This window comes from Passer domesticus, chromosome 1 (assembly GCF_036417665.1).
Source record: "Passer domesticus isolate bPasDom1 chromosome 1, bPasDom1.hap1, whole genome shotgun sequence".
In the NCBI taxonomy this organism is placed as follows: Eukaryota; Metazoa; Chordata; class Aves; order Passeriformes; family Passeridae; genus Passer; species Passer domesticus.
This window is the reverse complement of record NC_087474.1, coordinates 137,543,934-137,666,076: the sequence shown is the minus strand read 5'-3', so window position 1 is coordinate 137,666,076 and position 122,143 is coordinate 137,543,934. Positions and strand designations below refer to the sequence as shown.

At 40.9% G+C, this 122,143-nt stretch overlaps 4 protein-coding genes and 1 long non-coding RNA gene across 17 annotated transcripts; 2 read left to right on the top strand and 3 right to left on the bottom strand.

Annotated features, from left to right (window-relative positions):
* Positions 1-3,296: 3,296 nt before the first annotated feature.
* Positions 3,297-10,955, bottom strand: PDP1 (pyruvate dehydrogenase phosphatase catalytic subunit 1). 3 transcript variants are annotated; one of them, XM_064391669.1, is made up of 3 exons: positions 10,796-10,937; positions 10,332-10,366; positions 3,297-7,272 (listed from the first exon to the last, which is right to left on the bottom strand). In XM_064391669.1, the coding sequence occupies exons 2-3, from the start codon at positions 10,360-10,362 to the stop codon at positions 5,621-5,623; spliced, it is 1,683 nt and encodes a 560-aa protein (XP_064247739.1). In that variant the 5' UTR covers positions 10,363-10,366; positions 10,796-10,937; the 3' UTR covers positions 3,297-5,620. The 3 variants fall into 3 exon arrangements, with proteins under 3 accessions (XP_064247739.1, XP_064247747.1, XP_064247735.1); XM_064391677.1 differs by lacking the exon at positions 10,332-10,366 and having other exon boundaries at positions 10,796-10,955; XM_064391665.1 differs by lacking the exon at positions 10,796-10,937 and having other exon boundaries at positions 10,332-10,761.
* A 214-nt stretch (positions 10,956-11,169) lies between these two features.
* On the top strand, positions 11,170-52,158 carry LOC135282128 (uncharacterized). 4 transcript variants are annotated; one of them, XR_010348447.1, is made up of 4 exons: positions 11,170-11,371; positions 11,724-12,872; positions 16,428-16,522; positions 51,424-52,158. It is a non-coding gene; the product is annotated as an uncharacterized LOC135282128 (long non-coding RNA). The 4 variants fall into 4 exon arrangements; XR_010348444.1 differs by lacking the exon at positions 51,424-52,158 and adding an exon at positions 41,304-41,443; XR_010348448.1 differs by lacking the exon at positions 51,424-52,158 and adding an exon at positions 41,304-41,443 and having other exon boundaries at positions 11,194-11,271.
* Positions 44,093-76,199, bottom strand: TMEM67 (transmembrane protein 67). 2 transcript variants are annotated; one of them, XM_064391628.1, is made up of 28 exons: positions 75,995-76,199; positions 74,000-74,088; positions 72,479-72,572; positions 70,962-71,061; positions 70,446-70,515; positions 70,263-70,337; positions 69,000-69,062; positions 66,586-66,740; positions 66,357-66,465; positions 64,738-64,824; positions 62,765-62,830; positions 59,731-59,887; positions 59,244-59,367; positions 58,318-58,423; positions 56,454-56,510; positions 56,260-56,358; positions 55,680-55,778; positions 55,259-55,345; positions 54,436-54,535; positions 54,195-54,334; positions 52,673-52,813; positions 52,145-52,225; positions 50,869-50,985; positions 49,539-49,655; positions 49,352-49,456; positions 48,894-48,996; positions 47,784-47,926; positions 44,093-47,337 (listed from the first exon to the last, which is right to left on the bottom strand). In XM_064391628.1, exons 1-28 carry the CDS (start codon positions 76,182-76,184, stop codon positions 47,257-47,259), a joined length of 2,955 nt encoding a protein of 984 aa, XP_064247698.1. In that variant the 5' UTR covers positions 76,185-76,199; the 3' UTR covers positions 44,093-47,256. The 2 variants fall into 2 exon arrangements, 1 of the variants encoding a protein (XP_064247698.1); XR_010348443.1 differs by lacking the exon at positions 44,093-47,337 and having other exon boundaries at positions 47,909-47,926; positions 49,309-49,456.
* Positions 76,200-79,524: 3,325 nt separating this feature from the next.
* RBM12B (RNA binding motif protein 12B) lies at positions 79,525-85,820 on the top strand. Of its 2 annotated transcripts, none has more exons than XM_064391571.1 (3): positions 79,525-79,635; positions 82,406-82,451; positions 83,134-85,820. In XM_064391571.1, the coding sequence occupies exon 3, from the start codon at positions 83,162-83,164 to the stop codon at positions 85,259-85,261; it is 2,100 nt and encodes a 699-aa protein (XP_064247641.1). In that variant the 5' UTR covers positions 79,525-79,635; positions 82,406-82,451; positions 83,134-83,161; the 3' UTR covers positions 85,262-85,820. The 2 variants fall into 2 exon arrangements, with proteins under 2 accessions (XP_064247641.1, XP_064247647.1); XM_064391577.1 differs by having other exon boundaries at positions 79,561-79,639.
* Positions 84,984-110,098, bottom strand: CIBAR1 (CBY1 interacting BAR domain containing 1). Of its 6 annotated transcripts, XM_064391591.1 has the most exons (10): positions 109,942-110,098; positions 107,905-108,139; positions 105,379-105,447; positions 100,138-100,239; positions 96,505-96,609; positions 95,870-95,983; positions 94,184-94,303; positions 90,209-90,310; positions 88,156-88,286; positions 84,984-86,018 (listed from the first exon to the last, which is right to left on the bottom strand). In XM_064391591.1, exons 1-9 carry the CDS (start codon positions 109,971-109,973, stop codon positions 88,185-88,187), a joined length of 981 nt encoding a protein of 326 aa, XP_064247661.1. In that variant the 5' UTR covers positions 109,974-110,098; the 3' UTR covers positions 84,984-86,018; positions 88,156-88,184. The 6 variants fall into 6 exon arrangements, with proteins under 6 accessions (XP_064247661.1, XP_064247656.1, XP_064247667.1 ...); XM_064391586.1 differs by lacking the exon at positions 84,984-86,018 and having other exon boundaries at positions 87,582-88,286; XM_064391597.1 differs by lacking the exons at positions 84,984-86,018; positions 109,942-110,098 and adding an exon at positions 109,712-109,854 and having other exon boundaries at positions 87,582-88,286.
* Positions 110,099-122,143: the final 12,045 nt, after the last annotated feature.

The window sequence follows — 122,143 nt, the reverse complement described above, 5'->3', positions numbered from 1 at the left end:
CTACAGTGCTGCCAAGCCACATGCTAGAAGACTTTTCTGCCTTCTGTACTATCAGCTCTAAGTTCAGGATCTGTTTTTTCCTTAATTATTAATATTTCAGCCTTTTACAAGCTGGACTATTTTTGATAAAAAGACATTGTCTCCTCAGTTTTGAATATTTTACTTCTTTTTCATATAAAGGGGGACTATGTAAAGACCTGGATCATCTTTTCTGTAGAGCTGGTCTGAGGACTGAGCTTTGTAAAAGAAGAAGAACATAGATTCCTCTGATCAGCTGTGCTGGAAGCTTTACAGAGTCCTACTCGGGCAAGCAAGAATGGGAGCTGAACACTGTTCCAAGTGCAGGCTTCAGACTTTGTATATTGTATATTGCTCACTTGTTGAACACTGGCAGGGCTCTAGAGCAGGGAAGATAAAGAGAGTCCTTGGTGTAACAGCAACACCTTGCAGTGCACAGCAGTGACATCCTACACACCATATGTGTAGGTCAACACAAAAAATGACACTGGAGCTTGAGCTGCACTTCCACATACCTTAACAATCAGAGCAAGAACAAACTCTTAGAAAATCCTGAAGTAATTATGCAAAAGTGGCAGATGCAAAAACTTCAGGACTACCGTACCTTTGAGGACCTAGGAAAAATGTTTAAGATTTGCCTCCAGAAAACACCTAAATGGAGCTACCTACGTGTGGACAAGGTGACTAAGCTTCTGTTGGGCTCAGTGGAGTTGAATGTAGGCATGGTGTGGGCTGAATTGCTACTGAGAGCCCACAGCATGTGCTGAACACAGCTCCACCACCTCTAAAAGAGCCTTCAACACTCATGATGCAGCACACACAGAAGTACCCAAGTCAGGTGTCTTAAGAAAAAGCTGGTAAGGGATCCACCCATAAGCAACAGTACTTGTACATACACAGGAATACACCGAGTTTTGCAGGGACATTTGAGCTACTTTCAGAGTGGCAGCATGCTGTACAAATGAATACACTTTGCTTTTTTTAGCAGGAGTAATAAATCCCTATTAAACACTGCTGTGCTATGGCTAGGTCTTCTGTACAGCAGCCAGGTTTTGTTAAGGGAAAGATTTACTTTTTTCCCCTGTAGAAGAGGCTGCTACCAGGGAAGAAACATGCATTCCTCTCCCAGCTGCCTAAACCTGGGAACACTAATTTATTAGCTATTTAAATCACCTTGCACAAAATGCTGGAAAATAATATTCCTGTTATTAGCCCAGCAGTTGCACTACCACAGTGGGCAAAGCAGTACTAGGGATGAGCAACAGGAAAGGCTACAGAATTAATGACTATAGACTATACAGCAATTTTAACAGACTCATTTCATTACTACAGAGCTTTTGAATGAAACTATGCTTAATGCATGGCAGTGTGTCAGCTCATGGGTGCTTTTCTGTTAACATCAATGATTTCCCTATTTATTGGGCTTTTCTGTCTTGCAGCCTCATGCGACATGAGCATGAGCCAATTAGCCAGTGCTAACTGAATTATTTTTGAATTAAGATGTGAGGCAATACATTAAAGGCTACCCTAAGTACACATTTTGGATATTAAAATGGACCAGTTTGTTCATGATGCTGTAAAATAGTTTGGTATCAAGTTTTATTAAAGAGGATTTTCTATTAGGAAATCTAATAGAAAGTCTATAATGGAAGCACAATTTTTCCTATTCAGATAAAGACTCACCATGAGGATAGTGAACAGCCTGCTGCATAAAACATCCCCTAAAACCTGTAAGACTGATTACTTACTTATCCAGACTAGGAGCCAGAACAGATACATACTTTGCAGGTTTTTTTTTTGGTTTTTTTTTTTTTTTTTCAACACAGAAAGCAACTATATAGAAAGAACAATCCTAAAAACAACCTTGTACTAGGTGGTCCTTATTTTTTCAGCTAGAGAACTTTCAGTCTACTGCTTTTATTTGTTAAGTTCTAAAAAAAAAAAAAATCTATCCTTTTTAATTGCCACAAACAAAACAAAGCACCTGCTTATCATGGTATATACTGAATGGTGCCTGTATTTTCTTATGTTTAAATTTCATGTACTCCTGGAAAGTGTCGTGACTGATTAGGTGAGTCGTCTCCAAGAAATGCAGTTTCAGAAGACTTGTACACTGATCAATACATGAGATAAGTTGCTTGGGGTTTTTCAACCCCTCAGACCTGGCAGAACAGATAGGAACAGATGCATCTCAGAATGCTTTCCATTTTGCCACACAATGCTCCTGCCAGCCTATACTTACTTTGTGATCCAAAGTCAGATTATCCTTTCCCCCTACCCAGAAATTTATAATTAATACTCACAAGCAGCAAATAAAACAGCAGGTGTAACCAGCATTGCAACAACAGGCTTATCTATTGCATTGCAAGTACAACCACCCCCAGCATGTCAGTGGCTTGAGCAATAATGAAACCTGTCAAGGAAGTTTTTGAATACAGATCTACGTAAGCTTCAATTAGAAACAACACCCTTTGTACAACTGACATGGGTTGTGCTTCAGCATTCAAATGGATGGGATGCAAATCCAATGCACATACCACAGAACACAAGGAAACAGAATTAACAGAGCCTTAAGCTGGAAGTACAGATAACATATCTCCCACCCCTCTCTTATATGGTATTACTGTTGAACTGATACAAAACTAGAACAGTTCTGAAGATTAAGGTAAATCTTGTGTTGACTGTCATGATTCAGCCATCCTCCATGGCTGAACCACATATCTGCAGCTGTGGAATCCTTATTTGAAGAAGTAATCCCAGCATGACCCTTACATGCACAATATCTGTACTTTCCACAATGCAACAATTCTGGTAGACAAGGCATATGTGTCCTCAGCCTGTGGCACAAGAGCTGTTTCTGTTTAGCTAACCAGCAGCTCATTCTTGCCCCAATTTAATCTGCACATACTTTAGACTGCTTATGAAATGCTGTATTGCTTGATGCACAGTACAGTACTGAGCTTTAAGATTCCAAATGCTGCTGCTTCCTCAGCAGCACTGCCCCTGAGGGTATTCATGAGGTGCTGGGAGCTGAGACACACAGCCATACTGATGGAAGGAGCTCAGCATTGCTGCCTGGGGGAGGCAGCAGCAGCATGCCTGATGCAGGGTGACATTGAGCCTCACAGTGGCATTGAAGTGCTCTGAAGTTCAATTCTCTGTTTCCATTTATACTTTGCTTTCCTTGGCCAACTGAGTATTCATAACAGGGATCACACTGAAGAACAAAGTCCTAGTAGAACAGATATCACATTCCACATCAACTCAATACACATGGATTTCTGCATAATTGATCATTTTATTGGAATCTGTTAAAAGATGTTTGTTCAGATCACCTGTTCAGCAGGCAGTTATGCTGCTTCTGTTTACTGCATACATACTGAGCAAGTCTCCAAGCAATACATAAATATTGTCTGACCCCATACTTAAGTATCTTTACTACAAAAAGCAGCTTCTCCTCAATAAAAGTTGTATCCATGGGACCAATGTGCATTTCTTCTAGCTATGACTTGTACCAAATCCGTATCAACAATCGTAGGTTAAATACATCAATGCATGTTAATAGAGCTTTAACAGTAAAAAAAAAAAAGTAAGAAAGTTAAATACTGCAACAGCTGAGATACATACTGCATTTGAATGATAGAACATAGTCTATTGACCTAGTTAATGACACAGTCACCAAAACACAACATACAGAAGCAATGTCAACTGCCAGTACTTGTCTAAGCATTTCAGAGTTTCCCTTTTCCCTTCAAATAAAGAAGGGTTGTGTACATCTCAAATGTGAACTTAGGCATCATTAACCTTACAGCAATATCGATGCTGATAATTAAGGTCAGGTAGAGACATACTAAAGCTGCAGGCCACTGAGTACACACAGCATTTGTGAGTTTGAGGAGCCAATGTTTACTATAGCACAGGTTCATTGTCCAAACTAAGTGCACCCTATGGACAGTACAGTAGCATTAATTGGCAAGACATATTTAGTACAAAATGCCACTTTAGAAACTTAGCATACTTCAGTTAAGTGTTGATTTAACTAACTATGATGAGGGCTAGGAAGGTATTTTAACTGAAACACCTTGGTAAAGTGAAATAAGCTGACCTATCATTGTTCTCTAGAACTCAGGAATAAAGTTAGATGTGTTCTCTCAGTCATCAAGGACTAGTATTTCAGCAGGCATTTCAGGTTTTAACCTAAGGGCAGGTTAAATAAGTCTGTACACAATGCAACATACCTCAAATAGATGCAATGATGACCAATTAGCTGTCAGTCTCTACTTTTACCATTACAAGCCCAACAATTTTGGCACACAACTACAGCCAATCTTAAGTCCAAATTCAACCATTCCAAGTCAGAGAGACCCATTTCAGAGACTGCTCTGCAACACTATTCTGGACTGCAAAAACATGCATACACCAACTGCCCAGAAACACAGAACTAAAAGAAGTTGCTAGAAATAGCCACTGAACATACACATGCATGCCAGTCAGCTTCCCAATTAAACTGCTATTTACAAGCCATACTTCAAATTTTTTGTAATTTGTAGTTTTTCACCCAACTTATACATATGAGTTCAAGTGAAGGACATGTATTGTGACCTTTTGAAATATCCAAAGTGAAAATGAGTGCAAGTTACAAAGCTACATAAGAGGTTAGCAATGATTTCCTGATCTTTTCAGGTGAAAAATTATTTAGTAGATAAGCAATCCCAGGGAGAGGTGGAGTCCGTGAAGGACATAACCTTTAGGAAAGCAAACACAGCCTTAACCAACATACTGACTTTTCAAAAAGTCTGAAAAGTTTCTTCATACTGAGAACTGAAGTCCTCCATGAAGTTATCTGCTATCTTGCTGCATGCTGTAATGTGTTATTGCCCTAGAAGTTGTGCAGAAAACCACAGCCAAGTATTAATGCACAAGAAATTTAGAAATTACCGTGCATAAGATATGATTAAACTGTAGCAGAATCTCAGGTATTGATTATGGCTTAGACCTGCCTTGAAAGTCAACACTTAGACAAATATCCTCACGTGAATGACATTGTCCATATGAAAGTGAGACAACTTTGTTACACTGAAGACTTACTTGGTTCAAGTGACCTTCTGCTTAGAAGAAAACAATAGACAATATATTCACAGATAACCATTACAAGAATTAGCCCTGTAAAAAATTCAACAATACTTTTTACTTATCTTTTCCTTAAGTGTATATATTTGCAGATATTTTATAAGCAAGCTGTTTCTTGAACAGCCAGATCTTTGATAGTTATTTCTTTATCCTACTTCCTCCCTCATCCAAATTTGACAAATTCAAGACACTGTTTTAGCAGCATGCATGAAATCAATAGTGCAAAGTTGTAATAAAAAACTCTTTTCCCAAGATAGGACATCCTCTTCAAGTTTTGTATTGGGTCAATAGCACTTCCCATGTTTTTAGATCTCTGGGGAAAGGCAGGAACAATAGATATGCTGAATCTAACAAATGAAAATTGTTTGCCAAAGGCTTTTTAAAATTATATTTTTGGGTGGATTTTTTTTTTTAATTTGCTGCTCATACTGGCCCTTATTACAACTTCAGTAACTAGTTCACTGCACTAAATTCACAATTCCTCATTTTGATATGCACCTATAACATGTGAATTGAACTGCACCACAATAATTGTAATGTCATCTCTATACATTCGAGCCAGCTCTTCTGGAAGACTAAGCATCTTGGACAGTCGCTCATGATCCACAGTCCCAAACTCATTGTTACCCACAGCATGACGTATCAGGTGAGTTGCTGCATTCTGATCTTCGAATACTGAAGAGATTCTTGCTCTCCTTTCTGTTAACAGACCATGCATCTGTCCCAAAGTTACCTTATAGCCACCAACAGCTATTGGCTGTTGGTGGTGAACACCAGTGAGATACTCCCCCACAATTCTAGCCACATCTTGCCTGTGCATTGTCTCCCACAGCCCATCCGTGGCCAAAACCAGGAATTTATCCTGTGGCCGTAACCTGTGATGTATGACTTCTGGCTCAGCTGTGAGGTATGGGGGAGTGTAATAGTTTGGAGGAATAAACTTTGTATATTCATTGTCATTCAGCTGATCTGGGCCTGATTCCACTACTCTCTTCTGCAGTTCAATACTCCATTTAAACTTCACATCACCAAAAGCTCTGAAAGGCATCAAGAGACCCAAGAGACGATCTTGTTTCACAAGACTTTTCTCTTCAGACTTCGGATGCTCCATTTTCACACGTTCCACTTCATGTTCATTCTGTGCGTTGTGGTCATAGGACAAATTAACTGCAGACCAAGATCCATCTTCTTCCTGAACACCAAGCATTGCTCTGCTGTCACCTGTGTTAGCAACGTGCAAGTCGACACCATCCACATGGGCTACACAGGCAGTTGAGCCAGAAAATGCTACTCGCAGTACTAGGTAGTTGAGAAAAGAATTTGGATCTCCTACTTGAGCTTCCAAAGAAATATCATTATCAAGCCTCTTAAAGGCATTAATTAAAGCTTCTCTCACATCAGTAGTCTCTCCACTGTTGAGATCAATCAGCTCCTGCCAGTAAGTTCTTAGGCTGTTGAAGTAAAGCTTGGAAGCCTCTTTGCTAAAATAATCATTGGGATGCTTGTGCCACTGTAAAATGGGCAAAAGAGCTCTGCCATTCTCCACAGCATTTTCTATTTCAAGTAAAGTTTCATGAGGTAACAAAGAGACAGCAATGTAGTAAAACAGTCTTTCACTGACAGCTTGAGCACAAGCACAGCCTGCATGGCCATCAAACACACCCAGAAGCATCCCTCTTGTCTGTAAACAAGTGGCAGCACTCCTCCGGTCCTCTATCGGAGCATTAGCAGGCAACTGGTTGCTGTCGAAGCCAAGAACAGAACTTACATTTTTACCATCAAATTCTGGGACTTTGAAACTGTATTCGTTTGCCTTCAGGATGCTGTTGACCTGTGGAGGGGTGAGGTAAAACCTCTGCGGAGTAGAAGCATAATCCCTTGCGTGAATAAAGTGATTAAAGTGCTCCTTTGGCCTGTAAAGTGCTGCAAATTTCTTCTGCGGTGCGTATCTGAAGTGACTGTGAGCAAAATGAGATGACAAACAACACAGATGTTTATGGTGGCAGTAGCACGCAGTACTGCCTATCCTGCTAATCTCACAGTTACGGATCAATGGGAACAGATGAGCTGGTGCTGGCATGGCATCAGACAACAATGGCAGCCTGGAGCTTCGGACTGGAATTGCTGAAAGACAAGAGAACAACTATGCTTAGCGGGACAGCTAAGAGACTTTTTTTCTCCCCAGAATTCTGTGTTAAGATGTTTACAGCTCCTAACCAAGTTGTTTATTATATGGAGTTCATAGCTTCAAAGGACTTGATAAAGAAAGGCACTGCAAGGTGCTCGTTTACAGACACTACCTGGGGCTGTAACAAAAAAACTAAACCATACTTCAGCACAGGTATTTTAGGTCTTGTACCCACTCAGGAGGCAGGCAGGAAGTGAAAGCATCACCCAGACAGTCAATGAACCTTCAAACAACTTAGCACAATAGTTAGCACGGAGCACTCTACAGAATTGCCACAGGACTATCACAGCTATTTGCTTTCCTGGTGATTTCATAGCTGACAGAGACAGATGTGGCACACAAGGAAGAAAACTTTCTGTACGGCTGAAGAAGAGAAAGCATCCAACAGGCAGACTTAAACAACTGAGATGACATACAATGGAGATTGTTTAGACAGCAGAAGCAAGAAGTAGGTGATAGAACTGATTTTCTTGATGCAATCACAAGTCAGTAGTGGGTTTTGCTTCTTTCCCCCCCTTTCACATGTAAAACTTCAAACTTGTGTTACATATACAAAACAGCCACAGCAATCTATGCAGCAATTTTCTAGTTTAACATGCATGTACAAAAGGTAGAAAGGAAATACAGCTTTCCAGTAGATATTCCACCCCAGTACATTTTAAGATTATAAAACACCTTGAAAAGCTACTCAATTGAAGGCCTATATGCAAATTGTTTGCTTCCATGACTGGAACAGAACCTTGCACAATACTCTACAGCTAGTTCATTAAGATAAACCACCAGTATCTGAAGATATATTCCACTGCTACTTGCCACACCTAAAAGCTTTCCTTATTTTTCACTTCCCTGAATAAAGAGTATGCTCGCATACTCTTTCTTGTCTCCATTTACATACCAAATCACAACATTAGTGAGAGTGCCTCTCAAAAGCCTTATTCACTGTGCCTCATTATCAGGAAGTCTTTTACAATGTAATACTTGAGAGACATCTCCAGTGTGGAGATGGAGTTGAACTGTGCCTTGTGTGAAGAACACACATTTAAGGCAAATTCAATTTTCTCTTTTATGATCAAGTTTCATCACAAAAGCTTTTTCTCAGAAGAGGCCATTAGAAGGCTTACTGCAGTCATAAGCACTAATCTATCAGCACAGCTAGATGTCAAATTGTTTTACTGAAGAAATGGATATTGCTGTGTAATGCAAGGTGCTTCAGTCTGTAAATGGATTTTTTTTTTTTAGCCAAGCAGGCATACCAGTACTTCAGAGGAGACCCAACCCCAATAAAATATGCAACAAGCCCCAACAGTCTAAAGGATCAAGCAATATAGGAGAAAATTAATTTTGCAATTTCTGTAGGCTTTCCATAGCTTCAGCCATGATTCTGATCACCTGGGCCAGCTGAGAAATGTCTGGACACATAGGAAGCTCCACCCCATTCTCCTTGTTTCAAGAAAGGGAAGCAAGCCATATTTTCCTCCAAGCTTGCTTGCTCTTTTTAAATAAACCAGAGTAGAGCCCGTTTCTCTGTTACAAGGCATCTAAGTGCTGAAAGCAGAGCACAATTCATGTTCCTGTCACTCCACTGATTCCCCAGTACTAACGAGTGACTGCTGTACATCCACAAAAACTCTCCTGAGTCTCCCACTGACAGCTGAAGATTGAAGTTTTCTGTTGTGCAGGTAGCAGGAAGAGCTCAGGCTGCAGTCCAGACGCCCAGGAGCAGTGAATTGGCTGAAGCTTCCAGATGCATACTGAATTTGTGGTAGCCATTTGCTTCTCCAGTCCAGGCTTCACATGCACACAGCATGACAGCAATAGTCTGCACAGCAATAGTCTGCACCTCCAAATATAGATTTTAAATTCTATTCACTGCCTTCTAATTATATAGGAGCTATTTTGGTAACAGTTATGTATATTTCTTCACGTGACATTTGGAAGCAACAATTTTGCTTCAGGTTCTATGGATGTGCCCGGCCTACAGCAGCACCTCAGCCTCAGCACTGCTCTCCCATCAGACTCCACCTGGATCAAGCTGTCCTCACTGCTCAGCATTTAAGTTCAGCGCTGACCCACAGTGGTGCCTCAACCGCTCAGTTTTTCTGCTTCATGATGAAGCAAAAATACAAATGCATTGCTGCTGTAACAGTTCTGCAGTGCAATCAGAGGATATTTTTCTGATTTTTAATCATTATCTTACCAAATGAAATCCAAGAGGAAGTAGTAAGAAGTTGGCCTCACATTTTCCACGGCTCATATCATTTACAGTAGGTCTATGCCAGCTTAAGAGATCACTCTGTTTCACATACCAGCTTCAATAATTCCAAGTTGATTAAGTAAATGCCTAACTCCAAGTGTCCAAACCTGAACTGAAATTAAAGTCTCTCCCACTTACCCCTACAACACAGCTGCCCCAAACATTCCACCTGCCCTTTAAATAATTAAGATCCCAACATCACCATGGCTGATCAAAAGACAGCAGAGAGGAAAAAGAAGTCATACAGTTCAATCAAGATTTGTCAAGATATTACAATCAATCCAGTGTAAATTCCTCTCCAAGCCCAGAGCAGGGTACAAGCACTATTTTTCAAGCTGTAAATACAATATGACCAATAACAAGTCAGATGATCACCTTAAGAGGTTTTGTAGTGCTACACTAAAAAAAATAGAAAAATGGTCCACCTTTCTTTAATAAAGGCTCATTATAGCCATACTGTTAGGGCTATTGGCACTGCACAGACAGGCTCCTCCGAAACACTGTGCCAAAGACACCCATGGTTCAGGTAAAAACACTCACTCAGGTGCCTTTCCTACACCTGACAGACCTGAATGAGCCAGCTGGAGAAGACGGGGAGGAGGAATAAGAAGCATTCAACACAAGCAGCACCGTTAATCCTTCCCTCCGGCCCTAGTCCTCAGATACAGCCCAGCCTGGCAGCCCCTGCCCCGGGTCCCATCCGACCCCCGAGCCCGTCGCTCCGCGAAGGGAGATACATACCGATCCGCCTGGGCCCAGGACACACACACATTCTCCTGTCACAACATGAAGCCGCCAACATCCACAAAGCAGAAGCCCGGGGGGCGGGGGGAGAAGCAAGGCAGAGAGTTTGTTAGAGAAGACGTAGAGCTCCGGCACGGAGGTGGGACAGCAGACAGGAGGAGACAAGCACACACAGCCCTTCTGCGGGCGCACGGCGCCGCTGCTGCCGCTCTCCCAGCGATGGGACCGAGCCAGCTCCGCAGGGGCCGCCCGAACCCGCGGCCCGGGCAGCGAGCCCCGCCGGCCCCGCTCTCCCTTCCGGCAGGGCGACGGGCAGGGCCCGCTGTGGCTGCGCGCCGCCGCGGCGGGGACCGCCGTCCGCTCAGGCGCTGCGCGGCCCCGACATGGCCGCCCCTCCCCAGCCGCCCGCCCGCCTCCGGCACGACCACCTCCTCCTCCCTCCGCCCGTCCCGGGCACAGACCTGGGCCTTTCCCGGGCGGCTCAGGGAGACGGGTGGAAGGACCGTGCGGCACAGGAAGGGAAGCGGGTGGAAGGACAGGACCGCGCCGCCCCGAACGCACCCACCACCCCCAAACCCCCCGACAGCCGCCGCCTCACGCCCGCCGCCGCCGCGCCTTTATAAAGGGCCCTGCGGCGCGCGGCGCGCCGCCCATTGGCTGCCGAGGAGGGCAAGGCGGGCACGTGACGCGGAGGCTGAGGGAGCGCGCGGAGGGCGGGGGAGAAGGAGGGGGCGGCGCGTGCGCGCGCACCGCGCAGGGGCGGGAGGGCGGCGGCGCGCGCGGTGTCCGGGCCCCGCCCCCGGGGTCCGTGAGGGCGGGGAGCGGGAGCGGGAACGGGAACGGGAACGGGAACGGGAACGGGAATGGGAATGGGAATGGGAATGGGAATGGGAACGGGGCGGTTTGCCCTGGAATGTCCGGGAAGTGCCTTTAACAGGTACGAGGCACGTTAGCTCAGCAAGAGACCGCTAAAGTCTGTCCCCTAAGCCGGGGACCTCTCTGCCCTGGGAAAGCCCCTCACACCGCTTTGGTCAGAGGTCAGTCACACAACTTCTGACTGTTGTGGAGACCCAGTACGGGGAAATGTATGCATTTTGTAGCGTGTATTGCCATTTACTCTGAATTCCTTTTAAAGAGTGGTGCTTTTTGGGGTTTGTTCCCCCCTTGAAATGTTCGAGTTGACTTGCAGTCACAAAGCTCGGTAACTCCGCAAGACACCACTGAAGCTTGTGCTGAAACATGGGGGGCTATGTTTGGGTTTGTGGGATCTTTTTCTTTATTTTTTTTCCTTTTCGGTTTTTTTTTTGGTTTTTTTTTTTTGTTTTTTTTTTTTGTTTTGTTTGTTTGTTTGTTTAATTAATTTGCCCCGTGATGGTTTGTCCTCTCCAGAATCCCTCGAGGCCGAGCAGCTGCCGTGCAATGACGAAGGGCCCTCTCTGCCCTGGCACCGCCACATTGCTGCCCTCACTACCAGCGAGGAATGGTTTGAGGGCAGTGGCTACGAAGAAGGAGGAGCCCTTCCCCAGAAGGGCGACATATGTGTTCCTGCTGGTGCAGCAGCAGCAGCAGCAGCCGCCTCCCCTCCCTCCTCTCCCTCCCCTCTCTTAGTTACTGTCCTGTCCCTGTTCCACATCTCTAGGGCAACCCTCAATTTTGCGTGTTCTTCTGAGGTACTCTGATCCAGGCTTACTCTTCATGTACATTCCTGAATATGGAAAGTATCTAAGTTCCACAGTATTTTGATTTCTTTGATTATCTCTCTGTTTACAGGTGCCTGTGCTCTCATGCCTTACAATTTTTCAGGGTGTCTGGGATGCCCACTTTGCTGTGTGTTGTTGGCAGCAGATGTTAGCAAGCCTTGGGGTGTTGCAATTAGCATTCCCTCAGCAGCTGTAATAAAACATACATTTTTGACTATACTTAGATTTTTACTCAGTTGGTAGGATATGAACAGCTGTGCACCAAAACCATGAGAAGAAACAGAGGAAAATCTGCACTTAGTGCCCAGAAGACTCAAGAGCTCTGCTTGAAATGTAAGAGTATGGAAAGTACTGCCCTGTGACCCTCTGTGTGAAAATCAGCTAGAAAGATAAAATGAAGGCATCCTTAGAAATGCAAGTCTTTCATGGTAGTAGTTGAAAACACAGAGTATTAGAATTTTAATACATTGGTGTTCTGGATGACTTTTGAGACATGGTATGCCATTCTGGATAAACATTCTTCTCTTTGAGGCTTATTTTAAAAGTGAAAAAAAAAGGTATCTGACAGACACCATTATACATTGAAAACTTCATTAAACAGCATGAAAAACAAATTATTTGCATTCCTTTTTAATGGCAGCATATGGCTAAAAATAGATTGCCAGCATGTGCTGAAATAACAACCATTTACATAATTTTCTACTTGCAGCAAGAGTGACTGTAAGGCCCCCAAGTTTAGAAATTTTCTTGCAGACTGTGTAAAGGTGCACTATCAAGCCACCTTCTTAGCTTGGCAGAAGGAAGGAGGCTGTGGGAAGACAGACCTCTCTCTGCCTGGGTGAGTTTGAGTCACTGTTCTAGGAGCAGATACACAGAAATGGATTGGGACCAAGTCACCACTGACCACCCAATATTCCTCTAAGTGAGGAGCTTGTAGAATAGCTCATGTATGACTTTCACAGAGAATGTTGCTGTCTAGAGTTGCCTACCTAGAAAAAAAAAATCCACAAAATAGCATTTAGCACTTTTGGTCTTCAGAACATCTTGTGCTCATTAGTTCAATTCTCTGTAATTTGCTGTGAAATTGAAAGGTTAGTGATAAACAGCTCCCTGTTTATTGATTTAATTATCCTTTTTTTCCTGATTTAAGGCCAGGAGAGGAGCTGCTTTTAGAGCTGGTCTTGGAATCTGTAGCTCCCTGTCTCACAGTATCCTATTGGTATATCTGAACATTAGACAAAATTTGAATTTTAAAATAATGAGAAAAGATATGTGGTCTTAGCAGCCACATATAAATCCCACCAATTAGAGACAAAATGCTAAAATTTGGCTGGCATTTTGCTCCTTGAGCTAATGTGAGTTTGCTGGTGTGCTGCCAGAAGTTGGATGTTGCAATTTAACTGGAAAGTTAGATTTTCCTTCTCTTCATCATGCTGCTGCCAAGACTTTTTTGTGCAACTTTGAGTCCATTTTTGCTGATTCTAAAGAACAAAAAATATTCTAATGAATAAAAACATATTGTTCCACATTTAACATTTTACACCAGAGAGTGATGGAAAAGCAATTATTACTTGTAACTACTTCAAGGTATGCAAAGTCTCCCTGTTTCCCTGGATGAAAGAATTATCAACAGAGTGTAACAAGAGACATCAGTTCTTGTTTTAATGTGCCTGTTGCCAGCAGTGGCTAATTCTGCACTGCAGAACCAACAGGCAGCTATGCATTATCACTGCAGCTAAAGTGCTGCAGTACTTACCCTAATGCACTTTTCCAGAGAAACCCATTTCCAGAGAAACCCATTTCCAGAAACTCTTACAGATCGTCAAAATCCATTTTCGTTTGAAATCAAGTGTTTGCAATAACCTTCTAGTTTAAATAGGTTCTTGTGCCTGATGTATAAATATTTTATTGATTAATTTTTATTGACTCATTTTTACTGAAAGCCAGTTCAGGAGCACAGGATAATATTTCACCTGTTTTTATATCCCTTGACTGCTTATGACACCCTTGCACACAATGTTACAGAAATGCCCTGTTGCTCCTGTGCTTGTTGAAAAGAGCAGTTGCCCATAAAACCTGTCTTAAAACTGAGTGCACGGATCAAACACTTCCACTTGGCAGGCTGCCATACCGACCTGGAGCAGGAAAAAGGGCAGAAGAATCATGTAAGTTTTGGGAGCAGAAAGAAAAGCCTAACAAGGGAGAAAATAAGAGAGACAAAAAAGCCAGGTATGGAATAAACAGGAAGGAATGGACAGGACTGAACTGTGTTCTTTCCTGTCCTGACAGCATTACAGAAGCAATGACAGCAATCGAAGTTTGCCGTTCCACAGAGCAGCAATTTATTTTTAGCAGAAATCAGGAGCATTATGTGGCAAAAATGAATGTGTTAGCAGAGCCCAGAGCAGATGGAGTACCTGCAGACAGCGGTGGGCCGTGCTCTTCAGGCTGCTTCAAAGGGAGGGTTTGGTTGTACGTGCAAGTGTTCAGTGCCCTCGCAGGGAGTGGCTGCCGTGGGTGGTGCATCTGTCCTGCCTCAGCACGGCTGGGCTCCTGAGGACAGCCAACGTTTCTGGAGTTTTACAATGAGCCCTGCAAAAGGTGATTTTTAAAGAGCGTTTCAGAGTATCAACTTCAGAGTAAGCCAGCAGCACTGAGCCACATGATTGCTCTCTTCCCTGCCCTTTCTAAAGGCAATCCAATGGCGAATCACAGACGACTGCTTTCAATGGGTATTTTGCTGTCACTGTGGGATTCATGGATAGTTTAATTTATTTTGTCTCCTCTGGAGGCCCTTTGTATCTTAACTCTTAATTCCTTTCTGAATTGAAGCAATGGGTCTGACTCATTGAGCAATTCAGATCCAACTTCCTAGACTCAGAGTGTAATTGAGGTCAGACAGGACCTGCTGAAAGCAGGGCCACCTTCAAAGCTAGATCAGGTTGTTCAGAGACTTGGTCAGTCCTGTTTTGGACATCTTTGAGGACTGAGGTTCTTCAGTCTGTCTGGGCCCCAGCTCCAATACTTCACCACTTACATTTTGAAGATTTTTAATTTTTAGTTAAATAGAATCTTCCATGTTAAGCTTGTATCTGTTGCCTCTTGCCCCTCAGGACTTGTTTGTACCATCCTATATTTTGATTCCCATCTCATTAGCAGAGAATTAAATGCATTTTTTTCATTTTGTAGTAGTTGTGCACTAGTTTGCACTCTTCACCTGGGCTGGTTTTTCAGAATCTGGTGTCCATTTTGGGGAATACAGCATTCTGACAGCTTGATGAAGTGAAGGAAATTCTGTAGAAAAATAATTTTTTGGCCAGCTTCAAGAATCCTAGTTAGGACATTCTCAGTGTCTGACTATGAGGAAGTAGTTTCAGGATATCATGAAGCTTGACCTAGCAATTACTGTGTTTCTGAAGGGTCTGATCCCTTTTCCAGCTGTAGTTCATCATGTGCATTTTTCATATTTCTTTGTTACAGTCATTTTCAAAAGTAACTACATTTGCAGTTATAATGGCTGTCATGCAAATGATTCAATAGGCTTCAGGGGAAATAGTGGAGATTAAAATTGGGAGGGGAATCTGCTTGCATTTTTCCATGCAGAGAATACTTACACTTTTCAACAGATGAAATATTGTTTCCCTAATGCTGCTGGAACAATGATATCCTGGGTTCATTTTATCGGATATAATGCCCTGAAATAAAAGATTGCTCAGATGCTGGTAATTGAATACAGCCTTTTGTCTTTACTTGAGGTCACTGGAGTCAAGAGATGGAAGCTGATGGTTGGTCTGTAGAAACAGCTGGCTTGATTTGAGATCTTTCTATGCAAATGTGAATGTTAAATTAGTAATTTCTCCAGCAACCAATGCCAACTATTAGAAGTATGGGTGTTATTGTCTTAGTATGAAGGGGTACTTTGAAGTGAAAAGTAGTTATGGAAGATATAATTAGAAATTTCAATTTAGAACCAAGAGTAGTCTCTGAACCAATTTCTTAGGTGTCTTGGGGCCCAGGGTTAGATCACTTGTAACAAGGAAGTTTAGAAAGAATACTGAAGCAACCTCCTTCTCATTCCTCTTTGTCTTTCTCAGTTTATCCTTACCTAAATGCTGGGAAAATAAGACCTTGTACCCCTTGGGGTTTGTATTTGACCAAAAAAATAAGCATTTGTGTTTTTTTTTTTTTTTCTGTAGAAAAAGGATGAGTTAGTTAGGTTACTGGTTTCCTTAGCTAATAAATAGACTTATTATCTCAAGTGACCCCATCTACAAAAATATTTACCATTTGCTTTATACTATATGTTTAATTTATATTTTTAACAACAAACCAAACATGTATTTGTTCTAACCTCTTCCCTTCCCTGACTAGATCCTGTATTCTGTTCTTCCAGGCAGGTGTCTCAGGCAGAAGGCTACAGAGTCTCATTTGCTGCCTCTGAGCCAGGAGTGGTGGATTCCTGTGTGAGTGCCCAGTCCTCACTGCACGGTAAGGCATTGCCCTCACCTCAGCTGACCTGCAGCCAGACAGTAACAGGACTCCCTGGAAAAAGAGGCAGTGTGGAATGAATGTGACAATTGTACCAGCCTGTTACAGTTAAAAGCTTTAGCCATTAGGCTGTTATATGGTAAGATAGGAACAGGGAGAAGGAGCAACACTGTGTCTTACAAGTGGATCTGGAGCTTTGTTTATGGTATTCAGGAACTGGAGGCAGCCAATTCCCTTTGAGAGATCCTAGCCATTTCAGCAGAGCAAAGCTGTGCTCCTGTGCCAGACTTTTAATCAAAAGAGAAGGCCTGACTGTGATCATTTCCAGCAGGCCTGCTTTAGGGGTGCCTTTCTTCTCCTGAGGAATTTTTATAAGGTCATTTAGAGATCCCCATTCTAATTTTGCCCTGCATTGGCACTGGGGTGCTTTCCTTGAATCTGGATTCCAGCCCAGGGCTGGATTTAGCTTGCAAGTCTGAATAACCTGCATATTCAGTTGCACAGGTCAATGATGCCCCTGTGGCAGAGGCCAGGGAGGTGGTGCAAGATCACATGTTCCCCCAGAGATGGGCTGTGCCTCTGAGGAACCTCTGTGAAGATCTAGGAGCATTGGGAGGGCACTCAGTAAGCACAAGATGACTGCTACCCTGCTGCTTCTCTGGAGCTCAGGACCCATGTTTCCTGCAAACCTTCAGGGCTTACAAGTTAGCAGTGCAGGCACCTTATTCCTTCCTCATGGTCATTGTACTCACTGTGTTTCAAATGCCCTGGAGCAAGTCCAGATTGCAAGCTAAGTGTTTTAGAGCAGTATTTTAAGAAGAAGGATTATTTTTTCTATTAGTGTTGACTTTAAACACTAGAGAAAACACCAGCTACATGAGGCTGTTTCTTTGAAACTTCTTTGAACTTTGGATGCATCTCTGCAGCCTGCAGCCTTGTGTAACTGCAGAGGTTTGTTCAATTTGTCTGGATGTTATATAAGCTGTCTTTTATTTTCCTTTTGCTTGTGATCATGTTATGTAGGCTGCCTTCTTAAATTTCAGGAACCCTAAGGCAGCCTGAGTCATATGTATGAGGCTCTTTTTTGCACTGTTGTGTAAGGTAGTGAATTGCAAAGGTCATGGGAATGAGTTATTTAAAAACTGAAACATGCTGGGCTCTATCCAGCTCAGAATAGATGAGCTCAGAAAGGCATTTGCGTTTTAAATTACAGTTTGGGTTATCAAGGACTGATTCACCTAACTCACTATTTCAGTTTCCTTAGCAAATTGCTGTAGCACACAATATTTTTGTTTCTTTTAAATGTGTTGCTGATATAACCATGCATTCCCATGAGATAATGAATAAAATATTTACTTTCAATACTAGAAAACAAATGCATTCACAAATATTGTCATCATAGGCACAATCTTCACACTCATTCATTTTCAGTGCTCACAGCAATTAATCTCCCTTACCATTTGATCCCAATGGAAGATTCATGTTCAAAGTGCACAGAGGGCTTTGATCTACCCAGTGAACAACTGGATTGTGATGTGCCACTGTGCCCTTGTGTAAACTGCCTCACTCATAGCAATGCCATGCAGGTTAAAGGTACAAGAACAGATAACCCTGGAGTCTCTAGGGCAGATCACTCTGTTTCTGTTCACTCTGTCTACTGTCATGTTTAAGCCATCCAACTGTACCCTCATTTATAGAAAGACCTTTCTTGCTTCCTATTTCATGTCCCCTCTGAGGCACTCCAAGTCACCACCCATAAAAAAGTGTATCCAGCCATACTTTAACGTGAAGTGCTCTGAACTCTCCCAAAAGCACTTTTCAACTTGGATAATTTCACAGAGTAGTTCAGGGCATGACTCCACCAACTGCTCAGCACACAGAGAAGGGCAGGCAGCAGTCGCTGGCAGCAGGGAAGGGCATTGCAGCGGGCCAGGGGAGCAGGAGGGAATACAAACCCACACCCTGGGAGTGATTTTTGTTCTCTCCATCAGCCTGTAGAGCTATCCCAGCATCATTTTGGCCATTTGCAAAATTCATGTGTGCAATTGTAATTTACTTCCCTTTTCATGCACCAAAATGTAATCAACTTGTGATCACGTCAACTCTTGATGAAAATAGTAAGAAAAAGTTATGTGCTGAGAGAAAAAGTACATTAAATTGGTTTGGCATGAGGAAGCAGTTAAATTACTCTGGTTACTGAAACCCAAACCAGTACAACCCCCCTCCCCCAAATACTGCACCAATATAGCAAAATTAAGTAATAGCATGTCCCCATATAGGCTTGCAATGCAGTGTACTGGTAAATTATACAGACAGAAACTGGTTAACCCAGGAATTGTGGAGTCATATATGTGCATGTAGGAGAGGGGAAAAAAAAACAGTTAAGAAAAAGGGCTAGAAATGCAAAGAGCACACTAAACTGAGTTCAGGGACATGATACTGAAGGGAAGGAGAACACTGGGGCAAAGGACTTCCTGGAAAGGGCTTGAATGTAAACACAGGTGAGCTCTTGCTGTTTGCCCGCATTTTGCTGTGTTCAGAAAAACAAGAACTTTTTAAATACAGGAATTGTACATGTGAGTCTATTGCATTATACCCAGCATCATTACTCAAGGTGATTGCTAGGAACAGGTAAAACAAAAGCTGGAATAAGGGAGGACAGGGTCTATGAAGTGTGAGGGTTTAAAGATGTTAACAAAAAAAACCCAAACAACATTCCAATTATTTTCCCGTATTCAAGTAATTCTGGTTTGTATTTGCATATATCAGTGGCTAAAATATATGAGTCACAGGGTGGGGTTTTTTTCTTGCATGTTACTAATGGACACCTTGCCCTGAGTCAAAAAGCAGTGCCTTAGGTTAATCCAGGAAACACTTCTCGAATCTGCCATCATGTGAAGACTGGAAACAAGCTCACTTTCTCCAGAAAAGAGCTATAAAACCAAGCAAGAGAAATTGCAAACAGAAAGTCTGTTCACTTGTCTAACACTGCTCTTAACCTCTTGGACTATCTTGGGTCGAGCAGCTGGAAGACAGCATGTTCTGTGGGCAGACAGCTCCTGGCAGGCAGTCAGTACAGCTGCGAACACCACACGCTGTGCCAAACATGAGTCTGTAATTTCTCTCCAATGGTCAGCTTTTTGAGGATAGCATTTAGTCATTTCCTGGGAAGACAAAGGGTGCCCATCAGAGCTAATGATACTTGCTCATGTGCTGCCATGTGGGAGGTGGCTATAAAGCACACTTGGAAAATGAGCACAACTGATTCAAAATCACAGCAACGGTGTTGATGCAGGAATTTGCTGCCAGGCAGTTCTCAGAATCCCTGCACCCTTTGTCAGACAAGGAGGCATTTTCTTCTGACTTACTTTTCTCAGCCATCTGAATAGGAGAGCAAATGTGCCTCAGGAGAAATAAGAAGTGTGTTAGTTTTCATTAACTTTTAATTTGAAGTCTGCATAACTGAATGAAACCACTGTAGTAATCTGGAAAGGGTATCTGAAAGCCCTGTTGAATCAGAGATAATTCCTCCCTTCTCTCTGAAAAGTACATATTTAAAAGGTGCTTTGTTTGGAGGCACAGTATCCCTGCCAGTATTTGCAAAGAACTCAAACAGTGGGAGCAGCTCTAGAAAGTCATTTCAGGCTGCTGCAGCATTCCCAGGGCTGTAGTAAAGGTCAGTGTGTGTGTGTCCTTCAGCCATGTGGAGTTTTGATTAGCAAATCTGCGTCGTTGACAACTCTGGACTGTTTCCAGACAGCGAAAATCAGGGCTCCCACATGCACAAGAAGCGCACTCCCTGTGCCCAGCTTGTGCTCAAAGGCATAGGACTTGCTGCACAGTGTTCAGCCTGTAACACATACTGCAGCAAGGCTCACAGCCAAACATTCCAATCATGTCATAAAGAAAAGTTTTAAAATGTTGCTTTGCTGATAGGTCTTTCTTTAAAAAAAAAAAAAAGTTTCAAAGAAAGCTTAAGGGGAAAGGGACTATAGCATAACTGAGTTGTTTCCCACACTGTACCATTTTCCATAGTTGTTCCTTACGGCCATCTTTACAGCACTCACAGTGCAGACCATCATGTTTTCATGATTTCTTGCAATTGTAATTCTGCCAATGCCTTGCCACCTGTACCTTTTGTTTTGTTACTGTGGCCAAGCCTGTTTGGTCTTGCTACCAAGGCCAAATCAGATGTAGTGTGATATTGGGAAGCCAGATGTCCCTGACCCTGCTGGGTTTCAGTGATAACTCTTGCCAGAAATGTGCCCATCCCTGTGAACTAGAAATGCCTTCTTTGTTGCATCCAAGCACCACTAATCAAACTTGTGTGGCCATGGATTAGCTTAAGTGTTTGTCAAACACGTGTATGGTACAGTTGCTCTACATGATGCACTGATATAGTGAACATTAAAATAAATACACCATCCAGAGCATTCTCTTGGATATCAATCAATAGCAAGCAAAGGATTGTTTTCACTGGCTGTCTCAAACCAAACACCTCTATTAAGAAAGGTTTGTTTGAAAATTTTTCTTTTTCATCCTTTTGCTTTATCTTCTGTCAGTTACTTTCTGTACCAGAAGAATAGAGAAAAATGCTGTATGAAGCAGAGATAAGCAGGCTTGTACCACATACCAGGGAGCAGCTGGTGAGTGAAATACTCCCTGACAGCCCAGAACATCAGGGGAGCTGGATGTGGAGAGGAAATGGGCTATATTGATCCATTTCTTCTGTTTTGTTTTGTTTTCTATTAATACCACACTACTCCTTTATTTGAGCTTACATATGGGGAGCACTGGGAACTGTGACAATGCAGCAAGTTGAGGCTGCTGATGCCACTGAAGGTGGGAAGCAAAAACACACATATAAGTGAGAGAAGAATTTGGCCCAGTGTCCCTTTTTGACTTTATATAACCCAGGAAAAGTAAAATACTGTTGCTGACAGTACCAGCTTTTGACAGTAATTGCACAGTAACAGGACTTTGTATTAGAATTTATGTTAATACTTAATTTTGTAGGTTTTTTCTTTTTGCCTGTTCTCTTTAAATGTATCTCCCTTAATGCTCGGCTACTCTGAAAAACCAAGTCCCTGTAGTCAACATGAACAGGCAATGAAGACATAATGTCAAATGATTTCTTCAAATACAAATTTCTTACAAAGTTTTGGTTTTTTGCTTTTTGGTGGTTTTTTTTTTTTTCATTTAAGTTCATGTCTTTGAAATGTTTGTAAGCTGGTGAGGTAGTGATTTATTCAAGCTTGCTAAGTGCGCTGTAGCAGGCACAAGGCCTGCAAGGCCCTGGCGAACAGAAGCCTGAGCTAGGAAATACCAAAGTCAGCATGACTAAGGATTTTAGAAGCCCCTCTCTTCCGCCTTCGGACCCTGTTATCTCTCTGTAGACTCATAGGCCACTTTTTCCCCTGACCCTTACTATTGGACAGTTTTCAATCCCCCTATAAGGTATAAAAACCCCTAGCCCTGCCCGGTTCGGCAGAGGAGAGCTGTCCCTGGACCCTTCGCGGAGACCCCAATAAAAGAACCCTGCGGAATCCACACAGCGCTGCTCTCTCTCTCTCTGCGTCTGCTGCGGCTATACCCAGGGTGACGGCCCCAGGCATGCTGAAAGAGCTGAAATCACTAATGAGCTGAGCTGCAAATCACTATAGCTGCCTGGGCTGCCTGAACCCCCGCTGGGCGATCCTGGACCCTCCGTGAGCTATCCTGGACAACCGGCCTCCCCGCTGGGCTTCTGCCCCCGGGGGCCATAGCTGGCGCTCCGAACATAGCGGACGCCCGAACAGCGGGGGGCCCCTGGGCCGACATCTGAACCGCCGTGATAGCCTGGCCGCGGAACTGAATGCCGGACCTGGCATTTCAGAGGAGCAGCATTTCTTCGTGAAATTGTCACTGCCTCCGCTCGCCAGAGATCCTGGAAGGAGAAGCTCTCCGTTTTAGAAGGACTCTTCTGGACAGGAGGTCAGCCGACCCGCACCCCGATACCTGGGCACGCGAGTGTCCGTGGAGGCTGACGAGCAGACGACCCCCAGCAGAACTTTGACCCACAACAGGCTGAAAAGTGTAAGTTTAACACAGCCTCTCTTGCGCGCAAAAAATATTTTTTCCTTGGGTCCTTTTTTTTTGGGTTTTTTCTTTTTTTTTTCTCTTTTTTCTGCTGGCGGGAACTGAAAAATGGGATCAAAGCTTAGTAAGCGATCCCAGAACGAGAGAGATTTATATTCCCTAATCCTAGAAATCCTATCTTCTAACAACTTTTCTTTTTCTAAAGGTAACCTTTCAAAAACTAACCTGAAACGTTTTATAAAATGGATTCTCTGCCACTTCCCAGATACTAATACACAGACTATTACCTTAGACTCCTTTTGGGATACAATTGGGACCACGATATATAAGTTTCAAACTAACCAAGACTTTTCTGTAACTCGGTTTTTACCTATGTTCCACGCTATAACTAAAGCTGTAGAAAAAACTAACAAAAAGACTTTAACTGCAGGGCTAACTTCTGTCGAACGAAACGAAAAGTTCTTATCTCACTTAACAGAAGCGCCTATTTCAAATGCTAATGGAGGAGATAACAGCCCCTCCACCCTGGAATCCAGCACTCCGCTGGGTCCTAGGGTCCCGCCATCTGCGCCGCAACCACCCGACCCCAGGGCGCCCACGGCCCCTGCCCACCCCCTCTTCCCCCCCGCCTTCCCCTCGGGAGCCACACCCTGCGCGCCTCCTTGCTCTGTGTTATCTCCGAGAGCATCTGCGCCAGTTCCCGCCGGGACTGACCCAAACCCCACCCCTCCCCCTGCTCCCCCCGACCCTACTGGGGCCACCCCCACCCCCCTTGCCGTCCCTCCTGTCCCTGCCGCGTCCGCCCCCACTCCCTCCCCCGCCCTCGCCCCCCCCGCTACCATCGCGTCTTTCCCTGCCCCCGGCACCGTCCCTGCTGCGGCACGGGACCAGCCTGCCTGCGTACCCGCGCCCCCCCCCACCACCGCGCCTTTGCCTGCCGCCGGAATCGTGCCCGCCGCACCCTCCCTCAGTCCCGCCGCCTCCTACATCCCGCATACCCCCTGCCCCCATACCCTCGCTGCGCAACCCCATACCCACGCTCCGCAGCCCCCGGTCGGGACCCCCCAGACTTCCCTCAGTTCTGCCCCCCCTCCCCACGCCCCCCAGTCCTGTGCCTGCTGTATCACGCATTGCCCGGCCACCCCGCCATGTGCCACGTGTAGCCACGTCCTGCCATGTGCTGCCTTATACCCTGCCCAGCCACATGCACCTCTGCCAAATGCAGCTCCAGCCAGCCATAAGAAACATAAGGCACGACCTGATAGCTCTCACTTCTCGTCATCTGATGACAGCAGTGACAGCGATTCTGATTTGGAAATAGAATATGTTGATCCTTGGGCAAAAATAAAAATGGAAGCCACACAGGCAGGGGACTGGCAATTAGCTCAGAGAATTACTGCCTTTCCAGTAGAATATAAGAAGGGGAAAAAAGGAGGTGCCACTAATAGAAAGACATGGGAACCTATTACAAATAAAGAACTTGTGCAATTAAGAAATACAGCCACAGAACATGGTAGAAGTTCACATATTTTTAGAAATTTCCTAGAAGCTACGTTCTCAGCACATGTTCTGGTACCCCACGATATTAAAAATATTGCCCAGTGCCTCCTTTCTCCCGCCGAGTACATGCTTTGGGAAAGGCATTGGAAAAAGCAATTAAAAACATTATCAGATAACTATGCTGCAGATGCTGATAAGCCAAATTTTACACTCGAACAGCTGGCTGGTGAAGGGGATTTGCAGAAACCCTCTGACCAAGCTGATACTTTACCTAAGGCAACATTACAAGACGTGGCTATAGCAGCAAAAACCTCCTTACTTCTCACCCCAGATGATTCTACCCCCACCCAATATTTTTCTACTATCAAACAAGGAATAGATGAAAGCTTTATCAAATTTGTGGATAGAATTAAGGATGCTCTGGAAAAACAAATAGAGAGCACAGAGGCAAGAAAAGAACTGTTGTGTAAACTTGCCATGAGTAATGCAAATGAAAAATGTAAAACAATTCTGAGAGCCTTACCCTTGGACACAGAACCTACCATAGAGCAAATGCTGGAAAGCTGCACACGCCACCTGTCCACTGACGACACAGTGGCCCAAGCAGTTACTAAGGGTGTTGCAGAAGGAGTTTCTAGTGCATATGCAGTAATAGCTTCTAAAGATCAGGTCCGCTGCTACCACTGCGGAGATTTTGGACATTTTATAAAGGACTGTCCAGAGAGGTCACCTCCCAGGTACCCTCGCAATTTCTACCAAAGGCCCCAGAACCAGCAGCACTATCAGCCACGTCCGGGAAACTTCCATCGGAGCGTGGTGGGGCCCCACGCAAGGACACCAAATCAAAGGCCACCCAGACCCAGTCACGCACCATCCCAGGAGATTCCAGACCACATGAGGAGGATCCAACACACGGAGCAATACCAAAGGGAACGCGCCGTCAGCTGGTAACTGCACTGTCCATTGACTTTAAAAATAACAATGTTTATCGTGTTCCCACAGGCAAACGTGGGCCAAAAGGAGGTCCTTCTAACATCCTAGTTATAGGTGATTCTCTCCATACCCCAAAGGAAATATTTGTTGTTCCAGAAGTACAAACAGTGCACCCGGGACAAGAAATCTTTGTCCAGGTGTACTGCACAGACTTACCATATTTTCTTCCAAAGGGTACCCCATTTGCACAGGCCTTTCTACTCCCTAAGAATCACAGGGAACAGCTTCCTCTCAACCCCACAGCAATGTGGATACAAGTTGTGGGACCGAGTAAGCCTGTCATCGAGTGCGGTCTTACCTGCAGAGGAGAGAAGTTCCACCTACCAGGGATGCTGGACACCGGTGCAGACGTGACCATCATCGCCCGCTCAGAATGGCCAGCACACTGGGAGCTACAACCTGTGGCAGGCATGATCACAGGGATCGGTGGAGCTACAGTTTCCATGCGGAGCAAGAACAACATCCTCGTCGAAGGGCCTGAAGGCAAGTTGGCAACCATCCGCCCATTTGTGGTAAGGGCCCCCATCACCTTGTATGGACGGGACATTTTATGTCAGTGGGGAGCCTCCCTACGTATTCCCAGTCCGGATTTCTAATTGGGGCCACTGAGGAGCGCGCACTGCCAGACACTCCTCGTCTCACCTGGAAATGCCATGACCCGATCTGGATCGAGCAGTGGCCCCTCTCTAAAGTCAAACTGCGCGCACTACATGCCCTTGTGGATGAACAGCTCGCCAAAGGCCACATCGTAGAGACCACCAGCCCTTGGAATTCTCCAGTCTTCGTACTACAAAAGCCCGGAACGGACAGGTGGAGGCTCCTCCACGATCTTCGCAAAATCAACGAGGTCATCGAGGACATGGGTCCCCTCCAGCCTGGCCTGCCCTCACCATCGATGCTGCCTAGAGACTGGACACTTGCTATCATTGATATTAAAGACTGTTTCTTCAGCATCCCGCTGCATCCCCAGGACGCTCCACGGTTTGCCTTCTCCGTTCCCTCTCTTAACAGAGAGGCTCCACTCAAGAGATATCATTGGTGTTTTCTTCCACAAGGACTAAAGTGCAGTCCAAGTATATGCCAGTGGTATGTTGCTCACATCCTGTCTCCTGTTCGGGACCTATTCCCAAATGCGATCATCCATCACTATATGGACGATATCCTGGTCTGTGCACCAGAAAAAACATACTTGGACAAAGCGGTTAAAAGGACTATTGAAACCATAGAAAAGGCAGGATTTGAGATCCGTGAGGACAAAATACAGTACACCAACCCATGGACTTACCTTGGACTCCAGATCCGGGAAAGGACCATCGTACCCCAGCAGCTCGCCATCCGAGACGACCCAAAAACCCTGAGAGACTTACACAGTCTGTGCGGATCCATCAACTGGGTACGTCCACTGCTAGGAATTACAACAGAGGACCTCGCTCCACTGTTCAGCCTTCTTCGGGGCAAGGAGAATCTGGACTCTCCATGCACTCTAACACCAGAGGCCCGAGATGCCATCACCAAGGTCCAAGAAGCCCTGTCTTCACGCAAAGCCCATCGCTTCGAGCCCAGCCTGCCTTTCCAGTTCGTCATTCTGGGAAAAGCACCTAGGTTCTATGGACTGATTTTCCAATGGGACACTCAACTTCGAGACCCTTTACTAATCCTGGAGTGGATCTTTACAAATAACCAACCCACAAAAACCATTACCACCTTCCAAGAAATTATGGCACATTTAATAAAAAAGGCTAGAACTCGCCTTCGTTCCCTTGCAGGGTGTGAGTTCACATGCATATATTTGCCAATGACCACTGGGGACCTGGAACATTTGCTCCAGACCAATGAGAGTCTCCAGTATGCCTTACATAGCTATACAGGCCAAATTTCAGTGCATATCCCAAAACATAAGCTTTTTAATCGTGATGTGACATTTCATCTGACTCCAAAATTAGTCCAAAGTAGGACACCTCTCAAAGCTCTAACCATCTTTACAGATGGCTCAGGGTCATCCCACAAGTCGGTAATGACATGGAGGGACCCTAAGACCCAAAATTGGGAATCTGACATAAAAATAGTGGAGGGATCTCCACAGATTGCGGAGTTAGCAGCTGTTGTCAGAGCCTTTGAGAAATTCAAAGACGAACCTTTTAATCTGGTCACAGATTCAGCTTATGTTGCTGGCATAGCTATGAGAGCAGAACATGCTCTTCTCAAAGAGGTTTCCAATCCAAAGTTATACCAATTGATTTCTACATTAACACGTTTAATTTCCCACAGAAAACAACCTTACTATATAATGCATGTGAGGTCACACACTGACCTCCCAGGTTTCATTGCAGAAGGGAACAGGAAAGCAGACACCTTAGCCATGGCAATAGAGACTGCTAATGTCCCTAACATCTTTGCCCAGGCAAAGTTGTCACACTCATTTTTTCATCAAAATGTGCCTGCCCTTATCAGAATGTTCAAGCTTTCAAAAGATCAGGCAAAAGCTATTGTTGCCACATGCCCGAACTGTCAAAACTACCAAATACCATCCATGGGGACGGGAGTCAATCCCCGAGGTTTAAACAGCTGCCAGCTGTGGCAGACAGATGTAACCCACTTTGCACCTTTTGGAAGGTCAAAGTACGTGCATGTATCGGTTGATACATTCTCAGGAGCAGTATTTGCATCAACACATACAGGAGAAACTGCGCAGCACACCATAAAACATTTTCTCCTCGCATTTGCAACCCTGGGAGTACCAAAGGAGATCAAAACAGACAATGGACCTGCCTATACCTCTCGTAAGTTAAAAGAGTTCTTCAGTGAGTGGGGAATACAACACAAGACAGGTATACCTGCAAACCCCACAGGACAATCCATCGTGGAAAGGACACATCAGACTCTCAAAAGAGTCCTCAATCAGCAACAGAGAGGAACAAAAATCACTTCTCCAGTTGAAAGACTTTGCAAGGCTCTCTATGTCATCAACTTCCTGAACTGTACAACTTCAGAGCCTGATCCACCAATACTTCGCCACTTTGCAAATACCACCCAAGCAAAGCTCACAGAGAAACCACCTGTGCTGGTGAAGGACCCAGAAACACATAAAGTCTCTGGACCTTTCGAACTCATCACGTGGGGAAGAGGATACGCGTGTGTTCTGCTACCATCTGGTCCAAGATGGTACCCAGGGAAAAACATAAAACCATACCTAGGCACTGCAAATACCACTTCCACAAGCAGTGACAAGAATCCTCCTGAGTCAAACACGAGACCTCCTCAAAACCAGACCAGCTCGGCCTGGAGACGAAGACGTCGCCAAACATCCACAGGTGGAGGAGACGACTGTCCCATCACACAGCAGCAGACAAACCAGAAAGCTGAACAACATTCTGTGGCATCAAGCCCTAGGCCAGGCACAGCCTGAAAACAAAACTGTTCTCTGAATTAGATGTTATTACCCTTATTACCCTAAAAAACCCTATTGTCCCTTTTATCTACCCTTACCAAAAGCCTCTAACCTTTTACCCACTCCCCCACCCTTAGCACCATAGAAAAAAAACAAAAACAAAAAACCAGTAAAAAACTAAAAATAAAGGGGGGAGGTGGAAGGAACAGAGGAAAGGAACAAGAAAGGAACCCTAACCCTCCCCTCCTACCATAAAAATAACAAGTTTTGCTTATATTCCCTATCAGAAGCCCCATTCCTGCCCAAAGATGAAAAATATCTCCGTTGGCGCTGTCCTCACTGCTGCCTGGATGTTCCTCACCGTGCCATGTGCCGTCGGTTGGATCGGCCCACAGCCGAGCCATAATGTCTGGGTAACCTTAGCAAGAACATTAAAACAGGATAACATGTGCTTATCCATGGGGAGCGTTGATAACCCACTTTCCACATGTCTAGTAGGAATTCCTTTTGTAGCCGATGACTGGCCCGCCTATAATTCAGAGCTTCTCCGCACCACAGGTAAGCGACCCCACCAGGTAGAAACTTGGGACCAGTGGACAAAAATACTGCCCAATGCTCTTGAGGAACCTCAAGAATTGGATCTGTTGGGGTCCTCTAAGGCCACCTTCTGTGTCAAATTTTACTTTAGACGTCCAAAGAATAATTTGCCTGAAATTGATCTGAACAAAAACACATACCGAAAAGACATATCACCAATTAACAAAGCCTACAACCCTCACGATTGGTGTAATTACACTGCTCGTGTGATCTCTGTGTCCTCTCTCCATCCCAAAGTTCTACCCAAGGGAACGTTTCTCATCTGTGGTGACAGAGTATGGGCTGGGATCCCCTCCCGACTCCAGGGAGGTCCCTGTACCCTAGGAAAACTTTCCACCCTTACTCCAAATATCACCTTGTTGCACAATTGGAAAAAAGAGAGCGAGTTAAAACGCCACAAAAGGTCCTACACAGCATTTGATGAAAATTGCGATCCCAAATTATACGATTGGAACAAACCTAAAAAGATAGCGGTCTCTATATTCCTACCATGGGTAGCTGCAGCTAAGGCCCTGGGTGACATAAATCACCTTGGGTGCTGGCTCAGTAAGCAAGCTAACGCTACTTCTGCTGCCCTGAGCGATCTCTTAAAGGAAGAAGAAACCACAAGACACGCCTCACTCCAAAATCGAGCAGCGATTGACTTCCTGCTGCTTGCCCACGGACATAGCTGCGAGGACTTCGAAGGGATGTGCTGCTTCAATCTCTCTTCACGCTCGGAATCCATCCACGCCAACATCCAGAAACTGAAGGGACTTGTGAAGGACTTAAAAGTAGAACAGACCCCAGACTGGGTCAATGACCTCTTCGGTCAATGGGGATTAACGGGATGGGTTGCATCTTTGGTTAAGGGAATGTTGTGGATTTTTCTTGTAATTGTCATCGTGTTACTTATGTTCTCATGCCTTGTCCACTGTTTTAAAAGAACCATAGGGAACGCCTTTTTTCTAAATACAGAAAGTGGAGTTGTAGCAGGCACAAGGCCTGCAAGGCCCTGGCGAACAGAAGCCTGAGCTAGGAAATACCAAAGTCAGCATGACTAAGGATTTTAGAAGCCCCTCTCTTCCGCCTTCGGACCCTGTTATCTCTCTGTAGACTCATAGGCCACTTTTTCCCCTGACCCTTACTATTGGACAGTTTTCAATCCCCCTATAAGGTATAAAAACCCCTAGCCCTGCCCGGTTCGGCAGAGGAGAGCTGTCCCTGGACCCTTCGCGGAGACCCCAATAAAAGAACCCTGCGGAATCCACACAGCGCTGCTCTCTCTCTCTCTGCGTCTGCTGCGGCTATACCCAGGGTGACGGCCCCAGGCATGCTGAAAGAGCTGAAATCACTAATGAGCTGAGCTGCAAATCACTATAGCTGCCTGGGCTGCCTGAACCCCCGCTGGGCGATCCTGGACCCTCCGTGAGCTATCCTGGACAACCGGCCTCCCCGCTGGGCTTCTGCCCCCGGGGGCCATAGTGCGCTATTGTTCTACAGTCTCCGTTAAATACTGTGAATGAAGATTGCCATAGTTACAGTTGAGTTCAGAAACTGGCACTATTGTATTGTAATTCTGGTTTCTTACCTTGCCTCTCTTGCTCTGGTACAGTGAGAGACACATTTCCATCTCTGTAATTAACTGTGGTGTGAAAGATCCTGCACATTCATTTAAAAGTGCTTGAGAAAATGTGAGATGAGGGACATTTTCCATTTGTTTTTGTTTGTCTTGTTTCCCCCAAAACCAGTGAGCGACATGAATGCCTTCTGTGCATATCTTCAGCCTAGTCCTTAAAATTCAGTTTGGCATTTTAATTCATTGCAAAAATATACACCACCAAGTAAACAGGTACACCAACAGCTTCGTTTTATATAGGATGCATTCTCTGTAAAGACCTGCTGTATGTTGGCATTTATTTTGACAAAAAACAGAGATCCCAACATGACTGCAGCTGGCAGGTCTTAACACTGACTTCTGCGTGGTTTGGATAGGTCTCAGGATGGTAGCTGGTAAGCAGGAATTGTCAAGGACTTCATGTAATATCCTCTGAAAATCAAATGCCTTCTCCACTAGCTGAGGAACAACAGGGTATGTCTTACTGTCAGAACAACTTGTCTGCATGAGCTGCTTTCCAACACATCAAAAATGACACATGAATAATTGGCAGTGATTCAGGCGTTTTGTCGGCTCCTGAGTCATTACAAGGCAGGCTGGGAGCTGGGTCGTACCGCCCTGCAGGTGAGCTCTCCAGAGCTGGCACATCTGGCTCTGCCAGTGCTCGCCGGAGACAGCGACGCGTCCCCTGCTCACGGCGGGGGGGGACAGCGACACAGCAGCGACAGTGCATCCTCACCTGCAGCCCAGCCCCCTTCCTTGTGCGGGCTGCCATGCTTCACAGACCCTTTGCCAGGAAAATACAACTTCCAAAGCTGGAAACTGATGACTATTCTCTTTTTTTTTTCCTTTTTTTTTTTTCCTTTTTTCCCCCTGCGTTGTGTGCTGCTGGTTCAGTGAATTGATTCTGCCCATAGAGCAGGCAGGGCGGGGGTGGCTGGGCTGGGGCGAGGGGAGCCACTGACCTGGGTCGAAGCAAAGGGGAGCAAGGAAAGCAGGTCTGCGTGTCCTCTTGGCTCTTTTCCATCATCCAGCTGTGCCTTTTGAGCTTAAAGGTATGTGTTATCATAGGATTTGTTAAACAATCAGCACTTCCTCTTTAATAGAGTAGTGAGAATAAGTATGCTTTATTCTCCCGAGATGGTGGGTGGGAGGGAACACTCACAGTACAAGATGGGGTAGGGCCAACTTTTGTCCCGTGAATATTTTCCTGTAATTTTTTTCCCAGACAGGATTATGCATGTATGTGCCTTACAGTCAGGATCCCCTGGTCATTTGGCACAAGCCACCATGAACTGACATGAACAGAGCTTTGTTTTGAATATTTGATACAATACTGGTAGAACTTTAAGGAAAAACAGCATTCACCATGCTTTCCTATTGTAATTGAGCTCTCTGAAGTTATATGCCCAGCTCATCTGCATAGTGGACATAATGAAATATGCATTTCATACCCATAGTGAAATAAATCTTCAGTTTGCTTGCCACCTGTGATTGTGATGCCATATGCTTGGCTGAGCACTGCTCCTGATGGATCACTGTGCAAGGATGCCTTACACTGGGGGCTGAGCTCCTTGGTGAGTCACTGCAGTAGAATGCACGGTGGAAAAGGCTCATTTCCACAGCTACTCAGAGGTAAAATATTTCTGGATTCATGCCTGGTTTGTGCTAGGAATATTAAGGATGGTTTTGTTTTTCTGATAAAGTTCCATTAAGAGAGTGAGTGGTATTGCTCCAGTTAGCACTGAATTCTCTCAAACTGCAGCTGAGTTTTCCATTCCAAAACAGTTATGTGGCTGTGTCTGAAACATGCCTTGATACAGTATGGTTGGTTTCTGGTGTTGAACACACAGGACTGCATTTGCTCTCTTTCATCTTTATCTTTAGTCCCCAATGGCAAACTAGCATTGAGCCCTCATCTGAAACATGGACTGTAGCAAATTATAATTTTTCAAGCTTTGATGCAGTAATTTCATGTGGTGTTTTTTTTTAAGCTCTGTTGAAATGATCATAGTTCTTCAAAATTATGAGTAGAATTAAAGCTGTGTTTTTAATCAAAGTCAAAGCACTGGAAGGAGTGCCCAAATATTCGTGTGGTGGAAATCTGGTGAGGCCCAGAGTGAAGTAGTGCTGGAGATGGAGGTCAGTCAGTAAAGGCATGTTCTGTGCACAGGTCTTTGTGCAGGGTTTTGATCAGCTCTCATGACAACTGGATGTGAGTGACTGAGTGCAGAACTTGCTCTGCCAGCAGCAAACACAGCAAAAGCAGACAACCAAAGAGAAAGTGGTGAAGGACTGAGCAGTCTTTTGGCTCTGAGTTCAGTAAACCTATGCCATCTGGATGGGGAAAGGGCAGGCCAGTCCTCAAATCAAAGTGTTTCTCTCTCCACTTATTGAATCCTAAACTCTTCTTAACATTTTATTTTTTTGCATTTGTTCTGTTTCTAAGGGGGTGGCCACCTGGTTTTAGAGGGCAGCATTGTCATCTGAGCTGCCTGTGGTTCTGATGTTTTTTGACCATAAAAAGCACCATGCTGAGCATGGTGAGGATTTCTGCTTGTTTCTGTGAAGATACAATACTACAACCTTGAGGCAGGTGCTTTTAATGCACAAGGTGATCTGGTAATCAAGTAATTGTAAGAAAAATAGAGTGATGCATAAGACCATGATTTATTTGACATCAGAATATTTGACATCATTTCATAATCCCTGCTGTAGGCACAAACCCTTGGTGGTGACAATGGGGAAACCTTTTCTCTCCCCATCATCCTTCCTCATGTTCTCTTCTCTTGTTGTTCCCTATGTCACTCACTGCTTTTACTTCCCTCAAGCAAAAGAAATGGGATGTATTTAGTGCCTTTCCTCAAAACCTTGTGGAACTATGGGACACCTTCTCTGGTCTCAGCTTGGGTCTGACACCCTTTGCAGCTGGTGCTTCTTTATGCCCACCAGGACCATGTGAGGCTGAACCAGAGCTCTGGAGGAATGTGTGGATATCTGATATGGTTGTTAATGAGTTCAGGCTGGTCCTTGTAACTAAGCAGATGGTTAGCCACAGGTACCAATCCAGAAACAGCAATGGAAGCACTTCAAGTCGTGAGGGAGGTTTTAAGTGTGTCCCTTGTGCCTTTGGGGTGTGGGAAGTGTGTCTGTCAGAGCTAGGCACCTGCATGTGTACAAAATGCCCTGAATGTCACCTTTAGCGTGAGCCCTGGGGACCAGTTTTCTCTGAGCAGAGTGTTGGAAAGGCATCCAAACAGCTCTGCACGGGTAAGACAGTGAGGACTGTGGACTTGTCACCTTGCATGAAAAGCCCTTGGACTGCACAGAGTAGCCTTTGCTCCCTCCAGCAGCATTAAATGACCCAGCCAAGTGGACATCCAGTCTCACCCTGGTGGTGGAAGGAAACATTATCCAGAAGAGACTATTATAGCAGAGCAGTGCATCCCTTATTTGCCCTATCTCTGGATCTCATACAGGCAATTTCACTCTGTCATACATAAAGGAAGCAACACCTGTTATTAAAACACCTTGGAAATCATTGGCAAATAGCCCTTATAAACATCAAACAGAGGGGAGATAATCACTTGGATAACACAACAATTGTGTGCCCTCAATACCATGAAGGCAGCCCTGAGGGAAATGTATTTTCCCATAAGAAATATTCAGGACAACCTACAGATACCACAAGAAGTGAGAGGAAAGGATGGAGACTTAGAAAGCACAAGCATTCTTCTTTCTCAGGGGTGGGAGGACAGGTGGTGGGTCTGTTCCTCACAGACAACAAAGGAAAAGTTCAATTTCAAAATGAAGTTTTGATAGTATGAAACCTGAATGGAGACCCTGGGGTTTTAATTGGTTCGGGGTTTGGTGTTCCTATAAACTTCCTTTAGTCCAGGAATTTCATTCTGTGTTATCCAAGTCTTTGTCAATGTGTCCAGGCTTCTTGTTCCCTGAGCATTGGAATCTTTATGACCTTGGTGGGATAGGATGTCCTCCAGGATGCCAGGTTCTATCCTGTTCTGAAGGAACCTATAAGCCCTATTTGTGCTAGGCCTTTCCAGTCTTCTCATCCCTGGAAAATAAAAAGTCTGAAATATTAGCAGCCCTGTGAAGCTGTGGATGTGCGAGTCCTTGGCAACTGTGCAGCTCAAGAAATCTGAAAGGAATGAGGCAGGTCCTGAAAAGAATCTGTTTCTTTTTTTCCCAGAAGTTTATTAGAAACTGCTCTGCTGGTTCAAAGCCTGCTGAATTTGATGAACTGGCATTTTCTGATAAAAACCTGTGGTTTTGACAAAATTTCCCACCAGATGTAGGGCATCCATTATTCCTTGGTGGAGCAGCAGTGACCAGTGGGAGACAGGCCAGCACACCCTGAGCCACCCTGTCCAGGGAGCACAGCCCTGCTCCTTCTGTGCCTGGCCGGGTCCCCGGGCTGCCTTCACGCCAGGGCAGCAGCAGGGAGAGAGGAGCAGCGTTACAGGCAGCCCAGGCCAGCAGCAGGGAGAGAGGAGCAGTGTTACAGGCAGCCCAGGGCAGGAGCACAGAGAGGAGCAGCGTTACAGGCAGCCCAGAGCAGCAGCACAGAGAGGAGCAGCGTTACAGGCAGCCCTGGGCAGCACAGGGATAGAGGAGCAGCGTTACAGGCAGCCCTGGGCAGCACAGGGATAGAGGAGCAGCGTTACAGGCAGCCCTGGGCAGCAGCAGGGATAGAGGAGCAGCGTTACAGGCAGCCCTGGGCAGCACAGAGAGAGGAGCAGCGTTACAGGCAGCCCAGAGCAGCACAGAGAGAGGAGCAGCGTTACAGGCAGCCCTGGGCAGCAGCAGGGATAGAGGAGCAGCGTTACAGGCAGCCCAGGGCAGCACAGGGAGAGGAGCAGCGTTACAGGCAGCCCAGGGCAGCACAGAGAGAGGAGCAGCGTTACAGGCAGCCCAGGGCAGCAGCACAGAGAGGAGCAGCGTTACAGGCAGCCCAGGGCAGCACAGGGATAGAGGAGCAGTGTTACAGGCAGCCCTGGGCAGCAGCAGGGAGAGAGGAGCAGCGTTACAGGCAGCCCTGGGCAGCAGCAGGGAGAGAGGAGCAGCGTTACAGGCAGCCCAGGGCAGCAGCACAGGGAGAGAGGAGCAGCGTTACAGGCAGCCCTGGGTGGCACAGAGAGAGGAGCAGCGTTACAGGCAGCCCTGGGTGGCACAGAGAGAGGAGCAGCGTTACAGGCAGCCCTGGGTGGCACAGAGAGAGGAGCAGCGTTACAGGCAGCCCAGGGCAGCAGCAGGGAGAGAGGAGCAGCGTTACAGGCAGCCCTGGGCAGCAGCAGGGATAGAGGAGCAGCGTTACAGGCAGGCAGGTCCCTCACATCCCTGCAGCCGGTGCCTGGAAGGGCCTGGCCCTCCCCTCCTTTCTCTGTTGACGAAATGTAGCTACCAGAGCTCTGTCTCTCCAGAGCGGTTTCTAATTTGTTTATTGATGTTGACAAAAGCTCATTTTTACTTCTGTCAGCAGAGGTGATGTGGCTGTAAATGAACAGGCTGCTCTGCCTCCCTCATTATCACCAAAATTGCCAGCTAAGCACTAACTTCTGGACCCTCTGTGGCTGATACACAGAGCAGAGCAGCAAAACAAGTGGTCTATTTACATTTCACTATGCTGGGGGTGAGAAAAAAAACGTACTTTTAACCCCTGAATTGACTGAGTTCATGACCAGGGTATGTACGTGTATGCAGGTGCCCATAGTTTCATGGAAATGTATTTCTGATCATAATTGATTAAAATAACTGGGGCTTTGGTAAGGTGTAGCTATTTTGCCTCAATTCACACTTTCTGAATAAAAGCCATAAGATATGGATGGGGATGACAACAAGCTGATAAACCTGAAGTGATTTGCATGTTGTTCCATATAACAGTATATATAACATATACATAAAAGAATGTTAACTCAGATTATTGTAGGCACAACTTTACAATATGGCCATTAACTTGAGATAATTACAGGGAGATTGCTTTAATTAAGACTATACTTTCACATTTGTGCCTCTCCCTTACTGAGATCCTATTCCTTTGCTGTTTTGATACATTTTATGCTTTTGCTGGGCACTTAAACAACTGGACTGGTTCAGTGGGGAGATTCTCACAAGCAGAAGTGGAAGGCTGTTCCTTTGGCTTTGGTCCCGTGGCAGCCAGCAGAAAGAGAGTGACACACAGCCAATGGATGGGTGGTCAGGGGAAGTCACAATTTTCTTCACTTTGAAGAAGCCTCAATATTGAAACTCTGCTGGCAGCACTGGGATCGCTGTTGGGAAGGCAGTGTTTAGGCTAAAACTTGTCCTTGTACAAGAGCAGGCTGCACAGAGTGGGCCTGAGCCAGGGACATCCAAGTGCTTGGCAGATATTTGATGGCAAAGAGGTCATACAATATTTTGGAAAGTATTTGGGAGTATTCTGGAGTGTTTCAATCACCATTCTCTGTGGGCATCCCCAACATAAATTAAATTGCCACATCAAACGTTCAGTATTCAACGCAGGTATTTTTTGAAAACAACAGCTAATTTCATCAAAAGGCATTTCTCCTATGTTCCCAGATGTTTTTACCTTCTTTGGCTCAGTTCTCTCTATCCCAGGAAACAAAATAATGTTCTGTATTGTTCCTGGATGGAGAATTTCCCTGGGCCAAGTGTGGTCCTGTAGTTCCTTTCTGTCCAAGAGAAAGCTGGGCTTTGTCTGGCCTCACTTCTGTCAGCAATTGAGTGTAGGTGGGCAGGATGGTGGGAGCAGAGCTGCCCGGTGGTCAGCCCTGGCCGTGAAGAGACCGCAAGGCGGTGGCACTGCCTGCTGTGCGACACAAGGGCAGGGACACACTGGAGTGATGCAGGGTGGTGGCAGTCAGAGATGTGGTGTTTGGAATAGGCAGGTGCATAAGGTGAGGAAGTGTCCTCAGAGAGGATGAACGAGTGGATTTTTGAGCTTAGAAGGGAACTGGAGTTTGGGGCGACAGCCAAGCAACTCCCAGCAACGTGTCCGGGACCAGCGCGACATCTGCTCCTTGTCCCGGGGCCAGCTGCCCGGAGCCTCTGCGGCTCCTCGTTCGCAGCTGCGAGGAGTCCCTGCCGGGCAGAGCCGGGCCTGGGGCAGAGCGGCTGCTCCGCAGGGCCCTGGGTCCCCACGCGGCGCTGCCCGGCCAGAAGGCGCCTGGGGCGGCGGGGGAGGCGCGGGGCTGCGGCTGCGCTGCGAGCGGCAGCTGGGCAGGGAGGGATGCCAGGAAACGCCCTTCCTCCTTCAGCCCCCGCGGCTTGCACAAGCGTGCCTGTTGTCCCGCAGCTTACACGCTCCCAAAGGTGGCCCTGCACACATCACCCCTTTCAGCTCTCTTCGGCGTTTTTGGAGTGCAGCCCCCTCACCCAGGAGCCAGCCCAACCCCAGCAGGGTTCCAGCACTGGCAGAGCCTTCCAAAATCACTGCTGTGAAGCTGCATCTCATTTAAACCTGCACGCTCAGGTACAGGCAGAAGGGGAATTACCAGCTGCTTTAATTTGTGCCTTGCCAGTACCTTCCTTTTTTTCCTATGATGGGCCAGTGCAGCCTTCCAGCAGAACTAATGAGCACAGATGGCTGTCTGGGGAGTGCTAACCCCTGCCACTGCCCCCAGAAAGAACCTTCACTGAGTGGCCTCCTTTGTTGTGAAAGGATTTTAAACTTTTCCAACAGGTTACCATCAAGACAATATTCTTAAATCAGCACTGCTCTGGGACTGAGCAAACAAGAAGGAGGTTGTCTGAAACATTTCTATTCCAGGTTTGACTTGAGTAAAACCTTTCTATGTGTGTGTAAACCCAGAGGAAAATTGTGTTTAACAGTGTAGTTTGTTGGGAGCATGAATACCTTCTCCTGCTCCTAAAAATAATTATCTTGGGAGCAAACTGTGCAAGAGCTTGTGCTATGACACAGCAAGGGTGATCCGGCCACCGGTGGAATTTCAGCATGTGCTTGGTGGGGTTCTTTGGAAAAAACATTTCCAGATAAAGCAAATGGGAAGGACCCTTTCCTTTAGCTAAATCACTCCTTGGCAACAGAGGAGACACAGACCTGCAGCATCCCCAGAGTTTGGACAGGGATATGACCTTCGGAGCATTTTATCATTGCTTACAGCCCTCCTTTAAACTCTGAAGCAATGACTTGGGGCCAGGAAGGTCACTGGTCCCTACCGACTCTTGGGGTAATGCTTACAAACACGTGGGGGCCACGTACCTTTAACCTGCCAGCGTGGCCACCCTGCTGGGAACCATCGGGTTTGTTTGCAGAGGTGGTTTGCAGGAAGAAAGTGCACTCTGAGGTTACCCAGACCCTACAAGACGTTGCTCTCCCCACCTTGCTGGTGGCTCCAGTCCTCCCACAGAATTTAATTTGGTGCATATAGCCTTCTGTACCTTTGTCATCTGGAAAAGCTGGAAGATGGCAACTTCCTGGACTGTAGGCACTTTTCTCAAGAAATGCCTTTTTCATGTATTTGCTGGGACAAGGGAATCTGGCAATTCTTGGCTAAGGTCTGAATACATAACCATACGAGAAGGTGTCATCACTGGTGATTGTCTCTGCTGCCCTGGCTCAGGCCCCTCACTGTAGTCCCAGCTCACCCCTGCTGGGTGCTTGGGTGTGCGGGTTGCCAGTAGCCAGGGATGGGGCGGTGCTGTGTGCTCAGCATTCACGTTTACTGCACGCTCTCCTTGTGGCAAAGGGGCTGCAGAGGAAGAGAACACAGGAACGGGCTGCCTTGTTCTTGTGCAGTGCCAAAAACAGCTGAAAGAGCTCATGGTCCTGGGCTGGTGCTGTGCTTTGCTCTCATGTCTCTGTGCAAAACTGAGGCCTGCTGCCCCAGGCACCTCTGCCCAGGCCTGGCTCTTCCACTTTTTCCTCCCCTCACCTGTGCCGCCAGCATCATCCTGGCCCTGCAGGACAGCAGACCCTGCCAGGGTTACTTTCTCACCAACAGCCCTCTGAGCCACTTGCCCAGCTAGATCCATTTCAGTGCCACTGCACAGGTAATATCAGGGGCTGAGGCTGAACCCAGCTGTGAGCTGGGTTCTAGAGGTGTTTATTTCCAAGCACAAGCATCTTGCAGGTGTCTATGATGCCATTCTTGAGCCGAGAGACTGACGAGAGGTATGAAGAGCAGCCAGGCTTTTACTCTCCTGCATACACACAGGCAGACAATGTGAAAACATCCTCCTCCTCTAATTATATACTGTGGCTTCCAGTACAGCTTTTATAACTATGGATGGCATGGCAATCACTGGGGGGAGATGAAACTTTTTAATTCTCTAAATTTTGCCCTTACCTACTGCATCTATTTCAAGCTCTCCCAGGTAAAGCAGGAGGCAGAAGTCATTCCCCAGAGCAGATAAACTCCTTTCTGTTCTCCCATCTAGATACATTTAAATGTCTACTACTTAATTGCATTAAGAATCCCAGCCCTTCCCTGGCAATGGTTGCTGGGAAGGCAGCGGTTCCCTTGATGACAAGGGATGGGGAATCAGTGTGACTGTGCCAGAGGAACTAAGAGCCCTGAGTGGCCACCAAAGGAGGTTCCATAACCTCATGGTCTCTTCTGGCTTCATGTCTGCTGAGCATGGGCAATGAATATTATTATTACAAAGAAGTGTGTCATCAAACCATTTCTCTGCATTTATTCAGGCTGTCAGAAATAAAGCACTGGAGAGCAATGCTAGCTCTACACAGCTAGAGAGATTGAGGAAATTGTGGTTTGCTCACAGCATTTGGGGTGAGGAAGCAGAACTTCCTCACTGAAAGCAGACAACCTTTCCTTACAACCTGTATAACAGGGGTGTCACAGTTGCACAGCTGCAAACCAGACAGCATTGCTGTGGGATCCTGCTCTTCCTGCTGACAGACCAGATGGTCCTGATCCACAGGTCTCAGACCCAGCACTTTCCCTCACCATGCTCACAAATCCCTGAGAGCCATCACAGCATCTGCAGCCTTCAGAGGAATTCAGCTGTGTTCCCTTCCAAAGGGCACAGTGCTGGGGTTTCTGCAGATGCAATGACAGGGTGTCACCTAAGAGAAGTTATATGCAGTAAGATCAGTGTTAGCCACTGCTGAGCTGCAGCTGCCTGTGCAAGCCAGGCAGCCATATTCCCTCTCTCTCTCCTTTTTTTTTTTTTTTTTTTTTTAAGAACTGTAACCATGTCTACACAGATGAATTTGTCAGGCTTTGCCTCCATCCTTATGAAAAGGGGTACCTCCCTGTCCCTGTGGATTTAGGATGATGTGGGGAGAACCCAGTGTCTCATCAAGTTCTCCACTGAGCTTTTGGGTGCCTCATGTCACAATACTCACTGCATTGTAATTGTAAAAAAAGAAAACATTATAAATAGGAAATGCAGCCCTTTCCTTTCCTTTCCTTTCCTTTCCTTTCCTTTCCTTTCCTTTCCTTTCCTTTCCTTTCCTTTCCTTTCCTTTCCTTTCCTTTCCTTTCCTTTCCTTTCCTTTCCTTTCCTTTCCTTTCCTTTCCTTTCCTTTCCTTTCCTTTCCTTTCCTTTCCTTTCCTTTCCTTTCCTTTCCTTTCATCTCAAACTGTTATAAAAACAGAAACTAGTTTCTGACTGTATGTTTTTAGGAGAAATGAACACCTGAGGGGTCCCTCTCCTGGCGTCATTGCTGCTCTGACCTTCCAGGATAGTCCAATAAATACCAAGCTTTCAGCACAGCTGTTATTAAACACAAAGATTTCAGCTTAACTCCTGCAGTCCCTTTGCCAATGTTTCTGGGGCTTGGCTCTCTGCAGGTCCAGGTGAGCCTGAAAAGGAGAAGGGCTGGTGCAGGTGGGGCAGCAGCCTGGGGATGTGCCCCAAAGCCAGTGCCAGATCCATCCTCCAAGAGGCTGTGGAGGAGGGATGCTGCCCCAACAGCTCCATGGAGTGTGCGGAGAATTCAGGGGGAACTGCAGCACGTGAAAGTGCAAAATTTATTCATCCCAGGTTGGCTGCCAGTGGCAGAGCATGGATGGGAAGGGGAATCAGGCTCTGGGAGGTACTGAGCTGTTTGCTTGTGAGGTCACTTGGTGCAACTCTTGTCCCAGAGATCAGGCAAAGCCAAAAGCAAATAACACAATTCAGCATTTGCAGGAAGAACTGGAGACTTATTTCTTGTATGATTTGAAGGGGATTATTTTCCTGCAGCTGCAAACCAGGTTGAGAAGATTATGGTGACCATGGGGTTACAGGTCATTTTATCCATTCCTGTTTCCTCCATACTGCATGGACCTTTCTGCTACCCTGACACACAGACCTGTAAAATGGAAATTTGATAATTACATAATAAAAGGCACTTATTTAAAAAAACCCCAACCACTGAAATAAACCATCTAGATTTGTCTCAACTGCTGCATGTTTTCTAGGAATAATTGCTTTAGTGCTATGGCAAGTACATTTCCTTCTCTCTGCTCAGATTCAGCCTCTGGTTTGATTCCATGAACACCACAGGTTGTGAGGAGATTGACAGGTGTGGGCTCAGCTTTCACAGATTAACAATAGAACAATTCTGAACATTCAAAGGGAAATTCTCCATGTCAGCTAATCCAGTGCTGCCTCTTGACCTCTGCAGAGCTATTCCACAGATGAGCTTTGAACATCAAATATTCCCTCATTAGCCCCAAGGGCTGCCTCACCTCTCCCGCTCCCAGGCTTGGAGCTACTCCTGCTGTGACTGAAGTCACAGGGAAAACCAAAGGGGTGACAAGTCTCAAGTAGCATCAGTAGGTTGGTAAAGCAGCTGGAACAGAGTGGGATACAGCTGGTCAGGCCTTGAGACCATCACAGCTCACTGAAGCTCTACCAAGGTAAAATGTAACTCAGCTTGCAGAGAGGCAAGTGTGTCTCCCATGGAATTCCCTGGGGATTGTCCCACAGGCTCTAGGATCCCTAGCCCAACCTGTGGATCCAGGTCCTCCCCGGGAGGGAGGGAGGGAGGGAGGGAGGGAGGGAGGAAGGAAGGAAGGAAGGAAGGAAGGAAGGAAGGAAGGAAGGAAGGAAGGAAGGAAGGAAGGAAGGAAGGAAGGAAGGAAGGAAGGAAGGAAGGAAGGAAGGAAGGAAGGAAGGAAGGAAGGAAGGAAGGAAGGAAGGAAGGAAGGAAGGAAGGAAGGAAGGAAGGAAGGAAGGAAGGAAGGAAGGAAGGGAGGGAGGGAGGGAGGGAGGGAGGGAGGGAGGGAGGGAGGGAGGGAGGGAGGGAGGGAGGGAGGGAGGAAGGTTGGTTTCTGGGATGGAGATGGCATATAGGCAATAGAAGAAGCAAAGCTGGAGGAAGCCAGTGCTCAAAGATCAGGGTTTTTTTGAGGCCTCTTGGTTTTATTCCTTCTTTTATATATACATGGAAGTTAGGACTTCACACTTTTAAACTGACTTTTAAGGCTATGTTTGGATTTTCATTCTTCTCACCAAAGAACCTGTGCTGCAATCCTGAGGCACACCTTGGCACACAGTGCTGCTCAGCTTGGCAGCATTCTCCTGCTGAGGTCACATCTCTCCTCCTTTGCCCAGGGAAGTGGAGAAAGGCAACATCTGCCCTGGCAGAGCCTGGCTGCCAGACCTGCAGGAAGAGAGGGGCAGGATCTTCCTCTCAGCTGACAGTGATGAGGTGATAGAGGCAGTGGCTTGGGGCACAGGGGAGTTGAACAGTGCTTTTAATTAGTGAAAAGGTAAGGAGAAATGGGCATGATACTGGGTAGAGGAAAAAAGTTAGGGCAAAGTAGGTAGTGTTGAGGGAGACCAGTTTTGAGAGGTTAGGTAGTTACCTCCTTCCACCATCCATTTACTTGTGATTTTCTTAGAAGTGTGTCACAATCTCACTGTCCCTTTCATGCACTGCTCAAACACTCCTGCTGAGCCTGAAGACAAACCAACACCCCTGGAGCTGGCTTGGCTGGCATCACTGTGCTGCAGCAGCTGATGGAAGGGTGGAAGCTGAGCACGCTGCCAGCACCACTTCTCACCTCTGGTAGGGTTTACCTCAGTCACACACCCACCCCTACCATTCAAATGAATGTTGTAGTAAAATGGCAAGTCCATGCCAGTAAATGAAACCTGTAAATGTTAACATATTTTTGAAGTTACTATACTTTGTCTGTACATACAAATTTTAATTATTGAAATAACTTGTCTGGTATCTAACTTGGCAAAAAACAACCATCTCATCTATTACTTTTGGCTATACAAAACTATTTGTTTTGGATACTAACTAAACTAACTCCATTGTTGCACGGACTGCAAAACCCCTTCCTCACACTTGTTCTGACACAGCTTCTCTGGACTGCAGAGCCAGCAGCAGCCTCTGGCCCTAATCTCATGTTAATGGAAGAAGAAACGTTGTAGGTTTGGGTCAACTCAATTAACAAGTGGAAAAAAACCTCTCTCAAATCTTTGACATTTTTTTTATTGCTCAGAGAAACAGACAGGAGAGACTGAAATGCCAGGTGGGCAAACAGAACATTTAGAAACCTGAAAGACACTCATCACATGAACAATACATCGTAGATCCATATTAATGTTAAAAAAATAAAAACCATTAAGCTGGAAGTACAACCAGAACGGATATTTCTTGAACAAATACCAAGTTTGATATTTCCTGAACAAATATCAAGGAGTAGGGGAACAAAGCTCAGCCAACCTGTTCCAAGTGTTCACTGGACAGCAACAGTGAGGAAAAGCTTCTTGGAATTCCTGGAGCTTTTGACTCCTGTAATTATTTCCTAAATCATGTAGAGTGCCTATGCTAGGAAAATTAACATTTTAGACAAATGATCTGGAAAAATAAAACAAAACAGAGTAGTGTGTACACTGAGGAGAAAGAGAGGGCCAAGTGACCGAATTGTTTTGACAGGATGTTTTTAGATTAACTTATCATTTATCTGTTAAAAAGAGTTGTTTTTAGCAGTAGTTCTTGCAAAATGCAAGGTCATTAAAGCTTTCACGTGCCCTACTGTGCAGCAGATAATTAAAGACATAGCATAATTAAAGCAAACTCAAAGCAGGAGTTTTGTATGAGACATGTACCTGGTTAGCACAAGCATTGAGAACAGGGTACAGAGTGAGATCCCCCAAGCTGAAACGTCTCCATTTCTGCAGGTACTGAACTGATGAAAACCGAATTAACTGACCTACACCTACACATGGCACACACCTACAGATGGCACAACCACATCTTCACTCTGCTTTCAGACACTCTCTGCATCACCCAAGTCTAGTTAGTTTAATTACTCTGACTGGAGTTGGTCATGAATCTGACCACTCTGGAGAAGGTATGGTTGAGGTGTGGTACTAGAAACACTTCATGATCATGAACACATCACCAGAATTCAGAGAGAAAAGCCTGTGCCTGTGACCACTGACAGTGATATGCCGTTCTATTCACAGTTCTCCTGGCCTAAAGATCAGTATTAGGGCACTGCACCAGGGTCACCCTCGCTCTTTAATGGACCACAGCAACTCCCTACACCCCTTTAGTCACATCTGTTAGCTTGAGTAAACATGGTCACATGACAAAACTTTTATTTCCTCTCATGAACTGACTTTGCAGGGCCTTGTAAGGACTTAAGTTTAGTTAAGCTATGCAAAGATATCCACCAAAGAAATACATGGACACCAGCTGAGGCTAACTTTGCCTTGTGAATGTCCTGCTGCAGACATTTTGTCAGATGGCTCCTTAGCTTAATTTACACTTTCTGCTCTCAGTAGATCACTGACAAGAAACCTCACAACTAATGTGGTCATACAGTCATGGTTCCCAGTGGAAATATGATTTTTGGCTGTTTAAACGGATCCAAAACCTAACAGACACTTTAATTACTACATTCACCATAAATGCAACGATCTTAATTTTATTATCCTGAACACTTCACTCTATTAGAAACCACATTTTCTGAGGCATAGTGTGTACCAACAAACTAAGAATTGTGTCCACAAGTAGACAGAAGCAAGGAAAGCATGAAATGGAACTGCCCATGCTAAACTGCACATTAATAAATGGATGTCCCACTGCAAATCAGCTTTTCAGTTATCTCTCTGAGCACAGCCTTACTGGCAGGCACGTTCTATCACTCAGTACAACTACACTGGAGTAGCAAGAGACACGGGCTTTGCAACACCAAAAGCAAATGCAGTGGAGCAATAGCGACTGTGAGATTTACTGTGAGATTTATGTCCATGTTACTCTCAGTTTGGTGTGATATGACATGGTACCAACATGAGAACATGGTCCTCTTTATGAAGCCAAAAACCACCTGAAATGCAATGCTGCTTCAACTCAGATAAGCATATCTGCACTGGAAATCTGCAAAGTTCAACCAGTCATGTCCTCAGTCTGTTTCAGAATAAACATGAGATGATGGTGACTGATATTTTTCTGGTGTTTTTGCTCCTGTAAGTCCCTTGTTGAGTCATCTAAAGACAAGTAACAGCTATAAATCCAGCAAACACTATTCATGTTTAACTATTTACTGAAAAAACATTAAGTATAAAAAGATAGGGAGACTTTTTAGTGACAAAAATGGGAGGTAGACACCTCAGTTTAAGGTGATTTGAAGGCCATTCACAATCTCCCTTGGCACTTGAGTAATTATTAATCTTTCTAAATTCCAAAATATGATGACAGTAAAATTATTATGTCTCTGTTATATATAAAGGTAATAAAATCAGAAAATTAAGAGACCATGAGCACCTGTGACAACAATTCTAAAAAGATTTTTAAAAATTGCTTCCATTTCACTTGTGTGGAAAAAGTGAACAGAATAATTACTGTTGTTTCTCTGAACATCTAGCACCACAAGACAGAAGATCAAGAACAAATCCCAAATGCTGATGGCCATCGCCTCTGCTCTATCATAGCCTCTTTTTCTACATCATTGTAACACAACTGTACCTCAAATACATGTTTGGGATGTCATGTGTAGGCCACACCCAAGAAAAACAATGATAAACTCCAAGAGAAGAGACATAATTATACAATACTGTATGACAAAAGACAGAAACATAAAAAATTTCAAGTGGAAGTTGCTGCAAATAAGTGATATTTAAAAATTCCTCCTGAAATACTAACTTAAAACAAATCTTGTGCTGTGTAAAATTTGACATATATTTGCTATACATTACACCTCAAAATAACTTTAACAAAAGAACAAAGATTTAAGGTATTTTCAGAGAATTTCAGAGTTGGCAACCTCTCCTGTCAATCAGATGCTCAATTTGTTGCCTCAAAGTCAGTGGTCCATATCTTATCAAAAGCCATAAAATAATTTTTATCTTATTCTAATAATAATAACAGTAAGTTTACTTCTGTCTTATTTGCATGTACCTTTCTTTTTAAAGACCCATGGCTTAGTGTTCACAAATTAAAAACGAAAACCCTATAAATACAGAAAAATAAAGCTTAATAGCACAAAATATAAAAAATGACAAGTTTCAAACCCCTTACATTGTTATTGTTGAAAAGTGCACTACAATTAATCTGCAGGTCAGAGACGCTTTGATCATGTTCGTATTTTCCATGATTAAATCCTTAACAGTTTTTCATCTTCTCAATTAAATGAGAAATCTTTGATCCACCAAGGTTTTAGATGCCAAATTCTTCTGCCCAAGTGTACTACGAATAAACCTAAATATCTAAGAACATTTTGGAAAACATGTATTAATGAAAAAATACTTACACTAGTATGTTTCAGTATCTAACATAAATAGTAACTTCAGACCATCTTTAAATTGTAAATAATATGAATTAGGTGCTTAATTTCCTTTAGTATTTTTAAAACATTTCCCACTACCTTTCCACCCTAAATTATGATAGAATGATGTGAGATTAATTTTAACAGATATTCTTGTTTTCTGTTGAAAATTATTTGTAACCTCTTCATTCAGGATCACCATGTGAACAAAATGAATTTCTCACAAATCTATTTGACAAAATAAATAAAAAACTGATTTCCTAAGGTCTCAGTATAATCTCTCCCTGCACACTGTTAACTCACTGCATTTATTATCTAGTTAACTATTTAAACTGCCATACTGACTCCCATTTAAAAATATTACTTTGTTCTTAAATTGAAATTTACCTCTTGTTGCAAGTATGTTAGAATAGCTGCTAAAACAAAACTTTGGGAAGCTAAATCCACAACCGAGAAAAACAGGATATCAAAGATGAGCAGTGTTGTTTCATTGCCATAATAGAGGACATCAGTGAAAGAGTGTCCTTCATCTATGGAAAGAGAACATTTAAAAAACAAATTAGTATTTCTGTGAGTTGCAAGTTTGTGGAATTCATCAGTCCATGCTAAGGATGACATTCTATGGCAACAAGAGATAGTCCTGTCATTCTATTGAAAAATAATACAAACTTTTCACTTTTAAAATGGCATCATACTGATGAACACAATAGGTAAAACCCATGTGTCAAACACAATTCTATTTACTCCTGAAATTGCAATCAGATTACTTTAAAAAGTTGTTTTAAATCAAGAAGCAGACATAGGTTCCTTGTCACTGAAATTTTTAGTAGCCGTTAGCTCTGGCCCCAACTCAACAAAATCATAAAAACATTTGCTAAATGGCTTATTTAGGAGGAGGTTCAGAGCTTTGCATTATTTTTGTTTAATGGTTCTGCAGGAAATGGGTATTTTAAGGTGAAAGTAACTTCTTCACAGCCAAAGTACTCTAGTCCATTTATCTACCTCTTTATTTTATCAAAAAATACCACTTCTATGAGAGAAAAGAATATACAAACAATTACAGAAAACATATACTTTTCCCTTTTCCTACTTTTTCAAAAAATATCCAATACAAGTTTGATTGGAAAAAGTGTATTTTCATTATAAATTGTGTATTTCAGTGACATGAAATCCTGATTTATATCTAAACTTCTGGGACCATAGCAGTCTAGATTATCAGTGTATTTCTATCAATGCTTATGATTATGAATTTCATAAACATGTGCACCACATCTGTCACTTTCAGCTGCCTTAAATAAAAAACATCACAGTCAAATAACAAATTACAAACAGGATTTCTATAGTTTCTAAAGAACTTCTTTTAAATACCTCCCTCACAAGTAGTCATTCAGTGATCTCTCCTGCTCTGAAGTCCATTTTAGATTGTAAATCCTGAGAAAGAAATCTACACAGAAACCAGGATACTTAAAATAGTACAAATACCACACATCTTTTTACCATTATAAAAAATACTTTTCTCTATTGGTTCCATGAACTCCATGCCAAGAATTCGTTCAAGCAGCAACTTATCTTTGACAATGTAATCCATTTCTTTATGAACCTGTAAGATAAAGAAAAACAACACTTCTTGTTTTATGATTTCAAAGCTGCTACAAAGTGAAGTACAACTACTTAGACCTTTATGAATGAAACAAAACCCACTGGTCTATTCCAAGACAAAAATAAGTACATAACAAAAAAGGATTTGTCATTTTCAAGTGCAGTCTGCACTGCTGGACAGCAGTCCGATTGTTTTTTTGTTTTTGAATGAAGTACTGTTCTGGATGCCAAAAAATCTTAAGCAACAAATCTTAAAGCACATATGCTTAAAGAGCAATTACTGTCCTTTAGATTTACAATTTTTAGTCTGTACCTTAAGTATACTTTCCATAATATAGTAATGTCAATATACACACGTGATCAATAAAAGAACTGAGAAATTTGTTCATGGCGTTGTAGGCCCTTGTGCTTTGTTCAAAAGTATTTGCAGATGAGTCCAAAAGCCTGGCAGGACCACGTTTCTGAAACACAACAAGACCAAGACTTTAACAGAGAAATTTCATATTTTAAATAACATTTAAAGAATACCAATATGTCACTTACTCTTGTTAAAGTTTCATGAATCCAGTCATAGTTTAGTCGCATTTTTCTTGAAATGGAAATCTGAAATGTCTGGCCATCTGTGTTTGGTAACAAACCTCTCTGACTACACAGATTTTCCTATACAATTAAAGCAATTGTAAATTAGCATTATTAATGTCATTCACAGACTCAAAAAAAGACAAAAGCTTTTCATTTCCTCTCTTTCATGTATAAATAATAGTTAATATCTCTAAATATTTGAAATCACTGCACTCTTGCTCTACTGCAGCAAGATTTCCTTAGGACATGAAATCCTGACCCCTGCTGTCACAACATCATATTTCTCTTTTCGCCTTTTCACTACCTTCTAATAATACGTATTCTGATATTTATTCTGAAGATCTTTCTTTTAGGTCTATCATTTCTTCTATACTTGTCTCACTTTTTTTTGTTTCTTTGTTTGGATTCCTGACTTTTTCCATGTCTTCTTCAGATCACATTTAATAAATCTCAGAAATCTTCCTTAATATAGTTTGACATCTTCATGGGGAAAACCCCCTGCTTTTCCAAAGAATTATATTAAAATAATCAATTAGGAAAAAAAAATTGTATGAATACCTAAGTCAAAGACATTATTAATAAGATTCCTCTGTATTTCAGAGTTTGAGGTTTAATTTTCACATGGTTATGTTTTTTTCTGTCCACTTAGCATTGAAATAGCAATATCCTTATTTAAGGTACTTTCACACTTGTCCCTAAAAAGATACAAGATGAAATTTAATGCAGTCCCTGATCTTGTATGAGACATTTTATATTTGCCTGATCTTGTAGCAAAGATACAACATATGACAAGTTCACAAAAATACTTATGCAAATTAATTTCTGTAAAGAATGGGTTGTATCACCATAGTAGAAGAGATGGAATAAAGGAATTGATTGGCAGATCACAAGTTTCTGTATTAGTGTTTCAGATCTGTCTCTTTACAAAAGCTTTTTGGTATGCACCTTTTTGGATGTGGCTGTGACCTTATGAAAAGGTCCTTAAATATTGAAAAGATGACCTTAAATATTGAAAAGAAGGTTCTTAACTACATGAAAAAAACTTTTAGAGAAACAGGAATTTTATATCCTTGAAATGTGAAGAAGTAACAAGATGAAATAGTGAAGGGGAAAAAAAGATGAAGAGCTAGTTGAAAGAACTACTGAGTCATATATTTACATACTAACAGCTGCTATCTTTAAGTAACATGGTTCAGTGTAGTGCACAACTGCAGATCCATAATGCAAAGGTGTGTGGTTTTTATATAAAATAAATAATTGAGCAGATATAAACTTGAATACTTTTACTTACTGCTTCTCTCTTCAGGTTCATATTCATTTCTTCCATATTGGTATCTGCATGTCCATGCACTGAGCGACCATGGATATAATGACCAAAGCAGTTGTGTGACAAGAGAAACACTGAAATCTAAGAGATGGGGGAAGAGAGAACACTTTAATCAACAATTATCATTTTATTTTTGATCTTCTGAATTCATAGCGAAGACCAGTCAAACCAGCCAGTCCTGCTACAAATACAAAGTAGGCAGGTACTGAAAAAAATATGGGAGAAAAATATTTAGAAACACTTTTATTAATTAGTTTTATCTATATGTAACTAGAAACACATACCAGCTTCAAGTTTAGTTATTCAACAGCAGGGATCTGCTGCTGCTTAATTCCATTAAGCCAACAAGTTAAAGCTATTAGATTTTTTTAATTATTCAAAGGTTATTTCTGTGCTGTGTAATACATATGCATGATTCCAGCTGAACTCCTAAAAGACTGTATTTAACAGAACTTCATTCAGTATGACACAATGCTTATATATCACACAAATTCCAATGGATTCTTTTCTACAATCCAGGTACTGCATAGGTGTTTCACAGAAGAGGAATAACCATGGCTGGAAAGATTGATAGAAGAGGTAAATCAGTATCTTTAAGAAGTTCTGGACAAATAAGGTAATCCAGTCTGTTCTGACTGCAATCTTCTTTGGTTAAAAGGGAATTCCTGCAGTATAAAGCTTCAAAACCCATATGTAAAGCAGAGAAAGTTCAGATGTGAGTAAGAGAAAATGCATGCAAAAGGTGATAACTGTTAAGAGGGACAAAATGAAATTCAGCAGTTGAGGGACAAGTACAAGATAGGAGCAAAGCTTGGACATATATGTATTAAATAAAACCAAGACAACTTGCAAGTCAAAAGGACTGAAACACAAACCAGCATACAGAATGGCAGTAAATAGTTCCACACCTAATTTCTGTTACAACTTGTTATTTTTGAATTCTGTATCAGCACATGTAACCAATTTAAACTAAAAAAAGAAAAACAACCAAAAAAACCTAAAAATCAGATGTTTAAAAGAATGTATTGATACCTATGCTTCTAAAACAATTTTCCAATTAAAGTTTAACTGAAGTCTTGCAGAGTTCATCAATAAAATGAGCTGAAGTTCACCAATAAAATCAGCTTTGGCTGTTAGCTAGTAATCTAGATTAAATGAATAAACATTATTTAATATTGTTAAAACTATCTTATGTACTATTCTATTTAAAATGCCCCAAATGAGACACAAAAATACTTACATTGCTCACACAACACAAATCAACAAATTGGCCTATCTTATCTTCAACAAATCTTTCATAAATCACAGCAAAAAATATAACCTGAAATAAATCAACAAAATTTTCTTTCATTAGTTCATCAGATTTGATGTTATTAAGCAATTAATTTCACCACTTAACACCCACAAACAACAGACTTCTGTAGTGGCCACCACTGCATTGGACTTAATGAAAAGGGATTGACATACTACTTCCTTTAAGAAGTAAAGTAGTAAGAACCTGCTTTTTATTTTGAACTTGTTAGATGCTTCAAAGTTGTTTAAAATAAAACAAAGTGAGAGGATTGAAAATCTGATCCAAAGCTAGATGTCTCATATCTCAGAAGATTCATTTTGAGTCCCAAAGGTGTACTATGCTAAAAAAACTAAACATAACAGTTAAGAACATGCCCCATGCTATGATAAGCAGTTTGGACAGTCTAGAGACTTATCCTAGCTTCCGAGAACCAGCCTGAAAATGATAATTCAGGATGTCATGTGTTTCACATACTTGTAGGATGGCAATGGCTACCCAGAGTGCAGCAGACACCCCAAATCTTAAAATGCGGCTCCAAGGAGCTACATAGCTCTCACTGCTTCTTGTAAGACTGGAAGAAGCATCCATTAAAGCCAGGTTTGAAAATCCCACCACCTGAAGAGATAAGAAAGTCAATATAACAACAGGTGAGAATGAATGGTATTAATTAGGATCCTGCTGTTTACATCATAACAGGAAGTAAGAAAAAATAATGAAAAATGGAACTGGGGATAGTAGCCTGCTCACTATGACACAGCTCAATTGTGTGATCCAAAAGTCAATACTGGGTTCTACTAAGAAACTCCAAAAGATTCAACTGCTGTATTGCATAGGGATATAACTTCTGCCAAATTTCAGCTCTTTGGTACTATATATTCCAGTGTTAAAGCAATTTTTCATGTGCTTTGTAACTCTTACAAGACTGATTTATTTTGTTTTTATTGTATAGAAGTATATTTTCCTCCACCATCTGTATGGTTGAATATATTTTAAACAAAAAAATATAGAAAAAGTTCCAAAATAAAAAAGATGAGAGGAATACTATGTGTTGAAATATTTAAGAGGTGAAAAATTAGTGAAAATCTTTCATAACAGAAGTTGCACCAAAATATACTTGTGATGGGTTGACCTCATATCTAGTGCTTTTGACTTGGGAGGAGAGACACCCACCTCACTGCACCTTCCTTTCAGGTAGCTGCAGAGTGCAGTAAGAATAGGTGCTCTCTTTTCTCCCTCTCTTGTAACATTCCACCTAAGCTGGTCCTGGCCAAAATGCTCACATAATGAATAAAGAAAGTTTCAGGACTTTCATTATTTCGTTTAAAGGAAAACTTTTAAAAGGACTATAAAATTGAATAAAAGCGTTAAAATATGTATAAGAACCTCACAAAAACAACTATATGCTACACATTTTAATAATACTTCTCAAGATAGAAAAAATTACTAAAATACAAAAGAAACAAGCCCAAACACTTTTCAAAAGGCCAGTTTCTCACATATCCTGAAGCTGTAACTGAAGGCATACTACCAACAGGAACAAAACTGGCATATTTTATTTCCTACATAATAAAAAGGTTCTGCAGCAAATTAGCAGGAAGGAAGCTCAGTTCAGACAAATATTAAATCAGAAATAAAGCTATAGACTGTGGCAGGAGGGTGCTAGTAGGCAAATAAAGAATCGAGGGTGTACACAGATTTATCAGTCTCTTAAGCCCTTTAAGGTAACTCATTACCTTAAAAAAACCCCAAACAAATCTAACAAAGGTCTCTAAGGTAATTAAAGGTTGGATTTTTTTTAAGTCTTCATTAATTAAATATTGCAATGACCTATACATACATATAAACTAAAAAAAAAGCATTAACATAATTACTAAGTTACATGATTGCAAGTAAATTTAAAGGTGATTCACTATTACCACACAGAATGTAAGAATTAAACATTACACCCTTATGTTACACTCTGGTTGTGAATTATAAATGATAGTAGTAATGTTACCTCCAGAAAGAAAAGAACTGCAAGCACTTGAAAGAGAGGATTTATTTTCCTCACTGTCTGAATTTCATTCCACTCATTTGCTATAAAGTATGTCCTCCATATGCTCACAGGTGCAGCAGCACTTTTAGTAACACCTTCACCTAAAAAGAGTACATACAGTAAAGCTCTAAAATTTAATATCTGAGAATAATATCTGAATTTCACCAAAGCTGCTTATACAAACAAGCATAGTTGGAATTACCTTCAACTGCTTTAAGAACTTTGCCCTTAGGTCTTTCCCAGTCAATAAAGAAAATATCAATAGCAAGTTGTGAAACCAGCAAGTGTAAAAACTGCAGAGCCTAAGAAAGAAAAATAAGGACAGAAACAGCATATACACAAAGGTGGAGGAATAGTTATTGTGTGGATTATTCATTCAACATAACAAGCATTATCTTGATTATACATGAGACTGCAGCTTTATTACCAACTTTTGATAATCTTTTGTTTGTTTAAATCTTGGAATAATGTTAAGTCCAAAATTATGAAGACAATACAGCAAAGTAACAATTAAAACAACCCTGACTATTTCTGCATAACATACTAACCTGGACTACGAACTCCAATTCAGTATATTACCCACAACTGATACAATATTTGTATGTGCCATGAAGACAAAGCAGTGATCTTAGAATTCTACATGTCTGAATGTAATTATATGGATCTGTCTTCTTCCTAATCAGGAACTCACAGCACTTACATTCTGCTTTAAATGGGAGTACTTGCTTTCTTGATGTGATGCTATTTTATTTGGGTTTCTTTATACCTTTATCCTTGAAAGAATGATTTTTCAGTCTTTCTTTTGTGACCTTCTTGAGACATTTATTTTCCTATAAAGACTCCACAAAATAAATTTCTATGGAAAAATGACTTAATTCTCAGAAGAACATAACTATTAGGACATAACATCCACACATTAATAACTAATAACTGTACAAGATATTTAAAAACAAGCCTACTGAAAATAGGATACATACATAGAAGCATGCTGACATGTATTTTATGGTGAGGAAAAAATTATTTACCTTTAAACTAAATGCACATGCTATGTATGTTACAAAATCTTCTTCTTGAGATGGAAGAGGTAAAAGAACAGATACAAACTGCTGAGCCTATAATTAAAAAGTTACATTGAAACAGTACACATGGCATACATGACAACAATTAAAAACACTTAAGTGCGAATAAACTTTTCCAGAAAAAGATCAATGAATGTGTAAAATATTTTAAGTAACTATTAAGCAGACGGCAAGTACAACAAATCCTAAGGAAAAGAAACAGGTGAACACAAAATTTAAGCACACAAACCAGAATGTTATATAGAACTTGCCTTAATAGTCTGACAAGAAAAGAAAAAAAAAAGAGAAAAAAGAAAATTAATGTCCATGTAAAAATATATTTAATATTACTAGGTTTTCATACATCCAAACCTGGAAGAACACTTACTTTGAAGAATACAAGCCAATAAATCCCTGTGCCCACTGTGATGATAAAGAAAACGTTGGCAAGGTCTCCAGCATAGAACAGTAAGAACTTGAAAACTGTCTGCAATTATAAAAACACGCTGTAGACATCTATAAAACTAATTAAGTAATGCAAATGTTCATAATGCATTCATATAAAATGTAATGTGGCTCACATACATTTTCTAGTACTGAAAAGTAGCCCTGAACAAAAGCTTTCCACTGTGGTTATATATTTATGGTATTTTCACTAGCTGAAACTCCTACATGCTGGTTGTTGTTCAAGGAAGAATTTGAAAACCAAGTCCATTCAACTGATCAGAATAACCCTGTAAATACCTTTATTTTTAGAGCAGCATTTCCTGAATGACAATATCAGAATCAAAAAGAATGCAAAACAACTACTTCCTCAAGTGAGCCTAACTCTGGGGCACAGTTCTGTGCAGCTACAAATTGTTTCAGTTACCGTAAGAAAACAAATTGTTATATCACAGGGAATGACAGCAAAGGTGCCCTTAAAGAGAGGAAGAGATGTCCCATTTCAGTTTGGCAGCTGTTCATACCTGCAAGTCAATTATAGAGCTTCCTGTCCGCCTCTTCCAGCCTGCAGTCTTGAGAAGAGACCATAACACTGCCAGTCCACCCAACACACCCAGTGCGATCTGAAAATAACAAAAAATGGTTTACAGATATTTTTAAAACACAAAATATAGAAGTAAATCCTTATATCAAAAAATTTAAGGGAATTACAACTTACATCAGTCTGAATTTGAGCCTCTCTCTGATTCATCTCATAGCTGACTGCGAATGAAACCTGAATATTAAATTACAAAAAGTAAATATGCATAGTGATTCTGAAGTACTACAACCATTACAGACAGTGGTAACTTTCACTTTTAATTGGTGGGAATTCCCATCTAGGGCTACTATACAAGTACCACATACATCTTTTTTTACTGCATATGACCTGGTGTGCTGTTGCCAGGCTCAGTACCAGCATGTACTGTGCAACTCTTATTGCAGATTTTACCAGCAGTAATGCTGAGGATGGGTGCCTGCCATCTGCAAGTTACCAACTATATCTATTTGTAATTCTTTCAAATGTGCATAATTTTTTTCCTCCTGAAAAGAGCCACTGAATGTTTGATACTCTCCATTTTATCATTGATTAAATGTAACCTTGATGTAATTAGACCAACATGCAAAATCATGGTAAGCTTGCACAGCTCAGATACTAGGGGTTTTTTTTTAAGTTTGAATGAAATAAAAATTGTCATGCAGCATCAAAGTTGTTCCCTCTAGCTTAAATTTAACCTAAGACCTCTTTTGACTTTGGTCTGAAAAATTTGTACATGGAAGAGAAAATCTTTGTCTTGGTTTTGTAATATTCTGGCCTGAGTCTTTGTCACTGTACAGCTAAAATTAACACAAGCATAATAATAAATAGTATTTCTAATTAAGTTTAAAAGAAGCATCACCCCTGCCCCCAAAACCTATCCCTCCTTCCCAGCATCTTGTGTTCCCCAAACATTTGTTCCTTCTATCACTGCACTTGGACTTAAGTCTAAATAGCCTCAGTTGCTACAAGCTCAGCGCTTACAAAAACTGAAAACAAAATTCAGTGTATCTTTTTAGTTGCATTAAATTTGTTAAATGCAACAAGACATCCAAAATTGGCAATTCTCAAATAGAACTCACAGTTCTAGATGCAAGGATGAAACAATATGACAGAAAATTGAGGAAGTGAAAACAATTGTTCCTACCATCAGTATTTGAATTAATTACTTTCTAGATACAGTGCTGTTCCAGCAGTTAAATAAAGACATCACTTATGCAGAAAAAAATGTCCTGATTTTTCTATCTTTCTAATTTTCTTGCTTTCATAAAACTAATACAGAACTCAAGGAATGCTTCTAGCATCACAAATTTCTTCTAGCCAGATGTCTATTTGTACTAGAAGTCTGAACAGTTGAAGGCTGACAAGCAGAAAATGCTAATTTTTTTTTTTTTTTTTGTTCTACCATCCTAAGATCAGTATTTTTACTTTTTAAAGCAGTGTGATCTAACATAACAACCAGAGAGAAGAATGGAACATCTGCTGCCCATGAAGGCAGGCAAAAGGGCAAGTAGGAAATGTCCCTTCTGCATCTGCTACAGCAGAATTTGGTGTTTTTCAGTACAGAAAGATGAAACACTAAAGGATATTTTAAATAAATTACCAATATTTTAATTTAAACTACAGGTGATCTGAAATGTTTGTGTCATAACAACCTCCTCTAAAGGCATTGTTCTAAATAAAAATACTAATTCCTTGCATAAATTGCTTGCAGTGCTGCACAGTCCCTTATCTGTTATTTTAAGTGTGTATAATTTTATTTGAACTGTAGCCTAATTTAGCATTATAAAACCAATTTCAAATTCCAAGTGTTTTAAGCTAAAAGAACGAAAGATAAACTGAAAAGAGAACACTTTTAATTGATTTGTTTTAAGAGGTTTTAGTGAAAAATTGGAACTTTAAAACTGATCAGAACTAGAAACTGCTTATATTTTTATAACCCACTACCATAAACTGGAATTCCAACAGAACTAAAAGTATAATTAAGGTGGCACAAAGATCTCACCATCACACTCTGGGTTTCAGGGTTTTGTATAAGCACATCTGTGTAAGCAACAGTAATTAGAGGAGGGTAGATGGTTCCTCTCTGTGTATGGGAGACCAGCTGGATACTGCAGAAATACAGAGTATGATTGTTAATAAAAAAAAACAACTGGATGAGTGCTTGGGAAGTAATCATTGAAACTTATAAGAAAATACTACATGAACAGAACAACCTGATCAATAAAATGTGAATTTCTAACTCAATAACATGGCACTTCACATTTTAAATATACAACTGGAGTGTACAAAGACATGTACAGAAATATATTTAAAAAGTCATAGGAAGGATTGTTTACTTGTAAGAAAATACCTGAATCAATCTTCACCTGTCTGCATCTTATAGGAGGACATCATATAAAGAAGGAGAAAAAATGCTTCTTCCAAACTGTATTCCAGCTAAGATCAGCAATCAAAACAGGCAGTCTCACAATTTTAGTTAATGACTACAAGCCTATTCTGGATTGTATAACAGAATAGGCAATGGAAAAAAATACTGTAAAAAAGAGTATGGAGTATGAAATAAAATCCTTCTATAGTCAGCAACACACACACTGAAAAAGAAATAACAGAGGAGTCTTTTGGTCTTTCCAGACAACACTTGCTTCTAAGAGGTGACTGAATACCTGCTAACTTGCATTATGCAAACATGGTCTGATCCTTGTACCTGGAAGGGAATCATGGTGATTTTAATGCCCACAAGTCAAGGTTGTTTTCTTTCACTCATCAGAACAACTATGGAAATTCATTCCATTCCCAAATATGCAATGGAAAAAGCAGCACATGTTACATATTAGAAAATACATAACAAAACAACTTTAAGACAATAAAATGCAGACTGTACAACATTGGCTTTATTTCTATGTACTATATACTATATGAGTTAATCACCTTATTGTTATTTTGCTAGCAATCCGAATTACCCTTGGTGGTTTTCCCAAGTCATTCTCTTTTCCACTAAGTGCATCCACCAAAAAAAATCGACGAGTCAAAAGCCAGTTGTTCATATTACTGCCTAGGAAAAAACATGACAGTTTCACACACACATTATTCAACACACAAAAAGAATGAAATGTGCTAGAAACAACACATATAATTGTATAATACATAATAATTACTGAGGATATAAAATTGTATATTTTCAACTTATACAAATGTATAATGAGATGAGATTTTATTTGTGCATATTACTGACTGGAATGCTTGCACTTAAACTATCAGAACTTGCCCAAAATACTACATTTTTTAAATGGAAACATGTTATGGTGTGTTGTGGTATCTTTAAACACAACACAGTAAGAGAAGTTAACATAGATTATTTCTATTTGAAGTGTTCAGATTGTTTAAATTCATAGAAATGTTACTATCACCATCTTACCTTGATTAACAAACTTTTCATTGTATTGAAGATTCAAATTTAAAACTGGCACGGCCCAAAGATGTTGCTGTCCATTGCCACCATTATATTCAAGGAACAGGTCATAAAAAACTGGATTAGCAAAATCCAACAAAATCTTAGAAACTGAAATTTTGCACTACAAGAAAAAAAAAAAGTGAAAATTAAAAGATCACTTTAACCATTTAGTTAGTTTGTCAAGCTGTGGATTCCCTCCCTACAAAATTATTGTGGAATCTGTCCCACTTCTTCACAAAAGAAAGAATCACAGACTCATCAAGGTCCTGCGTGAGCCTCCATTTCTCCAGGCTAAACCCTCATCTCCCTCAACTGCTCCTTATATAACTTGTGCTCCAGACCCTTCACCAGCTCTGTTGCCCCTCTCTCCATGCTCCAGCACCTCAATTTCCTTTTTAAGTGGGGGGCCCAAAACTGGACACATCACTCAAGGTTTGGCCTCACCAGTGCCAAGTACAGAGGGCAATCACTGCCCTAATCCTGCTAGCCACACAATCCTGGTACAGGCCAGGATGCCATTGGCCTTCTTGCATACCTGGGCACATGCTGGCTCATGTCTGAGCAGCTGCTGTTGACCAGCAATCCCAGGTCTTCTGCTGGGCAGCTTTCCAGCCACTCTTCCCCACGTCTGAGCGCTGCATGAGGTGGTTGTGACCCAAGTGCAGGACCTGGCACTTGGCCTTGTTACCTCACCCCACTGGCCTCAGCCCATCGATCCGGCCCGTCCAGATCCCTCCAGAGCCTGCCTGCCCTCCAGCAGATCAACACTCCCACCGTCTGGTGTCAGCTGCACACTTGCTGAGGGGTGCTCTTGATCCCCTTGTTGAGATGATTGATGAAGGTGTTAAACAGGACCAGGACAGTACTGAGCCCTGGAGACACCAGCAGTGACCAGCTGGATTTAGTTGCACCCACCACTCTCTGGGCCAGACATTCAGCCACTTTTTTACCCCATGAAGAGTGCACCTGTCCCAGGCATGAGCTGAGAGTTTCTTGAGAATGCTGCAGGAAATGGTGCCAAATGCTTTACTGAAGATAGACAAGGTATTCCAGCTATCTGCAAGCAACTACAAACTACTAATGATTTTATGCAAACTTCTTGGAAATTACTGCAATTAACTACAATGACTAATGTGGAGAATGAAGCTCTTAAAATTTTTCAACAGATTTGGAAAACAGCAAACCTCACAGACATAAAATTTGAAACAGCATAAACATTAAAGTCAAGAAACATAAATGCTGAAGTAATGAAATCTGGTTCTGGGCCCACCAGTACAAGAGAGAAATTAGACTACTTGATACAGTCCAGCACAGGCCACTATGGTGAGGCAGAGACTGCAGCATCTCTGCTACAAAGAAGAGCTGAGACTCTTTTGCCTGGAGGTAAGAAGGCTCAGGGGATCTTATCAATGTGTATGAATATTGTACAAGAGAGGGTGTATGAGACAGAGGCAGGCTCTTTTCAGCAGTGCCCAGTGACAAGACCAGAGGCAATGGGCATAAACCAAAACAGGAGAAGACAGGGTTTCACTGACACAGGTTGCCCAGGGCGGCTGTGGAGTCCCACTCCCTGAAGATAAAAACCCATGTGGATATGGTCCTTGGCAACCTGCCCTACATGGCCATGCCTGTCTTGTGGACAAGGCAGCCTGCTGAGGTCCCTGACTACCTCAACCACTCTGTGATTGTGTGAAGAAGTTCAATGTGAAAGCAGGTAACTTTTTGCAATTGTGAACAACCATGAATTTTAAATACTCGTATAATTTGTCAACCATGTTTTCTCCAAAGCCACATGTTAAAAAAAAAAAAAGTAATGCATACAATGGACAAAAATGCTATTAAAAATACTCAGTAAGTTACCAATGTATCTATTCAAACCCAACAATATTAACTGTTATTAATACAGGTAACACAGAATCAATACCAAATACTCAAGATTTTAAAAAAAGCCCCATACTCAACTAGTTCAATGATCCTAAATATAACATGTTTTCATTCTGTCTAAAATACTGAAATATGGATTAAACAACATTAAATAATATTAAATATATTGTTAAATATCTTGAGAAATAAAAATATTTAACAAAGATTTGTCAGTGTTATTTGGTAAACACTTTATATTTCCCAGAGTAAGCTTTAACAGCTATTGCTTTCCAAGACTTTCACACCACCTAAATAGCAGCCAGAGTTTTGTATTTTCACACTTCAACACATAAAGTGGGGAATGGTCTTCAATGTTCGATGAGTTAATAAACAATATTAATATATAGGTATGAGGTGCTGTGCACATATAAGGAGTTTTACAAAGAAGTTTCTTTCTCCACTCCATTGCCAAACAGATTACTACCTTCCCATCTAACATATTAAATGACAAAAATTAATGATGCTTTATCACTGGCAGAACCATTTCTACAGCTCACATAATTTAGTGTTCTATTCCCTCTTCCTTTCCTGGTGTTTAGTAAAGTGTGAAAACCCCAACAGTGTTTTTTCATAGTTAAGACAGCTAAAGAATCTCTTTCCTCTGATGAGTCATCCGTTCAATTAAAATACATTTTCAATCTCTTCACAGAATTCACTAAAATCAGGGCATACTATAAAGAGTAAATGGGAACAATGTTCAGGCATGGCATAACTGGATTTGCCTTCTTTCCATATGAAAACTGGCCAAAGATGGTGGTAGGAAAATTAGGAGATATGATACAAAGCATACGGCTGTCATAATTCAGGCACTGTGTTCTTCCACTGCAAAGTCAGCAACCTAACAAATACAAATGCCAGTTTAATTTATTGTGATTATGCTATGTAGTAAACAAGTTTCGTGACGTTGTTAAATAATTTAAAAAACCCCACACTAATTTCATTCAATTTCCCAAGAAAGAACTCTGTTTCCAGCTTATGCCTAAACTCCAAAGGTTCTTCAATATGCACTGAGTAACTAATGACATATAAGGCAGCTTAATTCAAAATTGAAAATAGCATTTTATATCTTACTTACATTTTGTTGATAAGTTGTTCCAAAAACATAAGCTGCGTTCAATTTAGTTTGGGTATCAGGACAAAGCTGAAAAAAACACAGTTATAATTAGGTTAATTCAGAGGTATCATCTTCTCATGTGAAAAATATTTACAAGCACTTATGTATTAAGAGTTCTCACAAAAGATATTTTTTTATTTTTTAATAACGGAAGGATTTATTTTGGGGTAAACACAATTATTTATTTCACTAACATTGATGTGCTTAAAATGCTGGTTAAATGCTTGCATAGTATTTTTCAGTTCCATCACTGAAATCTGTGGACAGCAGCATCCAAACAGGCAAGAATAATCTTTCTGTGGACTGAATGTTCAGTGTACTGTATTGCCTCAAGCTCAATCAGAGGCTTCTGCTAAATTCAAGAATCCCATAAGAAAAGAAGTCGACATTCATACAACCTTGTTTCTCTCAAGCTGGCATTCTCAGAGAATCAAAGTTATAACAAGTAATAGATTTCAAATTTTTTTTAATACAACACTTATATTTTCAACAAAGAACAGCAGATTCAGCTGAATCCAGAAAAAAATGGCCCAAACTCTAATGTGGAGGCCAGAGCCATTTTCCTAAAATGAGAATGAAGCCTAAATTTGCATAAAACACAATTCTATTAGTTGAAACTGAAATTCTGGGAATTGCTACAATTATGCATTGAGACCACTTTAGCACTGTGATGTCTTATCATCATGCACAATCTATTACATTAAAGGAGGCTTTGAATGGAAAAGCTATTCCTTTCCCATTGGGTCTTGATAGCTGTTAAAAGCTTTGCCCTAGAAAATAAATGTGCCTCAATAAACTTAAATTTTGATATCAGAATATATAATTTTCTATACAGAGTACCTGTCTTAGTAACCTGTTCTCTTAAACACTGGTTTGTTTTCCTTAAAACTGGAGACACAGACACAAGATGGCTCATCCTGAGGCGATAACAAAATAAATCCTGAATGTCAGCTGCTCTTCTATAGACACTGAAATGTTTGAAGTGATGTGCTCCAACAGAAAAGGAACCAACAATTCCCAATTGTTCTTGCTAGTGTTCCTATTGTTGTCTGTCTAGGGAAATAGTGAGTGCCTAGATCATCATTCGACTGCTAAACAAATTCTATTCTGTAACATGCTGCAGCTGCTCATTGTTCTCTCTGATAGACTAATTACTACTGCACTTTCTAATTGCTGCTTACTTGCATTTTTCACAGCCTAACTACACAGTGTGGTACTGCTGAAGTAGAATGTCTGTGTCCCTGAAATCTGAGGGTGCAGTGGCCAAGGGTACTTCCAGCCAGTACTCCCCCTTTCTATGTAAAGTCTCCCACCACGTATTTATAACTTTCTGTTATGAAAAAGGCACATGCTGGTCATAGTGTACATTTTATACTTAAAACTCAAAGAAATAAGCAAGCAAAAAAAATCCCAAGACAATGCAAAGAAAATGGTGTAGATCAGCTTTCCTACCTCCCCTGACAGTGACATAACCACAGATTTGACTGCCACCCCCATGATGTGTGCAAATAGCTGACAGCATCGAATGGGGACATACTCACAGCATCATCTAGAAACACATGTGGATACTAAAGAGCTAAAGAATACACTTTTCTCAAGAAGAAAAAGAGGTTTAATAAGAAACCACACACAAGCAACTATGCTGAATGGAAGACAGAGATAGCTGGCTCTAAATGATTAACACTATTTTTCAGAGCTTTCCAATATGCCAAATTTATACTGGTCCAAAGGATGAAGGCAGTATTGATGAATTTATACTTCTGATCTTGTAGAGATCATTGTGAGCAAGAATAAAGAGATGTTTTCCCTAACCTAGTGCTACAGTTATGAACCATCATTAGTGTAATAACCAAACCCTTGGCTTTTGTCTTAATTTGGCTAAAGGCACTCAGAACATTGTGTTATCAAGAGAAGATAACTATAATCAAACATACCTGTAAGAGACCTCCTTCCAAACTTTGCCACTTAAGAAAGTTTCCTGCTGCATCAAATGAGGCTGCAATAAATTTCAGCTTTACATCCTGTTGATGAAAAAAAGATAGAAACTAATGAAGCTGCCCTGAAGTGGACATACACATTTTAGAGACTGCTGTCTAATTGTTTGATGTTTCCTAAAACTTTCAGCACGATCCTTAATTTTTTTGCCCTTTTGATTTTGTTTTTAATTTTGGGTTTGGTAGTTTACTTTTTTATAAAAACATACCTTTCTTCTACAGCTTCAATGGTGACATGGAAAAAATTCCAAAGGACCTTCTACATAGGTAGATACTCCCTAACCTAATCAGGAATCTATGCAGATTTCTAACGTATACAATGCTGGAATCTAGAGGGCTTCCAGGGAGGAACAAGTACTTTAGTTATCAAAACAACTGCTACATTGCAACATGGTTTATTTTGAAACATAGCCTTGTAGAATATGGCTGAAAAAGGCATAATAATTTTATTTTTGAGTCAATAAGAAAACTAGATAAATCTGGCAGTATAACTGCCAAACAGGTTATCACAAGTACTATTTTCTGTGATTAGCTGAACTTGAATAACCTATTTCAGTTATATTATTTTACAATTAACTTGAAAAAATAAATCACTTCACTGTTTGATTTACTATCTGATTTCTTCATAAAAATGTGCCAATTAACAAACTACTTAAGCAGCTCATCCCTTCCAGGGATGGATATCTGGCTTTGTTAACATTATTTTGCTCACCTCTTTTTTTTCCCATAATTCACTGCAGTAAGAGGAAAAGGCTGGAATAATACACTGAATCCACCTCTGATAAAATCAGCTTGTAGAGATTTGTAACAGAAATATTACAAATAAATTGAGTAGGAGGAGAAATGTGTGTGTAAGCATCAAAAAAGTGTTAAAAAAGTGTTAAACACCACATAACAGTGATGGAGAACACTGTTCTCAGCTACAGAGCTGATAAATGGGTTGTGATAAAACCTGGAACAGACAACTTGTCAGCAAAAGACCCAGCACTCTGGTACACCAGGAAGGTGGCAGTAAAGATACAGCACAAGACATTTACCTCTCTTTTTCACATGAGCTCACCATGGAATCTGACAAAAGGATATACATATTTAAAAAAAAGTCAAAGAGCAACTCTGCCTCAGATTTATGAAGATGGAAGTAAACAAGACTCTGAAGCAAAAGACTGTCAAAACAACTATGAACTCCTAAGGTATCTAAAAGGTTTGTCTAATTACTCGTTTACCACTGCCAATCCAGACCCTTGGGGACACAATGAACACTTAAAAGCTGGCATCCTTTGTTCCTTGCACCCTGGACAGAGGCAGGTACTTGTACACAGGCAAGTACACCTTGGCCTTATGAGAATGTGGGTATGAGAGTGTAAGCAAAGGAAGAGCCCAACCATTATTTTAGGTAAATATCACCTTCCTCTTCCATAAGGTCTCACACTGAGTTTTGTTACACTAACTGCCTAAAATTTACCTTTAGTACAGTCTTATCTATAATAAATCTAAACATTTTATGTGATTATGTCCTCTTCCTAATGGATGCTTCCCTATATCTACCACCCAACACCTACCTTATCTGTTCCCTTAAAAGTGAAGGTTGTAGGAAAATGATTTTTCTCAAGCACTTGGGATGCTAATCCTGGTTGGTCACCATAATACAGCCATGGAAGATTATGCCTCCTGAAAAGAATTACAATGTTTTCTCTGAAGAAACATAGTATTTTTCATCAAAGAACATGTAGAATAATAATTTCCATACAAAGCTACAAGAGACCAAAAGTTATGGAAAAGGCAACTTACCAGTAGGGTATTGAATGAATGACGCCTACCCTTGCTGTACTGACAAAAATATACTGAAACAAACCACAGGCATCAGTACTTGAAGAACTCAATGAGTTCATGTTCATCACACACATATTTCCAAGAGCTTGGCATGCTGTCAGATTAGAGTACACCTGCAGTGGAGAAACACAAGAACACAGAAAAAAAGTACTTAATTACCCCTCCCTTTTGTAAGACAGCCATAAAGTTATTTTTAAGAAGCCACTCCTAAACCTTTGTGTTCACTTGACAGTAATTTAATTTTGTCAACACCTACTATTTTCTTCCATGTATTCAGGTACAATATTTCTATAGATCTGCAGATGGCAGCATGAAATCAATACTCTCACTTTTTCAGCTTATTTTAGTTGCATCTGCTAGATGGTAACAAGTGACAAAAATGTCAAAACCTGCACTTAGAAAACAAAGAAAGAATCAAAATGTTTAATACCACTTAGACTATATGGCAAAGACTACTCTTTCAAAGACCTCAGACTGACAACTACAGATGCATGTAGTGTATTTTACATACATCTCAGTTTCATGCACCTTGTTTAATTTTGGTAAACGCACCAGTGCCAAGTGGTAAGCAGAGGTGACACCTGGCACCTGTGGGCAGGGGTCATTGCACTGGTATTAACTTGCCACCTCCTTATCCCCATTTGTGTGGGTCAGACCAGCAGCTGCTCATCTCATGCAGGCAGCACCTCTGAATGGCTGAGCAGGGTGAGGCAGACAAACAGGATGAACTGATGTCAGTGATAAAGAATGGGACCAGTGGGAGAACACATCTCAGAGCTGTGTGGATGAGATGGTGACAGGAGCAGCTGCAAAGGTGGTCTGGGAAAATTCTGAACAAAAATCTGCTGAAATACTGACTGAGAGAACACCTGCCAGCCTGGGAACATGACCTGGAAGTCTGAAATATCCTTGAGAAGTGCAGCTGGGTACCTGAACTTCAGAGACCTCCTGAGATACCATCAATAAGCACAAATCCAAGGAATTGTAACAGCAACCTATCATCTGGAAAGATGAAAAAGAGTCTAGACGAGGGTTAGGGTTTAGAAGAGGGAAAAAATTCTAAAAGAGTAGGAATAGGCAACTGCTATTGATGGTTGTACATTACAAAGTAGAAAAACAGTCTGGAAAAAACAGACTAGCCTGAGATATAAAATGTTGTCATTTATTGGCTGCTCCAGGTGGTGCTGCCCTACATCACCTCACGTGTCTCTGATACAAAAATTACTTTTTACCCAAAATGGAGAGTGAATCTGTCCCTGCCTCTCATCTCTCTCTCTCAATCTCTACACATAAAGCGTGTCCCCTACACCAACTTTTCTATGAGCTCTCCTAGGCGAGGTACCAGACTGTGGCTAGGGATGCCTGACTGCCTCCAGATTCTGCAATGCTGATGATCATCTTTGAAGTGAAACTTCATCTGTCATCAGTTTTGAGGCCCCACTCCTGGGAGTGGTTTCTTGAGTACTGTACTGGTACTATTTGGAATAATACACACACACATGGCTAATTCATCATAAGCAACTTCACTGCTTTTCCTAGTGACCATTTTGTAGCAGGCTGTAATATTGAAATGTAGGCCTGCTGCTACCACTGGAGTACATATATACACTTGCTTTACTAATATAACTATGCTCACTTTACCAGTAATAACTTGCAGTAATCTCTAATAAAAAAAATGTAGGAAATAAGACTCCATGTGCTCATGCATTACGGAATCCTGCAAATCCTTAGTGTGACCTTTAGAGACTTCTTACCCAGGTAATCCTTTGGGGTGTGACAGATAGTAGAACCTGAGAAGTTAATATCTGATCTTCAGGAGAGCAATACAGAAGGAAAGTGAGAATGTTTGATAACAGAGTTGGTAAAAGGGAGGCAGAGGCACATGCCCTTCACAACTGTCTGTGACTGTTGCTGTAGCCACTCTTTCACTCATGGTTACTGTCACCAAGAGCAACATAATGGTAAATAACACTTGCATACAGAAAGCAAAGCAAAGCTAAAAAGGGTGGTTCCATGGTTATGAATAACTGAAAATCAACTAAGAGGTAAAGAGCAGGTGCCAGTACATACTGGATATGCTCATTAATATCCAAATATATGGATACTAGGTCACACACTACCGAATATTGAAGGATTTTTTTCTTTAACACCATTCATTGTGTGGAAATTCCAACACTATAAACTTGCATTAACATTGACTAGCCCTCAATATTTCTATGAATTCTGTATATATAGTTATTTCTTTTCTAGTCTCATATCAAAATAAAATTATTTAAAAATAAGCAAGGTAAGTTCCAAATATAAAAATGACATGCTTTTATAGAGTACCATTCTGTATAAAAAAGCAAACTGCAAACATTAATGAAACTCACCCAACAGGAAAAGGCCGAGGACTGAAGGTTTTTCAGAAACCATGCTGATGCCAGTGTTATACCCTGTAAATAAGGAATAAATAAGGAACTTTTTCACTCTCTTTCTTCACAACTCCTACATAACGTAACAGTCTGGAAAACGATGTCAGCTATAAGATGCTACTTATTTTTTTCTAAGACTGTTCTGTCATTTGCAAATATCTCAGTCTAACAATATCAGTTCAAAACTTAACCATAATGAAATAATTTCTTTCACTTCGCTAAATTAGACAAAGTATACAGGAAAAGAGCTGAAATATTTAAGCTTTGAATATGGATTTTGTGATGCAGAAGTTTTCTTTACCACATAAGAGAAGTACTAACAATTTCAAGGGTAAGATGTTGACTTGATGAAAAATCTAACTCAGGACAAAATTTGCCAAATTAATTAGTGCCTCCTTTTTATAATCACTACATTGGGACTACACATAGCCTTTATACATACTGTAAACAATTGAAAAGACATATTTTCAATTAAATATTACTTAGAAGATGGCATTTTCAGGAAGCAAATGAATGTTTGATGTCCGAAAAACTGAAGACTGCTTTTCACTTTCTTTCAAGTGGTAGCTTTTAACATCAACTCATTTAGGAGCAAAAACATTTCTTAGCCACACAGTATATTGTGAATTCAGAACTACTTGGAAAATGGTTCTAACTTTGATCAGATTGCACAGTTAATGAAAGTTCATTAGCTAAAACAATGAAAAGCTTCAAGCTTGTCACTAGACCATATTTTCATTCATTAACCAATTCAAGGAGTTCAGCAATTTCATAGACAATCTGAAGCTTTATAGGTGCCCATTTTCTTCTGTAAGCTCTAAGATCAAGCAGTAAACCCAAGCCTTGTATTTTTTCATGTGTTTTACACAAATACAAATTTTATATAGTAAAAAAGTCCAGAGGCACTCATGGACTCTTCAGCATGTTTTTGTGATATAAGAGTAAGCTTTAAATGCACACAATTAATACAAAAGGTCACGTGCTACTAGTTTTGAAACTGAAGTCATGTAAATGACTTCCCTTTTTCAGTTTCCAAAACGGCAAGAACTTTAAAAAGCTTACTCCATTATAACAATGCTTGCTTAGTGTCCATACCTGCACTCTATCTTGATGCAAATGACCTTGCCATCACTGGGATCAGACAAAAAAAGGGAATTTGAAATATTTACTGAAAGTAAGTAATGAGAAAGCTTAAAAGTGTTTTAGAATAAATACACTTACCAGCTGTGCAAAACGAACAGCTGCAACTCCCTTTGGGGGTAAGCCTTCACGAGCCAAGAAACACAACCCCCCAGTCTGAAAGAAATAAAATAATTTAAAAAAAATTAATAAGATATTGATACACTTGTGAAAAGAACTTTTTCTTTTTCTGAACTTCAATACAATAACCATTCTTCTACTTACTAGAATGTTTGGGCTGTTGCAGTCACAAGACTTGCTTACTTGGATGAATGTCTTTTCACATCTTACACACCTGTGGATCACAAACATGAAGAATGCACTTAAAATGTAATTAAGTATGATATTTAGTCCTCAGAGAAAGCTGATTACCTAGCATGCCCAGGAACAGCATCAGCAACTTCACTAGTTTGAACTGAAATTCAAAAGTGATTACTGATTTGTTTCTACTATCAGTGAAATAGAAAAGAAATCAAATAATAGTTTATCAGAGTAAGAATTCTCTTCTGCTTCCAACCCAAAGCCTGCTTTTTAGTCACACTAAAGCAAGACAAAAAAACCAAGCTGCTGGCCATATGAGGACTTCAGTGAGCTCAAAACAGGGTGGATTTGATACAAGGTTTCCAAGTCCCAGCCTTCAAAACTGTGATCCCAAAGACACAGCCTGTTCCTCAGGAATATTCCATTTAAACCAGCATGACACGTTCAAATTTATCATCAAAAAAGGCAAAAAGCACCCACCTGCTTCCTGATGCATCTGGGGCAGAGAAGGACTGCTCACTTCCATTACAATGCATGCACAAGGCTTCATCAAGCAGAACACCATCGACGCTTCTTTCCACTAAGCAAAAAGAAAAGCAAATCTGATAAAACTGCCTGATGCAGTGCCACACAGCTCAAGATAAATGACAAAAAATGCAGCATCTGGCAGATCTAAAATAAATCCAAAGAGTTTATTTTGAAAAAATCAAAAGCACAACATGCAAATAACATCCACTACAAATGCACATTCATGCATGTATGTATGTGTGTACTGCTTACAGCTGTGCACATGCTGTGCACATTTAGTTTTAAATGTGAAATGCAACATTTCATGTCTAATTTGGCTGTTCCTCTGTTATTTATTCTGAATAAGATTCAAACAAAGGCCTCACTGCAAAGCAAACATTCAAAACAACAAGTTTGCAAATTACTGGGGAAAAAAATTACATTTCATCTGAAATGATTCACGGAAATGTCACAATTTCCAAGTTTCAAAACTGCATCTTCCACCAACTATATCATCTGGCAAGAGACTTCAAACCTAATTATTAAAAAAATCCAAAGAGAATAAAAAAATACAGTACTAATGTTCTTCCTGCATGTCAAATTACAGAATCAGCTTTTACCATAAAGGCCTGGAATGTATTTTTTAACTCTGATAAAGTTTAAGGGAGAAGACTGGTATTCAGTGTTTTCCAGATTCCTAGGAAGATTTAAAATTATTGAGCTGAAAAACAGTGATTCTCCAATATACTCTGTTAGAAATATAACCAAAGTGGACATCTGTAATACTGATTCAGAAAATTACAGGCATTCCATGTCTCTGTAAATAAGGAAAACTAGAGGTCCCAAGAGCTTTTATGTTTTACACCACTGATGAAAACTGTACTTTGCACTGATGTTTTTACCACACAAAATAAGCAAAAATCCATTTAACTTAAACACTAAATTTAACATTATTTTTCTATCTGCTGAAAATCATCTGCAACTACTAGAGAGCATCAAGGAAGAAGCACAGGTATAGGGAAGCACATCTCACAAAGTTACAAGTGTCTCAGGGAGGCATGAAATCCACTGACAATAATGCACAGCCATTTGCTTGATTTGCTCAGCCTGTTCTCTTCCACCTACTCATGCAGGTATAATTCCTTTACTGCTCTTTATACTTCAAAACATGGTAATGTTTTTATAGTCTATATTGACATTGTTTTTATTGCAACTTTAGTTACTCCATCCATTGCCAAAGAGCTTGAAGGAAATGATACACCAGTATTCATTTATAGAATGTTTGCATAATAGTTTTTATTGCAATGAGTAATGGTACAGATTTATCCGCTGTCTTTCATGACAATTAAGATCAAGATCAATGTTGAATTTTTACATTAGATAAGAAAACATGCAACATTTTCTTTCTTACTGAACAGAAGAGCATATCTTAGTAAACTCAAATACCTAAACCAAGTGTTATCATCTCATAATTGGCATAGGTTTTTTACCTAGTATTTCATTACTGGGGCATTTGCAATTTCCTTTTGAAGTCAGGCCTTTGGGGCAAGTAATACAATTCCATCCATCTTGAGTAACTCCACTCTAAAATAAAATATAAAATTATTATAATTTTCAAAAGTATAGAGATCACCCAGTATCTGTGAAGAATGCCTTATCCAGCCTTTAGTTACTAGAAAATGTGTTCAGATAAAACATTGATAACATTCATTAAGCTTGTAAAGATAAAAAAGGCTAAAAAATCTGGCAAAGGTAATTTCTAGCAGACACACAAAAAAGTTAAGCTCTTCCAAACCTGTCAGCTTATATCCTTCAGGAAAAATGAAAAGTATAATGTTTAAAAAGAGGTACATTGAATAAACATAATAATGCATAGACAGACATTTTGCATATAAATTGAATATTGAAAATGCATATAAATACACAGAAGTAATGGAAATGGAAGAGTTCTAAGTGAAGCAGCTTTTATAATTGTTTGGAATTTTGTACCTACCCAGACAATTCACATCTACACTATTTTACACTATGAAGTAAATGCATTACAGATAAAAACCACTGAGGAAGTTGAAGGATGAACTCTCATCCTCAAGTGCTACTGATGTTACTGCCTTCTCCACTATGATCATTTTACCTTTGCAAAAGACTTGGCAGTAGATCAAAGGCCAATGCCACCATTGCAGGAAAGAGGAAAAACCAGCAAAAGATCACAACATGAAAGGGTATGTGCCAAAGTCTTTGTCTAACACAGCAAAAAGATGTAAAGAAAAGGGAAATTACCCACTAAGCCCATTAGCCACTGAACACCTAACTCAGGCAAGTAAGCTGCTCTCCTGAGAGTTTTTCTACAGCTATTGAAGAGAAAGAAGTATTCAGGAAGGCTTCACAATCAAAAGTTGATTGGATGGAAAAATACATTTCTTGCTTGCTACAGTGGGAAAAATCTGGTTTAGCCTGGTGTCTCTGGATCAATGCTGAGATTGTGACACAAAATTGTAACTTAATTTGTCAAGGAAGGTCAGAAGAACTGATCAAACTATAATTATAAATAAAGTAACATAGTAGGACCAGCTCATTTTGAAGCAAGAAGATGAAATATTGTGGATTTTGAAGATACAGTCTAAATATTACAATAATAGTATTTACATAAATAATCAGTTAAGATATCTGTGACCTGAAAAGCATCTTCAGGGTTGTACAGAGTTGTGCTCTCTGGACAAGGACAAAGCAGAGAAGATAAGGAGTGGAAGGAACTTAAACACTTAAAAAATTCTTATTTTGTCTGTGGGGTCAAATTTGTAATGAAAAAGCAAAATAATAGAAATAGACAATTCTAAATTGGAAGAAAATACTGCATATAAACTTGGTCTTAGAAATTCCTAATCAAAGACTATTACAAAAAAAAAAATTAAATTAATGAAAACTAACTTGCAGTCAGGATAAAATTTAAAAACCCATAATGGTTATGATTAGTATTCTATTATTATGGCAAACATGAAACATTAAATACTTACCATATTTTCTGGGCATTTTTCACAAGTAACAGAGAACCCATCATTACTAGAAACCATCCTGTATCCTGGCTCACATTCACAGGAACTACCTGAAGAAAAAAAAAATAAATGCACTTTTAATCTACATAGAACTGACTGGTTGTAACAGAATACTAGGAACAATTACTATTGTTCTCAAGAGATCAAGATGGATTGTTAGATAGACACAAAACATAAAACACTTGAGTGAGATGTGAATGCAAATCATGCTTTTTAAAAAATGCCCATGTTACAGTTTGCACACAGATGTCTTAGGACATGTTACAAGGCTGACTGATCCACCAGGGTGGAACAGGGACCCAGAGCATGTATTTTGTGGGGTTTTTGATGAAACCAAATTTTACCAGTTGGTCTGCAATAGATATAATCTCTCCATCTAAATCTTGCCACAGCCTTTCCTCTCTACAACACCAGGATTAAATGTTTGTATACAGGTCTTATTTTTTCAATTTGAAGTCAGTCCTAAAACCAAAATGTGCTCCTATTAAAAGGTTTTTCAAAATATAACTGTTGTATGAAAAGCTGTTTTAAACTCAAGGCTTTTAAAACTGTGCATGGGGATCAAGGTTTATATTGAATGGTTTTCAGTGAGTGAACACAACATACTTGTAACACTTGGTATGAAATTAAACACTATTTTCATGGCATAGGATAACGCCCACCTGCTAGTGCTCAACAACTATTTCTTTAGAAACTGTTCCTGTCTCAGTGTCATGAATTTCTCTCTCTACTTTTAAAGACATACCACAAACTGAATTGATTATATTTACTAATAAACTGTTTTTATCGTTTAAGCTTACTGACCTGTGCAGGCAAAAATAATGCCAAATTCTGTGGAAAGTTTTATAACTTTAAAGTACATTCTAACGAGACCAACTGTACAGAAATATTCGTCAAAGTGATTAAACATTTCTACTTGATTCTAAAGAAGAAAAAGCCCAATTGATTAGATCAATGAAAAGTTTGAGTTGTGACACTCACAGTGCCAATACCTAGATTTTTAGGCATGCCACCCTAAAGCAGAATCCAGGCTGATGAGCTAGCCAAGGAATGTAAGGGCAATGACAACTGGAATTCAGCCAAGATGCAAACAGCACTGAGCAGCACCTACCTACACTGCTCCAGTCAGATCTTCAGGAAAAAATAAACCCTTGACCTCCCCTTGGAATTTTCCTCTCCTTGAAGCCCTTTATCTAGAGGAAGATTCAGCCTAAACAGGAGCTATGGATCTAGACACCCACATTATCAGGAGATCTGAAAACAAATGGTGCATTTTTTGCAGTAAGTGAACTGTGGGATTAGCCTTTAGGGCAGCATGGTGGTGGTGGAGAAGGTGTGGACAGAGCCCTCCACATCACTGCTTCCCACCGCAGTACCGGCTCCGGAGAGAGATGTTCTTGGGTCTTAGTCTCAAATCACACACACCTGGGAACTCCCACTCTTGTTGCACTGTGCATTTTATGAAAGATGAACCCTCTAATGCCTCTTTATGCCCTAGAGAAAGCAGCCTACGCTCTGTGATTTCCATTTAGTCTGTCAGGCTGTGCTGTGTCTGCTGCCAGCTCCCGTGTGGCACCTGGACGAGCACGGGCACGGCCTGAGGATCTGGCACTTGGCATCTCAGACGTTCAGCTCTGACTAGGAGTTTCTAGTTACAGAAGTGTTCGAGAAGGTAAAATTCAGGGTCCTGTAGAATGTTACAGATGAAAATGCAGATACAATATACTGCTCGAGGTAAAAAAGGTTATCAGAAAAAGGCTGAACGTCATTTCTCTGAGCAGCATCTCAGATACACCAGAGCCGTGCTGGGGCCCCTCAGGTCTTGGCGGGATCCTGGCCCTCCCGCGGCTCTCCCAGAGCCGTTCCAGGCTGTGCCTGTTTTGCCCGAGCCCCGCCTGCGCAGCTCCCGCGGATTCAGCGCGGAGCCGCCCGAGCCCCGCCTCCCGCATGGCTCACCGCCGGCGCTCTGCCGCTGGTGGGCCCCGCAGGGCGCGCAGGCCAGGCGGGAGCTGTCGAAGTAGAGGTCGGGGCCGCAGTCGGCGGGGCGCTGGAGCGGCAGGGAGAAGCCGCGGGCGCGGGGCAGCGCCGCCGACAGCGCCACGAGCAGCGCGGCGCCCGCCGCGGCCCCGCCGCCCCGCGTCGCCATGGCCACCGCGCCTACGGCGAGCGCCGGGGGCCCGCCGCCGCAACACGCGAAGCGTCCGCGGGGCGGGGCGAGGGAGGGTGCGCCGGCCCGAGTTTATGTGCTCGGTCTAATCGGAGTTTTGTGCGGCTTGTGCGAGACCAGGAGCGAGAAACGACGGGACACCGAGGCCCGGTTTGCACTTTCCGGTACCTCGTCTCTAGAACTGGTGCACAGTGTATCATCCCAATGGAACGCGTGTTTGTAAGTGAAGTGGTAACAAGGTGAAAACACAAAACGCCTAGAGCAATGATGCTCAGCCAGGGTTACTCCCGTTACCTTTTACACCTCTGTCACACTCTTGTTCATATTCCACAGAAGCACAGAATGAGTCCGGCTGTGTGAAATACAAAGCTGTGTTTCGTGTCAGGTACACACAGGCAACGTGTGTGTCTGTGATTGTGTTATGTGTGGAAACTGACCATGGGACAGTTAGAAGACAATTCTAATAACTGAGGAAGTAAAGCATGGAAGAAGGCCTTTGAACCTATTCTTTGTTTGAAATTAACCTTTATAAGTCTTAAATTGATTTAGGAGCATTCGAATTAAAGCTTTAAGGATGTTGCTGTTTGACAGGAACTTTCTGCTTCTAGCTAAAAAGAGTTTCTCAATAATAACCTTTTGAAGTATAATTTTAGAATATTGTTTGTAGTAAGGACCTTTGAAACTATAGCTTTAGAATATATAAAAAGGAAACATGCTTATCTCAACACCTTAACAAAATATTGAAAAGCAGCTTGAGAAAGGAAGATGAACATTAACTCCAGGATTGATAGTTTTGACCAAGGGAAGCTGGACATCACTGTTATGAGATTTATAGTCCTTGCAATTAAAACGTGAACCTGCATGTGGACTCTGGACCTCACCAGCTGGGAGACTTCTTTCTTCTTTCGGAAGCCGGACCCCACCATCTGGGGATACTCCTTTCTGAGATACATCCTGACAAAAACTAAATCACAATAGTGTATAGAATTGTGACGCAAAAAATGGGAATAGAAACTGCTGAGAAAGCTTATGAGAACCCCTATAAATATCTGTAAGCCCCAGCTATTGGAGTGCAGTTGGAGGGAAAATTTCCCCCACTGTACCCAGCGCTGTATTGCTCATACTTTACCATGTTAATTAATAAACTGATTGCTGCTTGAACATTGGCCTAGTCAAGCTTCTCATTTATAACAGCTGGAAAGGACCACAGCGGGTCACCTCCCTGCTCATGCAGCACCATCCCAGAGCCCATGGCACAGCACTGCGACCAGAGAGTTCTGGAATATCTCCAGTGAGACTCCACAGCCTCTCTGAGCAGCCTGTTCCAGGGCACCTGCACAGTAAAGTTCTTCATGCTCAGGTGCAACTTTCTGTCCATGTTTCTGCCTGTTGCCTTTTGTCTCATTCCCTCAGGTGTTACCAAAACTTTGCAAGACGCTGTGTCCTGGATTTTAGTTATTTCTCATTGTCCCTCTCCTGCGTGCTAATTGCCTATTATGATTTTCGACATTAGCATGTTTTATTTCTCATTGGATTTATGTGGTTGGCTCAACAACTATTAAAAGGTTGAGTTTATGTTTTCAAGTCGAATTACCTGCCTCCAGGCTCACGTTCATGTAAATTCGACCGTGTAAAGATGTAACTTTTTACCGGTGTGCTTGATTTGTGGAAACCTCCACCCTTGCACCCCGCACAGAATAAACAATGTCTTTTTTTCTAAACAAGACTCTATCTGTGTTGAGAGAGCTCATAAAGCCGGCAACATTGCTAGGTGAATCTACTATAATAGTACAGGCGGGTTTTTTTCCTGCCTAAAATGGAGCAGAGAAGTACTGGATAACGGATAAAAGGACAGGGGACAACACGTAAGGTCAGGGAAGGCAGGTAGGATAAACGATAGGATACATATATCTCGCTTGCACAACCGAAGTACTTCCTCTTTGCCCTTCCCTTTACTTAATTTTGAACCCTTCCTTCTTCTCACATAAGCCGTGCCAGGTTTATGGGACACGCAGTGGGGAGCGGCGCCTGAGGCTGAGCAAGAGCACGGCAGCGACGGCAGCGAGCCTGAGCACAGCCCATCAGCACACAGCCACAGCCACAGCCACAGTCACACCGATCTGTCCCCGCACAGCCCATCAGCACACAGCCACAGCCACAGCCACAGTCACACCGATCTGTCCCCGCACAGCCCATCAGCACAGCCACAGCCACAGTCACACCGATCTGTCCCCGCACAGCCCATCAGCACACAGCCACAGCCACACCGCTCTGTCCCCGCACAGCCACAGTCACACCGCTCTGTCCCCGCACAGCCCATCAGCACACAGCCACAGTCACAGCGCTCTGTCCCCGCACAGCCCATCAGCACACAGTCACAGTCACACCGATCTGTCCCCGCACAGCCCATCAGCACAGCCACAGCCACAGTCACACCGATGTGTCCCCGCACAGCCCATCAGCACAGCCACAGTCACACCGATCTGTCCCCGCACAGCCCATCAGCACACAGCCACAGTCACGCCGATCTGTCCCCGCACAGCCACAGTCACACGGATCTGTCCCCGCACAGCCCATCAGCACACAGCCACAGTCACACCGCTCTGTCCCCGCACAGCCCATCAGCACACAGCCAGTCACAGTCACACCGATCTGTCCCCGCACAGCCCATCAGCACAGCCACAGTCACACCGCTCTGTCCCCGCACAGCCCATCAGCACACAGTCACAGTCACACCGATCTGTCCCCGCACAGCCCATCAGCACACAGCCACAGTCACACCGATGTGTCCCCGCACAGCCCATCAGCACAGCCACAGTCACACCGCTCTGTCCCCGCACAGCCCATCAGCACACAGCCAGTCACAGTCACACCGATCTGTCCCCGCACAGCCACAGTCACACCGATCTGTCCCTGCACAGCCCATCAGCACACAGCACAGTCACAGTCACACCGATCTGTCCCTGCACAGCCATCAGCACACAGCCACAGTCACACCGATCTGTCCCCGCACAGTCACAGTCACACCGATCTGTCCCCGCACAGTCACAGTCACACCGCTCTGTCCCCGCACAGCCCATCAGCACACAGCCACAGTCACACCGCTCTGTCCCCGCACAGCCCATCAGCACACAGCCACAGTCACAGTCACACCGCTCTGTCCCCGCACAGCTCCCTCAGGTCGCCTCGGACGCGAACTGCGCACGCGCACTGACTGCGACGAGGCTTTCACCCGCGCGCCGATGGGGCGCGCGGTCTGCGCACGCGCACTGCAGCGGAGGGGGCGGAGTCGCCCCGCCCGGAGGGTGCGCGCGCAGGTCGGCGCTCGCGCAGCGCAGCTTCCCCTCAGCGTTGGGGGGGGCAGTGGAGGCGGCGCCATCTTGGCGGAGCCGTGCCGGGAGCTGCGGCGCTCGTCCGAGCGGCGTGTCCGGTGGGTGCGTGGATGGATGGCGTGAGGGACACGGCACGCCTCTCCTCTCCGGGGTGCGGCGTGTGGCCGAGGGCGGCGCGGAGCCGGCCGGTTCTCGGTTACCCGACCCTCGCGGAACCGCTGCGCGGCCGCTCCGTGTGCCCCGGCCTTCTCGTGTCCCTGGGCTTCCCACCCCACTTCCCCGCTGCCGGTGCTTCCCTCAGCCCTGTCCCGGTCGGGAAGCAGACGGGCTTCTCGGTGGGGGCGCAGCACCGGCGGCCTCCCCTCGCCCCGGCCCCTGGCCCTGCCCTGCCCTGCCCGCGGCGGGTCTGCAGCAGCGCTGGGGCCGGCGGGGCGACGTGCGACATTCCCGTGCTCCGGGAAGCGGTTCCGTGCTACATTCGACCATGTAGCGGGCCCAGCTGCAGAGCTCACTCGTTTTCCTTCAGCACTGTGCAAACTGCTATTCGCAGCAGCCTGCTTCCTCTGTTAAGGCTTATTTTTATTCTATACTGGTTCAGTTTCGTAGACGGGGTGTTTCTGTGGGTGTTCTTTCTAGCTTGCAGTCTGTCTAATCTTTCAGTGTTATGATAAAAATCCTAGTCTAGTGCAGTATTAGTTTCCTACCGTGTTTACAAGCTGTGGATTCTTTTAATGGCTTTAATGTTTGGAATTTCCTGAGACTGGAAGAATAGGTATTGTACTGTTTTCTAGCCAATTTTGCTCATATATAAACATAAAATTGTACACTTCTGTGCTTTTAAGCTGTGGCATGAAGTTGTTTATTCTCCAGATCCTTGCTCTCTGAAGTCCTTGTTCAGTTAATGAATTGCTCTTACTTTTCATGACAAGTCAACTCTTTTTGGTTATGCACTTTAAATTTGGATGGCTTGTCTGTGCTTTCTACCCACGTGTGATGGTTTACTATACAGTAAGAGCTGTTATTTGAACTTGCATTTGTTTATGGACTTCGTAGAGACCCTGTTATGTTCTGGAACCACTGGTCTGGTTTTCACCACTGAAGGTTGTGTATTGTATCCCTGGTGCATCCTGGAGAACTTGCTGTTTACCACCGAAGAATTATGGAGGAGAGCTGTTGTGAATGATGTTTAAAAATTGGGATAAAAGAGCGGAGTTGTGAATCCAGAAGTACTACAGATTAAATACATCATGAAGTAGCAGGGCAGCGGATTTGCTTTTTCAAGACATGAAGGTGCTGTATGAAAATTCTGCCCTTGAACTCTCCATGCTTTTTGGCACTGTCATTGCATCTGTTGAGAAGACACGTTGTAAAGTGTTCTGGGTCTGGCTGGGATGGAGTTAACGTTCTTCACAGCAGCCCATACAGTTGAGTTTGGATTTGTGGCTAAAAGAATGTTGACAACACATCGGTGTTTTGGCTGTGGCCGAACAGCACTTGCACAGTATCAAGGCTTTGTCAATTTTCCCTACTCTGTTCCTACCGTGAGTGTGCTCAGAGTAGGTGAGAAGCTGGGAGGGAACATGGCTGGGACAGCTGACCCAAACTCACCAAAGGAAGGGATATTCTCTGACATGTGACATCATGCTGGGCAACAAAGACTGAGGTAGAGGAAGAAGTATTTTAATGGTTTTGGTTTCTTTGGGAGGATTTTTTCTTGGTTCCCAAGGCAGTTGTTATTTGGAAGGCTGGACATCAGTCAGCCTGTGGGAGGTGGTGAGTGATTTCCTTTGTTTTGTGTTTTTCCTTCAGTGATGAAACTGTCTGTATCTTGACCCACAAGTTTTCTTGACTTTGTTTTTTCCCACTGATGGGGACGAGGAGTGAACAATCAGCTGTGTGGGTGCCTGGCTGCTGCCTGGGGTCGACTCACCACAAAAGTACAGAGAACAGATGGTCTTTAGTGAAGTTTCTAAATGGGCAGTTGTTTTCTGTGTGTTGTGCTTATGGAGTACTGGTGCAGAAGTGACATGGACTCCGTTGGTGACAGAATTTGGGCTTTGCTCTTGTTCAAGTGGAGTGACAGTAATGGTTATTGGTAGGTAACTCGTCATCAGGATCTAGTGCTTTACAGAGCAAGGGTTGTTGAAGGAGTGTTTGCAAATGCTTGGAGCATTGGGCTGTTGTGTTTGTTTTAAAGGGATGCCGTCATTTGCTACAGAGGCTTGTGTTTGTTCTGAGAATATTGTGTGATGTTAGAAAATGTTGAAAATCAGGGTGCGTTAAGTCAGTGTATTCAAGGTTTTCTTGTTCTTATGTTTGAAAGGTAGGAGAGTAAGGATTTAGGGAAAATGCTGAAGTTGGCTTTGTAAATTCAGTACTTTCTGAGGTTTTTTGCTCTTTGATGATGGGCTTCACTGTGTATGTTAAGTGCAGTGTGCTGGATTGGTGAGTAGCCTACTCTTGTGAAGTTTGAAACCAGGTGGATTTCAGAAGAATGGACATTGTGTAATCCTGAGATGGACCTAAGCACCTTTCAAGAACTCAGCTGAGAACTGTTCCCTCGATACTCTGTCAGTCTGTTTCATTGCATCAGTTCAGTGTGGCACAATCGCTGACCAAGTAATCTCATCGTATTTTCATCATTTCCAGAAGTCAACTTAAATTTTGAATTTCTTTTGCTTCTAAAATGGAAACAGAAAGATGCAGTGCATGGCATCTTGGAACATGGAAGGAGTTCTTCACGTGGGTTCATAACATGCTTGGCTTTAGTATTAGCCACTGCTATGGACGGGCTGCAGCAGTGTAGCACAGTGTGTAAAGCAAAGTACAGGTATCAGCCATTAATTATGTTTCGTTTTCTTTCCACAGTTAAGTTGATTTTACAGAATTTATCAGGTCTCCAAAGCAGAAACAGGTAAGCTGTCAAAAGCTTAACACTTCTCACTGAGTATTGTGACAAGATCATACACAGCCTTTTTTCCTCACAGACTTGTGGCTGGCAACTAGGATATGCTTGTGGCCACTGCAGTTAATACTCTGACTACACCAAAGAGGCAACATTTTTGAATGCTGAGAAAACATACATTATTGAACAGAACTGATCACTGGGTAGAGCAACTTGTCAAAGCAGTAAAGTCATCACTGTTTGTGAGTTACTTCAATTTCCAGTGACATAGTTATTCTTTTTCCTTTCTCCTTTTATCAGTTAGTGTCCTGTTCAAAAGTAAACCGGATTTTTTTTGTTCCTTAGGAGTGGGCAGAGGTCTCTGGCACATAGTAACTATGCCATGAAAGGCTTGAGGTGCTCTTTAGGTATTGTGGATGGTGAGGAGTGACTTAGGTGGATTTTGTTGCCCTTAGGGTAGGGAATATTGATAGATTTGTGCACGAGTGCTGGTGGAGTAGCTAATTGTTCTGACTAATCAACATTCAGTGAATTGTTTTAATCTTGTCTCGTGAACTTGTGGGTTTTTTGATACCTTCTCTCTTGATGAGAAAAGGGCATTCATTAAAAAGGCTCTAGCTTCTTAAGTGATAAGATACTGTAATAGCTGAGTACTAAAGACGTGCTATCATGTGTACCTTTTTGTCTGCAGGTGATTTTTGCTGTGGGTTGAGCTCAGCATGGCTGTAGTCATCCGTTTACAGGGGCTTCCTGTTGTTGCGGGTCCTCCAGATATTCGTCGTTTCTTCTTGGGATTGAATATTCCCGATGGAGGTGTGCATATTATTGGAGGAGAGATTGGGGAGGCTTTTATTATATTTGCAACAGATGAAGATGCACGGCGTGCCATGAGCTGTTCGGGAGGGTTTATCAAGGACTCGCGCATAGAGCTCTTTCTCAGCAGCAAGGCAGAGATGCAGAGTACCATAGAAATGAGCCGGAAACGATTTGACCGTGGGGGACGAGAAACTATGTCTGGCTCTAGAAGAACAGGTACTAATGGTTCTAGTACATCAAGTGTTGGAGATATACCACATTTAGTTACAGCTTCTCCAAAAGGAATAAGAAAACCTAGTTATGGGCCACCTAACCGCCTGGAGGCTGGTTTCCACACCAACGGCACAAGATACGGTGATATGGGTATGCCTAAGTCAAACTACCAGTTGAGAAAGGATTCCCACCCGTTTAACCCGGATGATCGTTACTTATTTCTTCGTGGTATACCTTACTCTGCAACAGAAGTTGAAGTACGTGCTTTCCTCTCGGGGATACGCGTGGATGGAGTGATTCTGATAAAGCACCGCAATGGTTTAAACAATGGTGATTGCTTGGTAAAATGTGCTACACCTGGTGATGCCTTAGAAGGACTTAAACGCCATAGACAATACATGGGTCAGAGGTTCATAGAAATTAGTCCCACTACAGAGGAACGGTGGATTGAATGCGGTGGGCGGATAGACATGCCAGATGAAATGGATCACTTCTTGTGTGAAGACCATTCTCCAAGAAGTTCAGGCTACATGCATTCAAGGAAGCATTCTCGTTCAAGATCACCGAGGAGACAAAGAACACATTCTCGCTCATCTCCTGGCCAGGAATATTACATACACTTAAGAAATCTATCTTTTAATGTGGAAAAGAGAGATTTGAGAGATTTTTTTCCTGAACTGGATATACACAGCAAACAGATCAAGATTCTAACAGATAAGCATCAGAAAAGGACTAGAGATGCTTTTGTGGTGTTAAGGAGTGAGAGAGAATATCAGGCTGCTTTGGAATGTCATAGAAAGGTTCTTCTCAATCGTCCTGTGTACATTTTTCCAATTTCAAGAAAGTCAATGTTGAAAATAATTGACTCTTGTGAGAGGAAAAGATCACCGGACAGAGATCATTTTGGACAGGCCATATCAGAAAAAAGTTACCGGGAAGGTCATTCCAGCCCTAAGAATTGTGTTTATGTAAGGAATTTTCCATTTGATGTGTCAAAAATTGAAGTCCAGAAGTTCTTCTCAAGATTTGATATTGATGAAGATGATATTTACTTGCTCTATGATGAAAAAGGAGTGGGACTGGGAGAAGCACTAGTGAAGTTTAAATCCGAAGAACAAGCTATGAAAGCAGAAAATTTAAACCGTCAGACATTTTTGGGAACAGAAGTCTTAATAAGACTTATATCTCAAGATCAGATGCAGAAGTTTGGTGTCGCTGCATCATTATCTGCACCAAATGAAATGCGTGGTCATTCACATCCGTATGACAGAGGTGACCTCTCCCGTCCAGTTGGTTCACCATCTGGGCCACCACAAGGGCCACCCATGCATTCTTTTGGTCCCCCTGGGAACTTCAGGCATCATTCTGAATTTAGACATCCCCCTGAGGAGTTCATGTGCCCTCCTAAGGATTTTAGGGGTCCACCACCCCTCATGGATTTTGGTGGTGACAGTGAACCTTTTGGCAGAATGGAGTTTGGGAATAATAAAATGGGAAATTTTCCTGAAGGAAGATTTATGCCAGATCCAAATTTCAGTGGCGGTTCTGAACGTGTTGTTCCTATTCTGTTGAAAAATTTACCTTTTAAAGCTACTCCTAACGAGATTCTGGATTTTTTCTATGGTTATAGAGTGATACCAGAGTCAGTTTCTGTGCAGTACAATGAACAAGGATTACCTTCTGGTGATGCCATTGTTGCTATGACAAACTATGAGGAAGCTATGGCTGCTATTAATGAACTGAATGATAGGCCCATTGGTCCACGGAAAGTTAAGTTAAGTTTGCTGTAAAGGAGGAAAAGATGCTCTAATAACACATTCTAGGTTTGACAGTATTGACAGTTACTTTAACTTTTAATTACTGGAAGATGCAAAACAAAGTTTCCATCAACGGTTGTAAATAATACCCAGTTCAGTTGTTTAGCTCTTGGTTGAAATACCTGTAGGACATTGAATGTCATACATCAAGGTATAAAAGGATGGAGTTGTAATGCTTTGGGTTTTTTTTTTTTTGTTTTTTTTTTTTTTAAGATTAATTCCAGTCTTATGTGTTTGTATCAAATAAAAACGTAAGTGCTGGCTGACCAGCACAAACAGTTGACTAGCTGACCACACAAACGGTTCAAATAGAAGATTTTCAGTGCTACCTGCATTAGTAAATGACACTTCTTACTGAGGTTAGCTTAATAAAATTTTGAAATTACTGATTTTTTTTTTTTGTTTCCTTTTGTGTAACCTTTTCAGGTTTTGTTCGGTTTCATATGTTTGCAGGCATTCCTGTTGAAGAGCTGCTGTTCTCATTAGCTGGCTTTGCAACTTTTTTAAAATAAAAAGGAAATTGCCATTTAAATGTGTGTCTTATCTTTAAAACTTGTATAGTTAATGATCTCAGTTATTATGCTCTGCAGATATGGGTCTTGGTGAGAATGATGCTGGCTGCTTCATCTGGAAAGAGTGAACTGGTAGTTTGTCAACACAGCAAAGGATGGGGAGTTGACAGAGATTGCAGGGGCTGTTTTCATCAGTTTGGCTTTTTTCTCACTAGTACCTTGAGGCAGAAAATCAATGTTGGAATTAGATCAAGAATTCTGACTTCAGTGGTTTTGTTTTATCTTCACATGCTGCGTAATATGAATACTAACTGGCTAATGATGCCTGGATGCATTCCAGGTCAATCTGTGATTAGTTTTAACTAACATCTGTCACTGGCAACCAAGCTGACAACTGTTATTTTCTTACGTAATAAAAGAAATGCTTATGTCAGCATTTATAACTTGTTGTTTTCATCGGTTTATTACCAGCATGTTTAAATTTTAGGAAGAAATAAAAGCTTGGAAAAGCTGTGTCTTCAAAATTAAGGCTTAGTAGGAAACTTCTACTGTGTGGGCAAGGACTTTTATTGACATTACAACTGTGCAATACAGTATCTGTAGTACTAAAGGATTAAGTCTCAGTCCCCTCAAACTGAGACAAGAAAGTTGCACCCTGACAGTGAAAACTTCTAATCTGTGCTTGTTCAATAACCAGAATTCCTAAATTCATGGAGTAGGGAAGTCTCTATTCCAGTTCCCTCCTCGGAGCAAGTTTTGGCTCAAATGGGCTACTCAAGGCCTTGTCTATTGCCTCTGTTAGAGCTTTAAGGACAGAGCTGTCCCAGCAGCCCTTCTGCTGAATGGTGCCCCCTCACTGGTGGTCAGACCTTTATTACTTTATGTGAAATCATCATTGTGGTTGCAGAACTTCCATGCCAACTGTTTGGTACAAGAAACCAAAAAGAATGAAATTTTTTGTTCTGTAATATTTAAAAGGTTAGTGTAGCTTTATTCTTCTACACATTATTCTGTGTTTTAAGTACCAAGAAAAAAGCTTTTTGAATGTAATGCAAGGTTTGTTATATACAGATTCTTCTGAGCAAAGAAATGTAATGGCCAAGTTTTCAAATCTGAAAACATACTGGTTTTTGTTTTCTGGTAGGAATTAGCTTCAGAATCAGAGTGTTGAATCCTCCTCTGAACTTAGAAGGAATTAAAACCCAACAATTTTGTGCTTTATTTAACAGCTACTTTAAAAGAGATCAAGGAGCCAGAAGATGTTGCAGGAAAAATAAAGACATGAGAATTCTCAAAATAAACTTCCCTGACCATCATGTTGAAAACTTCATTGTGACTATTTTTATAAGCTAGCGTCTTTCCTACTAAGCTGTGTTGAAAATGTGAATACAACTAACTTCTCCAGTTAATCAGTTTTAGATGATTTGTTGATTTTAAAGTGCTTTTTGTTATTGCCCACTAGATTTCAAACTTGGAGGTTGGAAAGGTAAGAGAGTTTAGTAGGTTGCTTTGCCAGTAAAGTGTGAGATTATGTTGTAGAAAAAGAAAATGATCTGTTTTCAGAAAAGGTTAAGAGTAATTGCAGATAAGATACCATTAGTTTTTCAGATGGTAAACTTCCCCCCAGTGAACATATAAAAAGTATTTTAAAGCTTATAATGGCAGAGGTCATAATTAAGGCATTACAAAATGGGTCTTTTGTTTGCCCTGCAGCTGATTTGTATTTAATTTAAAGCAAGATTAGAGTTTATGACTACTTTAGGTTAATCTGAAGTGTCTGATTGATAGACAAAAAAAAAAAAATTACTTTTTCACAGTCTGCATCTCAAAAGTATGTACAGATGCACCGAAGCATAGGAAACTGGGAAGGGATGCCAGTCCAACAGTTAAATATTAAGGTTCACAGGACAGCTGGTGCTTCATTTATAGCTGTTACCTAGTTGGTGTTTTGGGTCTGTGTGTGTCTGTCAGCCTCTGTTCCCCCTGCCTCTCCAGACTGGGCATGATATTCTGATTCTGCCTCAATAGATGGTACAGGTGCATGGTGTGATGGCAGCATTGCCTGATAACTGGGTGTTATAACATCAGATGTTTAGTGGTTTGGAGGCACTGTATTTCCAGTACCAAGGATAAGTCAGAGACTGCCTATAATTAATGGCTTGAAGTCCTGTGCTTCCTTTTTAAGTACCATCCATATCATAAGGAGTAACAAATGCTGCAGTTGGTGATGCTTATAGTAAACATGGAAAATTTCCTTCATTATGTCTTCTCTGAAATTGCTTTTGCTACCACTGTCCAAAATTTCTGGTGTAAAACAGTTTCAAAAGTCAAAAACTAGAAATAGTGATCACTTACGAAAGCAGCTTGAGGCATTTAGGGCAGGTCTAACAAAACAGTCTGAGACCCTTAATCCCTAAGGAATGTGCCGGTGTGTTCAGCAGAGAGGTAACACAGTCTAGGCAAGAATGGATCCAAGTCAGCATCATCTAGGTGCCAGTAATAAAAAATACAAATGAGTGAATGGAGTAACTGCAAGTCAGTCTTAAAGTATGCACTCGTACCATGAGAAAATTCTTTGCATAAAATCTAAAAAAGCATCTTTTTGTAATATTTAATTCTTTACTAACATCCTAAATTGTTGTTCTGGCTTGTGCTTTTGGTGAAGTATTTAGTCAGGGTCTTTTCATCTGTAGTTTTGAGGTCACAATTTCTGTGCATCATGCAAAGTTAAGACATCACACATGCAGGATAAAGTTGCTCAACACTGTACTTTTCTGGAAGTTTTTCTGTAATTCCTGGAGTTGACTTTCTTTTGTGATGCAGGGAGAATGAATTTTATGCTTGTGAACTGCATAATCTTTTAGAGGGCAATTAATCTAAACAAAACTGCCTTTTTTCAGAATTGCTTTCTCAAGGCATAGTACACAAATATTTGCTGTTTGTGTATATTATAGGAAAACCTGGAATTGTTACGAAGTTAGCCATCTGTTTTGGAGATGGACTACTTTGTTGTGTATGAAATAGTAAAGTGGTGATCACCAGAATTCTGATGTGATATTACTATTTATTGAAGTGCCTTAGTTGCTGAAATAGATGGGAATTAATATGTAGACAGTTTTAAAAGTTTTGCTCATTGGTGTTTGCTCCTTGGCAGGAGTAATTCAATGTCAATGGTAAGTAATGCTGGTGTAAAATTATTTTTTGGGTTTAAAATAACCCTATACTGTGAACTTGTAATTTATTTTCATCTCATTAATTTTTGGCAAAACCTGTTTTTTCACATGTCAGAACAGGTATGCATTGCATACTTTGCATCAGTGGACAAAAGTAGTATCAATATTATAAATGCACTTCCTGCTTTTTTTTTCCTGTAACTGAAAGGAAGATTTTGTTATAACTCAAAATTGTTTTCCCAGTCACAAGTTTAAATTCTTCTGCATTTGTTCTTTAGCAGATACTAAAGCTGGAGGTGAACAGTGTGGTAGTAACTTTCTGGCAGACAAACATGCACTGTTAAAAAATGAATACATGTAACCTCTATCTCCAAACAGGATAAGAAGTTACACTCAAAATGTGTAATTTCTTGTATGTTTGATGGAATCAGTTACTGAATAATGTAGCTAAACATGTGAAATTTGAACTATGTATAGCATGTCAATTAATATAATAAACATCATCTACATAAAATATCCACTAGTTTGATCATGAAGGCACTTTTATTTAAAAGCAAAGCAGCATTGAAAATAAGATACTGGGCCAGGTCCTTATTTGTGACTGTTCATTCCCTATGTGTAAAGGAATCAAAAGTCATCTGAACCTGGTGAAAGCCTGAGAAAAATGAAAAAAAAAAAAAAAAATACACCTCACCATGCCTTCTGCCATCCAGAGTGGATAGCAAAATGGAATCTTAGGTTGTTGCTGCAAACAGGTTCTTAATTACCACAGTTACTTTAGGATGTATAAACCCACTTATAACAGTTACAGCTAGAGTACTTAAAAAATTCAAGAGGTGTATAGCCAGAGAGGTAATATATTGGCAAAGTAACAAGAAAACAATGTTCATAACTGCTTGAAAGCTTAGTGCAGTTTTTGGACACTGTTCATCATGTAAGTTTAAGCAAATGTGATTACAATATAACATCTATGCAAGTATAATACAGGCATCTATTTAAATATTTAATTTTCTAGCTACTGGAATTGCCCACTTTCAGTGGATTGTGTTCCATCCTTTGAAAGCGGTCATTTATTGTCTGGCACTCTGAAATCAGTGCTGATTCTTGCTCCTGCTGGAATTCTAAATATGCACCCCAGTGAAATTTTAGATCCAACATACAAAAGCCTTTAGGTAAAGGGGTTTTTTCCCCCCCTTAATAAAAAAACCCCTCTTAGAGCAGTTTTGTTATCTCACTTCCTTAGTAGCATCAAATTCATCCTCCTCATCATCCTCTTCATCATCTTCATCTTCCTCCTCATCCTCTTCTTCATCTTTTCTTAGCATTCTGCGGGAGATCTGATAAAACAAAAATCCAACCAAAGGGTATCAACTATTTGTTTTCTGCAAACAAAAAATAATTCTCCATTGGTATTTTCAGCCTAAATGCAGGGTCTTCCTTTGGGGGTAGGGGGTAAGCTGTTTATTTATTAACTTTTCATAACATGCACACCAATGGAAAGATACATGACACAGAATAAAAATATAATGATTTTTTAAAGAAAAAAAAAATCCATGTAGTCCTTCAGAATTATAGGATAGGTAAAATGGTATTTTTTACCAAATTCATGCCAAAAATAAGATGCAAATCAGTTTTTTCTTGGGTTGGCTGCTGGAGCAGCAGGCTGAAGAGGAGTATTAGGGCCTAATCTTACCTTGAAGACATCAGACCTTGTCAGTTAAAAGCTCAAAACGATGCTGCTCTAAGCTTGTAATCTTTTTTCCCCCAATAATTAATTAGACAAACTTAAGAGTCTTGAATCATAGACAAACTTCTTTCCCTGCCCATCAGAGCTTGCCTTTAGAGTAACTTCTTTTTTTGGTTCATCAAACTTTAAAGACAAGTGTCAGCTGCCAGGCTTTCATCTCATTTGACAGATTCTGCAGCCTCTACTTTTTTTTAATGAGAGCTCAATCTAATTCCTATTTAAGATAGATTCTTCCCAGACAATGCAACATTTACAATTTAAAGAAGGATACATGTTTTTTTTTCCTTTCCCTGTAAGAAAGAGAACATTGAAGACACTTATCCAAGTCATCTGGAATGCTTTTGAAAAATTTCAGGTTCAGTAGTTCTCTAAGGGCATGTGCAGCTCTAATTTTTGTTATATTTTCTGTGTCTTCTCACATACAGTGATATAATAAAAACTTCTGTACTGAAGACAGAGCTTGCTTTTTCTTTTAAGCAGCCCCCTATTTTAAAGGTCCTTAAATGCTGATTATTAAATTGACTTCTGACATGTTATAATTCATACAGCCATGTATGTAATGTAAGATTTTGTGTGTGCATAAAGCAAACTGTAGTCATTGAACTTCTGAAAGAAGAAAAATCTTTAAGTCTTGTTCATGCTCACCAAGTACATAATTTAGCTTGAAGCAAAATAGTTGCTTACAAATTCCTGAACACAACAGAAAATGGAGTTAATCATTGGGTGAAGCTGGGTTAACTTGAGTTGAAATGTCTAAAGCAGCAATCTCTCATTACATGAAAGAAAAAAAAGTCAATAGCAGTTATTTGTAACTGGAGTTTAAGGAATGCTGCAGATTGAGCCTGTTAAGGAGAAATTAATTTCACTGGGACAGACTAATTTTTTAAGTTTTTTCCTAGTTCAGAGCATCTGAAATTCTTCAGCAGAACTTGCATCATATTTCTGAAGAAAAGCTCCCCCCTCCCTTTCCTGAAATAAGAACAATTTTGGCTTTACGGCTTTTTTCTGCTCACTACTCAAATAGTGCAGCAATTAACTAAATAGTATATTAAATGTTATCACTGCTGGTGGTAAGATGGCTATCCCTAAGAACCAAAGTGGATCAGGGAAGGAAGGTGAGAAAATAAATTATGCAATTTAAATCCAAGTTTTTATGCCAAAGAACTAAAACATACCAGTATAAAAATTTAATTTTTCATAACTTAATGCAAAAAAAGAAAAATATGACAATTTTTTGACCATAAATAATTTTACGTAAAAATTAATGAGTTGCATGGAGGTCATGACAGTCCTTGTTTAAGCAGTTCAGCTCCACCTTTCACTGCAGATGCTACTTCAGAAACATGGCAATTCTCTCCACATCTTAGTGCTGGATCATTTGGATGCAGTCATTTTCAATAATGGTTAAAATGATACTTTGCTGTCCTACAGAGTGTCAGTACAGAAGTTTGTTATATTTAATGGATGTAGGTAAAACTTGTGTAGTTGAATTTGATTTAAAATATCTGGAAAAGGTCATTCTGTTTTGCTATAGTTCCAAAATACAAGCTATACCAACCTAAATTGGTAAACCAAAACATTGAGGATAAACTGCCAAGTGAAGTGTCGTAAAATGAAGGACATAGCTCTCTGTGAGAAAATTAATCAAGATCAAGCAGTACTTTAGATTTTTAACAAACAAATAATATAGAAACTTAGTCCACAGAGGCAGAAATAAATTCAAGGATGGTATGTGTTAAATCCTCTGAAAAGACCTGAATTGTGTTACTGGAACATTTTATTTCATCTGGTATGCAGTGACTGCCCACGCTGTCCCCCATGTACAGCCTAGTGTTTGTGTGTCTGTCCTCCCCTGCCCCACAGACTTGGACTGTGTGATTCTGTGAACTGCTTCCCACATCATTTATACTGCTTTATACTGGAAATAGAAAAGTACTACATTACAGACAGTAAAGGATTACTGTGCAGCAGGAAATGTGTCAAAAATTTCAGAGTGAAAGATCCACAGAAAAGATAAAACAAGTCACCTGCAGGTTTTTCTGAATACAGCATTTTTTTTCTCAAGAGCTGTTTGGTGGTTCCAAAGATTAGAGCCCTTAGTGTAATTCAGCACCATGCTATTTACAGAATCAGAAAGGGCTGCCCTTTCTTCACTGCCCTATGGTGACTGCATTAGTAGGGTGTTCCACCCCTTTTTTCTGCCATGTGATCCTCCTCTGCAGACACACTGCAGCCAAGTAAGATGACCTTATTTTGAACTGCATTGCAGTTTTCCTCTAGGTCTAGATGACTTCCCGTTCTTTTCAGGTAAGTTAGAGGTTATAAGAACACTAACACCCAAAGTCAGAATTAAGAGCAGTCTAGGAAATGAGAAAGGTTGGTTAGTCAAAATGGAATTCCACTCCACCTCTAGGAGAAATCAGTGTACATACTCTCAGTTTTCTTGTTTTGTGTTTTTTCTCTCTTACATTTTCTGAAGTGAATATGCTTGTGAATTCACAAGTGAATTCACAGCTTGAAGTGAATTCAAGCTTCTGAAGCTTGAATATGAAATTTGCTTGAGTGATAGAGGACTGGCAAGTTCTCAGTGAAGGTAGTACTTCATGCACTGAATCACTAGGTTGTATCTGTTCAGATGACACAATTCATGCTTTCAACAGAACAGCTCAACTGTAGTAATTGATGCTGTTCTGTATTGAGATCAGAGAAGGTGTAAAGTGTGTACAAAGTCAAGAAAAGTATTCCTCACTACAATATCAATGCATGATTCTATTCAAAGAAGAAAGATAAGATACATGCATTTTAAATCTGGCTTTGTCTTTAACTGAAACACTGGTAAGAATCATTGTAGTTACAGGATTTCAGTTGCAATGAATTAAAAATAATTTAGCCATTTTGCAATGTCTGCAAGTTTACTGCTGTAAACAAGTGGCAAAGATATTTGCAAGGTAGCTGGTCCAAAAAGAGTGGCAGTGTCTTCAACTCTTTGACTCATTTTTAGCATTCTATTCCTCACCTGCTGTGAATTTTCAGAGTATAAATGGAGAAGTCTGTAGGTCATGAGTTTGCTCTGCTGCTAGAAGGTATCACTAGTCTGGATTAGGATCTGGTAGAGAGGTCACACTTTAGAATCTGAATACTAAGAATATGCAAGTATTCTAAGAATGTCACTGCTCTTTCAAATAAGCTCCTAGATCTCTTCTCTGCAAGATGCCACAGTTTGTTGATGGAAGACAAAGCATTGCTGGAAATGGCATTTGTCAAAAGTAAGCAACACAGCTTTAAAAGCTGAGGGTTTTTTCCCTTCATTCATAAAGCTGCATTATCAAGAGCCTATTATGATACTGATGCCATTGAAAGTTTCTTTACATTTCTGATGGTCCCGAACTCAAAGACAGTGGATCCATGTGCATTAGCTAAGTAGAGCTTTAATACAGTGCTTTAGTATGTAATTTTTTCTTACCTGTGCTGTTCTCAGTGAAGATTTTGAGGAGCCAGTTCTTTGCAAGGGGGACTTGGAATTTGCACGAACTATGTCTAAGCGAGACTGATAGTCTGGAGGATAAAGTGAGCTCCGAAAAACCTAATCAAATGGAGAAAGCTGTGACTTAGATGCTTGCAAGCTAAGAATCACCAAGACTGAAGCTTGCAGAAATGCAGCATTGGAGAATGAAACTTGATCTAGAGATGTGCATCGACTGTAGTTTGGACTGATCACTTTTAGCTGAAACAATGTCCTTGCTTAACCTGAGGCACATCAACATACTTATGTGGTCAAGGTAAACATTCTTCAGAGCTTTGGGGGCATTTACACAGGGAAAACTGCAATGGTTTCCCACCAACATATGTAGCTGAGTTTCAGGCTAAGATAGAAGTGTGAACCCCAGCAACTCCTTCAGGCTCTCCATTTCTTGCAGAGATGAACTCAACCCCTTCACAAGCAAATCCCTGCTGTCTGATACAACTGCATCAGAAAAATGTTATTTGAACTGTACAGAAAATGTACAACTCAAGAAAAATTTGGGAAGCCTCTTAGAATACAGGGGAGACCATGACATCCATTATATTTTCAAGTTATTTCAATAACCAATACAGCTATTTGTGCAAGACTTTAAGTCAAGAAGATGGTATATTATGGTCAGTATTTTTATGAAAAGTAAATAATTGTCCAATTAACAGAAAATTTAAAATAAGATTCAAAATTTCATTGTGAAAGACAAAGGACTGACTTTAAGGAGATTTCTCAATTGGTGCCATGTGCCATTATAATTGTGAAACTAAAATAGTACAAAATTGCCATGGCATAGTTTAAATGAAGTAAAATTACCAAGAAGTCTCAAATATGACTCACTGAAGACTCATGGTTTTTTAAGTCTTGCACTAACTTGGTTCTGAGCCATTTCAGAATATAGACAGAATAAAATTATGACTGGTGGGATTTACAAAAAAAGACTGAAAATGATCCAACTTTTTTGACAAACCAAACATACATTACACAACACACACTTCCATGATATTAAGTTTAAAGACCCAACATCCAGAAGAACTGCAAGAATGAATAAAGGACTGAAAAGCCTATCTTGGGAAAGAGAGACCATAATTCAGAAAGAAAAGAAAGGGTGACTTGAAGCTGGTTACTGCCACAAGGCAAAAAACCCAATGTAGTAAATAACAAATATCTCTTAATTCTGTAACAGCCTAATAAAAAATGATTAAAAGATGAAAACAAACAAACAAAATTCAGGTTAGAGGGAGATCTTTAATGTAGTAGTTAGTCTTTACAACATCTTATCACAGCAGTATAAAATTTTTTCTACATTAATCTTTAGAGCAAGACACTGCAGAAGACACTTTAAAAACTGTTTTATGTTTAGCTGAGATTAGAGTGGCAGGTAATTTTGTGAGTCTCTTTTCTGTGTTTTGTGGGAAAGATTAGATTGCCACTGCAGTTTCTCTCTGTGTTCTCTGAGATTACAAACATGCACGCTCTTGCTGAAGAAGTGCAAAAAAAAAAGCTTGGTATATGTGAGTTTCTTCTGGGAACCTGAAATATTTGTTGCATTTTTCTGTGTGGGACATGTGTAGCCCAATTGTGGAAACTGTTTTTATATAGGAAGTAAACAGAAAAGCAAATTTCAATCACTCTTACCTCCAAATCTTCATTTTCATCAATATTTTGGATATTCTGATAGGCAGCTGTATATATCTCTAAAGCTTTCCCATGGAACAACATTTCAATAGTTATAAATTCAGAAAATATATTCTGAAAGCAAATGAAAAGAAAGGTTTTCTTAATGCAGTATATTTTCACTTCAAAAAATTACTGTACTCTGTATTTGGTATTTATATGATATAAGTAACTGCATGATACTTAGTACTCTTAAGTAGTCAGATTGGATGAATCTAAATTAATTTTAGACATTAAACATAAATTCTGGCTGGGCTATCACTTATGCAGTTATTATTTAATAATAAATTCTAAATAAATACTTCAAAAGCAAAGAGAAAATGTATTAGGAATAACATGTCTTACTGAAAAGCCATTTGATAATCTCCAATATGTATTCCTAAGATATTGCCAGTCAGAAGTTTTGATACTTTTGTAGCAGGTTGAGGACAAGTTATCTGTAGATTCTATATCTATAATTTACAAATCTGTGAAATATTAATGAATACCATGAGATTTGCATTTCAGTGAATACTAGAATGTTGCTAATCTTGCCCCTGACTAATTTTATTATAGTATTAATTTTATTATGTAAGATGAAATGTGAGCACACATACTTTGATGTCCCTTATCTTCTGTTTCTCAAAATTATCAATGGTTTCCTCTAAGTGCCGAGTTGTTCGAGTCGCATCCAGTGACGCTCTATGCAGTTCATTTTCAGCCTGGTAAAGTAACACAAAGGTGAAATTAGTCTTGCATTTGATACAAAGCTATTTGCTGTAATTGCCATGATTTAAGTCTGAGTTTGCAAAACAATACATATGTGTGTTATAATATTTTAGATCTATAGCTTAATGAACACATAAAGATGCCTTCTACACTGTTGTGACTTTGATGTGAACCATGAAGAATGACCAGCTGCAGCCAGTCAGGAAAGTCCCTCTGCCTTGATTCATTTTCTGTAATGATCATGGGATAGTTTTACTGAGCCAGTCCTGACATCCCACTGACAACACAGTGACTGGGTTTAGGTACTTAACCCAGCACAGGCCATAGTGGTGGGTGAGCAGCAAAGGTCACCCCTTATTTTCTACTGCAGATCAATCTGCTGGATCCAGAAAGTTTCTTTTCACTGTAGTGTGCTGAACATTATCTTAGTAAATTTTTACAAATTATTTAAATAAGCAATTATAGCAGCAGCTAGAACTAATGTACCTACCCTGTAAATATCTCAATCTTGCAGGCTAGAGTTACTGTAATTTTTAGATTTAAATGCATTTCAGGTATTTTATGTTTTTAATATTTTTGCATTATTAAAATATCTTATTAAAAACATTTTCAGCAGGGCCCTGGGAAGGGGACACATCAACCAATTCCTAACACATAAATACACATATTTGTTACTACAAAAAGCATTTTAGATAGCTACTTTAATTAGATATAATTATGAACTTTATAGAAAGATCACTACCATTTAAGGAAAGATATTGAGAATATTCTGATTAAGTCAAGTCTGAGAACTGTGTACTATTACAGTTTAACAATGTACAGCTGTAAGAGCTTGCACTTGAAATCTACAAGATTTGGGTCTAAACTTCTGTTATTTTCCATACATTATTGGTCAAATGTCACACACTAGTGATACTTAGAGGCTCAGTCAGTAAGTATCTTCACAAAACTATTTTGTCATTAGATTTGAAAGTAGTACATGGATCAAATACTGTATCCTATGATCAAGTTGTAAGGTTCTTCCCATTTCTACAAAACTGCAACTTGAGAGCATTTTTTTTAATGGAAAAAGACAACACAGGTCCAGTTCCTGTGATCTAGCTTTTAGTGTTACGTATATAGAAACCTAAGGAATAACGCATGCTCTGTTCACTTCTTTGATTGTTTCAAATTGCTAATCTGTAAAATAAGGTTAGCAGATTACAATCCCCTTTCAAAAACAGCCTAACATCATAGACACAATCCTGCCATTATGGGGCAAACAAAATTGATAATGATCTTTAGTAGTACATAAAGTCCTATGTTCATCTCTCTTGATTTTGCCCAAACCACAGGAGGGAAGAAAAGACATTTTGTGTATTTTCAATTACTTCAATCAGTCACTCTGCAAGTGAGGCAGCTATTATGCATATGCAGCCCTTATGCATACAAATACAGTATGTCATTTCTATGATAATCAAATACACCTCCTCAATACATCTTAGATTGGACATAATTTGTCACATATGCTTTGGGAGAGGAATTCTGGTTGTTTTAGAGTGAAGTGTCTCAAGTCGCAGAGCCCGCATAGTTTGAACAACAGCAGTTTGGTATCTTCTGAACACTCACCTGTGACTGGAAATATTAGTAAAGGAAAAAAATGGCAATTTAACAATCAATATTCTACTTTCAATATACTGTGAACTATTTACCTTAATTATTTCAAAACATCTATGTATTTAGTGCTATTATGTTCTCTGAAGCCTCTGGCTGTAAGATGTAAAGTTTGGTAGAGCTTTGCTAAGAATTCAACTATCCAGGCCAAAACATTTCAGTATAGCTGTCTGTTTTGGACTGAGGGCTTGGTTATTTATTTTTAAAATAATAAAAAGCAGGCAGCCTACAGTTTAGCAGACTTCTTCAGGGGAAAAAAAAAAATCTATTTTTATTTACAGAAGTGTATTTCTAAAAATCTGGTAATGTTTTCCTTTCAAAGCTGTGCTAACACATCATTTGTACGATGCAAGTGAGTACAGATTCTTTGCTATCTGTGGCCAAAGTTATTCACTGCTGCAACATCACAGTTGCTCAAGAATAAGAGAACCCCTGCAGGAGCCCAGCTGCTTTGCTCTAATGTGGTAAAGCCTCTCTCAGACCTGAAAGCTGACCTACACACATCCTGAAAAGCAAATGAACACATTCCTGCTCCTAATACCTTTTTATGTGTTTTAAGTGTCAATCTGACCTTTTAAAGTGTCAATCACTTTAAAATGCTAACAGGCAGCATTTGGTGCTTTTGCCATGTGCAGAATCAGACTGTACTGAGATTTTGTAACTCTTGAGGCAAAGCTTTAAGTGTAGAAAACAGGTGTTACAAGAAGCTAAGTCACAGAAGAGTATTTGGGAGAAGCTTAGAAAAGAAACAAGAAGAAATGAACTAGGTGCCAGTGACATACCCATGAAATGAAATGAAACGGGAATTAGCTCAAGGGAGAAAAATGGGACCAGTCTCCCTTTGGGAAATAAAAACAGCTTATTGTTATAATTTACTCCCTTAATTCCAACAAAAGAGAACTTTGCAACACAGCTCAAATTCTAATGCTGTGGCTGACAAACATCTGTCTTTATTACACATAGAATTCTAATTAGTCATGAACTGATTTAGCTGATTTGATTAATATTAAATGGAAATTCTCTGGCAAATTAAAAAATAAAATGTAATTCTCCTGTGTTCAGTTTGACCAACGCAGTCATTTTCACTCTTTCTACAGTCTTATGCCCCAATCACTACAAAGATCCTGAAGATTCTAAAACAGAGTTGATAAAATCCAACCATGAATAGGACTGCTTAACTCCCAAGTCCAACACTAAAATGTAATAAAAAGTAAACAGCACATCATGAACCTAGATCCTGTATCATAATACATAACCATAAAGGGACTGAAGTAGGATGGCCTTGATCCCATTTATTTTGGCATTCCCTAGATTATGACTGCTTCAAAATTTGAAACTTCTGTAAGATTTTAATGGAAATTCTAATTCAGTTTGATGGAGGCTTAATTTTTCCCACTGTGATACAGAATAGTATACTGGGAAGGGTGACTGGTCTTTGGAAATGAAGAGCAGTCTAGCTGAACATTCTACTAACAACTTATCCTTTCATACAGCTGGAGGAAACTTGTATCCCATCTAGGTACCAGGAAGCACAATATAACCAAAATGGCAGGTAGAAAAACAGTAACTCCACAGCAATAAAAAATAAACTGTCTGATTACACTTACTTTCAAAAACTTCCAAATTCCTGGATGTAATCTATGCCTACCTCTCTTGCATAAACATATCAAATAATTCATAGTTTCTTTTCAATTCAAAAGTGATTAACTACTGCTCTGTAGCAACTGCAATTAAGTTTAAGAAAAGATTCAGCATTGGAAACAGTTCCTCTAAGGAGCATTATTGTTATTACTACTTCCTAAACATAACAGTTTAATTCCCAAGAAATTGTAAAAATCTTTCTCCTCGTGACTAGAATTGCAGGATACGATAACGTGCAGATCTGATGGATTCCGCTGACGTGTCTTTTCCAGCTGAGATAATTGCTTGGCTTCTCGGCTCTTGGCTGTTAAAGTTGCTCTAAGATCATCCTGGAAATAAATGTTATAGACATGTTTGAAATACATCTTGGATAATACAAAATATGCTCTCCTTCATACATGCATTGCCTAGAAAACATGGACAAAACTTCTGCTTCAAATAAAAATAGATTTTAGTGATCTGTTAATTGATCCTATGAAAGAGAAGTCAGTGGGGACTGAGAGAGTTTAGCACCTTGTGCAACTCCCTGTAGCACATGTTATGATTGAAAATGTGGGGAAGGAAAGAAAAAGATATTCACAACTTTACATGAAAAGTATAGCAGATGGTCACAAGCTGAGATCCCCAGAGCGCTGAGAAGGCAGACTCATTCCTGACTTAGCAATAAAATAAACGTGGTACTTAGAAATAAAAAGCAGCATCAAATAAAGGGGCATCATTAAAAAAAAAAACAAAACAAAAAAAAACAGGCAGCAGTCAGTACCAAGGAGAAGTTATGAAGAAAATATAACTGCTGTCACCTGTCCACTGCCACCTGCTGTCACTGCTGACAGTGGAGCTGCTGAAGGGGCTGGAGCAGAAGTCTGATGAGGAGTGGCTGAGGGAGCTGGGAGTGTTTAGCCTGGAGAAGGCTCAGGGGGAACCTTACTGCTCTCTACAGCTCCCTGAAAGGAGGCTGTAGCCAGGTGTGGGTCAGTCTCTTCTCCCAGGCAAGCAGTGACAGGATGAGGACATAATAAGCTGCACCAGGGGAGGTTTAAATGAAACATTAAGTAATTTTTTTCCCACAGGAAGGGTGGTCAGGCATTGGAATAGGCTGCCCAGGGAAATTATGGAATCACCACTCTGGAAGTGTTCAAAAAAGGTTCAAAAAAATATGGCACTTGGGGACAGTTTCCTGGTCAACATGGTGTTGGGCTAATGGTTGGACTCAATGATCACAGAAGTCTTTTTCAACCTAAACAATTCTGTGCCACAAGGTACCATAGGAATTGTATGGCTGAAAGGGTTAAAGTGCATATTTTTATATATATATGCATTTAATAAAGTGTTTAAAACCATCTGGAACAAAATACATCCAAGTAATGATGGAGCTGAAGATAAAACTCAACTGATCTAGAAAGGGCAGAAACTGTTGACAACTGTTTCTGCTCCATTTCCAAAAGAGAAGCAGTATGTACTTCTAGGAAGACCTGTAACAATTTAAGAATGTTCATCTACCAGTTTTCTCAAATTTTTCTCATGTTATAAAACTGTTTTGCAAACTGTTTGATATTAATGGAATGTAGGATTATCAGTCAAGTATTTATCATTCCACTGATGCTGGTATGGAGAAGGTCACTCATTTTGATGGTTCCAGTTTAAAGGAGCAGTAGTTTAGAACAAGCAGAAATACAGTCTAAAGTCTAACAAAACCTGAGGTAGGATTGGGCATGCATTTCAAATGACCTTTTACTCCAAAATACCAATTCCACTTTTATTTACTACTCCAGAAAGGAGTTAGAACTATTAGAAACTATCATATTGGGAAATTGTCTGTGCTCCTTCCTTGGATTTCACAATTTTAATGCTTGTATGTTGCCATGGCAGAAGGATATGCAACTAAGAATATGTCTTTCAGTAAGTTTTGTGATCCTGTGACCAGATCACTACTCAGTGACAAGCACAAGATTGCCAAGTTTCACAGTGCTGTGTGTTCCTTCAATAACGAGGCTGCACATGAGGACAGGGTCAAAATATCCAGTTTCTTCCTTGTTTCTATCCATACTATCTGTATATCCTTGTCATTTTGCTTCATCTCCAGGGGCACAGAGCTGGCTTCTGATAACAAAAACTACTTCATCTTCAGCCCATCAGTGCAGGTTTTACTGCTGTTCTTTCAGAATTTACACAACCTCTAAGGTCAAAGTGTACTGAAAAGGCCTTTTGCTTTTATGAGAACCATGTGGCTACAAGAAAAGCAATGACAGAAGTTTTTAAATTGTTTTTCCAGTTTTAAATTTTAAAGGTAGAGAAAGAGAAAAGAACATATTTGTTTTGAAACAACAAAGTTTTCCATCTAATGGTCACGGCTGCATGTTTAGTGCTATTTAATGACTGAGCCCCATTAATAGCACTGACCTTCTAGGCCAATTTAAAACAGTCAATCAGATTTAACACTGTGGCTTGAAAGGGTGCTGACTTTCACACAAAGTGTACTTGAGGATGCAAAGTTCTAGTTACCATTATTAAATTCAGTACTTTCTTTCTAGCATGTAGTGACTTTGGAAATACCTACAGGGACTGAACTGTTCTCTCCTCTACCTCTGTTTTCTGTAGCAGCAGCCACCACCAAACATACTTCTCTCCTAGCTGAAGTGTGACAAAGAATTAGTGCTACCGTGGCCGTAGTGGTGAAGCTCTGTACAAGTTTTGGATGTACAAAAGTAGGGCACAGTTACATACACACTTTGTCCAAGAGAAGGGTGCAGAAAAAAAACCAATAAAAATATTAAAAAGCTGGGGAAAATGTAATTTATGGTGAAAGAATCAAGGTGTACATTACCTAAGAGGAAAAAAAAAGAAAAATTTGTTTTACTAGCATCCAAATACCTTCATCCAGAAAAAAACCCACAGCATTACAGAGTTCTTTCATCTCAGTGGAGCATGTAACAAGAACCAAAGATTAGGTGAAGTCTTTCAATTAAAACAAAACACCACTAACATCAACTAACCACTAACTACCACCAACAGTCATACATTCACCTCCAGTGTCTTTAGACCAAGCTTTGATGTGTTTTTGGAAAATATGCTTTAGTTACACTCTAGAAGTGGAATGGAATAGGCAATGAGATAAAAGGTACAATGAATATAAAATTATTCACAGTCCCTCTAGGTTTTAACTATGAATTCAAGTCACCCGTAAGAACTCTGGTCACCCATCTATTTTCAAATCATACAGAAGTACAGCTATAGTTCATCTACCAGACAATGAGCTGGCAGAGCCTCATCACTGTACTGTTACCTGCTTCAGTCACTGAAGTTATTAAAGCAAATCAATCCTTTCTTCTGCACGTGGATCACTTTGGTTTTATGATGTCCTGTTTTACATGAAGGAAAGGAACCAGGAACAGAGTTGCCAAAAAGCAGAAAAGTGAAGATTGATATATAGAACAATGAAACAGAAAGAAATCCTCATATCCTACATTTAAGCTGTGTTACAGGACAAGAATATTGTTTTAGCTTCCACTGAAGCTATTCAGCAACGTAAACCAGAACAAGTGAATGAAACAATTTTACTGCATTAACAGACAAAGGACAACACTACTCTGATAGACCTGAGCCTCTTTAGTGCATTTAGTAGCACAGAAATTGATGTCTTACACCACAGAAAAAGCAAGTTGTTTTTAGATAAAACACAGAAATACTGCTGTGTACTTTCTGGAACAGATCCAGTAAGTAAGCAGCAGCGAGAACATCCCCTTTAGAGAAAGAAGCTATAATGACATACTCTGCCTGATTTTACTTAGTCAGCTAATGTAGTTACAGCTAAAGCAGTCCTAGAGCTAGCAGCTTGTGCTAGATTTACAGCAGTGACCAAATTTCCTTTCTCACTAAATATGTCCCAGTGATTACAGATGATAACTCAAGACCAGGTAGTTGAAGTTTTAACCAAGGTTTATGGACAACGTGCAATGGGAAAAAAATAACCATTTAATGGCCTAAATCTTTAGTGAACTCTGTCTTAGTTCAAAGGTAAACTGGAAAAATAATTGACCTCATCTATGGTTTAAAAATGCTCTTGTACTCTTCACTGTAGCTAAAACACACATTATGAAACACTTTCTGACATTCTGAAAGGCAAAGACCACAGGAAATTCAATTCACTGTTGCAAGCAATGACTTGGTTTCAGTTGCTTCTGTCCTCAGTATTACTGGCTATCAGTGGCAGTGCACCTCAAGACAGTCTCTTCAATGCTTTGGAAGCCGCAGGCATTGCTGAAATGCTTTGTGTTTCTTCAGCAACCCTACTGCCACAAACACATGAAACTTGTCCACCCCCAGCATTTATACCCTACAAAGTACTCAGTTCCAGATCTCACAAACTGGTGACCATTACGATACCAGGTTTTAGGCACTACAGTCTACAGCTCTGCTAAGGACTACTGTGGGCAGTCCTACTCAAGTGTAGGATGCATTTCCTTCACAATCGTTTCTCTAACCACCAAGTGAGGTAACTGTGCAGTAAGTCCCAAACAGTACTTGGTTCTTCACCATATGGAAAAAAAACCCACAAAAAAACCCCATAGGACAACTGCTTGCTTGAGATGCAGTGCCACAATCTATTCAAATTAATCATGATGAATACACCACAAGAATTTTGTTTTGGTATTTTTGTAAAATACCATCAGATAATAATAATAATTAAAGCTTTTGATTTATGTAGATTATGGTACACACATATACATCAAATTACAGATTTGAGTTTGCAGGATTAAGGTATTCTCCGTACAAGATACAAGTATTATGAAGATCTACTTTAGTATCTGCTTATTAAAAATTCCTTAATCAAGCTTATCTTTCCTGGAGGAAAGAAACTTACAGGTATTTTAAGCGAATATTTCAAACCTCTATAAACATTGTTTTGAAAAATAGTGAATGATGAGACCTCAGATTTTTGTGTATCCTCAGGTCATTACAATGACTTAACAGAGAGGGATTTAGGCACTACCTACTTATGAACTTCAAATGTGTTTTCCAAGTTATGAACTTTAATGTAGAACATAATTCTGAGTTAGAAAAGCTGTTAAAGGCAGCATATTGATGACTAATTGCCAAAGCAGTAATAATAATAATAACAGTAATAACAATATCATCACCATCATGATCAAAATCACACAATAATAAATGACATTATTTACAAATAAAAGTCCTGAATTTACTATTTACATTATCCAGGAAATGTCATACTAATGCCTTCTCTAAGCATTTGTTTGTGCTTGAAGAGACGGAATATCCTTGTCTTCATATCAAAGCTCTTTCCTCCACCATATATATAGCTTCATTTTAGATGTCCAACTATATAATTAAGTTAAACTGCTTACTGAAGTATGAAAAATCAGAACCATTTTCTCCATAAACAAAAAGTTTCCAACTGAGAGGCCAGGACACGGAAATGTACCTTGTGAGAAAACACATGTTTAACCTACCCTTTTAAGTTTCACTATGGTCCCATAACATTTCAGAGGTTCGACAACCTTGGCTTCCAGCCTATCAACCTACAAAAAGAAATCACAAGGTTGCTAAATTCATCCATATCCATGGTGTGCAGAAATAGGAAACAATTATTTTAATGGTGACTCATCTTATTACAAATTAAATCCAAATATGCTGAAAAAATATTAAGATAAAGGTTTTAAAGAATTTTGTAAAAGTTACAGTCAAGTACATTAACCAAGAAGGAATTTGTTTTCTGAAGAGCTCAAACTGATTTCTAGTGGAATTCCTTTTTTATTAATTAGATTGGAATAAATGAAACATGGAAAATCATGAATACATCAAACTGAGTACTAAATATATCCAGCATTGCATCTGGGAGTTCTGTAGCTTTCTATCTAAAGATCAGTGTATTTGCTCTACACGTACTGATAAGGTTACACACTAAGCAATCTTTGCTATCAAATACACTGTGCAAAATGGAACTCTTCTTAAAAATCATGGAAACAGCATCACTGGTACTGAGTGCACTACAAATACCAATAACAGGGTATGTAAAATGCACAAATGCTCTCACAGATGAGTGGTTCTGAATTTTTGTTTCAGTTCTCCTCATCAGAAAAACAGCTACATATGGTCAGACAGGCAATAGGATAAGACCTGCTTGTCAAATCTGACAAAACTGTCTGAGTGGCTCCAGCATAATCTGCCAATGACTTATGGACCATGAGTGGGTCCTGTGGCCCATTGCTGCTACATCCAGATTAGGACAAGGTTAATACCTCTGCTGGGAAGGGACAGTTCCCCCTATATTGGTAGTCACCAGTCAGCCAAAATCTATGTCAGCTGAGCAAACATTACTCCTTGATACCATCTACCACTGCACTGTCAAACAATCACTTGAACTGCCAATAGAATAGAAAGGAATAGGCCAGTAAGGCTCTAAACAACACTTATTACACTTATTGCAGAAGAACCAAATAGCCTGGCCATCTTACTTACTTACCCTACCACGTGTTGTGGTACCTCACACCTCACTATTTATATATCCAGCATTGCAGCTAAAGACCAGAAATTGATAATCCTTATAAGCTAATTTTCTTTTGCCCACTCTGTCAGCATACAGGGAAACTGTTAACTGACTTGATGCCCAGAAGAAACAAAGCTGAGATAATATATTTTGTTTTCAGGAGCAAAGGAGAACTTGATTTAAAGACTAAAAGCTACTATTTTCCTTTGCTGCTTTTGCCTTTTTTCTTTCACAGGGCAATGTTGGTTTACAGACAGCCATGGCAGGAGCATGTAGGCCAAACATCAATTTTTTAAAACGCATTTAAAATCAACAAAAGCAAAACTCAAGTTGTTACACATGTACCTCAAAATTACAGGTTCATAGTTTAATGATGAAAACAGAGAGATCATGCAGTCTGAGTTCACATTCACCTTTGGCCACAATATAAATGTAATAGCAGAGGATAATTTGCTATTACATCAATTGAAGCATAAGGACCTACATGGGGCTCAGCTGGAGCTAGACATGTAAGAGCTTATGGAAAAACAAAAATCACACACACCCTAAGGTTTCTTATTACTTCTTAAAAATCCCTCCCTAAACAGACTGTTAAAGATCCACAATATTCCTTGCATTTCAAATGCTCTGCTTCCTATATTAAGTACTTTTAAAAGGTTTTCTTTTTCCACTTTGTTATTATGAAAAGGTGACTTGCAATGCTCTCCAAAATAAAAAAGTCCTATCTGAAGACATAAAGAATGTCAACTACTTCAGTCTCTTTTTAAAATTATAGTGGATCTCAGCTGTTCAAAACTATAAATGGGAATTTTCTATGTTCTACTTAAAGAATAGATACATACTCCAAAAACTTGTTTGAGTACTGGTCATTCATGTGAATGAATTTTTTTAATCTCAGTATTTGGAATTCTGTATGTTACAGTTTGACTGGCACCACACATAAATGTGCAAGTGGAATAAAGACCTTTCTTTGCACTCTCACTCATCTAGCAGAAATGTGACTATATAGTCACATATGGTCCAAATCAAGTTTGTACTTTTAATGTGAACTACAAACTTATGAAATCTACAGTGGTCCCTGACAATACCCCTTCAATACTATTTCTGATAATGCTCAGCAAAAGGAAAATGACTGATTTTGCCTCAGCTGCTGCTAGACAACTCAAGTCAACAACTAAAAAAGAACACTTTATTAACCATAAATCATAATCTAACACCAATAAAAAAAACCTTGCTCTTTCTCAAATACTTCAAGTGTTCATATGGATAGTTTTCCTGACTTCAACAGTACTAATTTTAGGCAGTTTTCCCTGAAGTGATTAGGAGTGTAAATGATGAATGCTTTGGCAGCCTACCCTGCTCAGACATTAATATATAGACATGTTTTCTCCTGTTTCTCTTCTGATTGCAGAGTATATGATTTCCTTTACAGATAAGTAACTGAAAAGTTCAGATGGCAAACACAACATGTACAGCTTTAATTTTGTACCTCTGCCTGGCGATAATCTTGAAGTCTGGAGAATTCATCTGCAAAGTTTTTCAGTCCAACTTTCAAGTTTGGTGTCTCTGTAGCTGCATATGCATATATTTCATTTACCAGAAGATCTGCTTTGTCTCGTAGTCTGGCAGTTTTACGTACATATCCAGCAAATATTTGGCACAATTCACCAAAATGTTTTTCCACATTTGAAACAGCATCTTGCATTTGTCTAGTCTGATTGTCCCTAGATACCAAAGAAGAATAAGTGAAAAATAAGAAAGGCAGAAATGTTTACAACACATATAGAAGAAAAACTATATAATTATACTACTAATAATTTAGATATCTCAGTGCAAAGCAGAAATTTATTCTGAAGAAGAGAATGTTGTAACTGATGTAATATGTGCTTATTTATGAATGAATAACAAACAAACAAAAAAGCAAATTTACACTTAAAGATCCAATAGACAAAAACCAAATCGCAAAAATCTGCTTGGAAGTTCTCTTCTTGCATTTAAGCAAAAGCTCAATATTACTAAATGGCATGAGTTACTAACACAGTGGTAACTCCTACAGTCTCAAACAAGACTTCTGCAAGGCCACCTTCCTGCTGCAGCCTGCAATCTAAGCAGGCAAGGCAGTGGCTGGAGAAATTAGGCAGTAGAGGACAAACTGCTAAAGGTATTAAATGTTCTTTAAATTGCAAACAATCACCAAACTGCACTACAGAGTATAAATACCACCAAGAATTAAAGAAAGTGAATGGACATAAGAGTTGAAAACTGAAATACCACTGAAAGAACATCCATCACACTAATAAACAGCTTTCTTTCAAACTATATAAATCTAATTAATTTATTTGATCCAATGCCTGTATGTTTCATTATTAATGAATTAGATAAGTCATTCCAGTATCTCACAGATTTCACTTCGTGTTTTGCTTTCCTATTCCTATATTATTTGATGGTCATGTGAACTCATGCCCATGGTTGATCTGAGTGAACCAGCTTTAAGACAGTTCAGCTAACAGTGCCTGCCAGATTCTGGGTCCTCAGAAGTCTCCACGATCCAACAGAAGGTTATTGATGTCAAGTGATGAATTTTCTGCAAGAGAATTCACTCCTACCACTATCTTGGCACAGGACAGAAACAAAAACTTCCTTCATATCCGTAAGGTATCCCAATACTGCTGACCAATATCGAAATGCTGACTTTGTATCAGGATATATGATGATCAGAAAAACTGGAAGAAATGTGGTACTTTGAGACTAAACAACAATACAATCTATTCAAATGAGAAACACCTTTACTTCAGGAAAAGTATTTCATGCCAAAGTTCTGCCTTAGGCAAAAACCCAGTTGGGTTGCTTCACAGCAAGCTGTTCAAAACAGATTCCGTTAAGGTTAAAAAAAACCCAAGGAAGTTATGCAGTCCTCCAGGACATGCTGGAGCACAGAACCACTTGAATAGGGACGGTTTCACCTGGTGGGTGAGTAGGCAAGTAAGAATTTCATTAAGAACTAATAAAGCTCTTTTTTCAAAATTATATTACCTGACAAGATCTTCAGGAAAAGGTATATATTTCCTATTTTCTTGAAAGATCATATCAAAAAGTGTTTCCCTCCAGGAGGAAGACATAATCACCCACTTTACAATTCAGATCTTACAGTACATTCATGCAACTAGTATTTCATTTTGGGACGCAAAACACTACGTGTTCTTATATGGGGATGTAAAAGTTTTTATTCCCCCCCTAATTATCGCGACCGCTTAGAACTCTCCACAGAATTATTCGCGAGAGGTCCAAATAAATACCGGCAGCACATCTTTACTCCATCTCTGCACAGCACACTAGGCCTGGAAAAGTTTTGCGGCCTTTACCGGAGGAAGGCAGAGGCGGCCCCATCTCCCGGGGAGGCAGACGCGCCGGGAAGGAGCGGGCCCGCATCGCTCCCCGACCCCCGCGCCCTCCCGGGCGCGCTGCGGGCAGCGGGGCCTCCTCCCCCGCAGCAGCCCGGGGCTCCCGGACCCCCGCGGCCCCGTACCTGGCGTCCAGCCCGCGGCCCAGCAGCATCATGGTGGCGATTGCGGCGGCGGCCGGCGGGAAGCAGGGAAGCAGGGAAGGAGGGCGGCGCTCCGGGTGCGCTCCGTTTCCATGGACACCCGGCCCGGCCCGCCCCTCGGCCTGCGGGACGGGCCGCGGCGGCTCCGCGGCCGGCAGGCGCTGTGGGGCGAGCGCGCAGCCCCCGAAAGGCGGAATCAGGGCGGTGGGAAAGGAGCGCTGAGATCAGCGAGTCCAACCTGCGACCGAACACATGGCTCTGAGTGCCGCGTCTGGTCTTAAACACCTCCAGGGACGGTGACTGCACCACCTCCCTGGGCAGCCTGTTCCAGGGCCTAATCACCCCTTCTGTGAAGAAATTCCTCCTTATGTCCAATATAAACCTCCCCTGTGCAAGTTAAGACTATGTCTTCTTGTCCTATCACTTGTTACCTGGTAGAAGAGGCCGACCTTTGCCTGGCTGCAGCCGCCTTTCAGGGAGCTGTCCAGAGCGATAAGGTCCCCGTGAGCTCCATTTCTCCAGGATAAACGCCTCCAGCTCCCTCAGCCTCTCCTCACAAAACTTGATCTCCAGACCGTTCTCCAGCTCTGTTGCCCTTCTCTGGACACGCTCCAGCCCCTCAATGTCCTTCTTGTACTGAGGAGCCCAGAACCAGACACAGCACTCAAGGTGTGGCCTCACCAGTGCCCAGTACAGGGGGACAATCCCTGCCCTGGTCCTGCTGGCCACACTATTTCTGAAACAAGCCAGGATGCCATTGGCCTTCTTGGCCACCTGGACACACCCTGGCTCATGTTCAGCCACTGGCAACCAGCCCCCAGCTCCATTCCCGGGGGGCAGGTTTTCAGCCCCTCTTCCCCCAGCCTGTAGCACTGCAGGGAGTTGTTGTGACCGAGGTACAGGACCTGGCATTTTGCCTTGTTGAGCCTCATACAGGCAGTTTTGGCCTTGTTGAACCTCATACAGGCAGTTTTGGCCCATTGATCCAGTCTGTCCAGGTCCCTCTGCATCCCATTCTTTCAACACTCCTGCCCGACTTGCTGTCATCTGCACATTTATTAAGGGTGCATTTATTAAGGACCCTCATCCAGGTCATCATTAAAGATGCTGACTAGGACTGGGACCAGCACTGATCCCTGGGGGACACAAGCAGTGACTTGTGCTCCCCACACATGAGCCCACCCAAAGGCAGGGGCAGGGTCTGTTCAAGGACAAGCGCAGTGTCAAGGCCTGGGCTGGTGCAGGAGCAGAAAGCCGGAAAGCTCCAGTCTCTCCCATTACCCCAAAAAAACCAAAACAACCAACCAACCAACCAACCAACCAACCAAACAAAAAAAACTAACCCACCAAAACCAAACAACAACAACAAAACAAAACAAAAAAACCCCCAAACCACCCCAAAAAAACCAAAACAAATTTCAAAAAGGCCAACCTGTCTTCACCTAAGGGAGAGCTGTTGAGGTTGGACAGCCATGGGAAAATCCCATGGAGCACTAGAAAAGATCTTTAATAAAAGTAGAACAAGACAAAACTAAATGGAACCGAAAACATAAAAAAACCCCTAACTCCCTCTCTGTAGTGTAACGTATTGGGAATGCGGCTTCAGGATTGTGTGGCCATGATCCTGTCAGAGTCCCTGCATATGCTGCCTGAGATTAATGTAGAAAATACTCTTAAAGCAGGAGAGTGTTGTGCTGTGTCCAACACAAACCCCTCTGATATTGTTACAGTGGTCCATGAGAGCTAAGGACTCAGACAACTGGCAGCATGCTGGCACAGAGGTGCATGGCAACAACTTCATGCAGATCACAAACTTTAATTTCCAACTAAAATCAATGGCCAAAAGTAATGAACAAGGTGGGTAATGGTGATGCTTCTATGACATTTAGCAGGTTACAGGTTTGGTGTTGGGATTATGTTACTACACAAAATTGTACATGTGCATACACAGACATACACACACAAAGAGGCCTCTCACTCAAGGGTACCCAGGAGATCTAAGGGTCAAAGGATCATTCAGGCATATCCAGTCCAAAAATAGTCACTGCTATGGGAGAGAGTGGTCAAGGGCACTCAGACCAGGGAAGTCTCCTTGGATGGAGAAATGGTGCAGAAATGTCTCTGCCTTGTTGGCTGGGGACCCTGTCTGTGGACCAAGGGGTTCTGCCTCTTCCCAATCCCACCTTGGGTCCTGAAATGTTGGTTGTCCCCATGTGTCAGCCAGGGAGAAGGTGAGTGCTACTACCACACATGTATGAAAAAAACTTTATAGGCTTGCATGACCATGTGAATAGAAACTGATTTAGTTAAAATTTGGTTTTTAACTTTTCATCTTGGTTTTTCTCTTGAAAGTAGATAATTCAGATCACTTCAATGAAAACTTTAATTCACATAAAGCAAAATATTGAGGATTAATATTTGAGGATTAAATCGTCAAATAATGAGGATTTGATTAGTGCTTTGGACCAACTTAAGCTAAACAAAATTTTGCCAATTTTCCTTAAGGCAAGTTTTTGGAACCAGTGGTAAAACTCACTCTAAAGGTTTGCAGCCTTTAAGGACTTGGTAGGCCAATATCTCTAAATGGAAGATGTCTTTCAGAGGATATAAGGGTGAGATCACAGCTGTTACCTGGAAGTCTGAATTTCTCAACTGCAGGCCTGAGAGGACAGGCTTCAATGTTTATTGTTGAATCTATCACTATTAATAATCTAATAAATCAGCTAAATGACCTACCAAATAATAATATCATTATTATTACTGTGCAATCCTGTAGTTCCACACACTGCAGCAAGATCTGAGTTTATCACTTTTGGATCTTATTCATTACACACAACTACCACTGAATTACAACTCTCTCACCCCTCTCTTGACTGTGCCACACTGCTTGTTATTAAGGTCCAGTACAATCCATCTCTGGATGGATTTTTTGAGGAAGATTTTTCCCCAAATTCTCCTTCAGTTATGTAGTTTCTGCTGTCTGCATGTTGTTTATATAGCACACTTTCTGAGACATACTATTACATTTTATTCCTTCCTTCACATAACTCCATTTACATCTAAGCACTTTATCCTATATGCAGACAATTGACATATCAGAGCAAGGCTTATCCTCTTAATTTACTTTTTTCCTCACTATTTTTGTGCTCAGAAGGCATCCTGCTCTCAAGTGCTTGATTACAAGTCATTGCACTTGAGATGTTCTTTGGACAGTCTCCTGGTCTTCTGAGGTAGTCTTGTCTTTTCACAAGGATCTGTACTCCAGCAGAACCTCCCACTCACAAATTTTAAGAGCTCTGAAAGTTGAAAACATCTAGTCTATTACTTAGGGCATATTTGGACTTCATCACCCAGGAATGGTCAAGCAAAGCAAGTTCCAGAATGCCGAGAAATTCTTAATAAACAGCAGAATGGTGCTATATGAGGTACTATACAAACAGTAAAAAGAAGTACAACTCTATTTGCTTCAAATTATGGGTCAATGAGAAACAGAAACTGCCACTTAATGAGAGGCTAAAAGACTGAAAATAAGGAAAAGTTACTTTTGATTAAAGTTCAAGAAGTACTTGTCATTGGAGTAAGACATGAAAGAGGAATCACAGCTCATCTTCAGTTATTGCAAACAAATTCTGCTTCAGTCCTGAATCATAGTACTTGGCATAGACATTAAAAAACTTAATTTATATATGCTGATTTCACACATGGTTTGACTTAGTAGTTCTTAATATGATGCTGTAGATAGTCCTGGAATATATGGCCCACCAGCTCCAGCTGCACATAGAAAGTTGAAAATAATGTCATGAGGGCCTGTTGAAATTTTGAGTCATCAGAGTGTACAAGAACACAAGCTGCATAAATCATGGAGTGGAAAAATATTTTTGTACGATGATTTAGAAATAATTACGGAGAATTATGTTGAAAGTAATGCCAAATTTCCTGCTCATTACCTCTAAGTAAGTTTCCAGAATAACATACTAAAGATGATGACATCTTATAAATGACAAATTCTGCAGATAAGAAAGCTCTGAAATATCCAGTTGACAGTGTTTTCCAATATTCCTCCAGAGGATAAGCAACAGACTCCTCCTGACTTAAATCAGCTTGAGTAAATTCTCTGTACTGGTTTATTGAACAACAGTATGTAACTCCAGCAGTTCAGCAGCAGTGAAGAATTGCCTGTCATTACTGCATAGAAAAAACAGGCTGTGCATAAGTCTGTGGAAACTTCAGAAACATTCACTGGGATAGAATTTCTTCCATCATATTTAGGGAATGCCTTAGCCATTACTAAGGTAAAGCCATATTTCTGGTTTGCAATTTAATCAATGAAAGCCGTACTTCTGGTTTGGAATTTAATCAATGAGTGTGTTCTAGATTTATGTAAAATAACAACAGAATGTTCAGTCAACTTTTGTTTTGGCTAACTGATGTTGATTTATATGTTATAGTAATTACAGAGTGATCCATACAGGTCCAGAGGTTCATCTGTGCACTGTGGTTGATTAAGTCTGTATGTATTGATGAGCTGCCTATATATTCATGTTGCTACTTCTTTTCTCAGAGTGTGTTCATAACTTTAAAATATTTTTTTGCAATCTTTAAACTTTTTATATAACATTCCATTTTTCTGTTCACCTATGCTATCAATTCTTATTATATGTAATGAAAATGTAATGAACCACTATAGACCTTGAATATCAAACAACATTATTTTTAGCAGAGGAGTTTAGCTCCTAGTGGATTTGGCATTACATGGATTTAATAATTTCAATGGTTTTCTCCTGTAATCGATTTCCTCTTCGTGCTATTTGACTTCTTTGGGCCTGCAGCTCCCTTACTTAATGCAGGAACTAGAGCACCTTTTATTTCTAGCTCTGTGTTTTCTCAGGAACAAGAGGCAGCTTTTGGGAAGCATCCTTCTCTGATGCACAAGCTTCCAATACCAAGTTTCAGATATCTTAATTAAATATCAGTTAGTTTGTTAGAGAAAAAGTTGTCAACATAATTAGAAAAGCAGTAAAACATTGTTTCCTCAGGCTAATACCCGCAGGCCGGTATAACCTTCTGTCATCCATTTTGTCAGTGTTGGTGAAAGCATAGCAACCTCTTGATGATTTATGCATTTGCCTGTTGTTTTCTTACTTCTGCAATAGAGCTTTAGCTGCTGTCAGAGGCAGGATGCTGGGCTAGCAGGGTCTTTGTTCAGTGCAGGCACTCATGTTTTGAAGGTGTTATTTTTATATAAACAAAGAGGAGTCCTTTTGTTTACTTGAGTTCCTTGTTTACTTCTGTGTAAGTATTTCTGCTCCTGTGCTTCTCTTTATGCAAACTAAGTTCAAAGGTGAAATGCAAAATATGTCTGGAACATGCTGTTCTACAAGTTTTTTTTTTGTGTCTCGCTTTCAGTGATTTGTCAGGCACTAAGGTTTTGTTCTGTGTTATTGCCACTTTTTTCTACCATGTAAACTTTCAGACTTGTTTCTCCCAAACTCTTAATTATGTAGTAGGATCCTGAGTCCTTGGCTTGCTTCCCCAGACTAATTCACATTGTTTCTAGTTTATCATTAAGATTTACTGCTCTAATATGGACAGATGAAGATGTTCTTTGTTGACACTGGTTTATTATGTTTGATACTCTGTTTCAGGTAATCATATTTGTTGTGATGCAGACCATGGTCTCAGTAGTGTTTGGTGAATGCTGATTCATATTCCAGGGAAGGAATTGGAAATCATCTGTTTCTTGGATTTACTGTCTATGTGATTCTGAGTGTTCTTATTAATTAGTATCAGTAAATGGTGCTCTGATTTTCGTTAGTTGCACTGTGGAAATCCAAGATTAGGCTGTCGGAATGCTTCACCTGAAGACTGCTCATGGTTCCTGAGGTGTGTGGGGACATTGTGAACATTGCTGAGGACAAAGGTCCTGTGCCAACAGTAGTTCTTGGAAAGACAGGGCAGAGGGGACTTTTGGAAAGAGACTATTGCTCCACATCTCCATGGAAATCTTTAGTAAAAAGCAAAGTATTTATTTGAACTTAGTGTATAGATGGTGAGGAAAAGCAGTTTTGGACAGCAGGTCTGTTACTCTTTCTGCAGTAGTGTCTCTCCTTTCTCCAGTGGCAGGAGCACTGTCACAGCCTGCTCAGCTTGCCAGGGCTCTGATTGATGAAGGTGGGCAGTGGAGCCAGGCTGCTTTGCCATTCCCCTCAGGCTAGTGCCAGAAGCAATCTAATCTGCCTTTTGTTTTCAGATAACTGTGTTAATAAACACATTAATTAAACAGACACTGTTATTATTAACACAGTACATAATTTTAATTAGTAAATAGTTTCTTTTCCAGACATACTTTATTATTGAAATGAGTGTGAGTCAACAGGAACAAGTAAGTCAGAGTTACTCACTTTCGATTTGGTATTTATGAAACTACAAAACTGGTGGCAAGTTACTTGGCTGCCTGAAAAGTAAAGCAGAGAGTACAGAGTTCTTGGCCCCATTCAGCAGGCAGGGAATTTCTCCTAGGTCCTTCACAACTGAAGTGAGTGAGATTGGAAGAGTGATTATATGGATGGAGCTCATGTATTTGAACCAGGAATCTCCAACATGTACCAGGTGCAATGGCTTTGGTGGAAGGTTCTTCATGTCTTCTGGGCAGACTTATGCTGGTAGTTGTGGCAGAATTCCTGAAGGATGTCTATAATGCTCTCCAAGAATGAGATCATAGACAGGGCGTGTTTCTAAATTGCTTCTCACATAAGAAGCTTCTTCCCAGAAATCCCAACAAGTGGCAGGGGTTGTCTTACACCCTTGCTGTAACTCCTGGCTCAGTAGCGGTAGAGGCTGCTCACCCTTGTGCTGTGTGTCTGGATGGATCCTGTGGGCCACTTGCAGAGCCACTGTGGCTGGAGTAATGCAAAGGCATGAAATAGCCCTCATGAGTGCTCTTATGGCATGGAACTGAGGCTGTGTATGTCCTGAGATGTGGTTTATGAGATATTTGCAAACCATGCTGCAATGATGTTGAAGGATGGTGGAGAACGCAGGGAGTTAATTGCAGAGCAAATGGGCATGGCAAACCCAGAGCATTTTCAGCTGACTGGCTTTTGTGATCGTTCCCTGGAGGAAATGATTCCCAGCACTGTGCTTATACTTTGTCTGAGAGAGAACAATTTGCAACTGACAAAAATAGGGTAGTGATAAGACAATTAAGCAATGCTAGGATTTGTCTCATGGTGCTATGACATTTAACAGTAACAAAGAACCATATACCCAAAGAATCAGTTGCACATAGAGTCTCTTCCAGGCACACCTGGGATCTCTCTGCAGGTCTGAACTGCAGATCTGGTCTTTTGATCAACCTTGAATTTGCTCTCAGAAGATTATAAGTATTTTATAAGATTTCAAAAGGAAGTTGGTATTGGTTTCATTTAAGTCTGTGACAGTTCTGTCATTAGCAGTAGGAATAAAATTTTTTTCTTAGAGAATTCTTTTCCTCTTTTTGCAGTAGCAATATTCTATTCCTGGCAAATGCCTGTACCAGAAATATTTTCTGCAACAGAAGTGTTAGCCTAGAGTGAGGCCATGCTGAAGACACTGGTATGTGATAACAGCTACCACTTGGTGGCATCCGCACCATACTTTATTTAGCTGAAAACTCCACAGCCAGAATCTGAGAAAATTTAGGGAGTACCTGGCTTGACATTCACTCCTTAAGAGTGTTTAAAATACTTAACCTTACACTGGTCAGGGTCTGACACGCATGACCCACTTTCTGTTTGTATTTTAGTGTGGGAGTATGCACATTTATTGTCTTTGCAGTTGAGTCAAATAATCAAAGTGATTAAACTCTATCTCACTGCTCTTCTTTGGAAGACTCTTCAACTATTTTTTATTCACAGGAAACATGCTTAAGCTCTTGGATCCTTGGTTTTGACCTTGCTGCTTACCTTACCTGTTTAAACCAATGTTTGATTTTAGACAAGTCATTTAGAAGCAAAAATAGCATAGATCTGGTTAAGGGGAGAGTGTACTTAGAAAGACTTCTTGAATCTTGGTTTTACACTTCAAAGGAAAAATATTCAGACTCATTCTGGAAAGCGTGAAACATTGGCATTACTAAAGAATGTTTATTAGCAGATATAAGCAACTACAGATTCACTTTACCTAAACTTTTATATTTCAATAAGACACCAGAAATATATTTCACCTGCCAAAATCTTAATTTGAAGGTCTTTGTCTGTCTCTGAAATAGCGTGTAGAACAACAGTCGCATTCAGTTTGAATCTTACGAATACCTAACTTCAGTTTTAAAGTTGCAAGCCAGTCCTGCTTGTATTTGTTGTCAAAGTACTGAGAAGAGAAGCAAACACAGGGTAAATGGTTGGACTTGACAGGTTGGAAAAGTGTTTTCCAATGTAAACAGTTTGGTGATTCTAAGACAATTTTTTTTTAAATGGCTGCTGATTATAAATTGATTTTTGTTTAGTTAGTGCATATATCCTTTAAGTGGGCAATTTTTCTGATAGTCAGGTGTAAGGAGAATCAAGAAGTTTTCAGCTATTCAAGACTTGGTCTGCAACTCCTTTGTGGCTTCAGGGAATACAGTATAGCAATAAGCATGGTGTGAGATATAAATTAATGGCATTTGGCTGTTTGTGAACTGGTACTAGAAAAATATTTCTACTTTTACATTTTTCACACATAATATCCACTTGTGATGGACGTAGAAATAATAAATAAATTAATAAATAAAAATCTAAGAAAAGTGTATATTTGTAACTTGTAATCTAATTGCATTACACAATTGTAATTTAATGGTATCTTGACATTTGAGTGCTATTCATTATTTGCTTTCATGCTTAGGTTCTTTAACCTCTTGGAGTTGAAGTTAGAAGGTTTGCGGGTTATCTGTCTTTTTTTTAAATTTAAAATAAATGTCATTCCTAATTTTCATTCATTGGGGAGTTTGTGGTAATCAGGCACTTCCCAGTGTTTTTTAGCTTTTTTTTTTTCCCATACTAATAAAACCAAAATAAAATTGAAAAAATTTCTATACACTTGATAAACAATCATTATTAATAGGTGAGATTACTACTACTTTTGGAGGCAAGAAAAGATTTAACTATCAGTTGAAACTCACAGAATTATTTTGTAGTTCTTTCATCCTAACCTGATGAATCTCTCATTTCTCTCAGTGTCCTGTGTCAGTGTGGTGAGGGCTGGGCTTTAAATAAAGCACTCATGATTCTATTCTGTTAATTTTCAGTTTTATTAAGCAGAATAAAGCAATAATCTGAATTAATTTCTTCTTGGAAGTTTGATAATCTCAGGAGCAATACGTGACACTGTTCCATGTTTCAAACAGAATAACCAGTGATGTTATCAAATAACTGAATTTGAGAACACTTCAAAATTCTCAGTTCCTCCTAGTTCCTCACATCCCTCTAGTCCTTTGACATTGCTCGTCATTGTTGTTAGGTGCATTTTTAAAATTACAGCAAAGCCTGTATTGAAGTAAACTAAAGTGTAGGTGTTAGTCTGCTTCTAGAGGGCAGCAAATGACTGTGTTTTAGCCACAAGAGAAACAAAAAGTCACATACAGTTCTGCCAGCAAAACCAAAGGCACCATCCAGCATCTTGCAGTCAATAGGAAAACTTCTTGCTGTCTTTGTAGGGTGAGGCCCCTGGTGCTTTCCTTGCTTTATTCCCACCCCCACTTTTTCAGTGGATAAATAGTGTGCATGAAATGCATTGGATCCCTGTTATCACTTGTAAGTTTTTCAAACTATGAACTATGGATGCAAACATTATGGTTTTTATTAACATTCTAAGGCTACAGATCATCGGGTATAAGAAGTGCATGACACAAATGTAATAGCATTTATATAAATATGAGCTCATTGGGGTTTTTTATCTATTTTGTTTTGTGGTATTTAAAGGAATGTGAATGAATTCTTTGCTCTGTCCACACATGGTAGAGAACAGTGGGGGAGTGACCTTTCATTTGGAAAAAAAAAACAACATCACTGGTAAATTCACAAGTGTTGCTTAATACAATCAAAAGAAAGAAATAAATACTGTAAGTAAGAAAAAGATTTATTTTAAATGCATTTCACTTTTATTTACCTAGGTCTACATAGCATAGTTTTTCTATATCCCTCCTTATCACTGCCCTGGTGTGTTCACAAAAGCTTATACCAATGTAGTGTAATCTAAATGGTGATGAATTGACTAAACATCTCATAACTACTATATTTTTCTCAGTCAGTGATCTATCTGCACAGAAGCTGTAGCCCCCAGGATCCCTTCCTCTTAATTTTTTTTTTCTTTTCCCCCAGAAAAAATACACAGTTCCTTTTCAAAATTTCATTAGTTGAATTTGTGCAGAGCTAGAAGAGCTTTAGAGAGCCTGTTTTGACTCTTTATCTCTTTGGCTCTTTGCTTAGAATGAGCTGAAGTTTTGCACTCCCCATACCTAGGGGACAACCTGGCTCCAGATATATAAGCTGATGAAATTGTTGAGCTTCTCTAAGGTGTGATTTATTCCTCATAGCTACCTGTGAATGTAGAAGACTGAAGGCAGCCACAGTTGAGTACATTCTGCTAATGCAAACTCGGTGTTGTTGGCTGGGAACATGGGTTGTATATCCTCTAGCCTAGAGGGCATTTTTACCAAGTATCAGATATCAGAAATAGCAGTGTAACAGAATCAGGTTCTGGCTGTCATCATTTCAGTGCTGTGCAGGTCAAGAAAGGGGATTGTTCCAGTAGAGATGGAGAAACTCTCTTTCAGCTGGGAAACCCCCCAGAGCATTAGTGGATGACTCTGGTTGAGGGAGAACCACCGTGGATTGTGTTTGCTCCATTCTTGCTGCTGGTGACCTTTCTGGGGAGAGTTGGTTCCCTCAAGGGTGCTCAGAGTCCAGGGCTGTGGCAGGAGGATGCATGTGGTAAAACTCTTCTCTTCTGGAGTCCAATGAAGCCTGCAGCTGTTGTTTTTTGTCTCAGAGACAATTCTTAGTTTTTTCACTAATGAATGATTCTGGTGGCAATCCTGGTGCAAAACAGGTCTCTTTTCAGTTGCATTTTAAAATGTTGCACCCGAACTGCCTTTTCCAGGTCTGCATTAGTTTTTGCTCTGTTTCTAGTGCTGGTCCTGGATATCTGTGTCTGAAACCATTTACAGTTCTGATTCAATTTTCTAATAGAAAAATCTAAAAAGTGACTCACACCAGAGTTTCGATTTTTCTTTTCAATGGTTATGAATAAAACATAGCATAAAGGAAAAAAAGCTTTTGTTGTCTACTTCTGAGGGTACAAAGGAAACATAGAATATTCTGTGTGACTTGGTGCCTGAAAAAATCACAGCAAGGCTTCTAGAAAAGTCAAGAGGTGAAATACTTTAGCTAGATATGATATCTTTGAGATGCCTCAAACAGGGCACTGTAGAATTTTGCACCCATAAAAAGAGAGGGTTTGTTCTCCAAAGTTTAGGTTTAGTTTTTGGCAGTTTGCATATCTAGAAATGATGATGTTAGCAGGCACATACTTGTTTCTCAGAATAGAATAGCTATTCATTACTCATTGCTGAAATACTTGCACAGATACTGGCCCACAGCATACTGTAGTTTAGGCTACTAAGTGTATGACTTCTTGCTTGCTGACTTCTCCAGCATATGGTACTTTATTTTGTTTGCCACAGAAATGCTCTATAGCCTTGCAGTAGCTTTGAGTGTGGTTCATGGCTTTCAACTTTAATTATGCTTAATAACATAATACATATACAGCAAATAACATTTCCCTTATTTAAAGTGTGGTTCTACTCTGAAATGTGATGATTTAAAGATAATTCAACATATAAGTTCCTTGTGCTAGTCAAATCATAACTTACTACTAAGCCTAATAAATTTCCATATCTGCCTTTCCCTATGTGGTGGGTTGATGCTGGCCAGACTCCAGGCACCCACCAAAGCCTCTCTATCCCTCCCCTCCACAGCTGGACAGGGGAGAAAAAATATAATGAAGGATTGATGAGCTGAGATAAGAACTGGAAGAGATCACTCACCAAATACCAGCATAGGCAAAACAGGCTTGAATTAGAGATATTAACTGAATTTATTACTAAAAAAATCAGAGAAGCATAATGGGAAGTAAAATAAGACCTTAAAAACACCTTCCCCTCATCTCC

Bases quoted from the DNA above. Each gene is read 5' to 3' on its own strand.
- PDP1 (XM_064391665.1), bottom strand. From the start codon at position 10,392: ATGTTGGCGGCTTCATGTTGTGACAGGAGAATGTGTGTGTGTCCTGGG. The intron at 7,273-10,331 runs GTATGTATCTCC...CTTGTCTTTCAG, and splicing joins TCCTGGGCCCAGGCGGATCG to CAATTCCAGTCCGAAGCTCC.
- TMEM67 (XM_064391628.1), bottom strand. From the start codon at position 76,184: ATGGCGACGCGGGGCGGCGGGGCCGCGGCGGGCGCCGCGCTGCTCGTG. The intron at 71,062-72,478 runs GTAAAAAACCTA...CTTTTTGCTTAG, and splicing joins CCCCAGTAATGAAATACTAG to TGGAAAGAAGCGTCGATGGT. The intron at 48,997-49,351 runs GTGTGTATATTG...TTTATCTTACAG, and splicing joins TCAGTTCTTTTATTGATCAC to GTTCATAAAGAAATGGATTA.
- RBM12B (XM_064391571.1), top strand. From the start codon at position 83,162: ATGGCTGTAGTCATCCGTTTACAGGGGCTTCCTGTTGTTGCGGGTCCT.
- CIBAR1 (XM_064391591.1), bottom strand. From the start codon at position 109,973: ATGATGCTGCTGGGCCGCGGGCTGGACGCCAG. The intron at 100,240-105,378 runs GTAGGTTAAACA...ATTTATTTCCAG, and splicing joins CCATAGTGAAACTTAAAAGG to GATGATCTTAGAGCAACTTT. The intron at 90,311-94,183 runs GTAAGAAAAAAT...TTGTTTTATCAG, and splicing joins CTTCACTGAGAACAGCACAG to ATCTCCCGCAGAATGCTAAG.